Source organism: Falco peregrinus, chromosome 6 (assembly GCF_023634155.1).
Source record: "Falco peregrinus isolate bFalPer1 chromosome 6, bFalPer1.pri, whole genome shotgun sequence".
Lineage (NCBI taxonomy): Eukaryota > Metazoa > Chordata > Aves > Falconiformes > Falconidae > Falco > Falco peregrinus.
The window spans coordinates 50,406,649-50,550,827 of record NC_073726.1 but is presented as its reverse complement, the minus strand read 5'-3'; the positions used below and the strand labels follow the sequence as shown (position 1 = coordinate 50,550,827).

Below are 144,179 nucleotides of genomic sequence, written 5' to 3'. Positions count from 1 at the left end.
GATTGTGGTTTTGGCTCTTAGGAGAAATGTTAGATAGTTGGTCTATGTTCTCAAATGGAAAAGTAGCACTCGGATTCTGTCCAGATGATGGCGGTGTCAAAATGGGAGCTGGTAACTGCATCTCCTCATTACATGAGAGTGTCCACAACTGGGTGCTTTATCAGGTGTTACAGTGGTGAACAATACAGGTTATGTTCTTGTGGTATCTACTCTGCAAAGGATCTGCTCCTCTATGTCTGTGAACCACTCCCAAGTATGTAAGCAACTTAAGTGCCGTAAGAAATTACTTACAAAAAGTTAGGGAAACTGTCACAATTCAAATATGTAAACATTTAAATATGGACAAAGTCTTTAGGGGGTTGGGGTCAATACACCAAGACTGCATAGCCTCCTCCCGTCATGTGATAGTAAAGCAAATCAAATGCTCTTTTGGACGTGAAATTCTGGGGAAAAAAAACCAAAACCAAAACAACCCAGTTTGAGGTGTAAGATGGGACATGCAAAGATAAAATAATGACAGCTTTGTCACATCGATAAAAAAGAGTTCCCATGAAAATGTATTTTTCTTCAGTGTTTTGTCCATCTGTAGTAGGACTTGCTTACTTTCAGATCAATGCAACTGAAAGATAAATATGTGTCGTATTTACTGGTGGGAAAGAAAAAGCCTAAAATTTGGATACTGCAGAATAAAGTTGAGGCGGAACTCTCAAACGAAGGTTTGACTGAAAGAACAGATTGGAGGGGGAGGACGTACTCCTTATTTACAACTTCAAGGCGGAATGAACACAATAGCTGAGATCACTGAATAGGGCCAGTATAGAAGCGCAAAGAAAATAAAACCTGTCTTAAACTGAATTTCTGCATTAACTAAGGACATCGTGAAGCCTTGTTGGCCATTCTGCACAGGGATTTGTGGCTGACAAAATGGATAGGGCCAGGACCTATCCATCTTGGCTGTCAAAAATGCCGTTAGTCTACTAGTGTCCTTTTCTGGAAGAGCAAATTGCTTTTAAAACTAGTCTTAATAGGCAGGTTTTATTATGTAAAGATGTTCTAATTAGGCATCTCTGCATTGATTGAGTGACTTTAATTTCTTTGTGCTTAGAAGTTTTGTGGCAATCTCATTAGTGATCATGCTTAAAAATACTTGCTGTGAGTAGACAGCCTTCTCTGCACAATGGGTTTAATAAATACCCTGAGCTTCAGCATTTGCAGTCAGAACTCCTTTTAAGTGGATTTTGGAATGTCAGACTGAACATACCCTCCTGCCTGTGATCCAGAGCAGTCACCCATGTGAAAGGTTTTCAGCCTCTGTTTGTGCTCTTGGCTCCACTGGCAGTGCAGGTCTTGCACAGTCGATTTAGGTTGACTGTCCATAAGCAGTTCTCTTTGCTGCCTGTTAAAGATACTGGGCACAGTTTATGCAGATTATGTAGACTGTAACTTGAAAACCTTCAATTTAAGAAACTGTTACACTACCTTACCTTATATGACATATTAAACAGGATGTAGTGTGGCAGACTTGAATGGGCTTGTAGTAATGAGGATCTTATGCAATAATTATTTTAACTACCTCCCTTTCTTTGCATTACCAGAACCTACATCCAGAAAAGCATATATCTATTTGTGTCTTCACTGATAGTTCATTTGATCTTGATATTGACCTTCAGCCAAGACGCAGTAGCCATTTACATTGCATATACCTAAGCTTTACTCCAGCAGAGTCTAGCTTCATCCTGGAAGATCCAAACATCCTCCCCAGAGGCTAATCCTGTTCCTCTGGAGCTTGGAAAGTGAATGCATGCTGAAGTGCTATTTATAGGCTGCAAATGTAGGTAATTAATTCCAAAATATGGAACTTAAAACTTTACATTGTCTGACACCTGTGTTGAGATAGGTCTTTTTCTACCAGAAGAGTTTCCCAAGTGGACATACGTCTGACCTGAGGGTGCTCAGAGGCACTGACAAACTCACAGGGCCAAGTCACTGAAACACACAAATTAGGCATCGACTTTCAAAATGTGGATATTCAGCTAACCTACTGCATGTATTCAGAGAATGCCAGGTGAAGAAAACCTACCCTAAACCTCAACTTTGATGCTGGAAGAACCCCCTTTAACTGGTAACCTGGTGGTTAAATCTCTCACCTGTTAGATGGGACACACAGAATCGTAGAATGGTTTAGGTTGGAAGGGACTTTAAAGATCATCTAGCTCCAACCCCCCTGCCACAGGTAGGGACATGTTCCACCAGACCAGGTTGCTCAGAGCCCCATCCAGCCTGGCCTTGAGCACTTCCAGGGATGGAGCATCCACAGCTTCTCTGGGCAACCTATTCCAGTGCCTCACCACCCTCACAGTAAAGAATTTCTACCTTCTATCTAGTCTGAATCTACCCTCTTTTATTTTAAAACTATTACTCCCTGTCCTATTGCTACGGGCCCTACTAAGAAATCTGTCCTCATCTTTCTTATATGCCCCCTTCAAGTATTAAAAGGCCACTTCCCAGAGCCTTCTGTTCTCCAGGCTGAATAATCCCAACTCTCTCAGCCTGTCTTCAGGGAGAAGTGCTCCATCCCTCTGACCATTTTTGTGGCCCTTCTCTGGACTCGCTCCAACAGATCCGTGTCCTTCTTATGCTGGGGGCTCCAGAGCTGGTTTCCTTCTGTAGGAGATTTCAACCTGCCGCTTCCTGGTGAAAGTCTGAAGACCAGCCAGTAGGATGTTCTGGGTGGGGCTCTTGCAGCCTCTTCTGATGAAAGATGAGAAAGAAAAATCATTGTGTGGAAACACAGTGTTCACCTCGCTGAAGCCACATCCAGGGTGCCAGCAGCTCTGGTGGGTACCTGAACATCTGTTGTGACCCTCCTCCCAGGCTGATAAGCAGGGTTCCTTCTGCTTGGGCTGACTCAGTTCTTCAGTGTGTCTATTCTTCTCACAAATGATGGAGGCTTTCCTTGTTCTATTTCCCAGAAGTGGAACTGGCTTTCTTCTGTTCTTGTAATGAGGACAGGAATTTTTTTTTTTTTTTTTTTTTTTTTTACGTATTCCAGTATTTAACTACTATTTGGAATGGGTTGGTTGTTTTCTTGCTGTGTATATAAATAGGTTGTCAGTGTTCCATTCAAAACCAAAATAAAGCTGAGAGAAGATGCAGTCTAATCTAAAGGAGAGGACTGCAGGATCTGTTAACTCTTCAACTTGGCAGCAGATGTTGCTTGAGGGAGGTGGGTCAAACATTTCTAGAGATCTAACTCTCATCAGCACAGGAAAATGCTGCAGACCTGTCCCAGTGCTGGTAACAGTTGGTTTGCTCCTCAGGTGCTGGCAGCATTCAAAGCCTTGGGGTAAATAAAGCTGCCAGCGTTTTCAATATTGTTATCTATTTAGAGCAGGCCTAATCAACACTGCTTAAAATGTTAAAGACTGTCTGTGCTCTGTTTATGCTGTGGCTCCCAGCTTTACTGATAGTAGGGCAGACAAATCGGTCAAGATTTTAGGTGTTGCCATGGTTTAGAGGCTTATCATTAATTTTTTACTGAAGTCTGCTCCCAGAGTGTGGTGTCCACTTGCCTTCCACTGTGCTAGCCACCCTCTGCAAGCTGCATTTTCAGCCTGAAGGTGTAGTGTATGTTAGCTACTTCCTAAGAGCTGGGGTGATGGTGAGAAGTACAGGACATTCTGCAGGAATGCAAGAGGTGTTATGTGGTGGGTCCTGAAGAAAACCTGCTCATAATCTTGGTCAGGAGGCTGCTATTTGAGAAGTGCCATCAATTGTCATCAATGATGTAACACAGATCTTCTGTTATATCAGAACAAAACCTGATTATATATGAATATTTTTTTTTTCAGTTAAAAGCTAGTAAATAAACTTTTCTTCCCAACATTGAGCTACATAATGAACCAGACTACTTTGATATAGTCCTTTGGACTTCAATTGGATCAGAACACACTTAAACAATTTTAAGCTGTAGATGACTCTATTAAATTTTTTTATTTGTGTTCAGTGGGTCAAATTCTTAGCTTCTGTGACATAAATCAGATTCTGATCTTGTAATGCTCACATATGGTGCTTTGCATTGTAAATCACATCTGTTTTTCAATATACATTGTACTGCAAAGTAGAAAATATCTTTTTGAGAGTCAGAGACTGGAAAAAAAGGTTGATATAAACCACAGCTGGAAAACTTCACAGTGCCTTTATTGTGCCTTACATGACATAAAAATATAACTGAACATAAGGGTGATAAGGACAGAAAGCCTGATGAAGTCCCTTGGCTATTTTGGTGACACTTTGACTGTCTGCTTTGCTTTTCACTTTGGTTTTGTCTTGCCTTTACTGAATATTCCAGATTTTTTAAATGTTAATGTATTTATCAATGTTATTTTAACCTTTCCTTTAAGTTATTGGTATGTATTTCAAAGTACATTTTGTCATAGAATGATCAGAGTGTAAACTTTAAAGGCTTGATTGGGCTTCATTCTTGCTTGTTAAGTGAGATTCTTGGGGAGACTCAGTTCTTTCAACTGGCATTTCTCTTTCAAGTTTTGGGATAACATTCCTAAAAATGGAGATTTCGTCTACACAGAAATTATTTGTTGCTGACCTTTTGTATTGCTATTCTGCCAAGTTCAAAGTACTGTAGATTTGTGTTTTTTCTTTTTTTGCTTCAAGTTTAATTTGTTGCTAAGTTCCCACCACTGCATATGTTGTTATTGTTTCACTTATTCTATGTATTTTTATGTTCTGACTAGATTTAGTGGAATGATTGAAAACAGAAAAGTTCTAAATATGCTTTGTGGGTTACTAAAGCAGTATTTCATTTCTGGCAACATATTGTAGGTATTATCTCAGCTGTGTTGTAAAAATACTTAATATGGGTAGGAGGAAGGAAGAGGAGAAAGAGACAAATCTTGCTTTCCCTTACATGGCTGTAGAAGACAGACAAGGATGTAGAAGGACCAAATAACACCTCTTTTAAAACCTGCATAAAGGTTTTAGTAAGCCCACAGCGTAGCTGCTGCCAATTTGCCCACCCTGAAATTGACTTGTTGGAAAACAATGGAGAAGTGGGAAACAAGGTCACTAGCTAGTCTGGATAAATAATATTGTAGCTGTCAAAAATGTGCACCAGTTGACTTCCCTTCCTCCTTTATTGACACAGCAGCAGGTATAAGGAAGTTGCTGTGAGTAGCAGAATGCTCCCAACAAGCACCCCAGAAGGCTGAAAAACTGGCTTGTTCTTCTGTGCTTTGCAACAGCAACAATTAAAAAAAGTGTTTTTTTTAAAAAAAGCCTAAATGTGGTTCCAAGTATGAAGATCTTCAAAGATCAGCCTCGGACAACAGAGAACATGAAAAAGTTTGAGGAAGAGCAAGGCATGAACAAAAACTGGCCAGGTTAGTAAAGGTGCAATGAGGCAGTAGGTTTTAAATAGGGCTTGAAAGCAAAGAAAGATGTTTGGCTGACAATGGGTGGGAGGCTTCCAAACATAGGAAGCAACATTAAAGACTGTAAAAGTTGAAAGAGGCAGAAGGATAAAAGAAATGAAGAAAGAAGCCAAAGCTGGGTGTAGGGACACAAAGGGTCACTTGAAGTTTTCCAATTCTATTAGACTTTTTATTTATTTTTTTCCTCCATCAGAATTGCCATCTCTTCAGTTATATAACTTTTTAGTGGCTTTCACTTCTTTTCTATTGGAATTAATTATCTACTAAACATTTATTTCAACATATTTGTGTTTAAAGTCACTGAGCAGTACCAATTCTACTCCCTCTTTTCCCTATTCTGATAGTGTGAGAGAACTTAAAACCACTTTTTTCTATCTGTGAAACTAAAATGAACAAGATTGAGATCTGAGACTTGCTACTCAGCACCTGAATAGCAACTTCTTTTTAGCTGGAAAAAAAAATACATTGATCTGAGACTTGGCTTGGCAGGTTTTACATTTTCATTAAATATTGATACACAAACGTCATCTTTGTTTACACAGCATGCTGCTTCCTCTAGGTTTTAAACAAGGTGGGTTTTTTACAGACAGCATTGAAGTCAGGAGTTCATAACAACTTTACTTATTGAAACGTGTGAAAAGAATTTATCAGTATGTATTGAACGATATGGATATACTTAGGTATCATAAATGATAAAAGCTTAAAAGCTGTGTTTTTGTGATATCAGGTTTCTGACTCCAGTCATGTTAGAGAATGCTTTCAATTAAATCAGTCATAGCCTAATAAATAATCTGCATAAATGTGATGTTAGGTTTGGTCAGTGCACTAGGATGTGAACAGTAAACTTTAAGGACATCAACATTTGAAGTTGATGTAATCTGCCACCTTGTTCCAGTTGTTTGTGCTGCATTTGATTTCTAGTAAAACATATTCTGGTGATTTAAATGAAAAAAATTGCTTGTTTCTGTAGTGCTTTAGTTTGATTTTCCTGTTTTAAATTAATTCATATATTTCAGTTTGTATTTGTCTTAGGGTTTAGGGAGAGGTAGAAGTAAGGCTGAGAAGAAACAATTTTAAGCTCTTCAGAAGTAAAATTTTGAGATATTATGAAGATAAGGAAGGCCTTGCTTGTGGGTTTACGTTCCCAGATCAAGGTCCAGTCCTTCCTTGAGGTCATTACAACTGGGTAAGTTGGCTGCTGTTGGCTGTTGCTGCCTTGCGGATAGATGCACAGGGATTGCACAACTGCAGAACCGACAAGCCGCTTGTGACATGACTGGAATCAGGTTTTGCTTGGGGTACGGGGGAAGGGCTGCCTTCATCTTACTTCCCTATGTCTCTTCTAATAAAATCACAAGAGAGAGAATTAAATCAGCACTTTTTAACTTGTCAGTATATCAGCACCCTGCAAGTTCATGGGAATGGGAAGTTCAGGATATCTGCAAAGTCAGCGATTCAAGAGGTGGTGAATGTGGCATGGTGATAAAGTTCACATGTTGCTACATCAGCCTGCATTTAAGCAGTCCTGACTGCCGCAAAGAACAGGTAAGAGCATGGAGCTATACCATGAATACCTACTACAAGAGTAACTTTAGATGACACCAAAAAGCCTGTTAAAAGGCATAGCCATAGGGTAATTCTGTTTTACATCTTCCCATAGCCACCCACTCAAACCTCTTCTTGCTTCCATTCCTTGTGAACAGTAATTTTGGCTTACCCTAGTGTCATCTGCAGCATCAGAGACACCTATGCTACATTATTGTCATAACACGTTTAACTTGCTCTTATCTATGAAAGATCCTGGCAGATATCATCCACTTGCTAAAAGCAAGCCGATTGCAGTCTTGAGTTACCAAGAAACACCCAGGTTATACAACCACATCCTCCCTGCCATCCGTCTTTCAGATGGCACTTGGGTTGCTGAGGTTATCACCTGCTTTCTGCACTCTGCTGGACTGGGTCTGCTGGTCTTCCCCCTTATGCTGGTGTTGATGACCCTCAAAACAAATGTAAAATAAACTAACTCTAGAGGGCACAACCGAGTGTGCCCGATATAGAGAGCTCTGAGCCACAGACACACGTTGAGCCAGCCTGATGGATTATGAGAATAATTTACCAAAGGAGACAGTGGATTCTTTGCTCAACTCTTACAGACTGATATTCTCTTTCAGGGAGAAACTGTAGTTCAATCAGAAGTTAAGGGCTTCATGCAGAAATTAGTTGGATTAAAACTGATGACCTAGATTATCACTGTGAATATTTGTTTTGTAGGCAGAGTCTATGCAATAATCTGCTTATATCTAGCTGCAGAGAATAGGTAAGCATCAACATAATTGAAAGAAAATAAATCTAAACATAGATGCAAAATGGAAAAACATTCCTGAAGTCAGCAGAGGTATTCTGATGTAAACTGGCATAGGTTTGCAGTGATTTACAAGTAAGTCATAAGTACTATTTGGAAACGACAGAAGGCATATGGAATATTAATATCTTAAACAAAGAGTAAAGGTGAGTTACTATCACCAGCTCATTTTGTTTATCATAGTAATGAATGGCTATGGACGGAGGCAATTATTTCATATTTTTCCATGAGTAAGTTTTTCCGTTGTATCTTTTATGCCCACACATAACAACCGAGGATGCAATGAGGAGTTGTAAAATGGTTTCTGAAATTGCACACCACTGGCAGGCTGAGGTCAGGGGTAAGTGGGTGCACCCACTGCTGCATGGCATTGAGTTGTGCCAGCTGCTGTGCCAGGAGGCATTATGGGATGCTCTGCTGTCAGGGGGTTCCTCTCACCCCACCTCCAGACTGGGCCTTAGGACCCATCACCAGCACCAAATCTGTCAATTGGTGCTATCAGGAGCCTGACATTTGAATGCCAATAGTGCCAGTCAGCAGATCTTAGAAAAGCAAGTGAGAGGATGGGCTGAGCAAAACCTAGATCTTCCATGCCAGGAAAAGTGGGCAATAAATGAATTAACCTTCACAAAAGGCACACTAATCTGGGCATCCAAACAAAGAAGGAATTGATTGTTGGGTCAGTCTTTCCACGGGACTAAATAACCGATACAGCTAATGCCCTGAAGACCACTACCATCCCTTCCATTCATGGGTGTGTGTCTGAGAGGGGGAGAGGGGAAGGCAGGGCAAGAGCTGGAGTACCGTACATGGAGCTGACAGATCCAGCTTGTCTGTCATCCATTTGTGCCTGGTTTGTTTGTGTGTTAGCCTTTGGCTCTGGGATCACTAACTAGGTCTTTTTTTCCCCTTTTTTCTTTTTTTTTTTCTTTCTTTTTGTTTAACACTTCTGAGAGATATCTTGCATCTGCTTCTTAAATTGGATGTTTCATGGTGAGATAATTCTCTCTGACTGCATGTAATATGCGGACTCAGCAGCTCAGCTTTTCTTTCTCATGCTTTCCCGAAATGTCAGACAGCAACATTCATATCTATGTAATAACAGGGCAGGAATCAGCCTGAAAAGAGTTTCAGTATTGGTGCAGTTCTAGTTTCTTTTCAGCTGAGTGGAAAAAAACCTGACTATTTTTTGGTTTGTTTTAATAGTGAATTAAACTGTTTTTCTGTATGCAAGTGTGAATTGTGCCACCCTAACAGCAGCAAGGTGTGGAACTTAATGTAGAAAACCAGCTTGACCACTACGCTTCAACAATACAAAACTGATTGATTAAGCTGTGTTTACACTGCTTCATATTGCCAAATAAAATAAAATTAGATTTGATAAAATGCATTTTCCTGTATCATTTTATTGTTTGCATATTTCCCCAGTCTCAGAAATGCATCCTAAACCATGTATTGTGATGGCAATGGGAATTTTGATTACTGTGTGCATTACTGAAGAGATCATATAATTTGTAGACTTGAGAGAAAAGAGTGGTCAGAAAGAAAATCCAGAGTCAAAAGATTATGAATAATATATTTCTAGCAGTTACACTTGACTGGCATAAACTCTAATTGATCTGTACCTGGGGGGAGCACTCCTCTTTTCTGGCATAATTTACATGTCATAATAAAAGCTATGAAGAAATAAATGAGACTTGATCGAATACAGAATTCTGGGTTTGAGTAGCCTCTTAATGTTTAATATGCCTCTGTCTAAAACAGTATACAGTAAGTCATATTTAAGCTAGTATAATTTTTTGATTGTAATGAGATCTGTGCTTTCTACCTTCAGACATAAAGTCCATGGGTTATAGCCTCTCCAGAAGAGAATGGAGGAGGGGAAAGGGAGCTGAGTATATGTGTGTGAGGAACATGATGAAAATAAGACCACACTGCATGCTCACAAGCAAAAAAAAAAAAAAAAAAAAAATCAAGTTGCTAAGAATGCAAGAGCTTCAGTGGTTTCTTTAGTCCTGAGTGCTGGTGCTAGGGAGAATAGAGAAAACATGCATTGACTGAGAATTCATTTTGCAGATGTGTGAACTCTTTTCTGCAAAATGCTGTTTGATCAGTTTTGACCACACCTTTCCTGTCTTCATAAAAAAGCTAAAAATATAAATGAGGACTTGCGGTTAGAAACTGACAACACTTATTTGGTTGCATGGTTACAGGCTGTAAGCATATAATATTTGCTAGGGTAAATGGAATTACATTATAGTCAGCTCCAAGTGTTTTGTGAGGTTGTTTCTTGGTACAGTCCCAAAGCTGTTGTGTAGATCAACAGAGACTTAAACAACAATTAGTGTTTTGATGAACAACTGCTGAGTTTGGTCAAAAAGGAAAAGGAACAACTGAAACAATAAGTAGAGTTTTATATGATGGAAATGAGAGTAGTGTTTATATTTTACTGTAATTTCATTGTAGGATTAATGAGATTTGGCTCTGCATTTTTGAGAGGAAAAGGGGATGAAAGATGTCTTACAATAGCAATTGCAGGCATGAACTCTGCAGAACTGTCCATGAATATTTTAAGTATCTTGGAGCTTGCTTACAGGGAGGAGTTACCATGTCTTTAGAGCATACCTGCATTTTAGGCTCACCTGGTTTGGATGCGCATAGCGTGCAGTATGCATGATACAGCTGCTCCCACTTAGAAGCATTTCAGAACCTGAAAATGAAATAGCTTCAAAAAAATGGGCACAAAGAGCAATATCAGAAGTAGAAGCTTGGCTCTTGAAATGTAGTGTAGGCTTAGGTCTCTATACCCAAGCATGCAATCTTTAGAATAGAACAAAATAAAATAATAATATAGAAATAGATCTGAATGACCTGAACAGGGTCCTCAAATTACTGAGGAACCTACATTTTCTGGCAAAAGTTCCTTACAGGCAGTTTGGTGGTTAAGATAATATCCTGTGGGGGGGAAGGGGCTACTCGGCTTCAGCTCCCTGCTGGGTATATCGCAGGAGTAAAAGGTAATGTCAAATTCAGAAAGTTTCCTGGAAACAGATGATATAGTAATCCTTCAAACAATGTGCTGTTGATTTAGAAACAAATGGGGCAGGAGCTGAAATGGAAGTGAGGCTGCAGGACAAAATGTCACAAACAGTGTTGTCGAAACCCTAATAGTATTCACAGCTTGCCCTTACCTTCATGGCAGTCACTGATAACTCTGTTGGTTGCTCTCAGAAGGCTGAACAAAAGCGATCTGGGTGTGGAAGTACTGAGCCTGTCTAGCAGAACCTTACTTCTGCACTGGCTTTGGTTGTGGGGGTTTGGGCTGCACAAAGCCTCACTAGACCCCTAAAATTTGCTTGCCAGCAGGGAGAATGCTGACTTGTTACCCAGTCATCATGACATCTTCAACTATGCCAGCTACTAGACTTGGGGTGAAGGCATCTATTCTACCTGTCCGTAGAGAGACAGCAATAAGACAGCACTCCTCTAGAACTATCCTCTTCCTCTTACTAGAGACAAGCACAGTAAATGAAGCATAAGACCTCTCTCCGACAGTCTAAAAAGGGCATTTTTGCAGCAGGGCATTTTTGCAGCAGGGCGTTATACTCTGCAAACTGGCATAACGCCCATTGACTGAAATAGAAATAGGCTGATTTATATAGGAGGTGTCATTTGAAAAGGAAAATCTTTCGGCAGAAGTCTGCACTGCTGCTGAAACTCTTGGGAAAAAGACACAACCAGGCCAAAGAGAAAGAAAAAACCAAAACCAAAACAACCCCACAACATTTTAAGATTATTACATTAATTTTAAAAGTATCAATATACATAGTGCTAAAATGACTGGTAAAAGATGGGCTAATGACAAAATGATGTATTAGATGATGGAATTAAAACCAGGTGCTTGCTACATTAAGAACACTTGATATTTCATCATCATCTATGCATTTGTCAGCATTGTGACTGAGATGGCATGTAATTTGCTCCTGAAAGTACTCTCCTGAAGTCCTTGGGTCTTCAGAAGTCATTAAAGCAAATTAGCAACAAAAGTCTAGAGATCAAAGATAGGCTGCCAGATAGCTGGGCATGGATTTTCAAAACCATAGGTACAGTAATACTGGATAAAAATCTTAATGTCTCCCTGTAGCTGTAGTCCATGGCAGATAGCAGCTCAGGCAATGATTATATTGTAATTTTAATTTTTTTTCCCCTGAAAAATCTATACCTTTAATAGACATTACACATTAAAATTCAGTAAAAGTATTTTTTTTTAATGGCAAAAGAAGGATTTATCTATTTATTTATTTATTTAAAGTAAATCCAGCTATTACCGATACTCTTAGCAGAAAATGGCTATAGTTTAGGAAAGCCTGTGTACTTAATCTGTCTCTGGTATATACAAGCATGTAGGCTTCATGTCTGTAGAATCTGCAGTATTAAAGACAAGAAAAACATTTGGCTGGCAGGAGTTGTCTGAAAGGGAGGTTACAGACTGCATAATGCTGGTAAAGTAAGCTTACAGTGTTTATGTCCACACCATATGGCCTATGTATAAACACAGTGGTTCAATACTTGTCGCATTCTTACCCAACATTCTCTTCCTCTTATTCTCATCTTCACTTCCTTGTTTATTTTTTCTGTTAACATCAACAGCATTGTCTACAGACTAGATAGGCATAAGCACTAGAGTTTCAAGTAAAGCTGTAATTCCCATTACTGGCTTTTTTTTTTTTTTTTCTTTTCCCAGTAATCAGCGTCTTGAACTATTCAGAACTGTCTACAACCCTTAAACATGTGATCATAGACTCCTCCAGCCCCATTAGCCGCTGAGTTCATCTGACCTATTCTAAAAGGGAATCTGACCACTCATGCCTAAAGAATGAGTACTGAGGAACAAAGAGATGTTGCAATAGGTTATCACTGAAATGGGTTGACCAGTGCGTGAGTGGATGTGAAATAGTTAACAGTGAGGTTAACAAAACTATTCTCCAGCTGAAACTGTAACAATGGGGTGTGTGGGGGGGGGGGTGGGGGGGTGGGGTGTGTGTGTGTGTGTGTGTGTGTAAGATGGACACTGGTTTGAACAAATCAAGTTTGTTTGATTTGCTTCTAGCTTGGCTGATGATACCTGTTGCAAACCAATGGAATAATGGAATGCTGTTGCTGCTGCAGTTACTGTCCTCTTCCTTTTCCATGTCTAAGAACAGTTGATTATATTCACTAGCTCCACCCTGTTTTATATCAGCTAGTTAAGATATGCAAGCAGAAACTATTTCCTATTATCCTTGTGTAATCCCATGGGCCTCCACTGGCACTACTAATGTTGATGACAGAGGCTATATTAGAAACAACAGAAAGCTGGAAATCTGTGCTTTTAAACATATACATGCATACTTGTTTTCATACTTGCATATATATTCTGGCATATATGAGAAGCCATATCAGGCTGACAGATCAAAACATACGTAGCAACATCAAGCCATTAAGGATTGGGCATGAGCCAGCAGCATGCCCTGGCTGCAAGGTCCTGGGTTGTGCTAACAGGAGCACAGGCAGTAGATCGATGGAGCTGATTATTTCCCTTTACTCATGAGATCATGTCTAGATGTTTCATTCAGGTTTATGCCTCCCAATATGGGAAAGACATCAGTGAATTAAGCAAGCTCAGGGAAGGGCCACCAAGCTGGTTGGGGCTGGAGCACCTGCTGTGTGAGGACAGACTAAAGAAGCAAGGCTAGTTCAGCCTGGACAGAAGAAGGTTTCAGGGAGACCTAATAGCTGTCCTCCACCCCCACAGTGCCCACTACCTACAAGACATCAAGAAGATAGAGCCAGGCTTTTTCTGGTGATGCATGGTAGGTGGACAAGAAACAGTGGGGATAAATTAAGATCTGAGAAGTATTTTTTTTTTCACCATGAAGACAGTCAAGAAGTGGTTGCCTACAGAGGTTGTGCACTTTCCATCCTTAGAGGCTTCCAAGACCTGACTGGATAAGGCTCTGAGTAAACTAGTTTGATCTCAAAGCTGAATCTGCTTTGCATGAGAGTTTGGACTATAGATTTCCTGAGATCCCTTCCAATTATTCTCTTTTGTGATTCTGTGGTTCTACATGGATGAACAAATTCACTATCTTAAACTTTAAATTCAGCCCTATTTAAGCAAAAGAAAAATGGGAGATTATTCTGCAATTATTTGTGCTAGGGCTGTGACTGTGAAGCTAAGAAGTCAAGATACGAAATGCAGAAAAAGTGCATTTCAATTAAATTTAATTTTGGAAAATCTCTTCCTTACAAACCAGATCTCAGTTTCTTGAGAATTTATTGAGAGTACAGGAAATGTGATATGGCAGACTTACTGTGTCTACATAAAAAACTTTATATCAGACCAGACTTATTACATAAACATGCACAGAGAACTTCATGTTACATGTGACGTGTTGAATTTCCTGATATTATTTGCTGTTTGGGAATCATGTAAAACCAGAAAACCAAAGAAAGCTGTTATCCTGTAGAACTGCTTTGCCTTGTATAGTTTTTCTCTTTGAGGAATGAAAAAATGGTCATATGCCACGTTTTGCCTCACTCCACGTTCTTTAAATAATGTTCAAGATCTATATGTTTGGTATTTTATAAGCACTTCATGTTTCTACTATTTTGAATAGAACTGTGTCAATAAATAATAGGATAATATAAATAAGGGTGACAAAATAAAGGAAAAGCAAAAAAGTTACTGTTCTCTTTACCAGGCATAAATATTTGAGGTTGCCTTCATAAAAATTCTCTGGGGCTGCTCTGGAATTCCCTGTTCGTAACAACAGAATTAGACCCCTTTGTACATGTAATTTTTGAATAAAGCAAAATGCAGTGAAAAGTGCTATTCTGGAACTGAGGAATACACAGTAGATGTTCAATTCTGCTTTATTTTCACCTACTGCAAGTAAATCTGTTCTATGGCAAGGGGAGAAACTGATTCAAATAATATTTACATCAGATCCTTCCAAACAAGTGAAAATATAAGAACTCTTTCTTAACAACAGTGAATGAGTTGGATCAGATGAGAAAAAACCTGATTCTACCCAGGCAGCATTTTGCACTCTGAAATGGTAGGGTGATGGAGTCTGGTGTTTTCCAAGGACAAACACAAACTTGGGTAGTGCCCATAATTTAGCTTGTGATTTCAGAAGAGCAGTACTGTTTCACAGCGCTATAATCCATAGCAGTTATTGAAGTAAAGGTGGCAGAACAGTGTCCTGATCAAAATATGTCTCTGAAAATGCTTAGCCGCATTACAGATTTTGGCATGTTATCTAATGCACTTTTTTGCTTCCTGAAATCCTGACATGCCTGGGTATCCTAGGTCCATCTGGACTGTGCAGGACCTGGATGTGAAGTGAGGATGTTAGATGCAGTTTTCACACCTCCTTCATGGCTTTCAGATTCCAGAGACACCTGAGAACCATTCTAACTGTCATATGTGACTGCTTCAGCCACAGGTCACTCGTACGTAAGGTGTACAAGCGTTCTGGTTGCACCCACTTTTTCAGAAAAAAAGTCTAGGCCTACCAACTTGTACTTACAGTTTTTTTCTTGGGGGAAATTTATTTCTGACCAAGCATCTATATTTATGTGCTACTTGCACCACTGAACAGGTAAGAGTGACATTAAAAGCTCAAGGTTGCACAATGAAATCTGTGGCAGAGGGAGTTAGCTCAGATCTCTTGGCTCCCAGTCTATTTTGAATTTAGCTGTGGAGATACTGGACTCACAGGTTGTGAATTCTCTTATTCTATAATATAAACACTTGTGCTCAAAATGCTCCACTGAAAACAACCATCTTTAAATCTATTGTTTTAATAGAAAAGGGTTTAATTCCTTTTTAAAACAAAACCAAAAACCATAGACTGACTTTGCAATAGACATTTCCCTGTGATCAAGCTATATTCTGTTTTAGAGAAGGGCTAACTTGTGCTAAACTTTTGGGTACTCTCATTTGTGATAGCCCTACCATCAAAATATTGCTTGCAATTTATTCCAACTTTAGGTAAGAATCGTATTTATTTACAGTTAGTATTATAATAGTACATGCACTCCAAACAGAATTGGTGTAGGTGTACCTCATCCTATGTAGGTACAAACACATAGAAAAATTGTTCTGCCTGTTAGGAGTTTTCATGATTATTAGAGACACAATATCTATATTTCATCTTAGACAGGGCTTTAAATTCATTAGCTGACTTTTCTTAGATGTGGCTCTACATAGAGGACTTCAGGTTCATACATACTAACCTCTGCTCAGTTTCAAAACTCACTGGAAAACCCCTCTCCTCGCCTCACACCCTCTGCAAGCTATGTGTAAAAGAATGCAAGAAAACAGGAGTGCAACTGTTCTTGTTTATTAACTGAGTCCTCTCCTACCATGCAAACCACCTATCTCCTCCCTGGAGCCCCAGTAATACTGAAAGTGTCCTCAGGAGCTTTGAATTAACTAGTGTGGGTCCTGCTTAGACTTGTAATTTACCCATTGTAGTATGGAGTTGTTAAATTCCTCCTTCAGCTCTCCAAGATGTCAGAGGCGGATTACCTGATGACTATTCCTGTGCATTTTACTTTCATCAGGGAAGAGCAGATAGTGTTGGCAGCATGTTGACCATTTCTATTCTGCCTTGAATCTGTAGATCTCCTCCTCCCAAATGGTTGGCCTCCTGAGGTAAGTAAACCCTAGTTTGTAGTTTTTTCCTTCTTCTTCTCATTACAGCTGATGCATAACACTTTCTACTCTGTTGTCCTATATGTTTCCACAGAATGACTTTTCTTGTTTGCCTCATCAGGTATTTGCTTCTAGTCTTTCAAAACCTATCACAGAAACGCAGAGCTCAGAATAATCTAATTACCTTATCAAGAGGCCTATCCTGAGCTCCTTGCTACTCTACTGAGGTGAATACTGTCATCTAAGCAAGGTAGTAGGTTAATTTGGGCTTAAAAATAGGTTTTTACAGTGCAGTAGAGGTGCTCTGATAATATTTGTCATGTCATTCAACATCCAAAATATGTGATGTGATGTGATCTTTCTCTTCCTTCCCAGTTTGAAGAATGGCTGTTACCCAAACTGAGGAGAACTGTAACACAATTACATTTGTTGCAACACTTCATGGCTTCTGTCTTAGAAATGAATAAAGTAATTGTGGAGAACTACGCACAGGAATTTTACCATGTATTTTTAAATATGTTTTCAGTGCAAAAGTCATAATTTCATGTGCAAACTGGTTTATTAGATTAACCACTCATACAAACAACTGGACAAAATAAAGCTTGGAATTCAGAGGCACTTTTTTACAACAGGAGAGCTATTGTTGGCTTGATTTTGTTACTGAAAACTTCCCTTGAAATTCAAAGTAAAGACAACATATTGTGTTTAAAGACTACTGAAAATAGGGAAAAAATATTAGAATGATCCTGGAGTTTACTTTGATATCCTGGGTGGTTGCTGGCTTTGTTTGTGTGGAATTATACACATTGAAGATGAACTCCCACCATAACAGTGTAGCTAAAAGCACTGGTGTAGCTTTTAACTGTAGAAACAAAACCTATGAGCCTGGAGTGGTCACCTCTGTGCTTGTGAAAGCAACCTCTGCTGAAACAGCATGTCCATTTCATGTGTCCAGAGCTCAAGAGAAGTATTAAAAACTAAGAATGGGTGAAAGGAAGAGTTATTGGAGTTATTGGGAGTAAGACAACGTGATAACAAAACAGTCTTCAGCAGACACTGTCTTAATTTGAAGTGAAACATGTTCAAGCTTGAATTAAGGAATATGTTTGGGTTTTTTGTGTTTGTTGTTGTTGTTGTTTTCTTTTATTGTTAGTATTTTCAGTAAAGATGATGAGATATCATATTTACCAAGCTGGATTCTTTACCAGAAATGTTTAAATGTAGCATAGTTTTTTAGAGGGTTGTTTGTGTGTGTTTTTTTGTTGTTGTTGTTGTTTGGGTTTGGTTTGGGTGGTTTTTGTTTTGTTTTTTTTTAAAACACATGCTGTAATTCAAACAGGAACAATTTGAGAAAAGTCCTGTAGCCTAGCAGAGATCAGAAATATCAGTCATTACACTAAGATGACTGATGTACTGTTGCTAGTCTGCATACCTTCTATTTATACTAAGGAGAAATGTGGGAATGTGGGGGCAGAGAGGGATGTTAATCCTATTCCTAGCCCTATCTCAGCTCACAGGGGTGATGAAACTAAAGAATAAGTGAGAAGACACATCAGACGCTAATTAGTATTACTATAAAAGCAATGACAAGTGTAAATATTTCATCATGGGTCTGAGTGACATTGGATATTTTTTCTTAGAAGTGTAATCCCTGAAAAGCAATTACTAGGATTTTCAACTTTTCTTAAAGCAGAAAAAAGTATCTTCCTAACCTTCTCCTTTCAAAGAGAAACTTGAAAACAAGGCACAGTTTCACCCTGAAGGCTCAGAAAGTGAGACATAAAAGCATGCAAATATATAATTAAAAAATAAAACATCATGATTTTTGGAGAAAGAAGTGATTCATAAATTTTACATGCTTGAGACTGGCAGTATTATCACTAACACACCTGATCAATACACTGATCTGGATACTCTAGGCGGTATGTCATGTGCTTCGCCTTTGGAGAACGTGGAAAAGAGCAAATGCCACACAGTTCAGATCACTTGAGAAGGACATTGCTGTGGCTTAATGAAGTAGTGTTTAATCCTGAAATCACTTAAGATTCATGTTTTCTTTTTAATGCCTGTGAAAGGCATTCAATTGCCAACTACAGAAAAAGGCAAGAGGTTCTAAACCATGATGCTACTAGTAGCTGATAACAGCAGGAGGCAAATGACAGATGATAACAGAAGTGATAGATTCCTTCAGGCACTGCCTGCTTCCTTCCACTGCCTCCTGCCCTTCTTAATACTGCTGATTTCACCTAGGGCTTGCCAAAAAACATCTTGCATACAGCATCCATTAAGTCTGACCATTCAAAATTTTTCATTGCCTGTTTGCTTCTTATCTTATGCTTTAACTGGACTTATAAACTAATACAATGTCTTCCTAAGGATATTTAACATTTTAACAAGAAGCCAGTTGTTAGGAATGTGGGCTCCTCAGATGAATTAGGGACCTAAGAGATCTATGTGTGCTTAATTAATAGTTTTTATTATTAAATTAAATTTTTAAAAAATAATAAAAATAAAAGATGAACTAATGACAAGGTCTGAACTGCAAGTACCTTATTTGGTTCTTTTCTATTATTGTTAGAGATAATATTCCATACCTTAATTCATTGAGGTGACAATGCACTCAGTTTTGATGCTGTATGACTCTTCATAGTAATCTGAGACGATGTTGCTTCTGTTTTTCTTTCTCTTTATTATCTTTGGATATTAAAAGAAATACTTAAAAATTTTAAAAGACATATAAATAGGGTGGGTTTTTTTAGGAAGGGATATAGATTTAATTTTATTTTAGTTTTCTGAGCTGATAATTTCCAAATGTTTTTCTGAATGTTTTGGAGTTATTTGCATGTTTGCTTTTTGGAATAGACTTTTTTTGGATTCTTGTCTGTTGTGGGTAAGCTCTATCTTGGTATATTCAGTCAGCTGCTCAGAGCTTAAAAAGTCTGAACAATTTAAAGATTTATTTTGTACCATTATTTTTATAAATATTTTTATTATGAAAATAATCATTATTTAGTAATTGCAAACTAGTTTATACTCCAACTAGAAATATGTGATCCCTAAAAAGAAGACCAGTTGGCAAATAGGTGACAAGTAGCTTGGGACCTGCAAATTGACAATATAAACATGAGTTAGTCAAAGTGAGTTAATCAACTTCTGTGTAAGGTACAGTACAATATTTTAAAAATATGTTAAATCTCAAAGTAGATCTTAGTCAGCCAAACTTGTGAAACAGCTGGGAGGAGAGCAGCTGTGGGCTTACACAGAGCAGTAATCATATGATATTCCAGCTTGCTCAAAGGTCAGGTCCCTGGCCTCATGTTCGATTGCACTAAGGTTCTCAAGCGCTGTAAGGCAACGAGGAATCTGCTCTTAGTACAGTCAAATTCCTGTTATTAGGCACTCCTAGTCCCTTCCCCTTACAGCCACACAATGTTAAATCAGGAATAGACAGCTTTTACAGCAATCATTCCCATGGTTCTGCCTGAGAAAACTATTTTAATTGGAGATTTGGGTGGTGAGGAAAGCTGAACCACAGCCTTATAGACTCATCTCATTCTGGATTGTCAGAGTGGTCCTCCGGGATCTGCTGTAGCCAAAAGCCTATGGAGCCTTGAGCAACCTGAATTATTCCAGAGATGTTAATCCCAAGGTGGTCCCAGATTGAAGAAGACCAGAAAGCGGATTTAAGAGTCTATTCTTGTGTAAACCATGATCACAGATAGCTCAAAGTTCTTCAGCAATGTACAAAATTCCAAATTGTCTCTCCTAGGAACATGCAGGCTTCAACAGTTCTTCTGGGTGAAGGCAAGATGGGAGAGGAGAGCTTTGGAGAAGTCAGCGTAGCTTTTTTTAACACAAGGAGTGTTAAAAAGTGTCAGTTCTGCCAGTGTCCTGTTCTGCCTGGAAAAGATGCCATTAACCCTCGTGCTCCTAATCACTAGTTCTCCCACCCTGCCATGGTTGCTGCCACAGCTGACCAGCATGCTCTGACTCTTCCTTCCCAGCAGCAGCTGCAGACCTGGCTTTCCAGGATTTGAATGGACATTTGCTGTCCCTGGCTCTATTACTGTGGACAACTTACTCCTTTACATGTACTATAACTTGCCCCAACTGCAGTGTCATCTAATGTCTGGACTTTTCTAATTTGCTGAGTATTTCTAGGTCAGTCAAGAAACCAGACAGCATCCTCCTAGTACACCTCACTCCATTGCTATTGCTGTTCCAGCCTTTTGTGGGTGAGGTTCCTAATTTAATGAAAGCAGAAATTGAATGCTTTTGGTATTAACTGACCTTGATATCACCTAGGCTAATGTCTCTTCATGCCTCCATTTCTATGGTTTTCTTCACATAATTGAAACTGAATGTCTGCTTATTATTGCTGTCAAACAAAGATCACCCCTTCCTTATTCATGTTGTAAAGGTTAGTCTAATGACTTCACAGGAGAGAGAGAAAATTTAGGTAGCTGTGTGGAAAGAATTGGTTCAGAGTGAGAAATCTCAGTATGTTGGAGACAAAAAGGTTTCCTCATATTCCGTCCTGCACAGGATTCTTGTTAGAGATGTCTCCCAAGGCAGGACTTCATTTCATCACACATATTGTTCCCAGGAATATATGATTGACTTGCCCATATAATTTTGAATTGTGCTCTGACTGCAAGAAACATGTTGAAGGACTATGAGAAATACCCTTGTTCAATTTTGTAGGTTAACATGAAATATAGCATAAAAGCAGCTTTTTTTCTTTTTTTTTTTTAAATGTTGAAGACACTTAAGCTTCTATCCAGAAATGTCAGAGTTTGGTTTTGAAATACTTTTTTTTTTTCTGTACTGGTGTTATAAGTGCTGGATTTGGAATTCATACTAGTAGAATCATTTGTAAATGTGTGTGTGTAAATGAGCACATGAAGATATTTATATACTTCTGTGTAGTGGTGGAATTATAAACCTTGATACAAAGGAGTCTAATGGATTTCAATGTACCTAAGTAAATATTGGAATGTTTAATTTAGAATTTTTTTTTTTTTTTTAGATTTTGAAAATTAAGTCCTTTGTGCCATCATTGGTCAATCAACCATATGGAGCTAAAGTACTAAAGAGGCAACAAGACTTTAAAAATGGAGGAACGGTGCTGTTCGTAGTTTGGAGGTGACTAACTTCAGATTCTTAATTAGTAGACCTGTTTTTTTGAGAGTAGATCTTCATCACTTTATGGAAAACTAACATCTGTAAAACTTCTCAGTGTGAATATCAAAACACTGAGCTATCCCAAAGCATCATTTTCTGCTTGATTAGAATAAGTACCCAGAAAATTATTGCAAATAAGACTAGCATTGTATGTTGCAGTAACAACAAACATTTCTAAACATGTTATTTGCATTCCGATTTTTTACAGTCATTTTACTTGATTTTTTTGTAAAATTTTGTATTGATTCTAATCTGTCAATTAGATTTAAATAATTTTTTTCTTATACCTTTATTAGAAAGTATATCAACATTCACAAAAAGGTAAAGCTATATCTAGACTGAAATATTTGCAGAACACTTGAGGGGATTAATTATCCCACCGCATTGAACTCAGTTGACTGACGTGAAGTAAATGGAAAACTTCTACATCTGGAATGTTTAAAGAAGCAGAAATTTAAGCTCCTGGGTTTATTTGTGTTTGACTCATGCTTAGAATTTACCACTGTAATTAAACATGTGATAGCCATGAAGTGTGCGAACTGACCTCTGTGTGTTTCTGCTATAATAAGCACTGTTCTGTTTCATGGCCAAATCCTCTTTGTCAACAGAACATTTTAAAAGTTTCAACTGCAAAATTATAACAACTTTCATGTTGGAAAAATTTTAGTAAGATGGTGGTTATAGACAGCTTCATATTTCCTGGCAAGTAAGTAAAGCACGTTGAAATATTTTTACATGAAAATTTTTCCTCTTGGAAAGTGTGGTTTTGCTGAAATAAGAACTTTCTATCAGAAAATGTCAATTTCAATGCATATTTGTTATTTTACAGTTGGGTAATCAAAACAAAACACCTGACATTTCAAGGTGATAGTTTGAAACAAGGATACTTTTCAGTTCCAAATAATTATTTGAATTAAAACAAAACAAAACATCAAAACCCAGATCAAGTTATGCAGGAACTTTTGTCTAATCACAGGGGTGGTAATTTTTCACTTTCACAATTTTATTTTGAAACCTCATAGTTTTTTGTCCTACTTTTTTGATACTTTAATTTTTCATTATGTTTTGAAGTAGAAAATGATTTCCCATGGAACAAAATTTTGTTTCCCAGCCAAGTTTACAAGAGACCAATCAGTGAAGATTTTCAATAGGAATAAGGGAGAAATACTCTATGAACGTATGTGTATCAGTTAGTTACCTGTCTGATCTCCTAATCTGTTTTCAAACATCTCAGGAGAACAAAATGTCATTATCAGATATAGAGCTCCTCAGAGTACCTTTATAAGTAACATTACACATGTGAAGCTGGTTTAGATTTTCCTTTGACTGGGTTGCACACACAAGTACTTCAGAAACCATTTTTTTTTTTTACTCATTTGAGAAACCATCCTCAGATCTGTCACTAAAGTCCATGAGAACTGGGGACAATTTTTCGATGTGAGAAGGGCATAAAGACCTCACCAACACTTTATGCTTCCAAAAGGACATCATCCTGCATGATCAGTGCCCTTCTGTCTAATTGCTTTTTCCTGTGTCATGAAATCATATGTGTTAGCATGTGTAGTCAAGAATCTAACAATCTGAAAAATCATAGCTCATGAATCACCTCTCTTTGATTTCCACTCCACTCAATAAATAGCTCCTGTTGTTCACCACAAGACCTTCACATGATCTTCACACCACAAGATCTTCCATGAACAATGATCCACTCCACAAATACTATGTACACCATACTGGAAGAACATGGCAGATGACCAGTTACATTATTATTATAACTAGAGATGTTCTGTAAGAAATGAAGTATTCTCTAAATGTAGCTTTTGCTTCACCTTATTGCTCCTACCTGGACTTCATTATCTGGCTCCTAGAAATACAGGATTATTTTTTGCTTGAGTTTTAGCCTCTGATGTTTAGAGACTCTAGATATGCTGAAAAACACATCTCTAAAAATAATACATCCATCTCACATATTTTGGGAACATTAGCCAGAAAAACTTGGGAATTCCACTAATTATGTTATTGTTTATGATTTTGACTGTGGTGGTAGCAAATCAGCACCACTTTGTCTAGGAAATAACATCTAACAAATATCTTTTCTAGTACAGAGCAATGCTAGGAAAAGTACCAGTAAGCCTGGAATATACCCAGTGAGGTGGAGTGCTGGATGTTGTTGGAAAAGAAAATAAATCTATCTTTGTTTCTGGAGGCCATATAGTTAAAAAGAAGTATAACGCTATAAACAGCTTGTTTCAGAACAAGAATTTTCACTGCAGAGGGTATGTGGTATTTTCCTCATTCTTTCATGATTCATTCTGAGGGTAGACTTTACAGTATCATCTAAGACAACTGCTAATAGGCATAAATAACGAGGAACTACTTCCTTAATCATATCATAAAAGTCAACAGTTTGATTAGCCAACATGCATTTAACAGAATGAATCAGAGAGCAAGATGGTTCCTTGGAGATAGAACATGCTCTTAAGAAAGGACTTTGGGAACAGCTTGTGGGACTAAGATTAAATGTCTTATACACACATACATGCCCATGCATCTTGGATATATCTCAAGGTTCAGGATGTAATCACTGGAAAACAGTCAGCTTTCCCAAGGTGTTATGGAAGTAGATAAACCCAGCTCCCTGATGGCAAGGGAAGGATGCCTCACATAAGCTTCACAGTTTCGAGCACTGTAGCTATCAGTGTATGGCTGGGCAATAATTAGTGTAGCTGGCTCTGTGATAGCATTTATATCTGGACACAACCCTCCACAGAATTCATGGATGTTTTGTTTCAGTCCCATCACAGTTGGTAAGTCACATGTTTCAATTCATTGTCTTAGACTGGGATGGTCAAAAGACTGCTTGAGCAGACATCTTTAAGAAACCTGGGATCTGCAGGAAACAAGACACAAACCACCCTCTTTCTGAGACCTCACCACTAAACCATATATCTGCTACGATTCTGTGAGGATTTTTATGTTACTGCCAGCCTACAAAAAGTGCTCAGCCTCTTATACCATTGGAACTCTTGGATCTGCCCCAATTCATCAGCACTGCCTGGGGAAGGGAGGAAACTGAAGCTCAGGTTTTACTTTACTTGTATGCTCTCTTCCATGGTTTCCAAGAGGTGCCAAAGTTCAAAGGTGAGAAGTTACCCAATTTTCTTTTTCTGTAAATCTTATGAAGAAACTATCTATATGAAGTAAATCTCATCTATCAAACAGGAGCTCTAAAGACAGTACATGGTTGAAGTTTCTATCACAGGGGTGACACTATTCAACAAGCAGTTAAAACCATTTGGGAAGAAAAAAACATAGTTCCCTGCCATAATGCCGTAGGCTACTACCCAATTAAAAATGGTCTGATAAAAACACTTTTTAACATTTGTCACAGTGTTTTGCCTGTTTGTGATCCAGCCAAAGAATTTCTATCGCTTTCTGAATGCAATCAAGATATAACTAACTGTTGCCATACCAATAACTAGGAAGAAAAAGAACCTCCTCCACACAGACTACCCACACAGATCTGATGGGCACGGTTTGTGAAATGCCTTGGGAATAAAATGGTGTGGTGACTGATGATATGCATATAGCTGCTGCAGTTGGACCTGGCCTTAGACTTACATGCTCTGTGTGTGTATATGTGCTTATGGTAGAAGCGTGAAACACTGAGACATTGTACCTGCCTATGTCCCCAGTCACATCTCCCATTTAAATTGCTGGCTACTCTTTTTTTCCTTAGTCTGTCAAACTGTACTGCGTCAGAGGAGCTGTGGGCCTGAATCTGGCTCTAGCTTTCTAGCAACACAACTCACATAATCCTCATAGCAGAAAAATACATGAGATTTTTCTTTTTTTTTTTCTTCTTTTTTTTTTTTTTCCTCTGACTTTTGGACAGTTTTCCCTATGTATCATCTTGAGTTCTTTGATATCTATGTGTTCAGTGATACCTGCTTACTGACACCAGATATTGAGACATTCATATGTAAAGTGGAAAAGCCTTTATACACTGCAATTACACATATTTTCACTTTTAATATGTTCACTAAAATCCCTTTTAAAGCAGCATTTCTTTTCCCCTTCCTTCTCTCTGTCTTCTTGGCTATTAGATTGTTCGTATCTTGGAATAACATTCAGCTATTTCTGGATGATTGCAATGGGCTTAGCACATCATGAAAATGAATACATATATATTTTAAAAAGGATAAGAATCTGAAGAAGTGTCTGAGCTACTTATTTCTCATTTATGTTATAAAACAGTAAAAGGAACAATAAATAAATATTTAGTCCATGGAACATACTCAGTAGAAAAGAGAGAGCAGAATATATAATTCCTTACATCTTTAGACTCTTAAAGTTACTAAATTTACTACTCAGTTATTGTTGTCTTGTAATGCCAGTGTTGTGATATGACTTACTGTCATGAATAAATATAGCTGTTGAACCCCCAACATTGAAAAAATTAGGCCAATTCAAGTCAAAACAAATTTTGCATGAGAAGAGAGGATTTCTGCAAAATGAAAAAGGAGATCCCATGCTGCTTCATTTTCACATCAGTAAAAAAAAATAAAAAGCTTAATCTGCAATAAGATATCATTTGGTTATGGGCTATTTAAAACTTTTAACCCTTCCTTTTTTTAATCTGCTATGAACAGATTTTTTTATTATTTTGAAAGCATAGAAAGCAAAGATTTTGGCCTTTCCAAAATGAAAATGTAAAAATGTTTTGACATTTTAAAATTCCTTGATATTTTCAGCTTAAATTTTTCATCAGACCCTACCCACACTTGTAGACAGTTTCTGCTATGTGTGCCCCTTCCCTCTCACTGCAAATGCCATTAAAAATAATAGTAACTTCACTAATCATCAGAAGCATGTATCCTCATTTTAACAATGGAGTCATACTTTTATATACACTTAAGTGTCTGCAAGGTTTCATAAATCATGTTCCAATGCAATATATGCAGTCACTTTAAATGTGTCTAATGCACTTTTTATTGAATTCAAGCTTTTATCACTCACAAATCTGTCTCTCACTTAAGACTATAGGATCTTTTATGCAGTGCTTTGTTAATAATAGGACTATTTTCAGTTATGTTTCCTAATGAAAATGTCTTCTAAATATAATAAATAAAATGTCTAGGAAAAATTCAGAAGTTTAGGCTGGATCTGCCTCTTTACATTCTTGTATCTTGGCTCCTCATTTCCCACTTGCTGTGTTTCTGTCTGTGAGAATACAAACTTACTTGTTCAAATAGCTTGAACATGGGACAGATTCTGGTCTATCTTTCCAAGCTGTACACCATATTCTATATTTGTCCAATGTCTTCTTTAGCACTTCCTGCAAAAGGATACACAGGTACCTTATCAGAGATTTACATGTGACTGTCCAAAGAATACAGAATAAGGCATATGGCAGTGCAAGCAATGCATGGTTTCCATGTCATAGAATCATAGAATAGTTTGGGTTGGAGGGAACCTTTATAAGTCATCTAGTCCAATGGTCCTGCAATAAGCAGGGACATTTTCAACTAGATCAGGCTGCTCAGAGGTGTGTCCAACCTGACCTTGAATGTTTCCAGGGATGGGGCATCTACACCTCTCTGGGCAACCTGTTCCACTGTTCCACCACCCTAATTGTAAAAAATTTCTTCCTTATATATAGTCTGAATCTACCCTCTTTTATTTAGAACCATTGCCCATTGATCTATTGCTACAGGCCCTACTAAAAAGTCTGTCCCAATCTTTCTTAACCCCCTTTAAGTACTGAAAAGCTGCGATAAGGTCTCCCTGGAGCCTTCTTTTCTCCAGGCTGAACAACCCCAAGTCTTATCAGCCTTTCCTCACAGGAGGGGTGTTTCATCCCTCTGATCATTTCTGTGTCCCTCCTCTGGACCCACTCTAACAGGTCCATGCCCTTTCTGTACTGAGGACCCCGGAGCTCGACATGGTATTCCCAGTGAGGTCTCACCAGAGTAGAGGAGGAAAATGACCTCCCTTGACCTGCTGGCCATGCTCCTTTTTATGCAGCCCAGGATATGGAAGCAATCTTCTCGTATGACTAGACGTCATAGGATTCACCCACTTAGATACACAGTGGCTCCAACAAATCATGATGAGGAAAACTGCATAAGGCATGTTACATCAGATTTGATAAAACTTCAGCTAAAGCATCCATTCAAATAGGTCAGAAGTTTTAATAGCAAATCTATCAGATTAGGGCATTTTTTCTGCAGTCATGAATTTTGAAGATTTTGTTCCCTGTGGCTGTCTGTAGATCTGCTTTTCTGGAAAATAAAAGCAGTATTTAACTAAGGATCCAGCTCTCCTCTGGGACACACATATACCACTTTGTCCAATTTCAATGGGACTTACGAAGTTGTATGTAAGGATTAAATCAGCCCTCTCATAATTAATTATAAGGATTTTTAGGTTAACATTATCCTGTGCTGTTCCAGTTAAAAGTGCCAATGAAGAACTTTCGAGAGTAGCAGATCGAACAGTAGAAAGGTATCAGTTTCTTTTGTCACCTGGTGTGGTGGTCACAGATACATGCATAGCAACTCTCTGCTGAGGTTAAAGGGGAAAATATACTAAATACAATTTCTCTGTCTCCTCACTGCTGTGCTTGTAGGAAGGTTGGCTCTGGTTTTCCATAGGAAATTTCAGCTCCAATGGAGCCAGCATCTTTTTGCATCTCTAAAAGGCCTTCTAGTTTTGCAGACATGGACAGTAGGGGCCAAGAGCTAAGGGAAAACCCACCCCACAATATACTGGAGTGATTCAGGATCACTGAATGCACAGTTTCTTCTGCTATTTCCTGCACCAAAGGTGACTATGTAACACCTGTGTGCCTGTTCTCCTGATGGCGCACACACAATTGTATAGGTTGGACTAACATGTATGCTTTAACTTTGCAACATTAATAAAAAATTCATGTTTTTCCAGTTATGACAACAGGACTTTATTGTCAAGGTGCAAGTATTTCCCTTCAAAAAAGTGAACTTCACAACAGGCTCAGGGTTTTGCAAATGATCCCTCCAGTTCCAGTCTTGGTGTTGCATAATGTACTTTAATGCTCCTTCATACTGACTTTCTGTTTACTTAATAGAAAGCTATTTAGCTTTTGGAACTTTACAGATTTTGGCACACTAAAAGAAACCAACCAGCTTTATTAAATTCATGATTGAAGGAAATCACTGTAAGCCTAATAAGATTTACGTATTTCCTTTCAGTGTCAGCAGGGAGTCAGATTAAATCAAGGCTGAAGGTCTCAGCTGCATTCGAACCCTTGATAAAGCTACTAATGCTTCAGTTTGAAAAGTATGACAAGATGATTAGATGATTTAAATAGCCTTGTGCTTTTTGAGATAGCTGATATCACTAAGGCAATTATTTTTGCAGTCAAATTATGGATTTCTTATATTAATAAAATGTGATTTGTCAAGTATTTCAGTAATTCTGAAAAGAATAGTTTATTTTGTTTAACACAGTTATCTGTTATACAAATCGTCTATTACTAAAAACATAATACTTGATACTTATACAAAGTTGTCCTCAAAGCATTTTACAAGAGAGATCTGTGTGATTATCTTTTTCTATAGATATGGAATGCAATATCTTTAATGTTACAGTTACTGGATGACATCCCAGGATTTCAGCATCTCTGCCGATCCAGGGTGACTAGGGATTTGTTACCTTTTGAGGTCTTGTCCTGTAAAAAAAGCTAAAATACATGTAAAAGAAGGAGTTATTTAACCTGCATTGAGTGTTTGGAAGAATTTAATTGTACCATCTGAAGATTAAGTAGTGTTAATTGTTACGCTTTTATGAGGGATAGTCTAAAGGCTTCCCATGAAGGTCTACAAACTGACTTACCCTTTTCAGTTCTTCCAAGGTGAGACCGATGCTGCATCAAGGCTCTTGGTACCTGTTGCTACGCATAGCATTCATGAGAGTTGTAGTTGAGGGTGGATGTCTGAAATTTTCAAGACCATCTGCTGTATTTAGTAACACATCTATCATTTTAATGGAATGAAAGGTATCTTCAGTCTACTCCAATATGCAAAATAGGCTTGGATTTGGGGCCACTAGCAGCCTGCTGAGACACATGAAGTGAAATCTTGAGAACCTTATTTTCATGAGCTGCATGTGATGAAAATACTGAAATCAGTTAATCAAACTATGGTTCTGATAAAGCACACACTTCAAAAGCCAAGATGATTAATACACCTTTTGCCTCAGTGTCTGCAGACCAGAACTGTAATTCCTGACAGTCAGCCTGGGAGCTAAAAACTGTAAATAATGGATCCATTTGTAATCAAGTCAAAAGATAAGCCAAGCATTAAGGAAGATGCTGGATATGGAGGGTTACAAACTCACCTAGACTTTATCCAGACTAAGTTCCTGTCTAAACCATGTTTTTCTTCGTGCATGAGCTGAGTGATTTTTACTGGCTTTGCAGGTTTGTGATGCCGTGCAGCTTGTTCCAAAAACTGATCAGCACTGCTGTAAAATGGATGCACAAATCAAACTTGGCTTTAGCAATAAGGTATTTCCTGGTCCTTACTGGGACTAAATGACAACCCGGGACACTGAAAGCTGGCAGTAAAGCAGTTTTTATACATTTTATTATAGTCTAGCACCTCTTTGAAATTTTAGCCTGTATCCTATACTGGCTTCAAGCACTTATACTACTAGCAAATGGTCAAGGTCTAGTCATGTGGTGGTAGAATTTTTCTGTAGTGAAAGAGGTAATGGGAAACTGCTTTCCAGGTTCTCATCCGGAGTACAGAGAACCCCACCACTCTGCCAGGCTAGGTTGATGTGGAAGGCAGGGAATATCACAGTTTGACACTTCACTGGGGTAGATTACTTCACATGGGAAAGACTTAGGCCTACTACATAAAGAGGCATCATTGTTGATAATGTCATGGAATTGTCTGAACTGTAATCACACTGCACCTTGATAGCCTGGGAGATAAGTATTTTCCCTTTGCACTTAGCAAAGTGATAGCTGAGAACTCTCCTTATAATGTTTCGGGTCACTGAAAGCTATTTTCTCCTTAGTGAACATCTTTAAAAAAAGTGACGAGCAGGTGGACAAAATGATTCTCCAACATATATCACTCAGGACTGTGTAGTCAAGAATCCTCTGATGAAGCAAAATATTGTGTGCCGATATAAACTGTCAGGCTTATCCTCTGTTGCTACTTGCCAGTTTGCTGTGGCTGTATAATGTTATCAGTCTACTGTACTTCGAGAACATTGATATATAGAGATAAGAAGTTTCCATTGTTTATCCCAATCAGATAAATGTAATGGCAGTCTTAAATACAAGTCCCCCTCTAATTTCAAACTCTGTGAGTACATAGCTTTGTTTGACTAATGTGGGCTCCAAAAATTTCAAATAATGCAATGACCGAAGCAAGAAAACACAAAACCCACATTGCATAGTAGATGGAGTTGAGTGAGTACTGACTGACCAATTGCAGCTCCCTGGTAATAAAATCTATATGGTTCAGGAGTCTGAACTGCAGAAGTGTCCTAACATATGCAAAAATGTCCTTTATGAAATGCAAGCATACATGAATGATTTATTCTAAATGTAGGAAGCACAAAATTTTTATATATATATATATATATATATAATGCTCAGCATTGTAGAGGAACAAAGGCAGTGTGTTGATTGGCATTGATAACATGCATCTGTGGCCTTGCCTCAGCGGCAGTGGGTTGATTGACATGGACAATGTGCAGCTGTAGCTCATTCCTGCTAAGTAGTTAAATAGCCCCGAGGATGGCGGGAGAGGGAGTTGGATGGAGGAGGAGGGGTGTGGTCTGAGCTCTGGAGGAAGGAGATACAGCACAGACAGTAGAATCTGACTGCCTTGCTATTTAAGTGTTGTTGTAGCCTATTAGTTTGTTTGTGCTGCAGCAATTGGTGCCCCGTGTGGGGCTGACTGAGTTTGACTCTGACTACAACTGGCACCCAACATAACTGAGACAAGCGGGAGAACCCGTGACCCATAACACACTGTGAGAGGTGAGCCTTTGCAACTAATTGATATAGGTGTATTGCAATATTTGTTGTCCATCTTAACTCAAATTGCAGCTTCTGGTACCCAGCATAGATGGGGGCTAATTAATATGGGTGCAGAAGAAAATTCTGCATTAACAATGCTTATAGATATATTTGAAAAAAGAAGTGTAAAGTATAACAAGAAGGCAATAAGAACTTTGCTAGGATGGTGCAAAGTAAATGATGTGCTAGTTACACTAAAAAATGTCTCCAGTGTTCAGACATGGCAAAATGCTGGAAAATTTCTTTTTGAGGCTGCCTTGAGGAGCAATAAAATTGCAACATTGCTAACAACATGGAGATTAGTCTTAGACTTACTAGAACAATTAAATGTGGACAGGGAGACAAATTCTATATTTGCAATGCTTATGGATATATCTGAAAAAAGAGGTGTAAAGTATGATAAAATGACAATAAGAATTCTGCTAGTGTGGTGTAAAAACTATGATTTGCCAGTTACAGTGAAAAAGGTTTTCAGTGTTCAGACATGGTGAAGTGTTGGAAAGGTACTTTTTGAAGGCTGCCTTGAGGGGAGACAAAATTGCCACAGCTTCGTTAACAACATGTAGACTGATCATAGATTTGCTAGAACAATCAGATGTGGCCACAGAAATAAATCCTATATTAACAATGCTAATAGACATGTTTAAAAATAAAGGCATAAAGTATGATGAGATGGCAATAGGATCTCTGCTAGGGTGGTGTAAAAGGAATAATTTGCCTGTTACAGTAAGAAATGTCTCCAGCATTCAGATATGGCTAAGTGCTGGATTGTTACATTTGGGGGCTGCCACCAGAGGGGACAAAATTGCTACAACATCATTGACAACATGGAGATTGGTCTTAGATTTACTAGAACAATCAGAAACAGACAGGGAGACAAAGGCTGCAGTTGAAATAGCCACATTCCCAGTTGCACAGATGATGTCCAATAAGATACCTTTGGCGCATTCAGATTCTCTGCCATCGCCTGATTCATGCAGTCAAAGCTGGCAGGAGGAGCAGAGTGGCACCGGGTCAAGTGGGCAGAGTTGGTTCCCTTCGGGGCAGCAGGGAGATCTGGTCATTGTCCCGTTGCCTGTCTGTAATCCCGAGCCATCTGTGATAGGTTTATCAGAGGAGACCTCAGGTCATGTTCAACAACCAGTCCAAATTACAGCATCAGGATCAGATCCTGCCAAATTCTGGCAAAAGATTTGGGAGCAAGCACTTGTGGAAGGGGATATCAATGCTGCAACTGCCATGGAGGGCAGGGTGTTAGCCTGCCCAGTGCTTCGAATGGGCGGTAATGTTCCCCCCCCCCCCCCCCCCCCGAGTGGGAACCTTTCAGCTGGGGAGTGATGAAAGAGTTAATCTTAACCTGTACACATTATGGAATAGGCTCACCCTATGCTCAATCATTGTTACGTAGCAGAGCTTACTGCTGATGATTGGCATTCAACTGCGCAAATTATATTGACCCCTATGCAAATGTTAATGTTTGAGTCAAATTGGAGGTGCTTGGCAAATGAGCAATCATTGATGAATTTAGAATACCCCCAGGATGATGCACGTTTTGGGTCAGGGATTCCACAACTGACGGGGGAGGGTCCAGTTAACTCTCCTCAGTTACAAGCTTGCTTACATCCTTCAGTTCTGCAGCAGGGTAAAGCTCTCCAAGCTTTATTGCAAGTCCCAGATCATGGCACTCCACAACAGTCATGGATCACAATAAAACAAGGTCCAAATGAGGGATCTGTGTCATTTCTGGATAGGTTGAGAGACTCCTTGGACAAGCAAATACAGAATGGGGCAGCTGAGGAAGCATTGTTACTTCAATTAGCTAAGGACAATGCGAATGAGGATTGTAGAAAGGTGATTGCAGGCATGGTGAATCGTAATCCCACTTTAATAGAATTAATGGATGTATGAGGGAAGGTAGGAACCGCTGCCTTCCAAATGGAGCGTCTGGCAAAGACCTTTGCTGATGCAGTCAGGGTCATCTGCTGTTGTTACACAAGTGGGCCAGAAGGTCACCTAAAGAAGGACTGTCCAAAAGAGATCGAGGCTGGGAAGGGCTGGTGGCCCTGGTTTGGTATGCTGTTGATGTAACAAACCAGGGCATTTTGCAAAATACTGTAGATCTAAATTTAACACTCAAGGACAGTTACTTGTAGGTGGCAACAGGAAGCAGGTAAACAGGGGGAGGAACAGCGTGATGATACAAATGAATCCTCCACAATTCCAGGCTTATGCAGCCAACTTGCAGCCTGAACTTCAGGGAGCACCGGACTGGATGTTACCACAGCAGCTGCCATCACAATAGAGGATGGTAAAGTACATAAGCTCCCACTGAATGCTGTGGGACCCATCAGCAATAAAATGAGTGCACCGTTGCTTGGATATTCTAGTGTAACATTACAAGGTTGGTTTGTCTTACCAGGAGTCATTGATGCTGATTATATGGGTCAGATTCAAGCAATGGTGTGGACCCCCCACCCCCTTGTGTCAATTCCTGAAGGTAGCTGGATTGCACAATTAATTCCTTTCTGGGCACAAGTTAATTATGCCCATGACAAAGTCCTGGGCAAAGAAGTATTACCAAATACTTCAACAGGAACACCACAGATTTTCTGGACTCGGAGTGTACAAAATGCTTGACCAACTCTAACCTGTAAAATCACCTTTGCCAAAGGGACTCCTTCTGCAATAAGGTGACTGGAATGATTGACAGGGGAGCAGATGTAACTATTATATCTGCGCACATCTGGCCTCACTCTTAGCCTGTCTGTTCAGCAGGTTCCATATTAGCGGGGGTGGGTGGTGTGACACAGTGTCCAAAGTCAGTATGTGGCGCAAGCTCAAAACCATGAGGGCCAGACAGCAACAATCCGTCCTTATGTGCTTGATGTCCCTATGAATTTGTGAGGATGGGACATTTTGGGACAATGGGGAGTTGTTATTGGTACCCAGAAGGATTTTTAATAGGGGCTGCTGTGATGGAGGGTGTACAAAGACCTAGTCTGCCTTTGACTTGGAAGACAGATACCCCTTTTTGGGTGGAACAGCGGCCCTTTCCTAAGGAAAAATGTGTAGCCATCCAACAATTGGTCGAAGAACAATTAGCACAAGGACACCTAGAACCTTCCCATAGCCCTTGGAATACCCCTGTGTTTCTGATAAAAAAGAAATCAGGCAAATGGCATTTGTTACAAGATTTAAGGAAAGTAAATGATGTAATGGAGGGAATGGGAGCCCTGCAATGGGGCGTGCCTTCCCCAGTGACGATGCTGCAAAACTGGGACACTTTGGTAATTGATTTAAAAGATTGGTTTTTTTAGTATTCCTTTACATGAAGCTGATAAATGTAAATTTGCTTTTTTAATACCTAGCAGAAACAATATGACTCCTTGTAAGCGATACCAATGGATGGTGTTGCCGCAGGGTATGAAAACCAGTCCTACTATATGTCAATGGTATGTAGCAAAGGCATTGTCACCTGTATGGGAACAATTTCAACAAGTATATTGTTATCACTATAGGATGATATTCTTGTATCAGCTGCAAATAAGGCTGAACTTCAGCAAGTGTATCCAGTTTTGCAGCAGTTGTTGGCCACCCTGGGGCTATGTATAGCACCAGAACAGATTCAGCAACAAGCCCCGTGGAAACACTTGGGAGTTAAGGTGCTAGATCAAACACTTGGGCCACAGTCTATCCAGTTCCGAATAAATGTCAAACCCTAAATGATTTGCAAAAATTATTAGGGACTGTAAATTGGGTAAGGCCATACTTGGGCCTTACAACAGAACAATTGAAACCACTCTTTGATCTATTGAATGATGACACTGATTTAATGTCTCCCCTATCACTAAGGAAGCCAGCTTAGCCCTAGAGAGGGTGACCAATGGCCTGCAACAAAAAAGGGTACACCATGTAGACTTAGAAACTCTGTTAAGTTTATATATTGTCATTGCTAACTATCATCCCATGGGATTACTGGGCCAATCGGATGAGTGCTGGCAAGATCTGCTACATGTCTTGAAGTGGTTATTTTTATCTGTACAACCACGGAAGACAGTAAGCCCGCAGACTGAACTAGTATCAAAAATCATCACCAAAGGACCTACACGGTGCATTCAGCTCATGGGCCAAGATCCCAATTACTTGATAATTCCCATTGAGTGTGATTATGTAAGCTGGTGTTTGGCAAATGGTTTACTATTTCAGTTGACTCTGGAAGGATTCAAGGGACAAATATCCTACCATCTTCCCAGTCATGAATTATTACAAACTTATTCAGACATACAAATACTTTAAAAGCTGCTGGTAGCAGATAGTCCAGTGCAAGGCCCTGCAGTCTTTACAGATAGTTCTGGGAAATCGGGAAAGGCAGTGGTCACTTGGTATGATGGGAAGCAATGGCAAGAATTGATACACTTGACACAGGGATCACCTCAATTGGTTGAACTTAGTGCTGTCATTGTTGCCTTCAAAACATTTTCTTGATGTGCTCTAAACATTGTTAGACTCTGCTTCTGTTGCGCAACACATTGACCGTGCACTGCTTAAGAAGGTAAATTCAGAACTATTTTTTTATTAGAAACATTATGGGTAATAGTGAGTCAATGTACACATAGATAATACATCTTGCATGTCTGTGGTCACTCTGGCTTGCCAGGATTCATCTGTGAAGGAAATGCCCATGCTGATGGTCTTGCAGCTTCTGCTTGGACTTCTCCAGTGCTAGATCTGATATGACAGGCCCTCATGTCTCAATTTTTTCATCAGCAGGCTAGGGCACTGGTCTGTCAATTTAAAATATCTTTTGTGGATGCAAAATCCATCATCACCACTTGTCCAGAGTGTCAGAGATTGAGTCCTGGACTAATGTTTCCACAAGGGGTCAATCCACACGGATATCAGTCCTTGGATCTGTGGCAAACTGATGTCATACATGTGCCTTCTTTCAGTTGTTTACAGTGTGTTCATGTCTCCATTGATACCTTCTCAAAATTTATACGGGCATCGGCCCATACTGGGGAGAAGGCTCTGGATGCCATGTTATATCTTTGACAGGCTTGGGCTGCTCTGGGAGTTCCAAAGCATCTCAAGACAAACAATGGACCAGCATATTCATCCGCACGCATGACCAAGTTTCTTGCCTCTTGGAGAGTGGAACATATTACTGGTATTCTGCGTTCCCCAACTGGCCAAGCCATTGTGGAACATGTTCATCATACTTTAAAGCTACCTACCTCTTGAAAAACAAAAAGGGGGAATGGGTTCTGAGACTCCGCATGCTCGTCTATGGAAAACTGTGTATACATTGAATTATTTGACTGTGCCGGCTGGGAAAGAATGTCCTGTGATTATCTCATGTTTCTTGTCTTTGCAGGGAGGAGATCCTCCTATCTAAGCAAAGGTTTTAATGCGAGATCTACAAATGGGAAAATGGACAGGCCCGTGGGATTTTAATTACTTGGGGATGAGGGTATGCTTGTATCTCCACAGATGCAGGGCTGTGGTGGCTTCCAGCTAGGTGTGTTAAGCCTGTTTTAGATTCTAGAATTGATGAGAGGACATCAGGTATCAGCTGTTCCACAGACCCCTTGAGAGGGGAGTCAGAATATCTGGGTGACCCTGATGCAGAGGCTGAACCAGACGTAGCTTTGTGCTGCCTTAACTCAAACTGAACAGCCTTTCCACATACCCTGCCAAGGGCCCTACAATAGATGATAGACACAGCTTTTTTGGTTAAAAAACAAAAAGAGGGAATTGTAGAGGAATGAAGATAGTGTGTTGATTGGCATTGATAACATGCAGCTGTGGCCTTGCCTCAGAGGCAGTGGGTTGATTGACATGGATGATGTGCAGCTGTAGCTAGCTGTTCCTGCTAAGTGGTTAAACAGCCCTGAGGATGGTGGGAGAGGTGGTCAGATGGAGGAGGAGTGTGGTCTGACCTCTGGAGGAAGGCGATACAGCACAGACAGTAGAATCTGACCACCGGTAAAGCCTTGTTGCAGCCTACTAGTTTGTGCTGCAGCAAGCATGACTGAAAAAGTGACAAGGGTAAAGGGACATGTCTTGAAAGGAAACTCTTTTTTTGATGAGTATATCAATAGGTGAGTATTTTACAAACCCATTCAGTGAACTGATTGAGCTTTCCAACATTGCTGTAGGCTACTGACCACAAAACAAAATGCTTATGCATCTATTTCATTACAGGCCATGAAATAGCATGTTTGTAGAATCTGTTTAATGATGAAGGCCTGGCAGAGGAATTTCACTTCTTCCTGCATAAATTTCCTATTAACACAAATGCTTTTTCTCAAGCAGTACTCTTGGCTAAGACTCGGCAGTGACTGGCCAAGCTCACACAAGTGAGATGACACAACTTCTGGATGGCAAGTGTCAGCAGCACAGGCAGCTATGTGAAGTGTGAGTGACATGGAAGGAGCAGGCTGGCTGCCAAGACCTCTAAGCAGCGATGTGCTTGAGGTATGTGTGAAACAGTGAATTTGGTGCTTCAGTTGCTGGACTGCTCTGACCACATATGGAATGTGCCTGCAAGTACCAGAGATAAAGCTGGAGCAATGTGGGACTGAGACCCACACGTGAATCCATAGCACTGAGCACCCTTAGATAAGTGGAATGCACTCCAAAGTGAGAGGAACTCATGTTGTTGTGATAAAACTGCCAAATGACTAAGGGCTAGGCTGATGACTGGCAGTGCAGAGGTGCAAGGTGGGCTCAGTAGTACTCAGTGGCCACCATAACCTTAATGCTAACCTCTCTTTTCCATACGACTTCCATGAATAAAGATGAACCAGACTCTGTAAATGACAATCCTGCTTGTCTCTTCAGGTTCACAGACACCCAGGCTCAGTGGTCAAGAGTTTTTCAGATGCTAAACGCTAATTTGCAGAGAGATAGGAAACTGCTGTGACTGTCAAATAAATAGCAATGACACAGATTCTAACACTACCAGGCCTTAGCTCATCTCTGGGACTTGCAAACTACTGACTGGCACACAGAATCCCAGGGTGTATAGGAAAACATATACTGTGTGCTCCCTTAGCTTCTCTCTCTCCTCCACTATCCACTCTCGGGGGTCATTGTTCCACCTTCTGACTCCTTGAGTGTTTAAGGCTTTAATCTTTAATGTGTGTACACATTGCTTTTTTGTGCATAGTACCAACAGTAATGGATGAAGTGTCTTTTTTTAGTAAGTTAACATTTGTTTATGTAATATATCTGTATGGGACTGCTCTGATTTTTTTTTCTACTGCAGAAGAACAAAGATCATTATTTACTGGCACACGCAGTCTATCAATGTCAGTGCAATCCATAAATTAATAGCCTAATCCCTAAACCCAGAAAGTCTTATTCTTCCTTTGTTTTTATCCTAATGCAGTATTAAGACACCTTCATGCCTGTGTAAAAACAAAGAAGGGAATCTTTGTCTGATAGCGTTCACTTCCTTCCAAAGACATTGCTGCACGGTCCATGTTGGGCAGCTTTTGCAGGTTTGCATGGGCATACTTGTACAGGCTCCACTCATACTGTACCTATAGGTGGCTAGTTGCTCTTGGAGGCTCACCATCCAATGTTTCTGAAAGCATTGCACTTATTCTGGCAACAGTAATGTTGCTGTGCAATTGGCCTGTTATTACACTTCATCTGCTGGAATAAGCATACAGGTGGAGACATGCTGCAGCTCTTCTCTGTGCTAAAAGGAGCATGAAAGGGCAGGTGCAGGGAGAGAAATTGCTATTGTTTTTAGAATGCTTGCAAAAATTGGGAAAAAACAGCCATATGCTCACAAAGTCAAAATCTCATTAAAACAAACGAGCACAACAATGAGGACATTGCAGCCCCATCACCTACATCTTTCATATGAAGTGAGCCAATAAAACATCAAGGATAGAAAAAATTATATACATCTATGTGCTTAATCACTCCTTCCTGCAGCTCTGAATGCAAACTAGGCCTGTTAACATTCAAAGGAATTATTTCCTGTCAAATGCTGTCCGAAGGAGCTCCTGCAGAGAAGCTTTAATTTTCTATGGAAAAGTTTAGGAGTGTTGCTGGCTACCTGGGTACAAAGCTGAGACTCCTTAGTGACTGTAAATCAGTCCCATCTTGTTAATGTCAGTAAGGCTATGCTAATTTATGCTTGCTAAAGTACTCAAACCTGTCAACAGGCACCTGGTTAAATACGTATGTTTAACCTGCTGGAGTTGCTCAGAAGCAATTAAAGCAGCAACCACTCCATTAGATGTGGAAGGGTTAAAGTGTCACCCAGTTCAAGTCCATCTCTCACTTCAACATCAGGGACATTAGGGTCACAGGGAGTGCCTTCCCAATGTCCCCCTCCCACGAAAGTCTCTGGAAATGCGAAGGCAGAAGACTGTAGATACCAACAACATGCTCTAGGAGCAATGGAAGGAGGAATCTGAAGACTTGCTAAGATCTAGTACTGCTGTGCCCTGTGCTGAAAGATGGTATGATCCAAACTTCCCTTTGCGGTCCTTACCTCACTTTTCTGTTTTTGACCTACCGTATCTCCTTGGTTGCTTTCCTTCAGTTCTTGAACATATTTTCTTTTTTTATCATTACCACAATTAAAAAAAAGAAGGAAAAAACACCTGATGTTTGCTATTGCTGCTATGCCTGCTTACACACTGCACACTTTTCCTCTCCTTTGTACTACTTGGCCTGTAAAATCTGAGCGCTGTTTTTAGTTAAGTGCTATACTTATGGAGACCCAATCTTGGTTTGTCCTCAGGCATTACCATAATAAGAAAGGCATTTCAATTTGGTGAAGTATCATAAAAATGTGCCTGTTCTTAATGAGAGATTGTCTTTCCTAGCTCCTACCAATACAAACAAAGCAAAGACAGACCAGAATACTCATTATGAATAACGTCAGCACAATCCTGCCATTTTATTGCCTTCTGCAGTCTACCAGCCACTTTTTTCCTTACAAAATGTACTTGTTTAACAACAGCTAAAATATTATTATGAAACTGAACAAAAAGAATTATTCTAATGTGGCAAGTTGTGCCCTTGCAGGACTGATGATACAAATTATAATAGAAACATACCAAGCAGTTTGATTAATGTTTCAAATAACATATCACATTAAGGAATAGTTAAAAAAAACCATAATACTGCAAACTTACAAAATAACTTTCTGGAGACAAGCAGTTCATTTTTCTGTTTTTTGTTTATTTCTTGTTAGCATTCACTTTTCTGTCTTCACATAAGACACTACTTCCATACAGTAATATCAACTTTTATTGGGGTTTTATATGGGTGCTGAGATGCTGGAGAAGATTTTGATTGCTTGGCAGCAGTTTCTTGTTTAGGCCAGCAGTTGCAGTGCAATTCTCCTGACTGCAAATTGTTTGTAGAAATCTTTGGGTGGTATTGTTAAGAAAAACATTTAGAAATGCTCATGTTGTCACACAGAAAGGGAATGTAAGTGTGGATGATTTTCACAACTGAAATAAATGCAACTCTGCTATTTTTTGTTTATTAGGTGGAGATATGAGACATCTCACCCCTAAACATCTACACTGTAGATATCTCCTTTGAGCAAGTCATGCTACTCTCTTTGTAGTCAATGGAAAGAACTGCCCTGTTTTAGCCATTTCCTTTCACATGAGATTCATTACACCCTTTAAGTGCCTGTTTCACCCTTTTGACTCTAAAGGCCACCTAGACTACAAGCTCAGATAGGGATGTTTATGGTATGGATATTCGCATTTGGTCAGCTAAGTCCTTTTCTTGGTGTTGAATCTGTAAGGAGTGAAGAACATGCATCTTCTGAAAGGCTTCGCTCAATGTGCACCCATTGCTCATCCTGTGCATCCCAGGCTTGGACCAGAGCTGGGTCGTGGCTTCTGAGTTTGAGGCAAAATTGAAAATTGTTGTGAATGGGAAGGGTAGTCAGACCAAGGTCTGCAGCACAAAAAGGAGCAAGGCAGGGATGGAAAAATCTAGAAGACTTGGCTTAATGGTCCCACCATCTCACTCTTTTCAGCTATTATTGCCACACCACATGCTCTAACACCTCTTTTTGGCTGCCACAGGCAGCCTGGTCTCCAGCCCCCTGGCACAGGGAAATGATGCTCTGAGCCTGTGGCCTTTTGACACCTCTGCTGGTTGCTTCTGGTGTCTCTGACATGATCTAGCTTTGGCCTGAGAAGAAAAAGAGGTATGCTTCCAGACCAGGTGTTCTCAGGGATAAGTTGTCTTTCCTTGTTCATCTGTCCAGCTGCAATTTTTATTTGCCATTTATTTGAAAGACTGTGGTAAGTGATATTTGGTACAAGATAGTGCAGGAAGGCATCTGCCTCCCTTAGTAGCAAAGGGGGTGAAATATTATGAAGGAATTTGCTTCCTTTCAGAAACTTAATTCTATTTACAGGCCTTCCTGTCATTTAAACAACTAATCTCAGGAGGTGGGACATGTCTCGGGGGTTATGGGAACCATTAATTCCTGACTGCCATTTGCTCTTTGTGAAGACTAAATCCTTCATGGTTCCCTCTCTTCAAGATGTCTGAACTTCATATAATTATGAACATTAAGGATTACATCCTCTTATTTTTGAGGTAGTGGTAGGCCACACAATGCAGGAGAGGAGTTATTTTGTGTGTCTGTGACACAAAACCACTACAGTAATTTTGGTGGGAATTAAATGCTGGGTCAAGATCACAGAGTAGTCTCAGAGGAGAAAGAAAGGCTCAAAATATTTGTTTCAATATATAAAGAATTATATATACCACTTTTCTAGTCTTAAAAGGTTTTTTGTTTAACAATTAATTTAAAGTTGTTTTTTTTAAAGAAAATAGATTTCCCAAACATAAATGAAAACACCATATTTGATTTCTGAACCAATCTTTTCCACCAAACTTAAAAGGCCATTATTCATAAAATTGTACTTGGAAAAACTGGAGACAGATGAGAGAAACACTTTTTCCCCAGGCTCCTTGGAGACTAGTGAAGCTGCTAGTAGCTTGCTTTAATGCAGAGCTGGAAAAGGGCTCTGCCTACCCACACAGTATAGTTGCATTTATCTGAACATATTCCTATTACTTTGTATTGGATACAGTTAATTATTTTATACCTATAGTGTTCTGTGGCATACCATTAGATCATATGAGCCTTGTGTTTGACATCAGACTGATGCCATATGATACATGCAGAGTTTTATTAGAGCTGTTTCAATTAGGCAAGCTATTTTATTCTCCTAGTGAATATTTGCTTTGGGTTGCCTGTAAAAGACCATAAAGTACAAGCACCTAAATGCTTCCAACTACATGTCAGATGGGGTATCCTACACTCTGCTGATTAATTACATAATGTTTAGATCATTTAGCTAATCTGTTGAACGCATATCACATAGATAACGGAAGATTTCAAAGCTGCAGACAGACTTAAGAAATGAATCATCATGTACAGTACACAGTCCTCATTACTCACTGCAGGAATGCAGCATCCATAGGTGCTAAGTTTGAACTGGGAGAGGTGCAAATGGCAAGGTTACCCTGCCAAACAGCTCACTGTCTGTTTTCTGTCTGCTTGAGGAGTCACACACAGCAAGGCAAATAGATGTTCTGGATTCTTCTCAGTGGGGCAGAGATGGATCCCTGAGGTACTGATCAGGAAGGGGACTCATGAGTATTGTTCTCTTCTCTAGAGTGCTGTAGCCCCTATGAACCAGGCTTTCTCCTTGCGTTGCTGCTCTGGGTAAGATTTTAAAGGGGTAAGGGAATGGTAACGTTTGCCCAAGCAGAACAAGTTCTGAAAGGTGCTAGAGATTGTGCATACCTGTTCATTTTTTTTCTTCCCACATGCAGTGATGCAATGATTAGCTAACAAAGGTTGAAAAGTCAATGTTATCATCACCACCTATTGTCATGGCTTGGGTAGCTCATTCCATTTTCAGGGTGGTCTTTTTGGGCCTCTTAGCAGCCAATTAAAATTAAAGGTATCAATTGACTTCTAAAATGACCATGAGTTGGTTCTTTTTCCATAAGTCTGAGGGCTGGAGGTTTACTGAGTTTCTCTGGGATAGTGGAGGAGGAAAGGTTGATTGTTTTTTTTAAGGAAAATATCCAGGAACATGAAATGGAAGCTTCACTGAACTCCATTTCATTAGGTTCTGTGATCCAGCTCATTAGGTTTGGGCCAGGAGCCTTAGGCTTGTAGCAGAACACTTTATGAGCGTTTAGTAGATGAAAAGGTGAAAAGCAAATTAGGAATGGTAAGGAAGAAAGGCAGATGGGCTGAGAAGGCAAAAATGAGATTCATTTAGTTATTATGATCTAGCTGATCAGGCAACTCCTCATTCACAGTGTCTGTGGAAAGAAATGACACGCACGGTGTGACATACTATCACAAACAAATAAAAATATGTAGAAACTCTCCTCTGAGATGCAGCCAGGAGAGTCCAGAGCGACATTCCTCTCCACATCTTTCTCACATCATGGTTCTGCACCGTTATCAGTGCTCAGGAGCACTGGGGACTCATCCTGCCCTCAGCTCCCTTGGTGGGAGTAACTGTGAGTGCTCTCCCCATCTGACTCAGCCAAATTCAGCTGGGGTAGCTAATATCTATTTTTTTAAAACTGGTTCTGGATGAAGTAGATTAAGGAGCAATTGTGTTATCCCTCTATCCTCTAACCTTCCAATGAGGGTTGGAACAAACATCTGAGGTGGGAGTGACAGTGTCTTATCTGCCCCAGCCACTGAGTAGGTGTCCATTTGGGATCAGGGGGTATATAGCAAAAAGCATCATACATCTCCTCCCCCTGCTTAAAAAATTGCTGTATGTGGCCAGAACCTGAGTTTTATATCTCATCTGAAAGATAACACCTCCAGGAGAGCATCTTGGGAGAGCAATTTAGTACTGAGTCAGAGGGAAGAGAATGAGTCACTGCAGCTCTTAGATTTTTCTTGGAAGTTTCTCACTAAAGCAGTGACCCAGCCTGACACTGTTTAGTAGATGACATCAGAGAGACTAGAGTTTATGCTAAATTCAGAGTAGATAAGGGCTAGGATCCTAGGAAACTGCTTTGAAAAGAGTGGTTATCTTTTTGTGGGGCAGTTAAAAAGTACATAATTAGGGTATGTTCATCATGCACTTACTGTAAACCCAAAGTAAACAACCAAAAAAAAAAAAAGAAAATCAGAAGGGAAGACTGTCTAACCAGAAATCTTGAGCTGTTAAGTAGGATACAGCATGTGTCACATTACAGACTGTTCCTTCCTTTAGGAATGAGATGGCACACAAAGTGAACTCATTATAATTTAATTGTATTTGGCTAGGAAAAGTGTCGGTCTTTTATTTATATTTTTTTTTTAAATCTTACTAGCAACTACCTGTTTTCTGCAGTAAAGCTGCCTGCGGTCCTGTGAAGGATCCCCTCATCAACAGCAAGACATCAATGGCTGTGCCAGGTTGTCATTGTGGAGTGGTGCTCTGGTGATTATCAGTGAATTGACAATGATTAGTGACTCACTGTTGCTCATTCTTAATCCAGCCCACTCCACCACTGCTTGTACTGCCTTGTGGGAAGCAAATCTAAGCACATGCACAGGAAGAAGCCTCAGTGTTATTTTGCTGGCAGCCTTCCAGAAACCTCCTTTGCACTGTAGCTGCTTGTCTGCTACCCATGGAGTTTGCCATCTGGCTAAAATTTTCTTCCAGCCTTATGGGGACTTCAGAGGGTATACACTCTGTACTAATGCGGAATGGTCAAAAAGATAAAAATTATTTAAGCCAGTGATGTATGAGATCTGCATGTTATGTGATACAATGCTAGTGCATATGTGAATGAAAAATGGACCTGTCGGCAAGAACCACTGCAGTCAGTCTCCTGAGGAATCTCCCAGTGCTGAAAAGGTCACCTCCCATGCAGTGGTACTTACATCAGCATCCTTAAGAAGGGACCTAAAACTAGAAAGGTTTATTTAAGTGCCTTTGCTGCTGCTGCAGGCTTGAAGCCACACAACATGCAGACAACTGTAGGTGAGCACAAGCTGTTTTCTTTGCCTTGACCTCTGTACACTATTCCAAGATTGTTCAAAATGTAGACCAGGTAGAAGAGTGGTGTGATTCCTGCCTGGCCCATGTACCTTGGCTCACCCCAGCAGATACAGCAGAATTTAAACAGCCTGTAGGCCAGAAGTGCCCTCACCAGGTATCACTATCGCATGAAATCAAGAGAGGAGGAGAGTAGAAGTGCAGGTTAGAAACGAAGGGGAGTTCAGCTGCAGAAGTTAGAAGGACTTCTAACAACCTGAGCTGGTCAAGCTGGAAAAGAACCTGCCAGTGGAAGTATCTGAGGCTCACTGTGGCTGTCTCTCTTATGCTATAAAATCTGCCTCTTTCCTACTATCCCCATCTGCCTCTTGTCATACCAATATATTTCCTTCATGAAGCTGGCCAATAAAACCTGAGCTTCCTCTATGATTAAGCACTCAAGGTGCAAGTAAAAGGACAGCTAATATATTTTCAACAGACTATTTTTTAGAAGCTGCCTATACAAATGGCAGTCTTTCTAGTCTAGCCCTCATATCTGAATCAATAATTCTCAGAAACCAAAAGAAAGGCAAAAACATACTCAACAGCATTATTCCTGGAAAGGAAGAACATTTCTGATACTTGAATGAATTTATAAGACAAGGCAAAGTGTTCTACAATCACTTTGAGAAAAAGGGGTAGGTCTGCTAGGGTCTCTAGTCTTTGACTTTGCTCTTCATGCCAAACATATTTTGTCACATTTGCTCTCATTTCTTTGAGCTGTTTCTGGCAAACTGAGCAAGTTCTGCTTACTGCAGCTATACATCTTGAACAAACATGAAGCTGTTTATACGTAATGTTTTGACGGATGAAATGAAAGCTGGCATTTCAAGGCACATTTCAAGTGTTTGCATCCAGGGTTCTTGGCACACTGGTGCATCCTGCAAAGAAAATATGGTTCTGCCTCGATACCATGGAAAACCTCAGCTATATTTAATGAGTGGCCACAGGTAAAGTGGCATCCACACAGCTTAACACTCTGTCCAGGTGCCCAGGCATGTACTAAACTGGGCAGCATGTCCACTTTACAGTGCAAGGCAGCTGTCTATGCCTGAAGGAGACCACACCTGCTAGGCTGAGAAGAAAATCTGTTATAAAGGTGAAAGGGTACCTCCCAAAAGACTTTTGGACATCTCTCTGGTGTCTTTATTTAGGTTTTTACTTTCTGTGGTGACTATTAGAGTTAAAAGGAATCCCCTCTCCTTCTGTCCTTTCTCTCACTAAAGTCCTTGTCCACATGTCTTGTAGGCAAAAAGACAACTGGGATCTACTCTTTTTTATGCATGCTAATTTCTTGAGCTTTCATACTTCTGTTTCAGGAGAGAACTGGACTGTTGACATTTCTTGTCAACTGAGGCATGAGATAACATGGGACTGGGTTGTGTGACTTGTGGTGTACCTGGCATCTTTGGGCTGCATGACTTTGGATGTGACTCCAGGGACTATCCCTTGTGTATAGGTGCCTTTCTGGTTAACACATCCCTGGGCTATTGCATAGTACTGTGGTCTTCTGCTCAGTGACATCAGCAGCTAGTCAGCAAGCCACAGACTAGGCTGATCAGCAATGGCACAGAGTGTTGAAGTGCAATGGACACCTTGGCTTTGTGCTGCATAAAGGGGCAGAGCAGATCACGTGGTGAGGCAGGAGTCAGTTACAAAACTTGTACAGTGTGTGAGGTGTGATGGGTCTGCTGAAGGCTGTCACTGCTTACTGTCAGTATCTGCTCCATGGTCCTTCATGAGCAGCTGCAGCAACTGAGAAACCTCACGCTTCTGCTTCTGACATCACTTTGAGGTCACTATATCCTAGCACCAGGCTGCACCAACAAGCGTCCCAAGGACGTGTGCTGTGTCTGTGCTCCTCAAACTTGCTAGGGCAGGCTCTCCTTGTGCTGCAGTTGAACCAAGGGACAAAACACCCACTGAAGATAATGAGGACATGGGTGAGCCCACTTCCCATATGGTGCCTGTCAACCACGTGCTTAAGAAACATCTGATATATTTTTATTTTGATTGTGTGCTCAGTGTAAAGATTGAGACTGGTAAGTCCTGAATGTAGACCTTAAGAAATTCCCAAGTTTTGTATAAATATCCAGCTTCGTTCTTTTGTGAGAGAGCCACATGCCACCATGAGAACTCCTATGGTTTTGGGTGCAACTTAGAGAAGCCATCTGCTTTAACGCATGCTTATAGCACTCTGTGGCAAACTCTGTGACTCCTGTCAGTGCAGTATTTGTTTACAAAAACCTAAATTTAGTGGCAGGTCACTTTGAATTTCTGATGAATAATTGAGAAATATTAAGGTTGAGCCTTACATTTTTTGCATTTCTGTGGGTTTTGTATGGCTTTAGAATATCTGCCACCACGGCAGCTTAGTCATTGTGAAGCTGTAATGCTATTACCATTATTGTAAATTAAATTTACACTTCTTGTTTGAAACATAAACAGAAAATCTTTTACACAAGACTTTAGCCAAGAGTGCCACCTTTACAGTTAAAATACTTCCTGTAATAAAGTTGCTACAATATAAAATCACTGGAATTATAAGAGATCCTGATATGTATTCTCTATTGATTAATATCTTGTTACATGGTTCATTTCAGTTTAAATAGGTCCCTGAACTTCAGGTTGATGACCAAAATTTTAAAATGACATTATAGTGGACAGGATTTATCTGTTATGAAAAAAGCTTACCATTTTATGTCACCTTGACTTTGAGCAAATGTATCATATTATAACTCAAATTGTTCAAAGTACAATGGAGCATAAAAGAAAAATGATTCTGAAGAAGGCACAAGCACAAATTGACTTTCATGCTTCCTAAGGACAGAGGCTCAAGGAAAATGTGGAACATCATCTTTGTTGGTTTGCTTTTAGTTTCTGGAGTTGTTTGGGGAGTCCTCTAACACTCATGGATTGCACTTGGGTGGACTGGATGTAAATAATTTATGGCTTAGGAAAGGTGCAAAAAACAAAGAGACTTTCCCAAAACTTATTTCTGTTGTAGTAAATTGCTGACAGTGTCACCACAGCAGAGACCATCTTGTGTTTTCTTATGCTAACAGTAACAGTCAGGAAATTTTTTCTTGGTTTACTGTTTCATAATTACTATATTTCCTGTATTAATCCTAATTTGCATATTAGTTTGTGAGCAATAAAGGTCTGATAGAGGACAGGAATATGCAGCTATGTTATATATAGGAAACAAGAATGAATTTAATATAATTTATTCTATTCAGAATGAAAATAAATATCTCAAATGGGTAAGTATCTTGAGTGGACAAAAGTCTTCATTTACTTCCACGGCACCCATAGTGGTTTCCCACTCTGCTGCCTAAAGCTCAAACTTCACAGTTAATAATAAACATCATTGACTAAATGATGACTGCAGTTCCTCTGCTAGAATCACAAGCAATCGCTTATGTTCCAGCCAGTGCTATTCTTCCTTCAGTGCATTCATTCACAGAGCACTCTATATTACCAAACCCTCTGCTTGATCACCAGCTTCAACCACTAACTCACTTAAAGCTGTAAACATTTTCCAAATAGTTGTGAAACACCTAATAAACCTGTGCGCTCTTCTTGTGCTTCAGTTAGTCATTGCCTATTACCATAAGAAAAAAAAAAAGAAGGACTTTGACCTCTAGAATAGAATTTCAGGGGCGATCTCATCCAGAACGTCTGAAAAATGTGTCACCTCAAGCCACTAACCAATTTAACCTTTACTGTGTTTCATACTTAGCAGGGAAAACAATTCCCTCTAACTGTATCCTAAGGGTACAGGAGATACTGATATCACTTACAGTGTATTCTGGCAGATAAGGTTTCATTTTCATCTTTGGCATTTGAAGATCTTAGTCTAATGACACTGTATAAAAATGGTGATCTCTTCTGCAGTAATTTCCAAAATGCTAATTCAGTAATGCAAAAAGTGACTGGTGGTGAGCTTCTGAATGCGGTTCATTTGTCTACTGTTTAGAAAATGTTTTCTTGATTTCTTAATAAATAGGTGTCTGAGTTAAGTCCTGGAGTGTTAACCAAAATAGTTGTTAGTAATCTGAGAAAGCCTAAAGGTTGTTTGAAAGACTTGCACATTATTTTTTCAAAATGGATTGGAACAAACTCTTCTCATGCTGTGTGTCAGTCCTCCAAATAGTATAAAATGTCTGTAAGTCCTGAAATGCTGTTTGAATCATTTCTCAGGGCTATGCTTACAAAGCATCTGTTTTAAAAGTTAATGTTAATCAAGGCTTAGTTATAAGTGAGAGAAAAACACAGCTGAATAACTACTCAGAATATTTTGTTAATCTAGATAGCTTGTGGCTTATGTCATGCTTCTGTTCCAATGAAAATATATCTCCTCCTGGATTATTTTCTACTTTCTTGTAGTCTAAGAAAGTTTACCATAGAGGCAATAAACTTTTAATGATAAATGCAATAGGAAATTGTTTTCATTCCAAATTTATTTATCTTCCTGGCAGTGCCAGGCACACACCAGCCACATAACATAATTTAACGGCAAGCTGCGCAACAGAATGGGAGTCACTGGAGGAAGCCATGCACTGGTTGCGCGGTGCCTTAAGCAAAGTCTTGTGAGGGCATGCCTACCTGTTTGTTTTGTGTCTGCCCATCCAAAATACTGTATGTTACGTTTCCATCTCGACTAACTGATTAATGAAGGCTGAAATAATTGATGATGAATGTAACAGAAACCTGGTGCAGGTATGGAGGTTAACAAGTTTATCTTATTTCTCACCATCCATTATCTGTGCATCTCTGATATTAATTAAGTAAACTGCCAAATCAAGAATTGAGTAAGTATAACCTAAAACCTATGAATGTTGCAATATTCCAATTATATTTTTCACAATGTGAAAGATTTTGGTAAGTCATTGGTCTGATTACGGAAGTGCGAGTGTTGCAGGTCCGTTCCCTGGGAATAATTGTATCTTTATGACTCCCTATTATTAAGCAGTGATACTGTTTAAAGGCCAGCAAAATAATTATGTTGTTTTAGTTCAGCCTGGGTGCTGATGTCATTCTTGTCAAAGTGAATGTGAAAAAATCAAACTGGGAGACAGGCTTCAGCATGACTCCAGTTCCTGTTCAAGTGACAGTTGAAGGTGCTTAGGATACCTCAGGAAATACTTAGCAACCTGGTGAACCATGTTCAGAACCTGGAGAAAAGAGAATCATTCTCATCTCCAGTTCTAAAGAAATTGAAGAAAAACAAATCTCTCTTGTTATTAAAAACAAATTTCCCAAGAGCATCTGGACTTTCCAAATGTTTAGCATGTGAATGACTCACCAGCTTTATGCTAAGATACCATGCTGTTATTTCAAAACCAAAATATCAGCTTTGACATTTTTATATGTTGCACAGAGATCCATAGTCTTTCTCATTATTATATATCATTTCAGCTCTTAAAAATCTAAAAGGAAGCTTGGACTAAGCATGATGCTGATTTTGAATCTAGAAAGGTCTGTTACAAAAAGATTTTTCTCTGACAAACCATTTGGCAGAGGAATGGTATTTTAAAAAGTTTTTATCTTTCTTGTTTGGCCAGACTCTCATATTAGCTGAATTGTACTTGTTGCAGAATTTGAAATAGGAAGAAAAAAAGTTATCCTTTTATTCTAGCTAGCTCAGGACTTAGCATGGACCAAAGGCTGCCCTAAGCTGGGCTAATTAAGATAGTCTCTTCAGGAGTCTGCTCACTGAGTCTTGCTAGAAAGCAATTCAAAACAATTCCAACACTTCTTGTCAGGAGGCCTTAACTGCATCGAAACATCATTTTTAAAGGGGGTGAGAGGGAAGGAAATATTTAAAGTATTTTATGTATATACAGATTCCCTTGTTTTGAGAATTTTTACCACTATGAGTGGTTTAAAGGAGAGAGAGGGCTTTGCTTTTGGTGCTTGCATAAAAAACAAGGTAAAATGCCAATTTTCATGCATAAGGAATTATATGTGCATGAGGAATATATACTTAAACTCTCAGTGCGGTCATGCAAGCTCTTACTTGGAATAAACTAAATGATGAGTCTTCTTGAATGGCCAGTACTAGACAGGAGAAAGTAATCTAAGCCACAGAAGGAAAAGTACATTCCTTAGACTCATCTATTACTTGTGATAAATAAAGAATGAACTTGTTATTTTTGTTACAGTGAAGCATGAATTTTCAGATAAAGAAAAATTTAGTCCCCAGAAATTTCCAGGTCTTCAACACAGGGTGATATTTTGGTTGGCGTAATAGAATGAGCAGGGCTGAAGTACCTTCTGTAACAACATCTGGGGATCTTTTGGTTAACTCACCTTAGACTGACATCTAAATGATCTAAGGATCAAGAAGAAAATGGGAATATAAGGCTTCCTTATCTTCACAATTTAGTGCTAAAGTTGTGTTATAAAATATGGCCATATACACCAAGTCCAGAGAGAATGATTTTCAACATACATCACAAATACAGGCATTCTCTGTGTATGCGCTATGTGAAATAAGAAGCTCTGGACTTGTTATGCACCATTTTTCATGATAAACTGGAATTTTTCTTGAGCCACATGGGCTCGTTGATTTTACATTTCCCTGGGTTTTCTCCAAATAGAACGAAGGCTACATTTTACTGTATCTGTATTTGTAACTAGCACAGATATCAAATGATTTCTATTTGTTTCATTAAGAGCTGTGACTATAGTGGCATGACCCAAGAATGCAAAGTCTGTCAAGCAGCCACTAAATTACATTTCTTGTCCTATTCCCAAAAGGCCTTGCCTCACACGCCTGAACACGTGTCTACAGGCTGGAATAAAACAGGTGTAGGTAGGAGAAAAGACCAACCTTCTCTCAAAAAGCTATACCATTTACTGGCAGCATCCTATCAAAGTAGGCTAGAACTTTTTAGCTACACTTTAATATGATGGGTGGACTGGTTATAGAGATATAATCACTGTAACTTCATGATCCCCCTGTATATGGTCATTGCTACTTTTCTAAATAAATAATTGAATAAGAGAGGGACTGCAGCCCCTCTCCTGGGGAACCAACTGCATTTCTTAAGCCCTGAAAATCCCTTTGCCTTCCCTGCTCCTATGCCTGCTATCCATTGCAGGCCATTAGGTATACAGTTCCCTCTCAGTAGCTAATGAGACTTAAATAAACATACTGAGAGACGAACACGGCCTCTACAGTTTAATAAATGATGCTGATTCTGGTCTCAATTACGCTGGTGTAAATCTGGAACACCACCACTGTTTACAGTTGAGTTACTCTAGATTTATATCCGTGCTGAGTTTAGCCCATAGATTTCATTTTTTTAACCTTCTGGAATTTTGTCACTGTGGTTTAAGCCATTTTTAAAACCCAAATATGGAGATAGTTTAGCAGATCCTGTTGCGTACCTAATTTTTTCCATATCTCTTTGCATACTGCAGCTCCAGCTTTATTTTTATCTGTTTTTAAACCTTACTCTTCCAATAGTCAAGGAACCGATAACATTGTACTGATAACTGATAAGATAACATTACATATTATAATTAGAAGATCAATGCTGCTTTTCTTAGAGAAAGTCCTTTAACTCTGCCCTTGTACTTTTGGCTGCAAGTAATGTGCAGCCCAAGTTTTTGGGAGTAGTTTTATATCTGGTTCATGATTAAAATGATTTGATGGATGGAAGAAACACAATGAATCTTAAACTAGCCAGAGGAACAAAGTACTGTTTTGTTCTATAAAACAAGTAGTTCCAGACATACTATGATCACATCACCAGTGTTATAACGAACAGGTTGTTCAGCATCTGCCAAAAACCAAAGGTGAGTCAATGGAAAAAAGACGTTAACAGGGGAGATGTAGCCAGTCAGCTCACAGGCAACATAAATCTTTGAGTTAAGTAGCTTTCTACCAGGATTCCTTTTAGGCTGAAATACTAATAAATGACAACACTTTCTACAGAAACTGAGTAGCCTTCCTTTAGGTTGTTCTTAGCTCAGAGTACGAGTACCAATAACTATATGCAGTACAAAGAAGGAAATTTCTATGCATTTTAATTCTAAGATGCATTAAATGTTATGATTTTAACCTTGTTTGAAGCTGATTCATCTCAGTAATGCTTCTTGAAAGTATTAGAATTTGGTGAAAAAAGGCAATATGAATTGGTGTAGTAAATGTATGAGGAAACAGGAATCTTGGATTGCATGAGTCTTGAGAACGTAAAATATGAAGGTGTTCTGAGCTGACTTTGGGTTAAATGCAATTGCCAATCTCGATGAAGCAATGATCTTTAGTAGTACTGAGGACAGGAATCCATATATCTTGTAATCGTTACCCGTATCTTCTTGATATAATAAGAAGAAAATGTGTGTGGGAAGGGGGAGGGGGAAGAAGATATAAAAACCTGTGCAACAGAAGCCATTTAAAAGACAAGATTTGCCAACTATCGTTACCATAGTTACCTTGCATTATAATTATAGGAGAAAGATCTGTGGTGGTCTTATTTAACCATGTGTGGGACGTATCAGTGATTTGATGATGACCCCTGTTCTATGAAGTTGAGACGAGACATACCTTCTCTCAGCACATCAGACTCAGGGAAATGAATTAACAAACATTAAAAAGTCAACCTGTCAGCATAATAATAATAAATTATGTTTATTTCAAGACATCTGATCACATTTCCTGGAGATGCAAGACTGAAAATTTCTTAAGAACAGTAAAGAAAGTTAGCTGAGTGCTGTAGTGTTAATTTTCAAGCCCACTAAGTCAGGTTGTGTGTTCCAAGAGAACTGATGCACACTCCTACAGAACTAAAGTACTCTGACAAGTCTAGATTAACTTTGAGGATTGAATAGGAGTCTGTTAAAGTTATATGTGTAAGCCTCCATGGTTCTTTGTTCTTTGTATTCGTAAACTAGTAATTCCTGAGACATGCATGCTGTCTTCCTACAGCTCATCTCTTTGGAGATATTTTTGATGTGTTTATCTTGTGAAGAAAAGAACTGACGATTTTCAGAATAAACTTGACAGCATAGGAGAGCACGTGTTCTCCAGCTCTTCTTCCTTTCCATTCGTACTGGCCCAGCACTGGTGTGGGGCTTGGAAGATGTGGAAGTTCTGGCAGTGCCATACCCTTTTACATCCAAATTCTCCTTTGTATGTGCCTGGTACAACCCATGGACTGGTTGTAGATAATTTGTCTTGCCGTTGCTCTACCATTATCCTGGAGACACTGAAATATAGGACTGCAGAAAGCAAAGATACATGCTAACTCATGTGCCTAGTAACTGTTACTCATACAAACCCAAAGATGTAAACCTCTTGAACTTCACCTTGTACGGCCTGGGAAGAACTCTTTAATCCTTCCTGACTGGTCAGTGCCCCAAGTTGATCCTTTTGGAAGCTGCCTCCTACATACAATTATGAAAAACACACAGCTGGGTAAAATGTAAAACTGTACTTACATGAGAGAGGAACTGTTTTGTAGCCTGTGGCTTCTGAGTCACAGCTGCATTGGACTTTTTAGATGCTGTAGATATATTTACATTGTGCTCAAATAACTGACCTTGGTAGAAGCTGGCTAATTTGGGACCTGCTGACATCACCATCCTGGCAGCTCAAGCTAGCTACCCTTGCATTTATCTGCTTCTGGGGCAGATTTTGCAGCCTCCTTTGGGCTTGCAGCTGCTTCTTCTACCACTGACATCAGGACCTGAAATAAAGTTTGCAATTACACTAGGTGTGTCTTCAGGGGTTGGAATGCATCCCTTCCTTTAACTATAAACATAAAACACTCTGTGCCATGTTGTGACTCATGATGAACTTTCTGTCAGTTTGGCATTTTCTGTGGAAACACCATTACTTTTTTGTTAGATCTCTTTGTTTCCCACAACTTCTTCCTGAGAAAAGTGAACCTGACTGTATTCCTGTTTTTCTACCCAGAACACTCACTTCTAACACCCAAATCATGGCATACCTGTGAAGCAAGGAAACACAACAGTTCTGTTTATTATAAAGAAAAGAGCTCCTTGGTTTACATAAGGTTTTCATAGGGCAATCTAGGGCATTGAACACGAGCCACCTCCCGCTTGATTGGCTTTTAGGCTCTCATCATGGCTGCAGAGGAGGAGTTATCACAACGAGTTCTGCCGCTTCCCTGTTCTGAGCTGGTTTGTTGTAATTCTAGCCTGATTTCCAATTTTCATTTAGGTCTACATTAAAGTTACCCTGAAATATATCTACCCCTCTCCTCCCCAAACATTTTGACATGTTAGAAAAAGTCCAAAAATCACTTAATTCATTTTGCATGTTATTTATTTTCTGCTCTGCCACAGACCCAGAGATATCAATTGTTGAGATAGTCCTACTTGTGGGATGGATTTTTTAGTTAAACTGAAGTAATTCTTGATTCTGATGGGCTATGCCAGCCTACATATACTGATAATCTGACCTGTAATTTGTTTGTTCTCTATATACTGAACATTCAGTCACCCTACACCTAGAACGAAGGGCAGAAGTGGGAAGGAAATAAAGACAGTCTGACATTTTTTATCTTTTTTTACTCTGCAAAACAATTCTTTGTATCACATACTGATACACCAAAGAAACCAGTAAATCTTCAGTATGTTTCAGGTAGCATTTTAATCTTTTTCCTTTGTGTTGAAGGGATTAATCATAAAAGTGCAATACTTTATGGCAGTGAAAAAAATATATTGATGGAAATTATTTTCATTGGCTCGTGTTGTCTTTTTAGTCTCTGTAACATGATTAAAACAACTCAGAGAAGCAAACCATGCAACCTCACTATGCTTCCTGAAGCCTATCCTTTCTTTACAGAGCAGCATTTATTGCCTGGAGAGGAGATTAACTAAGGACTGGAAACACCCAAATATTTCATACTTGCTGCATGACCATGGAGGCTGCAGAATCTCTAAAGTCTTGATACTATTTCTGTAATCTTCTGTGAAGCCTAAAAGCCTGAATATGTGAAAAAGACCTTTTAGTTAATTTTCAGTGGGGGAGGCTGTAGCTTTTGACTGATGTCCCACATGCATGAACTACAAAATTTAAGCCAGTTAAGCCTATTCTCCAGGTATCAGCCTTGATGGAATATAGAGAGCGGGGGAACATCTCTCGTTTTGAAGAGCCTCCATTTTACACGACATAAGTGGTAAGTATCACAGATTCTTCTGTGCTAAGAAAACAGTGTAAGAATAAGATGTAACTTCATTTTGTCTCCATGTTGAAGTGCCTTTTCCTTTTTTATCCATAGCAGTAATGTAGTAATGAACATGAATAATTAATTATCACTGTAAAGCCAGACGCTAAATTGTTTCACAAGCAAACTGTTTATGCAAGTGAAATAACAGGCACTTAAACTCATTTTGCATATATATACAGTGCCTAATATTAACATATTAACATGGATTAAATGTTGTGGTTTCAGCCGTTTGGACATGAGGAGGCATATGCACAAAGTAGCTTGCTGGTACAGCTCCAGCCCAAAAGCTCACACTGGAAGAAACCAGCCTCACTGAGCTGTCTGATTTTGAGAATTGGAACTTTTATTTTTATGGGAATCTTTTTGAAATGCATGTTCAGGATTTAATCCAGTAATGCTGAAATGGGTAAAAAAGCTTAGTGATTCATTGGTCCACTCTATGAGAATTATTGTTACACAAGAATTCACAAGACTAGAATCTTAAGTTTGAAACTTTTCTGTGGGGTTGATAGCAGTGTCCAATTATCTAAGGCAAGAATGTTTATTGAGGTGAGACAATGTCAAACATCCAGCACCTGGAATCTCAGTAAGATTTAATTATTTTTTTTTCCACTTCGCTGTCTTCTATTTTACTCCTACATCTGCAGATTTGAATATTCAAGCACAAGCTGAGAGTGGGAGTACATTATTTTGGGCTACTGGTATTTGGTTTGAAATTGTCAATCAGCCTACAGTCAGTATACAGTCAAGAACAAATACTGCCACAATCTGAAAAAAAGCACTCATTACTGTTGATATGAAATGAATTTATACTGAATACTCCTGAATTAAATGTTAATAGTTCACAGAATGTGTATTAAATGTTGGTGCATATTGACTACCTCACAGGGTTCTGCAGTACCTTAAGCAGAATTTCATATGGTACATCAGTAAAAATTACTTCATACAAACTCATTTTTCTTAGGGTTTTCTCAAGGTCAGTAGCAATTTTCCTGCAGTGAATGAAAATGCAATTTTCTTTTGTCTTTTCTGTATCCTTCCCACAACTGGATTTAGATTTAACACTCCAAAGCTTCTACTCATATAAGACAGGAACATCTGCACATGCTCCGTCTGCTATCAACCAAATAAACTCAGCCTTCAGAAACTGCTCAAAGGAAACAGGATGAATTCACACACATCCAGTAGCTCTATGTGACATCACCTCTGGAAGAAATACACAATATAAGAAAATGTATGGGATACCTGTAAATAAATTAAAATTTCCTAAAGCATTAGAGATATGGAGAGCAATGTCATTGTCAAGTTATTGAGAACTGGGTAGTATATTACCTTCTCTATTTTCCCAAGTGAAGGTGATTTTTCAGAAGATTAGACATCACAGCGATTTCAGCTAAGCTGCTGGCTGAAGTTTGGCCTGAGGAATGCCGGTCTGCTACCATGTCGATGTGGTGGCTACCTGTCATAGATGCCACTGTCGTAGAATGACTTGTAAGAAACCTTGCTGAACTGCTGAGAAGTAAGTGGAATGTTTTTATATTGGAAAAATCCTAATTTATCATTAAAGAAAAATTTCCATGAAATGCATTTACTTTGAGAAAAAGGTTTGTTAAGAGGACAGCTCTTACCCAGTGTGAAATTTCTATTCAGAAAGAAAGGGTCAATACAGACCATCTCGGCATCTCAGGGTGCTGTAACACCTGGTTTGGCAGGCTGCTGCTCTCAGAAACCCCGCATCTCTAAAAACACAGGACACTGCATTTTTCCTGGCCTATTTCTTAAAACTAGGTTCTATTTTTTTCTTGTTAACTTAGGAGAAAACAATCCTGAAAATCTCTTTTTTTTGCAGTTCTTGTTGGATTGTTGGTGTTGCTGTTCAGTAATTTTTTGGTATGTATTTGCTTAAGATTATGACTTGGTCATCTTAAAAAATTAATTAACATATATTCCTTTGGTACATTTGTTAGTGATATGTGAAATAGAACATTCTCATGCATGTGTCTGAATATGCAATATTTCTCCCTTCAAAAATAAGCTTAATTTTGACTTCTATTCAGGATGGTAGCCTTAACCTCTTTTATTTACATATTAAGAATGATAAAATATATTAAGACAATGACCCCCAAAGTATTTTGATCAGAAAATACAGTTTGCTAGAATTTACTGAATTACTTATTACAGTATTTGTAAAGCAAATTATTCTATTGTAATTAATAACATCAATCTGTAACATCAATCTGAAAAGATCTAACAGATCATCTGAGGGCAATGACTAGTTAATAATGCACAGTCTGATATGTACCATCCCTCTTATGGAAGATAATACTGCTAATTACGCAGTAAACTCTGCCAGAAGCAACCACTCAGAAAACCTAACAGAAGCCCTTTGCAGAAGAGAAGTCATTGCTAATGACAAAGGTAGAGCAGAACCGTCAATACAGGTATAACTGAGGGATGGTCTCTGGATTTATGTGCCACAATGTGAAGCTGTGGAAGTTCTGCTTTGAAAAGTTGTTTCACGAAGGTTAATTTCTTGTGCAGACCCTTTTCCTGTTCGACTATTATTGGACATGTGCCCAAGTCAAGATTGTATCCAGGTAGGTTGAGCTCTTGCAGAACTATACCTGTGAATAGATTTTAATAAGAAGAAATCTACTTATTTTTCAATACGCAGATTCATGTTCTTGTCCTAGCATCCATAACAAACCAGCTGAATAGTGTAATAGCTATATCCTTATGTCAGGGTTTTATTTTGACTTGTTTGTAGAATTTTAATTTTTAAGCTTTTCAGTACAATTTTAAGTGGTGACAGAGAACCTTTGCATGGGCATGATATTGAGGTAGATACGTGCTGTTGCTGGTCATGTAAGGTCAGCTTTGGAAAGCAGTCATTGTCTTTTCACCTAATGACTATCTGGGCATCCAAAATGAAGAAATACAACTTGATCTTTCAGAACTGCTTCGTATCTGAATCTTCTGTTGGCCTTACCTCAATACTCTGATGTGCATTGAAATCACAAGGCACTTTTGGCTCCAAGCTACCATCAACTAAATTGTGCATCAGCATAATCATGCTAAATCAACAGTACTTTGTTGATACAAATACTGGATCGCCTTAAGTACTGAACAGAAGCACATTATTTTCATTTACAGTTCAATTTGAGAAATTTTTTACTTTTGTCTTCTGCCTGGGGACTCTAAGCTGCTCTGTTGGTTGTGAAACCATTTTGAGCATTGCTCTGCTTCCCAGTGCTGAGTCATGTGAAAGAAATAAATGGATACAATCTTTTTCAGACTTGCCTCTTGACAGTCATATACTTCAGGGGAAGATGCAGGTTGTCCACATTTTCTGAAGTCAATCGTTTTTATGTAGCTTTCTGTACTTTGAAGGAAAGGGTCATTCCCATTTCCACTTGCATTTGAACATGATCTTCTCACTAAGATTACAATATTTTACTGTTAGGCTTTGACCTGGAACTGTGCTAAACAGCCATAAGCTTTGATGCTGTATCTGGGAAATACATGGAATATTGTTCCATTGCAAACAAACCCCAACAGTGAGGCTTCCAACATCGCTCATACTGAAAAGATGGATATTACTGCCCTCCCACATCTGCAAGTATAATCTTTTATAAAGCAATGGGAACTGCCTGTACATATGGGAAGCAGAAATTTGCCCTGGATTAAAATGAATGTACAAAAAAAATTTGAGAACAGAGGACTTACAGAAAATGTTTCTTTGCCTGCTGGCTCCAACACACTAGTTCAGATAGAGGCCAGGAAAGCAGTGACTATTTGTTGTCACCATTTGGTAGTCTGTGTGAAATGAGATGGTAAATGCTGCCAGTTCCATTTTCTGACTAATCCAATGCCTGTTCAGTTACAGGAGTTGAGAATGTGCCTGAATAATGAAATATTTCCCATGCTCAAAATCAAGCAGGTGGTTTAGTACCTTGATGAGTCAGGTGTCATAGCAGAAAGCATTATAACTCTTAATGCTTGTTGGCATGCCTGTAGGTAGGCTCAGCCAAGAGGACAAGAAAGGAACAAACTTCTCAGCCCAGGAAGCTTGCTGGCAACATAATGAGGGATATTACCCTGTCATTGCCTAGGCTGTGCTGGAAGATTAATGCTTATTTTTTTCTAATTGCCTTCAAGTAGGAAACCGTGCTACAGCCTCCTTAAGAATAGCCAAAAATTTGTGCGTGCATCTGTGTATAAGTGCACAATTATATATAACATGCATACACACGTGTGCAACACATAACATACAGACTTGCATAACGTAAATGGCTCTGCTGCTACAGGGAGTCACATAAAAACCCCAGCTTCACTAGCCTTTCTCTGCACCTCACAGTTATCACCCCTCATTCAACTTTTTCACTTTTTTGGGTGACATTTTTTCATTGCAAAGTGAATTAAAAAAAGAATGACTAGCAACATAGTAGAAGCACTAAGGATTATAAACCTTTTGTCTAATCAGAGGTTTTTATAGAGTTTTATCATTATGAATTTTCTTCATGAGAGGGTGGAACATCTGAGGAATTACTGCACTTAAAAGGAAGTGGAAAATATTTATTTTATGATTTCCAAGGACTGGCTTTTCAAAGGCTGTTTTGTTTATATGTCTCAAAGTATGTGCATAGACAGACAAGAGTTTAAAGTTCTTTCCCAAGGTCTTCAAACCAAGCAGTTTATTCCTCCTTTTGCAAGCAGAGGCTTAACACACAGATCAGAGAAAGGGTATAAACCTTAGTACTCTCTAGCAGAAACCAGTTATCATGATTTTGTAGTCGAGCTGGCTGATCACGTACAGAAGCAGAGAGATTCATTGTAGCACTTGCACATTGTCCACGTGTGTGTCCTAGCCAATGCTTCAAGGGCATCGGCAGGCCCGGGATTAGCCACAGTGTATTTCCAAATTCCTGTAGCAAGAGTGGGCCAGAATGATCCTTTTGCAATTTTCTTTGCTCTTAACACATTTGAGGACTCCCGTGTTAGATTTTCTTGTGAGAGTGCAGCGCTCACTCTATCTGCAGCATGACTTTCTTCTGGCGCCTCAGCACCTGTCACTGGCTGGTTGGTTAGCTGCCAAAGGCTGCTTACCACAGCCTGGAGAGGTATATTAAAAAACTAGAGCTTCACATTTTAGTGTGGCTTGGCAGTAAGTATTGTCTCAAAAAATCCCATTGCTTAGGGAGGGGCAACCACAGAGCTGTGCTGGGGAAATCCCAACTATTGTCTAACAGCCAGAGAGACTGCAAGTTCATAAGGGTAGTGAACTGCCTTAATGTATTTCATATATGCCTAAATCATACATAACAAGCCAAATATCCTAGTACACCTGTTTTACATGTTTTATATTAAAACAAACAAACAAAAAAAAAAAAGGAAGAAACTTGGTCACTATACTGAGTAAGCTGAAAATTGCATCTCTTATGTAGCAAGCTAGTATTCACAACTATGGTTAGTACGTTGGTTGTTCAGCTGAGAAAAGACTAGTTCACTAAAAACATAAACACAATGAGCCTCCTTTCTGAAAATGGGGCAGCTTTGAGATGCTCCACTTAACGCAGACAGAAATCTAGATGTCCCGAGTAATTAGATATTTGGTGGTTTTGGTGTTTGGGTTTTTGTTTTTTTTTCAGATGAGGCAAAGGGAGAAACCAATTTGCAAAACAGACTGTTGGTCTTTCAGTGGTTCATAAAACAACCCCAGATCTCGCTCTTGCTTCTGCTGTACCTGGGATCACCCTACAGAACTGCTAAGTGCCTGTCCAGAGTGTAACAGAGGAAGGCAGTGAATTCACTCCAAACTCCCAACGATTTGAATCTGACAAACTACTTCACCTTTGCCTCTGTGCTTTTAACTCAACTGACCTTTTATATTATTTTGAATTATTCATTAGCTATCTAAAATTAATTTCACAAACTTACAACATTTAAGACTGTAAGCAAAGAGAAACTCATATTTGTACTATTACACTAATAGGTTTAATAACAATAATTCACCAACATCTGTAATCATAAAATAAAAACTTCATTATAATTTCAATACTGTTAATACAAATCCTCAGGTTTGCCAGTACACCAGCTGTGTCCTGGTGCTCAACAACACAAAACAGCAATTCATGCAAAATTACCAGTCTTTGTTACTGACTCTTTTCCCTGGCTCCAGTCCCAAAATATTCCTGCTGTTCAGGTCTTTTGTTTCCTCTCACTGGAAGTTTTTTTATTTCCTAGGAGAATACAAAAGATATTCCCCAAGGATGCCTTCAGTAGCCTTTTCACCTCCAATATCATGCCTCCAGCTCTTTATTCCTCACAGTTAAAAGCCTCAAGTGTTTGGTTAATAGTCTCTACTGACTTGGACAACGTGATTCTTTCTCAGGTGCTTCTGGCATCATGACATGCCCACAATGTTCTCTAGCACCTCTAACCAGTTTGGAAGCTTAAAGCATTAAGTAAAATACTCATATAGCAATAATATTTTCTGACTTCTTTCCTTAAGGATTGTAAAATGTTCAGAAAACCAAACCAACTAACATTTAATGATTCTTTTTGAATTAGGATGATACTCATAGTATTGGATACTCTGCCGAGGTAGAAACTTGAGGCCTTACCCAGGAGCAAGGCCTGAGTGTGTTGGGCACTGTGCATGCTTTTTGTTAGGAAAAGTTCCTCAGAAGGAGTTTGCAACTTAAAGGCATAATAAAGGCAAGAGGCTAAGAAGAGGAGATAGGTTCAGGATGAAATATTTCTTTCCTGGATTTGAACCATTAATTCAGAAATAGTCCCATTGCACTGGACCTACTGGTTCAATCACTGACAGCAACTTTCCAGCATGCATTGTAAAAATGTGTTAGAGAGGTGGCAATGATCGGAGAGTTCATGGTGCTGAGATATCACTCGTGTTCCTTCCAGGCAGCTTCTCGTCTTTGCCAAGTAGCCATCCAGAGAAAGGATAGTTTATGTTTCAGACTCCTGGGTTGCCTTTGTGTTTCTTCTCCATCTTAGTCAGCTGACCATCTTGTAATTCCTGGTGTGGGTACAGAAGAGCTTGCATGTTTGCTGACTGAGATAATGGATATCTTCACAGCAGTTCGGGAGGGAGGGGAAAGAAAGTAAAAAGTTTGCCTGTCAGTTGGCTGCATCTGTTATTCCCCAAAGCCTACTGAGAATACAAAAAGGGGAATGAACTCAGATAATCAGTCTCAGATAATGCTCTATTGTGTAGCAGACCACAGATCTCTCAAGCTGCCATTAAGATGAGATTCATCACTGGTAGACAACAGAATAATCTAAAATAATTATCCATTATGAGAGCATTGGCACCTTTCCTGAAAGCATCCTGCACTGCACCTTGGTCGAAAGAGGACACAGGCTGTCTTAGGTCTATATGGTAGCTACACACTCTTTCTCTCTCCTTTTATACTGGGAAGCTCCTGTGTTTCTATACCCCCTGGTACTCTGGCAAGTAGTATCCAAATGAAAAAATGGCACATGTCTTTTAAGAACACAGGTTTCTCAGGTTATAGGATATATGCATCTTTACACTGATCATTTGGTCACTCACTAGTAGAGAGAATAAAGATTTTTTCAGTGGTATCTGGAGCACAAAAGTCTGTTAACAGTGTGGTTCTCTGGCTGAGCAGATTAGAAAATTCAAGATGTATATCATTTAAAGGTGTTTTAACCTCACTGGGAAGCTAGCAACATCATGTTTTGATATTGCTTTCAAAATAAGTATCAGAATTGTGTTTGGGCAAATAATGTGCCTGTAAAATGGGCAAAACACTTGCAATGATCTTACAAAGTGAGGGGAGACAGATGCTACACTGCAGTCAGCCATTGGTCTTTTGGACAGACCACTTCCTCAGTGCTATCTCTCCCTGTCATTCCCTATCTTATTCGCATTGCAGACTCCTTACAGCAGGACACATTTCCTAGTAAGAGTCTGTGAAATGCTAAAAAATTTCAGACCTTACTGCTTGTTCATTTTCATGCTGCTTTGAGACCTTAAGTGACTCATATGGGGCAGCTTCAAGGGGAGACTGGACAATGCTTTTAGTGCCATTGAACTAACTCAGGTGTGTCTGCACTGAAAATGTACTCCAGTCCATGTATCGCTGATATTCTGTAAAAACCTGAGGAGTTATAAATCTGGATTTTAAGGTCCAGTTTTGCAGCTACTGAGGTTGTTCTTGTGTATAGAGAATTTTTCATTTTAGCTAAAAGTTCACCTTTTAAAGCTTGTAACCATTTATCACAATGACCAGGATTATAAAACTTTAATTCTAAGACTTACTGTGAATATTTATGTTCAAAAAATAAAGTCCGGAAGATGACCAGTTGCACATCAGCTCTGGACTTGTTATGTGACAAATGTGGGATTCTTCATTTTGTTTAGACCCTTAACTAAACTTGCCCACATAAGCCAATTTTATTTCAGCAACAAAGAATTTAAAAAATGAAAGATCAAAAAGTTTCATTTTGATTTGGGATTGTCAGATCAAATCATTTGGTTAACATCTTTATGACTGTTTCATTCTACTATTATTGCTATGTCTAAAGGTCAATCTCTTTATCCTATGGTACAGATCTTTTTTGTTTGCATAGCTGATTCAGTCTTTCCTCCCTGAACCAGATGTAACAATCTCCCTTTGACCTTCTCTGTAGGTGTTGTAGACGAAATTCTGCACAAGGTGTTAAGAGGGAATATGAACAGACTTACAGCTTTGTCTATGGTTTCAATAGAAGTAAGAGAAAAACAGTCCAGCATCAGCATAAGACATGAAAACATCCTACAGGAGTGGGATGATTTCCTGAGCTCTTTGGGAACAAGGGCACTTAGGAAGACAGTACAGCTATTAACTCATTACTTAAGCAGAGATAAAGCACTTTGAAATACTATGTATTTGATAAGTTTTATATAGACCAAAGAGACAGCTTGATGGATGAATTTTCTGTCAGCCTGTCACATGACTCTCAACAAATGTGACGTTTATTCCCGTTTTTCATAATCTCTGCTGTATAATAGTAATAAGACAGTAAGCAAAGTGTTTCAAATCAATGGTGCATTTCTTGCCTGGTGGAAACCACTTAGCCTTCATTTGTGTTTCCAAGTTGCTTCACCTGAAGGTCAGAACAACTCCTTAGATACACCATGGACATTGACTGTCCTGGCACTTCAGCAAAATCACAGGCAGTCTCCAGTTTTGACAGAATGAAGTAATTTTCTGACAGCTGGTGCCCATAATACAGATGGTGATCTCAAAATATCATCCTAAGCTTTCTGTTCGAGGAGGGTGGGTAGTGCAGTGTAACCCTACCAACAACAAATAGCTTGTTTGTTCCTTTTCTGTGTGGTTGACACTGCAGTTCTGTTCTGAGAAACAGGATTTTGAGGTATTATTACTTTAGGACTCAGGACATTTGAATTCAATTCCTTGTGAATGTCATGTCTGCTGGGATACTGGGTAAGTCTAGATCCAACAAAGGACTCCAGTGCCCTACAAAGCAATGCCCAGGCATGCAGAATGCAGAGCTTTGTGCCTGGTAGTAGGCTTCCTATGTAGTGACTTGTTATATATGAGGCATAAAATAGCTTTCCTATTAAGCACAAACACTTAGACACCAGACTGAACTTTAGGCTTTTGATGCCTAAGTCAGGGTGGCAGGTAGAGGCCTCCTTTCATTCCACCAGTGCCCAGAGTGACCTCACAGAGACAGGTACCTACACTTCTTTGAAGGAACAGGACAGAGTTTTTGATTTTTATTGTTTCTGTCTCTCCTGCAGAATACAAGTGATAAATAAAACCATAATCTCCTTGGTGGCTATCATCTTCTTCAAGTCCAGATTTTAGAATAGTATGACACTGATTACTGAACTCCTAGAGAAAGTCTACCTTTTAACAGTGAAAACTTATCATAAAGTTTCTAGAAGATACTTTTATGCATCTCTTATATTTTCCTCAGCTCTTTTGGTGAAATATTTAGCTGAATGTTGACAGGTATTGTATATTACTGTGGCTCAACTGTGCTCTTTACATTGATGTGTACTGAGAATCAGGATATATGCATCTGTTCCTTCCCTTTGCTTCAGCAAGGCAATCCTTTTCTTTGAGGTCATGAGTCCTGCAGAATGAAGCAAAAACTTGAACCACCTCAGTCATAGCTCAGTCATGCTTAGTGTGAGACCATCCTAGACTGATTCCAGCAGAAAACCTGTGGCTATTTCCAACTTGTGATGTCTTAACTACATGGTGCTGTAGCCGGTTGCTCAGTTTCTAAATACATTTCAAGGGAAACAGTAAATTTGGATTGTTATTGCAGCAGAGCAGTCCAAAATATTTTCCACAGCATTTCCCCACTGCAGCAACCCTCCCTCTTATGAGGGCTGCTGGAGCTTCCTTGTCTTCCATTCTGCCATCACAGGGTCCTCTCCATCTTCTACCTGAGGGCAAAAGGTGTGGGAAGGATAAAGAAAGTTTATCCCATGTCTGGTTTGAACAATGTATACGTTATCTACTTCTCATAGACGTCAACACTGACATCTTTTTTTCTTTTTTTTTTTTTAAATCACTACACCATGACAAGGAGCTTCTAGCATTCAGAGGTGTGGGCAAATCACACTTCCACAGTGCATATAAGCCCCACCACAGCTGGACATACAATTTTCAACTCCCACATTTGTGTAAGTGGCCCGTTCCTGGAACCACCTAATGGAGAGGACATCTTTATCCCAAGAGTATTCTTGCTAGTAAAACCTGGTGATAGTGGGTTCCTGTTCCTGGGCAAAATAAATGTAAAAGTGGTATACTGAGTAGAAAAGCCATCCAGGGATTTGATCCAATAGAACCACTGGATGTGAGTCAACCACTTCCAATCAGTAACCCTATGCTCTGCTGTCTTGCACTTTATTCATAAGGATCATTTAGAATGAATATTGATTTTGTAAGCAATGTGGTATATTGGAAAAAGTCTGCTAATACCAGTAGGTGAAGAAACTGACTTACACCTTTGGTCCATTCAAAATTCATTATTTTGAGGTTATCATAAGTGAATGAACTAGTGGATTTTTATGCATATTTACACACAATTACCTGTACTTTAAAAGGTGCATATAGGACATTAATATTTTATCTCGCTAGCTATGAGCAAGCTCTGATCTTACCACTGCTCTGCACATTTTTTATTCAAGTTTTGCTTGCTTAGAGATGTATCTTGATATTTAAAAGGTTTATATATTCTATTTACTGTTTCAACAAACATGTGAATATAAACAATGTCCAAAAAAAGTTTCTCCATGACTGAATAAAGGATTTTTCAAACTGTGGGTCTGCACACTGTGGAAACTGATACAAGATGGAAAGGATGGCCTTTTTTGAAGGGACCTTGGGAGACCTTGCATGCCTAACACTGACAAAAGTAGCTGTATGCTTTATACCAGGGGTCCTCAAACTACGGCCCGTGGGCCGGGTACGGCCCCCCAGGGTCCTCAATCTGGCCCCCGGTATTTACAGAACCCCCACCCCCCCCCACCCCACCCCCCCGCCGGGGGTTAGGGGGGAAACCAAGCAGCCGCAGGTGACTGCCTGCCACTGCATCCGCGCGCCGGCCCCCTGGTTAAAAAGTTTGAGGACCCCTGCTCTATATGCATTAGCTCCTGTCCCAGTTCTAAGTGGTCTATGACATTTTCTGGATAGTGGCTGTTCTGCAAAAATAGGTTGCTTTTTTTCTGAAATCCTGCAAAGATGTCAGAATTTTCCACAGCATTTCTGTGACTAGCCTGTACATCAATGATACTGACAAAAGGCAAATGTTAAACTGACAGTCCATTGGTGTTTGTGTTAGAACTGGTTTGTTGCATTGGACAAAGCATCGGTAGACACAGAAGAAAGACAGAAATTCTTTTCAAAAGAGCTGTCACAGTGTACACAAATGAGCCTGCCTGTGATGTGATTATCCCAGTTCTAAGTATCATTTAGCAGGTACTTTGTGCACATGAGAATCATAAAAGATAGCAATAAAAAGATTATTTTAGACTTTCCATCGAACAGAGACTCATTTTTGGTTTCTTTTTGTTACCTTTAAGGAGTCCTTATTCATGAATGTGGGCAATAGGAAGTTTAATTAAAAATAATTAACTATATTGCATCTTGCTGTTGTTAACTTCTGCTCAGTCAGGTAGGACTTGAAAGACACATAGAAGAAAGATTCAGATTTTCCCCAGGTACTTTAATCTTGTTTATTGTCAGCTTCCCTCTTGGATTTTCCTCAGGAGAGAGCCCAAGGTCTGGTGATTGCTTCAGACCCTTATCTTTGTAAAAGGACTGCCCACCAGAAGGAGTAGAAAACACATTTTTATACTCAGTAACTACTCACAGTGAATGAGCACAGGTCCATTTTTTGTCAATATTTGTGACAGCTATATGTTACAAAACTTGTCACCTACAGAGCTTATGTAATTATAAATTATTTAAAGGAGAGAAAAACATTCTCAAGAATTATTCCCAACCAGAAAAGAATCCAGCTTTGTCACATTAATGCCTCAGCTCTTCTGTAGTTTTCACAACACAGTATCTACAAATTTAGGTTGTGTGCCCATAGTCTTTCTAGCCACAACACTCAGATTTATGACAGCATAGATTTCCCATCAGAACAGATGGCATACTGCAGCAGAATTTATTAAAGCTGCATTTCCCAGAGCCCTTTCTGTAGCACTCTTGCTCTTTCCCCTCCTTTTCTTAATGTGACAGGACATCGTATAGCTCTGACACTGAAACTAGCAAGAAGACATGTGTGGTTCCTTGCAAGTCTGCACTGCATAAATAATCATTCCGATTACTGACCTGCTAAGGCTCCTAGCTGGCAATCACACAGCAAAGCTTGTCATTTCTCCTGTTTGGTGCTGCTCCACCATTCCCTTATCCTGACTTCTAAGCTGTTATGTGTCTCTCATGTCTGACATCAGAGAAGATAATCAGCTGTGGCTTAGGAACTGTATCATTCTAGGTCTTATGAGTAAGTATCTTGGGTTAGTAAGAACACAGACAGGTATCGAAAAAAGGATGTGACTTGACAAAATAAGGCCAAGTTATGAGTCTTTATGTTTCTAGGAAGTGTTATAATTTCGGGTTTTCCATAAATCAGGTTTGTAACAGATGGGTGAAATGTAGGTCAGATGGAGCAGACATCTTAGTAAACACTTGCTTTATGGTTTTTTTTAATAATTTCTGTCTCTTGTCACATGATAAAAGGAGGTTTAAATCAATCTGTGCAGACCGCTTCCAGTAACACAAGGGATAATGCGAGGGCAGACCTGCAACATGAAGGGCAGGATTCTGGCATTCGTTTGTGCCTTGTGTCAGGTTCATCTTGGATGCACACTGGATAAAGCAGCAGCGTTGCAGGCAGAATTTGTACACCTGTTAATAAGTACTGTGACAAAAATGACACACAAGACCACATACTGAGCTGAAGCTCTTGCAGTCCCAGGGCATCAAAGGGTCAACCAAGGACACAGTGGCAGCCTTGACTTTGAATTTCCTGGCTGTTGTTGACCAGCTCAATACTTGAGGTTCATGTGTCTCCTTCATATTTTGAAAAAAGCTGCATGGGACACAGAGCCCCCTCCTCCAAAACATAAGGAATTCCCAGTCCTTTCCTTTTAATGGCTCACAGCCCCTTCTGTAAACATATATATTGAAGAATTTAAATGATGGGCTTTTACATTGGATATCCCTGGATCTGTGAGGGCCTGCCATATAAATACATCACACCTCACAGGTGCAAGCAATGTTGCTGCTCCTTTTGAGCTGTAATGGTCTCTGATGTTGTTGCACCTGCTGCACATGCTGCAGGTTCTCATCTTGTGACGTATGCAGAGCTCAGCGTGTATTGCTCTGCCCTTGCGGCTGCTTTGGGCATAGAGCTAATACAGATCTCCACTTCTTACTTGATTTAGCTTTAAATATGAAAAAATAAACTTGCAGAAGATTCAAAATCATCTGTCATATTACCCTTTTTTCCCAAATACTTCCCTCCAACTGTTTTCCTCACATCTGGTATCTTTCCCTAATTTAGACACCATGTTTCTTGTTTTACATCACTGACCGTGTGTTACTAGGATTTTAATCCCCAGTAAAGGTTGAGTCAAACCCAGGAACTTTTTTCCTCATACATTTCTAAGTTTGTTTAGTTCTGAGCCTAAGAACAAATTATTTTGGCTATTATTTCTTTATACAGTTTATATATTTTATGTACTCTATCTAGAGAAGCCAGCCAATAAAGCACTTGCATATGTGCTTAATTCAATGGAATTGCCATTCATCTTAAAGATATAAGTACTTGACTTTCTGATATCCCTGGGTAGAGCTGTAAACAGGAAATTACAGTTACTGATACAGATTTAAAAATCTCTGTCTTAGAATACTTCATAGCCTGTATGGAAAATAATTCTTGAACCAGACTCATGTCTATGGGCAAAAGGCGGGTAAGAAATTACATGGTTTCCGTGATACACCTTTGGGGGCCACTGCTGTTAATTGCAAGCCAGACCTGCAGTGGGGCAGATGAAGGCCAGGCTACGTCTTCCTCGGCAAGCGCTGCATGAAGAGGGGTGCAACAGGAAGCCTCTGGCTGGGGCCTAAAGACAACATCCACTGGAACTGAAATCAGTGGTAACCTTTCCACGGCATGAAATCACATTTGGATAGGATCCAATAGGAAAATAAATTTTAACTTTCTGTGGAACTGACTATCTTTGCTGCCATCCTGTTCATTTAAAAGGAATAAGCAAAGACCCATTTCCCCTCATGCAGCGGAAACTTATTAGAAACCACTTTTTTTGGTGACACATCTAAGCTCCCCTCTGGGACCACTCATCCCGTAAAAGTCGTTTAAGGCATTTCTGAAGAATAGCTACCGGTACTTGTTCTGGCTCTGTTCTGATTCTTCCTTGCTCTCTTCTCTCTTGAGTGAATTTGTTGGCTCCTCTATAATACATACAATATTAATCAGAGCCAGAGACACTTTGCCACATACAGGTGAGCTGAATAGGGTCATAAAAGCCTTTGGTGGGAACACAACTCTGGTTTCACCAAAGTAGTTACACATACATGCTTGTAGCCTATTTACTTATCATTACCTTAAAGAAACCTTGCAACTTCTCTTATCTTTGGAGAAATTTAATCTGATTCATCACAGCTGCATTTTATGTTGTCTTTTTTCTAGATTTCTGCACAAAATCAGAGTATTATGCTTTGCCTCGCTTCAGCTTTTGGCAGTTGGTGGTCTTTAAAACAGAGATGAACTGGTGAACTGTTCTTGACTGGAAGGGCCATGCAAAAGGCAATGCACTTCTCTTCATTGCAGCTGTAGGCTGTGGGTCCATGTGGTGCTATAAGTAGAATGGGTTCTTTACTGATCAAATATCAACATATCTTTGATAGAAAATTACCTGTATAGAATATATTTATTGCAGTACAGTTACCTCACTTTATGAGAAGTGGAAGAAGAATACCGTGACTTGTGGCTGTGTCTAAGCCCTTAACAATGGGCCATTTGATCTAGATAAATATGATGTAAAAGCTCTGCAAGAAACACATCTTCATGTTTAATGACTCATCTGTCGTGGATGGAGAACAACTGCCTTTCTCCACCTCCAGGAGAGTTGTTAGAAATGAAGCCTTTCTCCTTTTCACGTTGTCACTGTTTTTAACAAACAGCAAAAACTAAACGTGCCTCCTTGCTTGATGTTGCCCTGAAACTATGCGTAGTAATGGATTATCAAAGCAGTGCAGCTCTGCTTGTTAGGGACATTTTCCAAAGTGGAGCTTTGATGTACCATGGCACAAGAATTGTGCTCTGGCTTCTAATGAGTGCTGACGTGGATTTGATAAGGTGCAGAGGCAGGGCTGGGACTGCAGTTGCCAGAGTGGTGTCTCTCGCCCAGCATGAGCAGTTCCAGTACATGCACACCACTAGGGAGGGTAGCGACCTGCCCTGTGATACAGCTCCACAGCCGCATGGCGTTTTATATTTGTTTCCACCATTAAAAAGACCCACTTAAACTCAAAAAACCTGTAAGCAGTGAATGGAAATTATAGCCTGGCAAAGATGACATTTCTCAGGATTGGCTATCTTGAAAATGCAGCCTGTTGGTCACAATTGTTGAGTCATTAATTTCCTTTCTAGGCAAGCAATTAGTGCTCTGTTTCCTGTGAAGAAAATTTCCCTTTGGATGGCAGTGAGTGAGGCTGGGCAAATGATGACAGTTTTGCAGAGGTTAGCCAGCTGCCTAATCCTTAGAAAAGTTTCTGACAAGATGCATTTTACAGAGGAACACTTGCATGTCCATAAACATCCACACACATGTTCATTCACATCCCACACAGAAATGTCAGCCACGATATGGGCCTCACTGTTCCCTGTGCTGTAAAGATAGGGTTTATGCCTAAAAAACTTATAAACCCCACAGCTGATGCCACCTGAAAAGTGATAGATCTATATAAATCAATGAGATTTGATTTATACCAAGTGAGAAAAACATAATTTCTCTGCTTTTATTGGAGCTTTGCTTGAATAAAGGTTAAAAAAAAATATGACAGTGTATACCTAAATATATCTTATTTGAGCAAAGATAGAGAGAAATAGACGGATTTTCTTATTCTTCACTTTGTTGTACAGTTCATCTGTCTCTGTTATTATAAGTGAAAACTGATAGACATCAATAAACTAAATATTTCTCACCGTGCATTTTATTTCTGTTGTTAGTGAGTGCTGCTCAGCTCAATTTCAAATCCAGTTCAGACTGCAGAGCATTAATAAAGTCAACTGATGAAACAAATTCCACCTTTTATAATCTTAAGCTCTAAAAGATTTACTAAATTCTAGTGTCCTTCGATCTCATGTGACGTGTGCAGTCAGAGGAAAATATAAAAACTGCAGCTGAGCAGATAAGATTTAGATTAAGAGAACCATTGCCTCAAGAAATCACAAATGTTGAATTCAGTTTGGATGTTGCACAAAGCAGAACATAAAGCTGTGGGAAGAGCCTGTGAACCCCCTACTGCTGGACAAATTTCTTAATGCAGCTGCAGCACTTCAGTAATCAAAAAATGACACTATACCTTTCTCTTTCAGTTAAACAGGAATAATTATAAATAAGCTTTCTATGAAACTCTTTCCACCACTAAGCATGGCATTTTACATTGAAAATTGCTGCCCCACGTTTTTCAAAGGCCTTCAAACACATGAACATTTTCTGTAAGGGCTTGGGGACAATGGGCAGATGCGGCTCCTGGTTATATGGCCCATAGGATGGGTAAGGACAGGAGCCTTCCCTCAATATCACGTGGCCAAGGGTAAATGATGCTGTGCTCTTGCCAGTGGATTCCCCTACTCTTTGTGGAACAATGTGCTGGACCGGGTCCTCAGCCCGTGCAGGCCCCCAGGGTGCCAGCAGAATGTCAGGCTTCCCCTGCAAAGCTGGCCATGCGGTTTGGTACTTCTGGATGTCAGCCCCAGCTCTTGCTTGGATGGTAATCTAATGGCCTTGAGCTACTGGAGGATTTCTCTGCATCTCTCTCTCCATCTTCTCCTTCTTCCCCCGCTTGTCAAGTGCAGAGGGAAACTTTTTTGGCTGGAGGAGAGGTATGGAGGGGAGGAATAATACACATCTCTCTGCTTCTCTGATCCTGGAGCTGGTAGCACGGGAGGCAGAGCCACACTGCCTCTGTTCTCATTGGAATCTGTAGTTACCATTCCCCAGGGGACAATTATTCAGTTGGGAGCTTTATGAAGCAGCAATGGTCTCCCAGGGATCAGTCCCTCAAGGCAGGTGAGAGGAGTAAGAAAACTGAGACAATGTTCTGGCTCTGTTTGACAGAATATTTCCTCTGTGTTTGTTGGTTTTGCCTGTTCCTGGAAATGCAAAGGGCCTAGAAATAGTTGTGGACCTGTCTGTTCATGCTGATGCCAGTTCTCTTTTTCAAGTTCATCCAAAGCTAGAATGAAGAGTAATCTCAGAATTGATTTTTGCTTCTGATGAGCTCTGAAATATGTGTCAGATTTGTGCTTCAAAGAAAATGATTATTCACCCACACAGGATTGCACTTTTTTTATATTCTCCTCTGCATTTTAACTACATGCTGTGGACTGTTCTTCCAAACAGAGAATTCGGATGCTCAGCTGAGTACCAGCAGCTTTTGTGACACGTGTGCTGCAGTAAACAGCCCTTGTTTCTTCTGCTGCATATAACCTGAGGTGAGCACTTTTTTTCTGCAAAAAAATTAGTATTTTATTTCTCAAAATATCTTTTTTTTTTTAATTAATATATATGTGTGTGGATAACTATTGATTAGGCCCTTACAAAAAGATTTTCCAGTCACAGTGAAAAATTCCAGTGAAGTGGTTGGTCATGTTGCACAATACTAATTGTTTTAGGGAAATAAATGAGAACCATTAAGCTAAGTTGATCTGTGGTTCACACTTCTTGAAGATGAGATGAACACCTACATTCAGCGGCCAATTTTTCCAAAATGAAGTATAGTCTTTACATGTTTATATTATCCTGAGCCTTTCAGAAAAACATCTGCAGGGCCAGCTTCAGGTCAGAGTCCTGCCTGGAGCAGCACAAAACCAGGGAGTGTGGCTGCAGTAAAATTTGCTCCTTAATCTGAAGTGAAGAGCTAATTCTTGAGCAGTGAGGCAAGGTAACAGAGTGGTGATTATCCATACTTTATGATTATCATAACTCTGCTGCTGCTGCAATATTTTCAGCCAGCACAGGATCCACTTACCATGCCACCTTACAACCATCAACAAGGAGCACAGTAGATCCCCGCTGGGACACATATCAGCATATATTATGGCTGAGGGACAAAGTAATTCTCCTATCTTCAGGAATTTATACTTACAAACCAGAGTGTATCACCTGCCTGGGGTGGTAAATCCTTGCTGTAGCTGATTGCCCAGTAGTCTGGCTCTGTAGCAATGCAGGGGATCTCATGGGCAACCTAGACCTGCTGTTGCACAAAGCTATCTCATATCAGGTTTATAGCCAGGAGCTGCTGAAACAACAAGGGCTTATATTTGTTTCCTTTAAGTGCTGATGTGAACAATAGTTCACTCAAAAGACTATTTGCACAAAGTAATTAGGAAGGGTGTGAACTTGCCTGACGAGTTATGTTTCACAACTCAGCTGTGTGCTCAAGGCTGCCTTTGCTACTTAGCGTGAGCGGGTAGTCAAGCTGAGTGCATAGGCTTCATATCAGGAACAGGCTTGTGGCTGTGGCCATAGATATTCTCCTTTCTACGCCTTTGTTCTCTACGTACCCTTCGTCTGTCTTGCCTATTCAGGCTACAAGCAATTTTGGGGCAGGGATTGTTTCTATCGATATGCAGAGTGGAATGATGCACTAGTTTGAACTCATCACCAGCTCTGTACATGCCCCAAACCCAGAATCAGTACAGAAACATCAGCACAGCATTTGACCATTAAAATTGTTGTGGAGGATAATTAATCCAGACAAATATCACATTGACAAAGTTATATTGTCTCCTAGTTCCTTTCACTCTGCTGTGCCCTTTAGCTACAGCCTATTTAGATGAACAGCATTTACACTAAAGGGACCTTGATGTTGAACAGGACTACTGTGTAGTACTATAACAGAAACTGAGGACATTATCAAGCGGTGCCCAAATTACTTAGTGCAGGGATAAGGAATAAGGTGAACAGCAGTAACTGTTCAGCAGTGCCCTGGATGCCAATTGATGAATACCTTCATGGTCCTGGAGGGTTTGTGCTTGGGGGAGTAACTAAACAGATAAGGGAGGGAGGATAAGAAACAGCTGTTTCATGAACTATGAACTGAATGAAGGTAGATTTAAACTAGTTCGAGGTTATAGCCTGTAAAATAAGGCCAGGATAGCTGTTGAGCTCCTGTCTTACTGAGGTAATAGGAAAACAACTTGATTTATAGTGAGTACCTTTGGCCTTATTTATATCTGGACTTGTGGCAAAAACTTCCGGAGTGAGGCATTCCTACTCTCATTTCTGTAACTTACACCACTTTGTTTTGTAATTTTTATTTTTGGTAATCTCTTTTGTAAACAGAATGTCCTGCAGAGACCTACAGTAGTGAGTCCAATGCAAACAGGACATCAAAATGCATTACATTTAAAAACACATGCTGGTGTATGGTTAAGATTACAACATTCAGAGCTACATTATATAGGATACACTATACAAACACTTGAATTTCTCACACAGTTACCACTATTTTTGAGGGAGTTTATGTTTGAGTTTCTTAGCACCTTATCACAGATTTTATTAACCGTTCCTTGGAAAATCCTTTCCTTTCCTTTCCTTTGTATGTAACAGAAATTGGTGTGTAACCAGACCACAGGGATATCTTTGCACAGGGTATTCTGCTCAGGCACTCTATAACAGACCTTTAAGGCAGCTGGGATTTGCAGGTAGCCCCAGCTCTGGGCAGTGATACAGCCAAGCCTGGGAAGCTGCCAGGCATGCAGAGCCCACTGGGGCTCTAACTCTTTAGGCTCATGAGACTGCTCAGACCCATCTCTCACGCTCTTCTCTCTCCTTGTCACTCAGCTGCTGCCACCCAGGTGCTGAAGCAGCCAGCAACAGTTTTCTGGTCCGCAATGTCTGTCCCCTTGCTTGTGTTCCCTTGCTGTCCCTGCTGCTGCTGTCAGATGAAGGTGGCTGATGGTTGCAAGGAGCAGACTGGGCAAACAAGATGCAAGAGGCTGGGGGACTGCCCACACTGCAGTCTCAAGTCCAGTGGCTCCTACTAAAGACATAGAAAAATGCAGAAACAGGTAACATCCCAATATTTTAGTCTATGTCTTTGTTTGGAAAGGAAGTCCCATATTAAATTGGAAATCTAGCAACCTATTTGGGGCTTACTCCAGCCTTGCTGAGAGACTTAAACTGGAGCGTCATGGCTTAGCTCTGTCTGGTAGAGTAGAAATATGTGAGAAGATTTGGCCCCTGTAGAAGATAGCTTCCAGTCCAATTCATTTCAGTGATTTCTGTGTTTGTCTTGCAGCTTGTCCTTCAATGAGACGGAGTACCGCAGTGTGTGGGAACTTACTGTTTTGTAACTAGCTTTTGCAAAAAAAAAAAATATTGCTTTGATAGAGATATCATTCAGTTTAGGCAATGTCCAAGTTTTATCAAGGCCTTCCAGTCTGCTTAATTTGCTCATATACCACATGATTGTGACCCCAGTTTCTCAGATGACTTTGACTGTTCCCTCCCACATAATTAATTTAATGCAACCCTGAAAACAGCGCAGTTTAGTCTCTGTGGAAAGCCCTGTAGCTCCAGCACAACTTAATTCTTTCCAGCTCTTTTTTATCCACGGACTTTCTTGCAGTGGAAAGAAATGGCAGTGCAGGAGCTGCTGAGAGACAGCATCCCTACAGCCATAAAGCTGACACACTAAGACAAGCAACAAGGTAGCACTTAAAAATCTCCTGACACAGCCAAAAAAGAATGTTTGCTCTAAAAACTTGTCTAACTATGTTAATTAAAAAGAGCAACTCAACAAAGAAGAACAAATTCCAGTCTTTATGAAGGCAACAGGAATCTGGAATTACTTTCTAATTACTGAAGTGCAGTTACAAAAGATTTCCACTGGCAGAGGCAAGATCAGTTTCAGGCCCATGTCACAAGCCACATTTTAATGTTGTTTTAAGGACAATTTGCCCCAGGTGTGGCTAAAGTGTGTATATGGATTTTAGACGGGAGGAATAAATACCTGGGGAAATTCTAGACATTTTTTTTTATATATTGGTGAGATACAGGCAACACTTATGAATTGAAAACAGTCCTAGAGACAGCCTTTGGACATTGCTTTCAGAAAGATTGATTCTTATCATCTTATCAGCTGAAGCATATGACTGCAGAATGCACCAAGAGGCGGCAGACCGTTTCCACAGCTATGACACAGAAATGACCAGCAGATTATCTGCTTGAGTACAGAAGGTCAGCAATCTTGCTGGGATCTTGGAATACAGGGAGGACAAATTCCTCTCTGTTACCAGGTACAAGCTTAAGGAAAAAAAAAATAATAAAAAGTGCAATCGATTTTAATGGAGTGACTCTGGATTTACACTATTACAGCTGAGACCAGAATTTGGCTCATTGTGTGTAGATATATCTATGAATAACCTTCTTAACCTGTTGGAAAGCTAATGATGGAAAATGTTCCCCATGAAAGTATATATATTACAGCTGTGTAAATATATTAAAAAACCCCAAACTGTCAGCAAACTTGCTGGCAGACATATGAATGTTTCAACAAGTTCTCTGTACTCCACATAGCTTCATTTTTATTCTCTACATAGACACGCATACATGCAAACACTTGCATATATAGACTTAATAGGGTTTAAAGAGTACAAGACTCTTAAGAGAGGTAATTTTGATCAGCTAGCTCCCCCAAACAAACAGGATCCTGTTGCAGAATATATGGGATGTGCTGCTTATGAAACACATTTTATAAACCTTACCTGCTTGCCAGCTGTGAAATTCAGCAGGCAATCTACATAATAACCCTGAGATTTAAGAAACAGAGGGCCTTTTTCTCTCCCTTCACATCTTCCAGGGGAGAACAAGAGATGCCCTAATGATGGCACTGGAGTCTCCCCAAAAAATCTTCAGCAAGAGCAGCTGTCCTTCTTGAGTCTTGCTGTAAATTGCTTTTATTGTAGGCTAGTGGCAAATTTTTAAGGAGCAAGGAAGAAACATAGAGTAGGTGTCTTTTAAGTCCCAGTGCCCCTTGGAATTACTTCTGGAGAGGTGTGAGTGACACTCAAGGCTAAAGCTAGAGACATGATCGATCGGTCCTTCATTTTTATAACTGTGTTTAACAAATAAAGTGACTCCTGACCCAAACTTGTACATCCACTATTTCAGTGGAAAAAAAAGGGGGGTAAGGGAGGATTTGACACATACTTCTGGTATTTTTAAAAGCTAATAGACTGGTTAAATCCCTATAACTGAGTAGTTATAGTGAATAGTTAGTGTTTTTGGCAAGGCTGTTAAGACATATTTACAGCATGCAATTGGAAAATAAGCTTGTTATAAATAAACTATTCCCAGTTACAGATTAAGAAAATATTGGATATGTACAAAATGACAGCATTAAACAATGAAAGTATTTCCTGAGGAGCTGAGCCTTAGCAAAAGCCACAGACAAAATATTTTTAGTGGCATTCCAACACTGTGTTTCAGAGCCATTTATAACAGAGCTCATTATGAGATATTCCTTTCTGCTACAGGCCACAGCTGGATATACCAGAAAATAACCCTCAGGAAAAAAAAGATTAAAGAAATATTTACCTATGAGAAAGAGTCACAGTACCTGGCTTTATTTCATACAGCCAATTTCTCCTCTTCGATCCACCATGTGGGTTCAAGAGAAGAATTTGCCCTTATGTCTCCAAATCTTCAAGCCCCTGCCTCTCCTGAGGACTGCTATAAATCCTGAGTCATTCCCATCTGCAGGACCACAGAAATCCCAGAAAAAGGCTTCTGTAGAAGCCTGGCAGGGCATGAGGATACCTGTATATGTGGGCTGTAATTACCTGCTCCCCTGCCATCCTCCTACAGCACAGTAGCTGTGAACCCTCTTTACAGCACATGTAAAATGGATCCTGACTTCAGCTATTGTGCTGGGCATGAAAACTAGCTTTCAAGTGAATCATGCTGCTAAAAAGTTCAGGTATACTTTGTCTGTTTAGAACAGCAAACCCAAACACTAAACTAATATCTGTATTATAGCTCTTAACGCCTAAGATAAGGTGGGGAGGTGGAGGGTGAAAGGAAGAGAACACAAGTGTAAAAATGTGTAGCCTCTGGGCAGCAGTGGCTGGAATGCCTTCAGGGCACTAGGAGGAAAATACTCAGAGGAGGCACTTTGCAGGCTTTGTAAAGGATAAAAGCATCATTGCCAGTGAAACTGCCCTGCCCCGCAGGCCAGCTGTGTTACTGTTCAGTGACACCACAAAGGGCATTTTGGTTGCTCCCCATTGGGCATGTATCCACCTTAATAACTTTTGTGATAGTCTGCTTTGTCCTGCTTGTGACTCAAACCACAGCTCACCCCAGGCACTTTTGTTTTATGCAGCAGTTTTGCCTCCTACCAATCTATGTCTGTACTCCTGGGTTTTCACCTTTTTCCTCCCAGCCAGGGCAGATGGCGCAGTCTGTAACTGACCCAGGAAAGCCGTTCCGGGGAGAAGCAAGTTGGAAGGAGGCAGAGGGGTATCATCCCTTTGCTCAGGGGACAGCTCTATAGAGAGCTACATCTAATTTTGCTTCTGTTCCTCTCCTTTCCTGTGTGAATGGTTTTGATAGGGTGTGTGCAGGGAAGCCTGCCAGGCTCCTGCAGCTGCCTAGCTGGTTACGCTTTCCCAGGGAGAAGACATGCAGGTAGAGCTGCCAGTTGTCTTCCTTAGCTGAGCTTGCTGTATAAATGCGTACACTCTTCACATGTTTGACTTTCTTTTGGAGAATATTAGTTCATGCATGTCTGGATGACTGCAACTCAACACACATCAAGTGCCACCTTGTCTTCTCACCCTTTGTATGTCCCCTTGTGTGCTGACTTTAAACATACCCAAACCCAATTGTATATATAGACGCACAGGAATCCATGCCACTGCATGACAACAGCCCTCTCCTGGAAGTGAGAGGCAAAAGGGTTCTCTTGGGTCAATTTGTTTGTCCCTCTGATCAGTGGGGATGCAACACATTCTGAAATAGCTAATAAGAAGTCTAGGTGTTCCCTGATTTTTTGCGGACAACTGTTTACTGCATCAAAAGTTTGTCTTATACTTCTTCCATAAAAGACCATGGATATACACTGATGAGCTTTGATGGGAGCTGAATCTCATTCAATATTTTTAATAAAAAAATAAATACATATCAGTTTTTCTAATCAAGGTGATCCATCTTTTTTTGATGGCAAATTTTAGATCTCTTCTGGGCAACATGGAATTGGCAATGGTAGGTCTTGTTCTAGGAAGATACGAGAGTATTCATACCTCCAACCCTTCCTTCCAAGAGACAGAACAGCAGTGATGGCATATCTTCTGAGCTCATAGAAAGATTTCATAGGCCTGCCCTAACCTCTGGTCCTCCTGCTGTTTTGAATGATACATGCTACGTGGTGGAAAATGAGTTTGAGAGTCCAAATTATTTTATTCCGAGGGAAGTCTAGTATAACTGAAATGAGACTTTTGGCATTTATACTAGCCTGATTTTGTTTTACTGTCTGGATTGCTTGATGCTATGAAGGGCTACACGGTAAGCAAAGTTGTTGCAATGGCCAGAATTTCCTTGTGGGGTTGTTCCAGTGAGTTGAAAACTTAACTAGGAAATCAGATAGTCCTTTACAGAAATACATCATTTACATACTACTTTTCCAAAAAGATCCCAAGAGGACCCTAACATACTGTAGTGAGGTATATTTATGACTTGTTGCATATTTTTTCCATGAATCATATCACATTTTGAAGATAAGAATTTGATAGTAATTGAGGCATGTTTTAGATCAGATAGGAGTGGCAAATTTTATTCGTAGGTAGTGTAAAAACAGAATAGTTCCTCTAGGGTTTATTTCCTTAGCACAAAATCTCACTTCCATTGAATAAAATGCAAGTGTGTCTCAACTTAAATAGGGTTAACTGGATCCACTGAGTGGTATAGATGAGGGTAACAACAGAAGATAATGATTGAGTCTATAAGCCATGTAGAAGCAAAAATAAAACTCAATAGGAAGATTACTGTATTAAACAGGAGCTTTTACATGTGTTCATGAATCTGTATTTACTGTCAGTAACTATATACATAAGAAAATATTTTTTTTACTGTGAAGGTGGTTGAACAACTGGAAAAGAACATGTCCAGGGAAGCTGTGGAGTCTCCCTTCTTTACAGAAATTCAGAACTTGACTGGTCATTGTCCTGAGCAAACTGCTTTAGCTGTAGGGTTGGACTAGATGATTTCCAGAGGTCCCTGCCAGCCTCAGTAATTTTGTAATTCTGTAATTTCAAAGTCCAAGGGAAAGTTTAAGAAAAGATAAAACGTACTCTTTTCTAAAGCTTTGTGCTTTAAAAGCTACAGCTTGCTCCAGCAACAAATAAAAGCTTTTGTTTTGTAGACTTTTTGCATGGAAAGTTGTTGTAAATATGAAGTGCAGCAAAAACAAAGCGTAGAAAAATTGTCAAAGGTAAATAGTAAATTTTGGTACAATTTTTCCTTTTTCCCTGGATTTCCCACTCAAAGCAAAAAGCACAGCATCGGAAGTGAGTGCTGGAGGATGGGACTACATTCAGAAAGCTCTAGTTCTTGTAAGCTGGAAACATAATCAATAACCATGTAGCAGAATGGAGAGTCACCAGTATTGTACCGCCCTTCAGAAATCTGCTGTTGCAAAACCAGGTATGGTGACTGTCATGTTCAGGATAATTAGCTAATGGGCAATTACAGTCAAATCCCTTCAATTTTCCCTGTAATTAGAGTAATTATATACCCTACATGCCTATATCCCAAGATGTGAGGACGCTAGAAAAAGTAATTTGTTTTCATGAAAATCTTATTAAGCTGCTTCATTGGTATTAATCTTTCCCTGTTAAAAACTTTGTTATTTCCAATAATTGAAGTCCAATGCATTGTGCTTTTTATATTGCAAAATCCATCTGTATTTTGCCTCGGGGCAAAAGGTCTGAAGCAGCTGTTAATGGAGAAAGGTCTAACAGTATAAATCATTTGAATTTCTCTTCAGTTTGATTCTAAGTAACAGCTGCTTTAGGCTACTTCACAGCACATTATGTTTGTAAAACAATGCAAATTGGGCTGTGTTTCAATGGTTGTCCTGTTTGTCTGGTGAGTGTTAATTCAACACAGTGCTGCATTTTACTGTCATATTTATAAAGAACAACTGATTCCTACCTTGGGAATTCTCTGTCTGGATGTTTTCCACCTTTTGAAGTATAATAAGAGATTGACTTCAGCTGGAGTAGATGATATTTTCATCCCATTGAAACGTACATATCTGATCAAATTCTTTGCCCCTGTTTTCCTTGTGCAATCCAGTTAAGGAAACAGAGTGAGTGATATGTGTTGCATATAGCCTTCCCTTGTGCACAGATAGTTACAGGGCAAACCTGAATGGAACATCGCTGAAAATATTTACTGTACCCAATAGTGACCTAAGTCAAAGTAGCTGTTTTTGCACAAGCGTCCTTTACATGTTTCACTTACACTGAAAGGATAAAAAAACCTAAGATTTTTCCCCTGTCTGCTTTATTAATTTGTATTCAGAAACCTGCTAAGAGTAAATGCTTCACTTTACTCTTAGTATATGGCTAGGATTTGTGCCCTTTCTATTTCCACAGTTTTCTTTTAATTTGCTAGTTTCCCCCAACCAGTTTTAGACAGTTTATTTTTCAGCTAAGCTTGAGGTAGATGTGGGTAACCATTTGAGAATAGTTTTGCACATTCTGAGTCAGTTTTCCCATCTTAGATTCATAAATTCACACATCTTTGCTTCTCAATGAATTTTGGGTGTTTGTTTCTTTGAATAGTAAAGAATTCCTACTCTTTGAGAAAATATATATGTAACACCCATGCAGGTAACAGGAGTTGGCAAATGCTTTAGTGATGCTACTGTAGTTGATGTCACTACATTCATCAAAAATTCTTAACTTTGCTTACAATGTTTTTAGACATCCAAAAGCAATGCAGTGGCCAATATATGGTCAGGAAAACAATAACAGAGAAGCTCTGGTATGTCTTGATGAACTAGTTAAATCAGCACTTTTTTCAAGAAGATATGGCCCCCAATTGCTAAAGCTGGCAGAATAGAGCATTTTACTGCACCTCAGCTGTTCCATTGTACAGTTCTATACATGAGCTTAACTTATCAACAGAAGTTGTTTTGCAGTAAGATACCAGATTATGAGCAGCAGCAGCTGAGGTGCAGCAGGTTTTCCTGTATCTGGAACAGGAGCAAGAATTTCTGGCAAAGGGTCAGTAACAAACAGCTGGGATAGGGGGAGAAGAGGCAGTAAGGTCTTAGCCACCACAGCTGGTTGCTCAGTGAACGTGAATCAAAGCCTTGAGAAAAGCATATACTCAAAAATAGTTTAATAGTTCATGAAGCACCTGTAGTCTGAAATACATTCACAGAGAATATTTGTTGGACAGCTGTAAATGATGAACAAAAGCACCCTTATCTACTCTTGGATCATTTGCACAGAGAAAAGAAGGCTATGTCTGTAGGAAAAAATATTCTTTATGAAGCTCAAGGCCTTGTACCTGAACTTTGAAGATAAAATATTTTGAATGGAGATGACTTTTGTTGAGTGTGTCCTTGTAACCAATATGTCCATATCACTTTGCAAAATGCAATACATTTGAAGTTATGCAAATGGCACCATGGCACCTGCCCTTTACAGTGCTGCAATAGTTTATGAGGAAATACCACAATAGGAGTCAGAGGACATTGAGGAGAAAGAAAGCTATGACACCAGCCAAAAAGAGGTCTTGGTGTCAAAATACTCCTGTTTTTCACCCCTGTTCTGATCATTTCCTGACTCTCCTATACGGAGAAGCACTCACACTATTTATTTATCGATTGACAATCACATCTATAAAATACATGCCCACTGCCTAAGCATCTGGGTGGATTTACATTCACAAAAAGCCTAATAAATCATTCACAACATATTGCCAACAACTGCTAGAGAAAAGAGAATCCCAAAACTAATTAGTATCCGAGAGCACAAAAGCCCTCTAGAAACTTCATTTCTAACCAATTTCACCACTAATTCTGCTAAGATAACAAGCCTCATGGATTTTCTTAGGAAGAAGCACAGGGAAACAGATAAGCTTTTCTGTGAGCCCTGAAGGCTAGCAGGACTAGCAGTCCAGCTGGGAAACAAGTTCTAGAGCTGAGCATACTTCACAGCAAATATTTTCCTGTCCATTACTGAAACTGGAACTGGCAAAAGAAATGGTCAGGTGAACTCAATGGCTTAAAAGATAAAGGAAAGAAAAAAACAGGTCCCAGACCATTTAGGGCTTTGTAGCTTATGCCAACATGTTCAATATAATCATTCCACAAACAAAACTTTTATAGAGTGCTTTCATAAAAAATGCACTCAGAACTAAGAGTAAAATGTCCATGGAGTTCATATATAAAGCAATAAAAGTAAATTAGTCATGGAGCAATAGAATAAGGTAAAATAAAATCAGATTTGCTTATTTGAACAATTTACAACCTGGAAAATAAAAGACAATAATTTGGAAAAAGTTTTATGCCTTGACAATAAAACCTTTAAACAGTCAGATACATTATCTTACATTTAATGTGAGGGCAAGCAAGTTGAAAGCTGTTTAGAAACCTGCAGAACTCATTGACTTCTACAGTAAGAATTCAGCAGATGAGTAAAATTTATAGAGTTCTGCTGGTGTAGGCTGGATGCTTATGACCTTGTGACACATGCCACCGAGGGTTTAAGCTCAAGAAGCTGACACTGTTCACAGACTTGAAGGGTTCCTTGCTTGGTGGATTGCATTCCACAAGTGCTGGGGTTCCCTATGTACTTCAAGCCTGTCAGGTGCAATACTATTCCAGCAGGTGTTTCGCTTATTGGTCTCATTAGGAAAGGGAAACTTTCTTTGTCCTGTAGAGATATTTTTCCGAACTTCCTTTCTGCCTTTTCCCCACCACAAACCATTATTGTCTAATGGGAAACAGCCACGCTGTTTGGTGGGGGGGAGCTGAACAGTTCTATCACTTCACCAAAGATGGTGGAAACTCTTGTCCTTAGTTCTATGTCAGGGTAATTGTGATGGAGAAACATTTTTCAGAATGTCTAAGGGGAGTTTAGAGGACACTGTTGATTTCTGGGAAGAAGGTGAAGAATCACTAAGTGTGTGCAGAGAACACAATGGAAGGTGAGAAGGAAAATTAAACTACTTCTACTCAAGCCTGAGGACATTCAAAATGCGTATCTAATCAGGACTCAGATAAAATTCTAGTTCATATAGAACATTTTACTTGCTGTGTATCTCATTCAAGAAAATCTCAGAGCTCCTGCTGTTCAATAGTCTGTAAATTCTAAAATATGGGAGAATCCAAGAATCCCCCTCCCCAGTGACATAAACTTCATTATTCCCTCTATTAAACAAAAGACAAATCTTATTATATCCCATGTCTGCTGATTAAAATCAATACCGCAAGTACAGTCCCGACAGTGCAGATGGGGCCAAGCTAAGGAGGGCCTGCTGGGAGAGGTTCTGCTCTATTTGCTTCCCAGCTCTGTCATTCTTTGTTAGGTTTTTACTCAGCCAGCAATTGTCTTTTGGACAGTATTAAAGAGCCGGGAGTTATCTATGCATTTCTACTCAGTGTAGGACTATTACATAAAAATGGCAGAACACACTTACTCAGGGCATGGTCAGAGCACTCTTCGTATGCAGGCTTGTGGCTTACTTCATGAAGAAGTTGACATGAGGTTATTTATTGTCTGTTTCCTAGAGCTCATTGTTCTGAGATGACACCTTCAGCAGCACAGATTTTGATCACATAGTTTCTGTGTGGTCACAGACTTTAACTTGAGATTTCCTGCTAACCAGACTGATGCTATCAACACATTGTCTTCAGCACAGGGATTTCTACTTTATTTTCTTGCTTCTTTTTACGGTGAAGTTATCGTTCCTACACAAACAGCAATAGGAGGTAATTGGAGACATGTTCCCTAGCAGTGTGAATGGCATGGGTGTCTTTTTTTGCTTTTTTCTGCTGGAGGTTGGTTCAAGTTGGCACCAGTGCCACCTGAAGTGCAGAGCAGAGTCTGTCGCCTGTGGAACCACCATCTGTTCTACCTGAAAATTCAGCAGGAGTCTCGCTGTGAGGTTCTTTTTGTTGGTCTGCTTCATCAGTGTTTCAGGATAGGGAAGGACGTGCTACGGGTAGTGGGTGGCACCACAGAGCCTGAGGACTTCACAGGTCCAGATGGGCTCCCAGGAGGGCACCATCTACCAGCCCCTTATGAGAAGGGTCTGAGGCACTGATAACCCCCTTGTGCTTCCCAGCACACTCCTAAAGCAGCTGCGCTGCCTGAGACTTCACAGAGAAAGTTCCCCAGAGTCGTGAATATAGCTCCAGGGTCTTAGTCCAGTAGTCTGTACTGGTGAATAAGAAATGATGTACTGATTAAAGGTGTACAATTTTAAGTAATAGTCACTCCTGGTTTATATTTTTTTTTCTGTGCACATCATAACTCCATGGATAGCATCTAAGGGGTCTATGTAGAAGGTATCTGCTACCACAGAAATGATCACTAAATCTTTGTTGTGCAACTAATTTCTGATCCTCCATCAGATCTGCTGCTCTTTGTTCTTCAGAATGTGGCTCAGACATCCACTGAGATCAGCGACCTTCAAAGGCCATCCAAGAGTTTTCCCAAAGGACAGATAAATCAATCTACCAACACTGTCAGAAAAGTAAACTTTACATCAGTAAATTACATGCACTGTGTTTCTTCCCATAGGATGCTTGTGCAGTCCATTGAATGTCTGCTCCAGTGTGTTATGCAAAAGCATCACTAAGACCAAACAGAATATTCCAGTGTTTGAGAGTGTCAAGCCATCTACATTTTTAGAATGTTAAACTGTGATTAAGATCTTTGCTTTTTGTAGAGCCATTTCCAAAGCTCTATCAAAAACGCTTGTAAAATATATAGATGCATACTCTTTTATCAGCCTTCTGGGATAAAATTAAATTTCATATAGATCTGTGCACCTCTTGAATTTTATGAATCCAGGCACTTTTTCACAAAGGACAATCACAAAAGTGATCTTAACTAATTTCACCCTATATAAAGTTAAGTGTATATAAAGTTATGTAATGCCAGAAAGTGGGCAGATGCGATCCCTGTCAAAAGAAAGGAGGCAAGTCTAGTTGGCAATTTGTCTTATTCTAAACTGGATAGTTAAGTTATCCTGGCAGAGTACCTCTCTGGAAGTACCGCACTTTACTGAGTATAGCGGGGTTCCAGGAAAGATTAAGACCTCCTACTATTTGACAGGTGCAATCAGTCCTAGCTCTAATAAATGCAGTCCCTGGTTTACACACTTAGAACGTCCCAAGTATTATTCCTAATATTGTATCTCTGTTTTACTAGGCCAGATTTATAGATTTGTAACTTGATGCTAAGACATTAATCACGAGATGGTACTGACAACACACTGTTAGCAGCTGGCAAGAATGACCAGATTTTTTTTGCAGTATTTTGTAAAGTTAACAAGAAATTCATTGCGGCAGGAGGCAAGGACTGATCTTGACTAAAGCCAGAGCCACTGCAGATGTTATCATGACTAGAGTCATGCATATGAAAAACATAACCCTGAGTTCACAAATCTTAACAGCACCTCCCATGAATCCTCCTAGGCCACATTTAAGATTTTAAGTCTACAGTTGTATATCTTACCATTTTCTGCAGGAGGCTTCAAAACACTTCTGTGTAAGCATCACGTTTCATGAATTCATCCACCTGCATAAAGATAGAGGAATATATTCATAGGAACACAGAGCACTGAATGCATCAAGTACTTTGCAGAGGAAGCAGACCACACTTCAATTTACTTACAAGTGAGTTAACAAAACATTGTAACAGAGGATTTATTAAAAAGCAGAATGTGAAAATGGGTAAGAATCTGATTCTGAAAATCGCTGAGTGCCTGAAAGGCTGTGTGGAAATGATAGATACTGTGGGAAATATGAAATGCTGTGCAAAAGCTGCACTACAAGAGTGTCTGTCATCATGGCCCAGCCCATGGGACTAAATAAATACAATGGCTGCACTCACTTCCATTGCCTCTGATTTTCCTTCTTCGGTTTCTAAGATTGAACTGAATTATGTTTTGTGCAAACACTACATTTTCCTTCCTTCAGATGCTTTCTGATATATCTGCCAGTGTTTGTCACTGTAACAATTTGTCAATAAAGAAAAAGGAGGTGTAGTATCTTAGTCCTTGCTGCAATATTTCTTAATAAGGCTCTTTGCTCTAGGAAGTTCAGTCAAATGTTAACTACTATGAGCTACTGAAGTGATAACAAAACAAACAAATATTTCAGAAAAGCTTTTCAGCTCTGGGACCAAGTCTAGGATGTGTCTCTTTTGTGACAAGACGGGTTCAAAGCTTATAAACAGCCATGACACTAGTAGAATCAGGTAACAAGTTAAAAAGTAAAAAAGAAGCCTCATGAAGGTTTCACATTTTCTCATGTCACGTCTGCAACATTTTTCTTTTTCTTCCCTGCTGTAGATGAGTGTATTCTGTAGTTACAGAGCTGGCAGGACATGGTGTAGATACCTGAGGAGAAGCGTTTTGCTGCAAACTGGTGTTGTGCCATCCTGAACACTGTTGTAGGCAAAAGCGATAGATCTGGTGGACCACAGCAATGGCTGTGACACAGCTGCTTCTGTGCTACATAGATTGTGTTAGGATGAAGACTATGTGATAGCGTGTCTTCCATCTCTCCTGCTTATATTTTGCACAATCTCTTTTCCACATGGTAAGTTTTTTATCTGCACTGAGTGAATATTGTTCTAGCTTGTTCCTTGTTATTGCTGTGATTGAAACAACATTTGAAAATTCAACCAGATCTCCAGAGACTGGACACTGTATTTCTGTAATACCACACAGACCATTTTGTATTGTTAAGAAACATGGACAAACTTAAGACAAATTCTTAGATCAAGCCAAGACTTCCAGTTAAAACTCTCCACTTGTAATGCTGAAGAATTATTACACCTGTATTTACACATACAATTTATTATTTTAAAGATAAGGCAAGTTAACTGTAGCATCCAAAGTAACGCCATTTTCTCTAAACAAAAAATAGGATCTACTGGCAGCATCTCAAATACTTATTCTTTACTGCTGGCAAAAATTGAATTGTTTAAATGATGACAAATATGTGCAGTTTACTTTCAGCTTGCTCCTAGTGATTAGATCTGTATAGTAGCAGTTAACCACTTTTAACTTGTTTTATCCCTGTTAGTATTAGGAAATGAGTCAGCCTATTTCCAGTTGGACAGCAACAGGAGATCGTGGAAGTTGGGAGAGCTTCTAATTCTTTCATTCAACATGATTCAAATAGTAAACTTGAAAAGAGAATAAAAATCCTGAAGTCATTTAGGCATCCATGGCAAAGAGTAAAATTTCATTTCTGTTCTCATGTGATTCACTGTGAAGACAAAAGGACTAATATTTAAGATTGCCTCAGTGACTTGGGAATTGTAGAACTTATTTTTAAAGGAAGTTTGTGCAAACATACTCTGTGCTGTGGCACTCTGTGCAAGGACACCCCAAGTCTGGGCTTTGGGACTTAAGCCATTATCCTCATGTAGCAATGTGCTGCTCTGTGAAGATACAGCAGCCTGTACAGAGCTACTCCAGGGATCTCTCAGCTGAGTTCCCTTGATAATATAGACATGATGTCAAGCAGTTGCATGACTAAGTATTATCGAAAATCGATGGGGTACTTATTTCTGTTTCCAGTAAGGATTCATATTACCGTAGCGTAGACGTGCTTCTATTCCTTCATCCTTTCACTGGAAAAGCTGACAAAGACTTCAAGACAAGATTGTTAGTATCTTTTATACTGTCTCAATGCTATATGGCCAAAGTTAGTAGGAATTATACAGTGGTGTGGGGTAAATGTTTTTTTTTCCATGGGTGTAATTATGTTCCTGTTTGCTTTCATTTCTTTTTTTCTGCTTAGGCTGCTTGCATATGTACCTTTATTTTCTTTCCTGATGCCCTGTATTACCTAACTCTAGAGTACCTTACTTTGTGGATCAATACACCTACTGGCCAAAAGCATTACAATTTGGAGACCTGCCCCCTGATGCACATGATGCAGTTTCCTTGCTTCCCAAGTGCTGGAGGCTACACGTCAGGTGGTAACTATGGTCAATGGTGAGACAATTTTAGAGTTCACTTCATCTCGTCCCAGAGCAGAAATCTGAAATAGGCCTGATGAATAAATTTGCCTTTGGCTCTCTATTGACAACCAAGGCTGTAAATGCCCACTTTCCTCAGCTCATGTGTGGATGGGTAACTTTGAATGTCATGACTTGTGTTCATTGAGGCTTTTTTTTTTTTTTTTTTTGGTTAGTCACCGGTTTAAAAATGTTTCCAATGAGGACAACGGTTGCTAATGTGACTGTAAGCCAATGGTCAGGATGACTGTGTCTGATCTGGGCTAGATACTAATTAAGTCTCCCAGTTTCTTTTATGTGGTTCATGAGATCGGACTTCAAACAACAGCTTCTTTGTCCTGTTCCAGAGCCATGCCTGTTAAAAATGGTACAATAGATATTCCTGGTACAGTAAATATTCCATTCACTAGTGAGCTGAACATCTTTTTGTTCCTCTTATCATAAAGAGAGATTGCTGGTAAGCCTAAAATTGGATCCATTAGTTCTGAGTTTTCTGCTTGTGAATGTGTATGCACTTGTCACACCACCCCTCTGTTCTGCCTGTCCACTCAGTTCTTGTAAGTAGATAGACACTGAAGTAAATGTTATAAGGGTCATCCTCCCCGAGAGGTCCAGGAAAGGAGAGTCTTGCATACCTCTCTACCTTGCCTGCACACAGAAGCAAAGGAGAGAAGTGGAGTGGCAAGGTGATGTGACTCACATATATCTGCACAGAGATTATGATCAGTCCACTTATTCCTCTGGGTTTGCTGTGGCCATGATACCATGAGAATAGCTGAATTTTAGCAGTACTGCACTTGGTCACTGGGAGGAATCTTGCTTCTATAGGGCAGTGGACAAAAATAGCATTCTCAAATGAACGGATAGTTAAAAATGGGACCTGTCATTCTTAATAATGTCAGTTTAAACTTGAACTCAGGGCTTCTTCAAAACACACAGAGCTATAAATGACACAACAGATTCACATTTAGCGGGTAGCTGGCAACCACAGCATACAGAGGCAGAGTGCAGCTACTGTTTTGTGGCAATGCAACTTTATTACAGAGCTGCTTAATGTTATGCAGGGAACCTGGAGGGGGAAAAAATCACAAAGGGTATTAAAATCAGGTCTGCTGGGAAGCTCTAATTATAGCTGTTGCACAAAATGTTAAGGCCTGTATATAAGTCAGCTTCTGTGTGCCTGTACCTCTTGCCAGCACAAAATGTAAGTACTTTCTCTCTTTGCCTTTCTCCATTTCATAGTGGTCTGTAGAAAGGTGAAGAGTATTGTTTCTACAGAGGCAAGATACCAAAATTTTGTTCTGTGCTACCTGTGGTTGTAGAGATTGGAGGAATCATGGGCAGTGTTCAGCCTTGTACAGGCGTGAGGCTATGTATTAAAGAAAACACTTAGAAATCTGTGAATCATTCCCCAAGCTCCAGCATATTTTCTAAAAGCACTTCCAAGAAGATCTGTAGAGACTTAGAAAAATTGCCAGTACATTTCCAGCACTTGAAAGGCATTCTGAGACATAATATGAAAACAACCAAAGGTGTAAATTTCCATCATAGGAGATGCTCTGGACTACTGAAGAAGATTAAATGAGATGAAATATATCTCCTTTGTGTATGAGGTATAGACCAAGCAGACCTTAGAAAGGTTTTTTTGGGGTGGGTTTTTTTGTTTGTTTTTTATTATTTGTTTGTCTGATTTTTTTAAAGATCTATTAAGACACACATGCACACACACACACTGCCTCCCACCTGCTAAAAGATCAAAAGAAAATGCTTGAGACTATAGAGAGGTGAGATACAGCTTTTTTTTTTTTTTTTTTTTGCTTGTTTTCAGCACTGGACAGCAGAGTGAATGATTAAAGTTTGTTGCATGAAATTAAAATGGTCTGGGATATAAAGTAGTGCAATCCTTTCCTTAAACAGAAATCTTTCTCATGATAGAATGATAATGATATGCAATGTCTATAACAGCAGTCTTCCAATAGCAGTTATCCACCCATTGGTAACATTGATAGGCAAAGCCAACCTTGTATCATGGTGTAATTATAGCACATACAACATATTTAGTAAGTTTAAAATTGTGTCTTGTGTATCCTCCCATGTGGTGACAGCAGGTATGTGAGACACACACAGGGGCAGGGGCTGAAAAAGCCAAAGACTTGGGTCTTTGTGTTTTGTCCAATAGGAAAGACCAAATTACATCTTGGCTCTGAAGAATATACTGAGAAATTAAACTCCATGGTTGAGACTAACTGATTCACAGGACATGTGAAAGGGAAGACAGCCAGGGGGTTGCACAAAGTCTCAAAACAGGTGAATCTAAGACTTATAGAATAAAAAAAATCTGAGTAATCTTCTAAAAAATATTGAAAAAAACAACAGAGAGATTTTAAGGTACCTTCCCAATTAGGTGACCATCCGCATACAGGACTGTTATTTCTGCCAAAGCCTACAATGCATTGGTGAGTCTAGCTTAAAATGACAGTAAGGAGGAGTGACAGATGCTTTGTCTGCTTGCTGAGGAGTACAATCTTATGGAAATCTCTGGACCATTTGAAATAGTTCTGTGTTACCCAGAAACTATGTTGCTCTCAGTTAAATACCCTTCTCCATTTGCTAGGGTAAGGGAGAAAACATACTTCATTCTGAAGTGAAAGCAGGCTTTGTTGTACCCCACCAGGAAACCAAAACTGTGTTCTTGATAAGGAATTCCTGTTGGGCACTTTAACAGCTCAAAGTCAACCACCATCTGCAGGTCTCTGAAGCAGTTTCCTTCCATCAGATGAGACAAATAAAAATCATACAATCATCCAACCTCATTCCAAATGAGGCTGCTGCTGACAAATTGGAAGCAATATTAAAATAAGGGGTCTCCTACCCCACTGGAATTAAAGGTTGAGTGGAAAAGAGTACAAAAATAGCAGAGTATATACTGCCTGGGAGTATAAGACATCACCTATATAACATTATTCCACTACTCCAATGGAAGAAGACTTGGAAGAAGACATCTACTGACCCATTAAACCTAGGCAAAACCATGTAGGGTGGGCTTCTGGCTAGTCTTACAAACTTATCCTGGGGTACTAGTTGAGGGGTATTCCCAGGAAGGTTTCCTTGTCTCCAAGGAGCTGCTTGGAAAAGGAAAGATGAAGACATAATTCCTGAAGACATACCTGGCACCCACTTTGAAAAAATAACCTTCCAGAATGCTGGACAGATGGCAATCTTAATGAGAGGAGAAGCTTCACTATGTCTACATTAACTTGATTGGGTGCCACTTAATGACTTTATTCATCTATTTAAATCATCTTGCAAAATCCTGTACAAGCTTTATACTGGCAAGTGGAAGAGCAAGGCCCTGTTGCTAGTCACATGGGCTTTTATTGGGTCATAACACATTTTGTGACATGCTCTTCATTTATACTCTTCCCTTAACATTGAAAAATCATTGTCACAATAATGAGCTATCTAAAATCAAGACTAATTGAGACAAAATGAAAACCAGATTGACACTTTGTTCAGACATTTCTAGCTTGTTTCCTGCTTCTTCCCACCCGCAGGGAGGTAAGATAAGGTGCAAGTACAGCAGGGCACATCTTCTTGCTGACCTCTTATTCCTACAGGCAGTTTGCAGGTGGGAGCATTCATCACCTCAATTCTCGTCCCTACTTGTCAGTTCAGGCATGGGAGATGCTGGGCATACAGCATCCTTCTCCCCACTTCTTTTCTTGGATCCAAAATGCAGGCAACCCTGATGTCGGTGTATTGATTTAATAGTGGCTGCAGGAGACAGGACTTCAGTCTTCTAAGAGACAAGTGTCTTCTCAAAGGGCCCTGTAAGTTCCCTCTGTAGTTGAGAGGTACAGGCATTTCCAAAGGATGATTCATATAATCAAAAATTAAATGTGTAGAATAGATGGGATGAACCCTCTAGAGGAACAATTTTCTCTGCACTGTCTGTTCAACTAACCTAGATGACAATTTCAGACTAGATGCTTGAATTTTACAGGGTTGCAGTTAGCTAAGGTGAACCCTATCTAAACATAAATTCCAAGGACACAAAACAGTATCTAGAAGAGCACTTTAAACCACAAATGTGGCTGTTAAACCTGTATGTCTATTGAAATAAAATGGGATTTGGGTGTGGAGATCCATAAAGAAATTTTGGAAATACCAGTTTAGCTAGTGGAAGCTGGCAAAAATCACCATCCAGTAAGCACACATTTACAGGTTGATTATTTTTCCCTCTGCAGATGAGTCATTTACATGAGTAGTTCAAGAACTATAGTCCTTCTTTTCCTGTTCAAACATGTTCTCTGTAATCCTTTCATTTTCCTTTGAGGAACAACTTCAGTGCTTTCTGTTTTCTTTAACGAAGTTGTTGCTTTGATTAATGATTTAATTGTTTAAACAGTTTGAAAATGTAAAGACTGCCTCTAAGCCAGGGCCTTTTTAATGAACAGCAAGAACAAAGAAGCTGCAGTATATGTTACAGAATTGTCTTCATTGTGGTGGCCCTGGTGAGATCACCAATTCCCTTGTCCACCTCTGCAGTCTAGACATTATTTCCCGTGGAACAAACCCTGAGATCTATACTCAAAATTTAATCAGGAGAAGGAAACAATAATGGCCCTGAGAACAACTTCTGGAGCAACCCTGCATAATCTGAAGCTATTTTGTCTTCCCTGCAGCAGCGTGCTCCATTTTCCTTGACATAATGATAATGCTCAGGAAAAGGCAACACTGTCAATCCTAAGGAAAGCTGACCCACATCCCTGTCTACCCGCTCTTGGAAGCGTGATGAGAAGGTTTCACTCATTACCTTTACCTCTGTCTTTTAAGAACGATAGCAGCATGAGAGAGTTTTTAATGAAAGAAACGTTATACGTTATCTCTGTGCTTTTAAGTCACACCTTAAATCCCCTGCCCATTTCTTTTTAGGTGGCATTGGCCTCCTTCTTTCACAAAGCCTCATCCTGTTTTATCTCCCCTCCCATATTTCTTCTTCTCTGCATTGACCTCTTGCCACAATGACTATCCTCTTGCTTCTGTTAATTGAACTTTGATGGTGTCGAAATAAAGTTTCACTGTGCTGGTGTACTGCTGTGTGCCACTTTCCATAAAAATATGCTTTTCTCTTTCTTCTCTTCAATGCTTCTGTTATTTTAGTGCTCAGTGCTGTCATCACTTTACTTGCTTCCTCCAACTCGCAGCCCAGCAGAAGGTGAGAGAGGCAGTCAGCTTTCAGCTCAGGATGACCACTCAAATATATGGAAAGAGCTGTTTTGTTCTTTTTCTCAGAATCAGAAGTGCTGAGAAACGCAGAGCAGGCACTGTTCTGCTCTGCAGCTCACTGCAAGGTATGGTTTGTTGGGCTGATAAGAGGCTCTGTGCTTGCACATGAGTAGCTCATGATAAGGGAAGTGATTCAGTGCCCAAATGTCCTATTATCAAGAATGTACAACATGTAAAAGAAGTGTCTGCTCCTAGACAAAGATAGTGAAGTTGTTAACAAAACCCAAACAAAATAAACCTGCCTATATTGTAATTAAAACCACAGGAGATAATGTGAGTGTTATGCATTGCTTGGACTGTAGCTGTAATATAGGTGCTATCTTTTGCTTTATTGCATGATTTATTTCATTTTTATCTGCTTAAAAAATAATCATTATGGATGAGCCGCAGGAGAGTGATTTTTGGATAGACATGGGTCAAAATTAACACATAATGAAAGGTGACCTTTCAAAAGGGGGATTACCTATAAATAGCAATGGTTATCCTTCACAGCCTTCTGACACAAGCCTGCCAGGAGTATGAAAAGGAGACCCTTTCCACCAGTTCCTCCAACATTATTGCAGATTGGCACATGATACATTTTGGCCATGAATATCTGAAGAGAATTTGCAAGGGATCAAGCAAAAAGCCTTAGCAGCTGGCTGGCTGTCAATATTCCCTTGTGTTTAAAAATTAGCTCAGAGCTTCCTTCTCTTTCCCCATTAACAATGACACACACTTCACTAGAAAGGAATATTAAGATTTTATGTTTGAAATATGTCACTTTGGGAGCTCATTTATTTAAAAAATTAATTGTAGCAATTTTTAAAATTAGCCAAGCAGTGTCAGCAGAGTATATTCAAACCCCAGAGGGCTTTAGTATCAGGCTGCAGTTCTTAACTACTGTTTTAACTTCTGCTCTGCACCATGGATGGATGAAATCCTTTATTTGGAATGAGGAAGAACTGGTATTCCTGGTAATTTACTACTGTTAATCTAAAAGAAGTGAGTAAATTAATCAGGAAAAGATAAAGTCTGTTCTGTTTGTAATGCATGTTCGTTACTTTTTTGCCCTGTAGGATTGTTATAAAATAATATTTCAGAGTTCTTATTTTGTGAACCTTCGCCTGAAGGTCACTCTGCAAAGAGTCAGTGCATAGATGATGGTTTTAAACAGTCAGATGTAGTCAGTGTCTGAACGCTTCTGTACTTTTTGGATGCTTATGTGTCTGCATCGCATTTTCAGGTGCATCCTGTGTGCAACCAGAGATCGCCAGCAGCCTCTCCACAACAGGTAAAACTGTTTCGTGGTTCTGACTTTTGTGGCCTCATGTACTTAGGATAACAATTCTGAGAAAAAAACCAACCCAAAGCAGCTTGGTTGTTGTTGTTAGATTCATATTGGGTAATTACATTGTTTATTGTCAGTATTAAAATGATGATTATTAGTGACCAGGATCTGTATACAAGACCAAGGCCATGTACTACATACTGTTGGTAAACAAAGTAAGAGATGGTCTTTGTTGGAAGGCATTTACAACCTAAATAGACATTCAGACAAGACGTGTTATTATCTCCACTTCACAGATGGTGACCAAGATATGCTGATATGTTGTGCCAAGGGATAGGAGCAAATGTGAGGGGGCAGGGAGGGAGCAAGCCAAGCGCTGAAGCGGGGTTACCAGGCTGCCCTGACCACGACCATGCTTCCTCACTGCACCTGCTGCAAACCTAACAACTACCGGGTTTCCCTCTGCTCGAAGACAGGGAATGCATGACAAGCAGCTTCCTCTTGGTATACAGCAGCCCTGGTTTTGCCCTCACAGTTGATTTCTGCCAAGCGGTGCCAGGTTCCTGTTTACCCAGGAAGTATTTGTTACTGGTTGGCTCCACAAAAGAGATTTCCGTCTTGCAGATGTTTTTTCAATGCACATTTGCAGTTGTTTCTCTGCTTTAACATCATGATCTGGAAGCTGCTCACTCTGGATGTTTACAGCTGTTGTTGGGTTTAACAGCAGTGCTTCATTCAAACCTTTCTGCAGCCCAGAATTCATCCCTGATTATTTTGTGGGGAAATGTCGCCTTTAAAAAATTAGGGTTCTTAGAGATGAGTTAGTGAAAAAGGTTATGTAACATCGTGCTGGCACTAGAAACAGACTCTGTGACACAGAAGATAGCTTGCAGTCCTGTGTTGCTGCTGCCTATGAAACAATGACTTATTTTCAGTGCAACACTACTGAGCATTGCAAATTCTCTTCTGACATGAAAACCCCCTGAACGGTGACACGGATCTCTCTTTTACTATTGCTATCGTGTTTATACTTACATGCAACTCCAGTCTGGGATCAGTGCCCTATTGTGACCTCTCTCACAAGGACAGATACAGAAAATCATCCCTGTCCTGAACTACCAGGAGAATAGGAAATGTCAGCAGATGCTAACTGCCAATTTACATCTCCTGGTTTTCCTTCCAGCATAAAATTGAGGGTAGCTTTATCATGCAGCTGCCTTGCTGCTCCACTCTAACTGGCAGGTTAGTTTTTAAATGTGATTTATAATGTGGATCTTGTTTCTGTGTTGGAGTGCTTTTGGATTACAGTATGGAATTTGAATGTGTCTAAATAAAGGGAATGCAGTGGTGGTGGTGGCTGGGAGGCAGGGATTATATGAAAGCTTTCAGGATGCTCCGAGCAGTGTGTTTCAGTAGCCAAGGGATTTTTATGGGCACAGAGGCACAAAGTAACCCCTCTAATCCCTTTCTCACTGGCTTACAGACTCTGAAGAAGCTTAATAATTACAGGGGAATGCAGTCAAAGTGTTTTTAAGGACATATGTGCAGAGGCTTATGTTAGTCATTTCCTAACAGCGAATGCACTGGCAGATTCTCAAGGAGAAATCTCAGTGCAAGTTCTCCCTTCTCTCACCTCCCCAGCAAAAAGATGACGATTTACACTTATACCAAAAAGAGGCTTAACCAGTGAGGACATGAGGGAATATTTCCTAGCCTGTAGGATTATGATTTTTCCACAGCCACACCATGCACCCTCCTCTTTCTGGTGAAATACAAAGTGTGTCCCTGTTCTGTTGAGCCCCTGAGATGATGGGCTTTTTTCAGTGAAAAGGTCAACAGAAAGCTTGAGTGTTGCCTTTAACTTATTATCCTTCTGGAGAAGTATTTCGCCTTATCTGAAATTACTAGTTCAGCTGATGGTGACTCTGCTTCTTATGTATCGCTACACATAAGTATGTCCCTTATACATAACTGCGTGTGTACTATATATATGCATACACAGGAGGTGTCCAGGAACTGTTACTGTGCTCAGCTTTTAGTTTCACAGCTGTGTCATTTCTGAAGGAATCTGTGCCCCAAAGGAAAGATATGGTGTTATTCCCTCACTCTGGAGAGTTTTTGTGATTTTTTTTCTTTGACAGTCTTGCCCAATTCAAAAATTATGGCACAGATTTTCCCTCATTCTTCCTCAATTATCACCTCCTAAGAAAACTGGGCACAAAAAAATTACAGCGCCATGGAAAGTTTTTTTGAGTGTTAATGGTAGAGGAGGATAGGAAATGTATACTTGCTTTATGGTGCATGCTAATGCAGTACTTGGCATCCCACTGTTGTTTGGCATATAAACCGCAATAGAAATGAAAACACTTATATCTCATTGCATTACTAACTAAAAATGGCCTATTTTCTCAGCTTTCTATCAAAGATGAAAGTTTTGTCCATATACTTGCCATTTCTGTAAGACACTCTTGAGACCTGTAAATTCATATTAAAAATATATGATGTAAGAATTAAGCTCAGCTGCCTGGAATTTCTCTTTTCAAATCACAATATTCTGCCTGCATCATCAAAAAAGACCCTAACTAAAGTCTTGATCTTTTTCTCCTGTGGAACATGTTGCTCATGTTAGGACTGCAAACTAACTTTGGTTTGAACCCTTAACATTTGCTATGCTAGATTCAGTTTACTGTGTAAGAAGGTTTTAGATGAAACAGTATAAACTAATCCAAGATCTGTCTTTCCAGTTTTGATATTTAGCAATTTCTGAAGACAGGGTGTTTGCCGAAATGATATGAACCTGAACCTTCTTTCCTGTGAACCCAAACTTTTTTCCTGGGGGAACTGACTCCCCTTTTACTTAATGATTTCCCACCAAAGGGAGGGCAGCCTGATTCGTGTGCTCTAAGCAGTTTAGATTTAAGTGTCATTGCACTCACGTCAGCCTCTTGCACTCTATCATGCTTCTTTCTCTTGCTTTGCATAAAAGATGCCAGAGACCTTCTTGACAGCAATGGAAAAGAGAAAGCTTTCACCCTGCAAATGGGAAGGTCTCCTTCCCTGTGTGGTGGCTACACATCCATCCTTCAAACAGAGCTTTGAAGTTCTCTGAAAGCCTTCAGAGAGCCACAAACCCATCGCTAATTTTTTGTGGATGGCATAGAGTACCTTCACAGTATTTGAGATGAACAGGTCTATGCTACTCTATAATGTCCTATTAATACACCCCAACTCATGCTAATACGAGGTGCTACAAACTCTTAGTCTGACCTATCTAAAAGTTACTTACACTGAACAATGTTTCTTTCATAACTAGTTCTGTAGACTTCTGTGGAACGGCTTACTGTGGACACAAGTGGTATAATCCAGCCTTTCACATTCATAATTTGAGTTACCAGCTTAAAAAAAAACAAACCCCCCAAAAAACCCCAAAGAAAAAGAAAAAAAAAGTGTGGGATTTGGATTTTAGATGCCATTACCCCAGGGTGCTGGCTGTAATCGGGTTTTGTTCCCTTTGAATGTTTCCAGGAAAAGCTGCTCCCTGAGCAAAGGAAACATGAAAGATCAGGAAAGTGACTAATAACATAGAAACCTTAATGACACCTATCAAGTGCAATAACTGAGAACACTGCAGACTGTGGCAAGGATAACAAAATGGGCTGTTTAGCACAATGACTGCCAGCTATTGTTTTTCAAGCAAATGACTGAGACTTGGCAATGATTAGTCTATAACCAGAGGAGAGGAGAGGAAAAAACACAAAACAAAATGTGAAAGGGACTGTAAAAACCCAGGAAATAAACCCTATAAACAGACTTCATATAGACATGAATTTCACTCCAGAAATTGTCAATGATCAAATTTACTCTTCATATATGCTAATAAAGTCAGCATGTTTGCACTGGGTTAAGTTTAATCTGATAAACTTGATCACAAATTAGCTCTCTTTGGCAATAAAGAATTATCTTTTACTGCTTGAATAAGTTCAGCCCTACCTTGTACACCTTCATGCTGCCCCATTGGCTTTGTTGGTAGAAGGGAGTAGAGATGGTATTTCCTGAAGAAATAGTCGTAAGCATTTGCAACAGAAAATCACCACTGATGACAACTCTCCAGACAGAAACAAATGTCATCCATAAACACATCCATTTCTGTGGTGTCTGTCTGCCCCAGCAAGGACCTCATGTTACAGTAGGAACACAATCGAAAAGGCAACTTGTCATTAAAATATTGATGGAATGATGTTAGTAGGAAGGGGAATGCATATTTAATAAGTGCCTAGATATTTTTCATGTACACAGGTGATACCAGATCTCTCAGGCTAATCAGAGTGAGGTTGGGTCAGTCCTTGTGAGGGAAAGGTTCCAGACAATACATGGGGATATCCTGTTGTAGCTGGTTTGAACATGTCTTTCAGTGCCTTGACAGGATGCAAGGAGCAGGGTAAGTGATGTCTTGATGTCTTCCTGCTAGGGACACTGTTCAGGTGCCTCCCCTCAGGTGGTGTCTCAAAAAGCTCATTTTCTCCATGACTACCTCCTTTGTAAGGAAACACATGCTTGAAGATGCTGCTGTTGTAGCTTTTGTGGGCCAACAGGAAGGTTGGAAGACATAATGCTCATTGTCGTTCCCCACCTGGAAGCTGGGAGGTGGCAGAACTCCTGATCCAGCAACATGACATAAGGAAGCCCCAGTCTGCTCAGAGAAAGCATCTGGGCAGGTAAGACAAAAAGCTCACTGTGTTCTGAACACCTCCTCACAGAGAAAGGTTAAGAACAACATAACCCAGGCTGTTAATGGCAATGAGCTGTAAAAGTTGTGGCTTCTGCATTGTGAAACTGTGGTTGTGACTATGATGTACAATAGAAACTGCAATTCCATCTTTGTCTGTGCTGGGCCTCCACATGGGACTGTAAAACTACATGTAAACAGATGTGCACACCTCCATGCTCTGGCTTCACAAAGGTGTGAACCGCAAGCAGCTGTTAAGTTTTACAGACATGACAGACAGCTTCCCAACACTTTGTTGTAGATGCGTAAACGTTAGCCTTTGAATTGTAAAATTGTCCTTTGTGTTAAAGTACATAAGTTGCCTCGTGTGCTGATGTATGTATGTGTCTGTGTGTTTAGGTACTTGTTCCTTTATTTGGCTAAAAATGACTTATAACACTTACCAACAGTCCCCTGTACATTTTTATTATTACCAGCTCTTCTTTAGCTCTCACACACCATGCATTTAGTATGAGTAATAAAGCTTACTTAATTGTTGCAATAAAGGCAACTTTGCATGCTTGAACTTTGATTTTGAAGGAGTTGCCATTATATAACTATATACTTTAAATGTAGACAATAAAGTAATGACTTAATAGAGAAGTACTTGGAAACAGTGGTAAACCTTATTATGAATGTCATCTATTGGTGACTAGAGTGCGTTGTAGATTGCTTTTTAGTCCTAATAACAGCCAGTGTGTTTTTCCATCTGAGAGCGTATGTTTCCTTTTAATACCTTAGGTAGTGAAGAGGAAAAAAATCTATGGTAATGAGAAAAAATCAGCTCGGTTAAAGGAAGAGAGTATTTTCACAGAACCTGGACAAAGCTAAAGCACACTACAGGCAATTATTTGTAGTCCATTACATCCCAGGCAAAGCATACTTGCAAAGCATTAATAGTTATGTGTGCCAAGCCAGAACGATGCTTTCATCATAAACGTACTCCATGTTCTGGCACATCATTGCAGACACAAATCTCTGAGGATCATTATGTTATTGCTGTTCCCTTAAGATGTATTCAGTGATAATGTCGGTTATAAAGAACCTTAGAAAAAGATGGAAATATCACTATTAGGCCAACTTCTACATATATTGCCAATTTGCCATTTATAAACTCACTAAACTTTGGTTTGATTCATTTCACAGATGTTTATTGGTTTATAAAATATTAACAGGAGCAGTAGAAAATATTTGTCATAGAAATGCCGACAAGTAAGATGAAATAAAAGCAAACTGGAATATAATCTGAAGACCAGGAAACTTCTCTAGCTCCACCTTTTACCAGGTTATTCATGAAGGAATAATTGAGTCAAATCTATCAGAAATAAGTGGAAGTGTAGGACTTTTGAGGACTCAAGTTACTCAAGCCACTAATGCCTGACTTAGAGCCTTTCCTGAAGTGAAGGCAACACAGTGGAGATATTTAGCATGCGTATGGAAACAGACCGGCAGATACTAAAAAGGGGCCCAAAACAGCACCTCAGCTATTTATTTGGCATGTTGAGATCTACAGAAATAACAGAGCAGCCTATCCAAAACACTTCCAAATGATCTGGAAGAGTAAATATACATCTAGTTGGGAGTATTCAATGCAAAATACACACTGAAGTTGGAAGAACTATAGAGCAACCACACTGTATTACATAAAAAAGCCAGTTTGGATTGCTCTCTGTGGAGCAAACACCCGTAAAGGAGAAAAATGCATCACATTCCTGGGCTTCTGTTTCATTTCCTGGGGTGGGCTGCCTCCAGTGGAAGGGGCAAGGGTGACAACACCTATGGTGTGGGCCAGGGTGACTGCACTGGAGACCCTTTGCTCCCAGCATTACACCTGCAGCCTATTGCCCCCAAACTTTCTCCTGGGAGGCAGCCATTAAATAGAGCCATGGTTGCAAGGACTATTGACCTGACAGGTGTCCCTGCAGTCCACTTATATTGACGCTCTCAGAAAGGAGCTGGGGTGCCTTTTGCAAGGGTTTCCTTTGCAAGACAAGGTGAAAGGGAGAAGACATACCTTCATATTCCTTCCTCCCTCTTCTCCTCTAGTCTTATTGCAAAGACCTGGTGCCACAGAAGGGCATGGGGGCAGAAGGATCTCTGACAGGACAGAGGACCAGGTCTGTATACAAAGGCTCCTCTTTATGTGTCTATCATGAGGATCACTGGCTCAAGGAGGAGCTGAGCTGGCTGCTACTAGATGAAGGGCTGCATGTGCTAATCTGCCTGAATTGAAAGGATTGAATAGCATTTTACTCACTGCTGCTCCAGATCAGAATAATTAGTGAATTAAAATGGATTTTCCACTAGGCAATGTGTTGCTGAGGCTGGTTGTAGAAGGGCTTTTTTCCCTTCTTGTTAATAAAAAAAAATTTAAAAAATCCAAGACAGCTGTCTTGTGAGGGATCTGTATTCAATATTAGAAAGCTACACAGCTGTGGAGTCTGGATGCTATCATAAGAATTGAATAGCAGAGACATGGCATTGCTGGAATACAACCCACTTTGTAAGTGTGCTGGGTGCTTGGAATGTGCATATCACACAATAAAAGTGCTGCTCTTGTCTGTGTTCAAAGCAAGAGCACCAATAGGCCTAGCGAGCTGATGTAATGAGATTCAGGCTGCCCTCAACAGCTGAACTATTCAGTTCAGCAAATGGATATTTCAAATGTAAATATTTATATGGGCCAAGGGCTCTTTGTTGCTCTGCTATTTTGACATTTTCAAATCCCTCAGCTTTACTTTTGTTGAAAAGATGGTCTATTTGCTGACGAGAAGAACAAAGGTCAGTGGCTAGTTATGCAGAGATGGTGTTATTATCACAGAAAAATACCAGTTCTCCCAACCCACATAGCTGTGGTTCCATATGCTTCAACATCAGAACCTACACATTGATGGCAATAATGCATTCCCCTGGTTGTTATAAGGAAATACAATAATAAAAAGAAAGAAACAAGTTATTTGAGGTCCTGATTAGATAGAATTAATGGTTCATCAGGAAGAAATGTTAAGTGCCTTTACCTTTCATTTCAGAAACATTCCCCAGCTGCTCTTAATAACCACTTGTTACATTTTGCAGGACTTGTATTCACTTTCAATTCCATTGCTATTGCAATTGTTCATTCATTTAACAGTATGCTCACCTTTTGGGTTTCACCCAATTTAGAGATTTAGGAGAGGTTTAGAAGACTTACATTTTAGCTAAAATTATTACTGTTTTCTAATCTCTAAAGCTTTAAAATCAATGCTACATTCTTCTTGATGTTACATGAGTGATTCCTTGCCTTTCTATAGTTAGGTGTCACTGCCATTGCTTTTTCCTCTTTGTGTACCCCACCTCCTTCAATCTTCTGACTCCTCACCCCTTCCCTACTCTTTCCCCTTGCTATACTTTCTGCTTTCTCTCTTTTCCTTCCAGTTCTTGGATCACCTGCTGCCCTCAAGCAGTGTGCCTCTGCCTCCTTGCCTACCACCTTTTTACTGTCTTCTGCCATTCTTCTGGGTCGCTGCTAACTCCTCAGCCCACTTCCATCAACTCGGATCCTCAAGCAAAGCTCCTTAGTTTAGGTTTCCCCCAACTCAGTGCTAAGTCTGATTTTTCTTATTGCTATGTCTTATTAGTGGGAATTGTTGAATTATATATAACAGCTTCTTGGAAACTTGAAACAAAGCCTGAATGTTTACCAAACCACTCTTTGGCAGATGCCCAGATTTATATTCATATTGTTGGACTTCTGCCATGAATTGTTTTCTATAAAAATAGAATACCGATAGTTTTCCTGAGGAATATATACACCTGAAGAATGAATTCTTCCAAGACAATCAAAACAAATACAGCTGATATGGCCTTGCTGCTACCTGCTTAGGTGGGATGGGTCAAGTTCTGAGGATATCTTAGCCCACTTAAATGTTTGGGTCCTCAATATTGCTGGCTACTTGGTGTTGCTTTTGATGAGGGATGCGTTGAGGCATCATTATTCATATTCGGTTTTTTTCACTATGCAATTCAGAAACCAAGGGTTAAGCTTTCAGCAGGAGTCTAATTATGATTCAGATCTGGAGCTCTATTTGACTTGCAAACCAAACTGGGGTGAAACTGTTCCCTGCAGGATTCCTTCCTCCAGCCTCCGGCATCCTGTGTGCACAGACCTCTGCTCATTTCCTCCATTCATCACCAAATTCTTGGTCCTGGTAAGTGGTTTAGATTCTCCAGGCATTTAAATAAAACCACCAAAAAACACAAACCAAAACATTGAAACGTTCTTTTTCAAAGCAAAACGCCAGCTACATTAACTGCTGGAGAAAGGAAGTTCCTGAGACAGAGCTGTAGAATCAGGCTACTATGAAAGTAGATGGGAGGTCAGGAGCATGCAGATGTCCTAAGAACATATGGCAAAGGTTGGGACTGTGAATACTTGTATTATAGGGTAATTAATGTGATACAGAACCACAGTGTAATTGCAGAACTCCAGCTAGCCTCTTAAAAGAGGAGGTCTGAGGTAAATGACCTCAGTTCTTCTCCAGTGCCTCCAATTTTGCTCAGTTTTCAGATATGAAAATTTATGTCTTAGCATTTGGACCATGACTAACAAATGCTTTTTTGATGGATGTAATTGAATTTCCACATGGAGCCAGTTACATATTTTGTTAACATCTTACAATATGGTCAGGTCACAACTTGTGTTCCCTCTTAAGGGAATGGATTTGGAGAGATGCACTGGTGTGTTTGTGAGAGTAGTTCCCTGACCGTTAAGTGTATCATCATTCAGTTGAATGAAGATCTCACTTGCACACCCCACCTTGTCACAGATGAAGTAAGCATGGACTGCACTGCTCTTATCAGGAAAAATCATTCTCGAGATCATTCTTCCAGGTCACTGAGAAGCTCATGCAGAAGTTTCATTTTTTGTGTGCTTTCATATGCACTGGTGTGTTTGTGAGAGTAGTTCCCTGACCGTTAAGTGTATCATCATTCAGTTGAATGAAAATTTCACTTGCACAGGGAAGGAGCACAAAGCTGTTTAGGGGATTGGGGCATCTTTCATATGAGGAAAGGCTGAGAGAGCTGGGACTGTTCTGCCTGTAGAAGGCAAAGCTCAAGGGAATCTTATCAATGTGTATAAATACCTTATGGAGGGGGATGAAGAAGACAGAGCAAAATTCTTTTCAGTGGTGTTCAATTAATGGAAAAGATACAGTAGGCACAAATGGTTTAAAACCAACCGCCTCCCTTTTTTATTGTGAGGGTGATTGAACACTGGACCAGTTTGCTCAGACAGGTTGTGGAGTCTCCATCTTTGAAGGTTTTCAGAACCTAACTGGGCACAACCCTGAGCGACCTGCTGTAGTTGACCTTGCTTTGAGCAGGGGGGTTGAAGTAGATGATCCCCAGACATCCCTGTCAACCTCAAACATTTTGTGGTTTTGAAGTTCTTCCTCATAGTGCTATAAGATTCTAACTTTTTTCTTATTTTGCATGCCTTCATGGTCTGCTTGTTTTGAGACAGTTCAGATGTAAAGAGCTTTTGTGTGTGCATCACATGCTGGTGTGACTTGGAGTAAGCCTTTAGTTTTGCCAGCAGGTCACATTTTGAGAACAATTTGCCTAGTGATTTTCTTTCACATCTACTCATGCTCTTAAATAAAATAAATTCTTTTTGATCAAACTTTCCGGTGATTTTTTGCACCAAATGTATCTCATTATTCTAGAACAATTTGCTCAGTACAATTTTCTGACCTGCCTCTCATTTCCTTTTGCTTCTATGTGTTGCCTGGCTAGGTTTTAATGGCATGCAGTGCCTGGAAAGTTGTATACATATAGGTATCAAAACATTACTTTGTCTCAGGTCCTGCAGTCCCACAGAAGTTTCCAAACAAACTCTTCATGAAGCAGTTTCTGCACACTTGGAGAGAAAAAACCCCAACTCTGTATTACTATCACTACCTAAATGCCATCAGAACCACACTTCTCTATCTGTACTAATGTTAATTCCCTATGAGCTTTAATGTGGGTGGCTGTGAATCTCAGCTCCTTTTCTGAAGGGGAGGGGGGGGGCACCAGTTGGAAGGAGGGAAGGAAGGAAGGAAGGAAGGAAGGAAGGTAGGAAGGAAGGAGGGAAAGAAGGTTGGGAGGAATCTTAACAAAATCAGTGGAAGCACAAATTTCCTGAAGAGCAAGATATAATCTTAGTAAGATGAACAGTAAAATTTCCAAAGCCTTCTGGAGGTCCATGGTTTTATCTCACTCTGCCTCACTTTATCTTCCCATCATTTTCATTCTCCTTTAGCTTGTCTACCAGTCTCTGCCTTTCAGTTCTGGGAAAACCTTTCTCAAAACCCTTGAAGTTACTCGGTGCTATAGACCACTTATGAAGTCATTTCCACAATGCAGTCCTTCAGATACAAGACTGAGAGCTAGACTTAGCTCATGCTTGCAAAAGCATGTTTCACAAAGGTGACCAAAGTAACAATACTGCCTCTTTCTCCCCCATTTTTTTTCTTTTGGGGGGGTGGGGGATGGGGAAGGGGCCAGGGAGGGAATACATATATATTAAGTATGTCTTTCTCCTGCTACAGACACTTCCAACAAGGCAGGTGGTGGGGTTTTTTTGTTGTTGGTTTTTTTTTTTTTCCATTTTCTTCCTGACTATAAGCTGACAACGGAGCAAAATGGAGAGGGGAATGGAGCCCTTCTGAGCTGTGGCAGCTGATAATTACCTTGCTCTGCACAGGGCTCTCCATAACCCCAGCACTGTGAGAAGTGTACTTGATTACAGCATGTAAGCCCAGCTTGGTGTAAGAGTTCTGCTTCATTAGGGGAATAGAGCTGCATTGCTTTTGCCGATCTCATTTCCATCTCCATCTTTGCCCTTGCGTGTAGAGCTAAACTACCTTTATACTCAAGTAGCTGCCATACTTTTGTCCTTGCAGAGCCTTACAGGTAAATGCATGGAGGAAAAACAGTTGGTGAAATATTTGTAAAAGAGGGCAGGGTGAGGAGAGGATAACCTGGAGGCCCACTGAATGATCTCCAGAAAAGAAAGAATAAAGTTATGATAGGCTTTCTCTGGGGAAATAACAGTCCATATCATGTGAGTGGGTTGGTTTGTTCAGTCCCTGGAGGAAAAAAAAGAGAAACACATTCTGCCCCACAGGGAAAGAGGAATGAAATCCTTGTGGAGTAAACAGACACTAAGTACAATGATAATGATGATGATGATCAGAGGCTTTTTAATTTAGAAAAATGGGTACATTGAACATTGTAGCAGCCTGGCTCCCGCTAGGTTCAGGAATAGCCCGTGGCACTCCATTAAGGTATGTAGGTTCTTGGGACATGAAGAGAGCTTACTTGAAGGGATTGTTCTTACAACTGACTGATGTTTTCCAGGATGCATGTTTTCTTCTGTCAGTGTTCAAATATTTAAATTGTAATTGTGTCGTTCTCTGATTTGTCAACATTTCAGGACATTTATAATGACATTTGAAAGGTACATCCTCTCAACCCCAGCGTTGTTCCTCAGCACTCAGCAGTGAGTGTGCAACCCTGAGAACAAAGCAAAAACTTCATCTTGGACAGGAAAATTATTTAAGCATCTTTAGACCTAACAGCAGATTTGGGATTATTTATTCTTTCAGGACCACAGTGTTCAACTCTTAATGAGTTTGTGAGTGTAGGTCCATTGGCATTAAAGGGATGGGACAAGCTAACGGATAATTAGGGTTTATTTACACCTTATAATGGAGCAAATAGATCCCTGAGCTAGGGTAGACTGGGGCTAGTGCACACATATTACAATGCAGTCAGCAGCAACCAGCTTAGGACTGAAGGTAGATAATATCCTCCTGAGACCATCTTGCTTCCAGCTAATTCAAGCACAGATGGCAAGTGAAGGTGGGAAGTAGGATAAGTGAGTATTCCCCTCCAGGTAATGCTGCTCTCATGCTCTGTTATAAGATATGCTACTGCCACATTTTTGTGGCTGTGGAGTCTCTGTGGGGTCAGGGCTGGGTATCACCGTGGCTGTCACAGATCCAGCTTGGCTATCACCCTACTGCTAGCATAGACATACTGTTAGCTTTTCAGATCTCATGCCTATGTTACACAGACGATGAAGCAAGCTGCTTGAACGGCTTTCCTCAGTCATGTGTGTCTTCAGCTGATATTCCACATGCTGCAGTTCAGTTCACAGTGATTTTCTGGATGGTTTTGAAATCTGTAGCTACAAAAAGCTGGGGTTTTAAACCTAATTTGTTACATCATTATCTTTAAAAGAGCTCCTCACTGTTAGCTGTACAAAGGGAAAAGACTGATCTGAAAGTCAGGAAATATGGACCTTAGCTCTCGTTTTCATGACCATTTATATCCACTCCTAGGACCCCTTTATAGTGATGGGCCTGCTGTGAATTTGGTTAGTGCTGTGCTGCAGCACATTAGGCATGATAGAAGCAAAAAAATGGGGCCTGCTGCTCTGCCAGCCACCCATGTTCCTTCTGGTTCCCTGCACCTCCATGGAGTGATGCTGGTCCTCCCCAGCCTGGTAGAATTCCCATGCCTGTATACTCAGTATCTTCCTTTTTTTTAATGTATAGAAAAAGACCCACCACATCAAACCTATTCATGAAGCTCCTCTGAACTTAATAATGCTACTTAAATGAAGTCACCACAGAAGGAAAGAATGTTTTGTTTTATTACAATTGAGAGCGAGGCAGTATTACTGGAAATCTGGTAAAACAAACAAAAAGGTCTCATTGCAAACAAACCTCTAACCTACTTTTTAGCATTCGTCCAAAGAAGAATGAGTTTTATTTCCACCAGTGGCTGAGGTTTAAAATAAGATCTTTCCTATTATGCTGCTCATGACCTCCTTAGATCTTGTCTCAGTCATAGTGTGTGGAATGAAATGGAGTATTACAGTGTTGGCTCCCAAGGGACACTCGAGTCTTAGTTACCTTTTGAATTAACTAAGCCTTTTGGAAAGATTAAGCTATTCCCATGCTATTGTGTTTCATCTGCCCATTTTTTTGTTTTAGTTAGCATTTTATATTTTACCAGCTTTGATCAATATTGTCAGATCTCTCCCTAGATCAGAAGAATCATGAATGCAGTTCACCTAATCAAATTATTCTCACAATTCTCATCTTAGTACAGTCATTGGCCATGTCATGAGCAGCACACATGCAGCTCCAGAGGTAGTCTCTTTTGCCTTATTGTCAAATGTGCTGCTTTTCTAGGACCAAGGTTGTTTATAATGCAAGGGCTGCTAAAGCTGTCTCAATCAAATCCTTGCAATATTTTCATCTGTTTCTATACAGTAAATGTGGTGGAGCCTTTGACTGCACACTATATTGTATCTGCATTAAGAGTGCTGGCCCCATGCTCTGGTTCTCAGGCAAGATTCTCTGCTTTGAATCAAGAACAGGTAGGGAAGAGGTATAGGGTAAACTGAGTCTGTAAGGTTATTTTGAGGGCTTTTGAAGCAGTGCCAAGGCCGGCCGGCCTCATTTATACCTATAGCATTCTGAACTTTTCTGTGCTGAAGCACAGTCTGCTTTCACTGTCTCCATCACACTTAAGGAGCTGAGTGTCACCAACAGAGCAGACTCTTCCTGCTAATTGCCTTGCATCCTCTTTCTAGCCCTCCTTGGACCCATGTTCTTCTACGCAGGGGACTAAGCTTATCCAGCGCTCCTGTATAGAATCTAGGATAGCTGAAACTGCTTTCATAGAAATGGGATGTCCCTTTTTTTTTTTGCTTTTTTAAAAGATCCTTTTTGAAGCCAATGTTCAACAGTAAGACCCCTGTGTGACTGCAAATCAGCTTTAGTGCCATGCTTTTCTGTATCCTCTTGGGATGGTGGAGCCTTGTGGAAGGGAAAATCAAGCTGTGAGAACTTTGTAAGAGCAGGGTAGGTGTTGCTCCATTTCCAGATGATGATATTGTGGGGGGCTAAACTTGGCACCTTAAGACTATTTTCCTAGTGTAGTAAGGTGGGCAATTAAAGCATCTGGTCATTCAGCAATTACCTTCATTTGATAGGTAAATCATTAACAGTGCTTAGGTAGGCAGTTGTGTGAGACCCATGGCAACTGGATAGTACCTTTAACAGTGGTTGTGCCCCTCACACAGATATGTTTATGTTGCAAGCTAGAGAGATCCAAGATATCTCTAAAGCAGCTAGCTTGAGTTTGGGAAATGGTGTGGTTAAATAGGGTAACCTACCTGCCAAGAAACAGAGAAAGAATCACAATAAGGTTTAGGGGGTGAAGGCTTATGCTATGCAGGTAAAAAACAATGGTGTTTCAGTCATGTAAGAACTGAATAAGAGCGTGTTGAATCATTTTTTTTATTATTTTTAACCATGGGAAACAGACACTGAAATGTGTATGGGAAATGCAGCAGAATGTGCTATAGCCCAAGAATCTGCAGAAAACCTGCTTCACATTTTGGGTAGACTGTTAAGGTAGGAGAATTAATAGCACTAACAGCCTTTGAGGAGAAACACAGCTTTCAGATTTCCTAAGTGGGTGGGTGTTAAAACAAGGTGGATGGTGGCAAGATGATTTTCAGCTTTAAAAAGAGCACCCAGAGCTCCAGTGAATAGCTTTAACAGCTCAAACAGCTCGCTACCAAGTTGAACAGCAGTGCTAGGGATGAGGAGAGCGAATGGGGAAAGGAAGGGAGGGAGAGGAGAGGAATGGAAGAAATAGCCCGCAGATTACCATCAGTCTCTGGCCAAGCTTACTGAACTACAAAAGGATGGCTCTATTAATTCAGCTTCACCTGCTGCTGGGAACCTTCTCCCCTGCCCTCTGTCACATCTGATCTCAGCTCTACATTTAAGAGCATGTGTCAAGCACAAGGGAGAAAAGCTGCTGAATATTTTGAGCACGGACTGTTTCTTTGTGAAAAGTAAAAGATATTTTGAAACTGAAGCATGCCTCCTGGAAACATCTTTTCCCTTCCCTTTCCAAACCACATTTACTTTCTGACATGTATAATCTGAACCTAGGTCATTCTAATTTTAAACATAAAACCTACCCTGCTTTATCTTCTTTCCTGACTGCTGTTTGGTAAACTCTTTCCTTCACAAACACAATTCACAATGTTGCAGAAGTTACGGTCTTTTCATCCTCAGCACTGAAACTGTGTAGTCAAATATTCATTTTGTAAAGCTGCCACACGGGTATGATGTTGTGAGCAACAAGAGTACCTCACATTTAGTTACAGGCCTCCATCTCCAAAACCACGCGACACTGGTGGATAAACATTTAAAGTATCAGAGTAAAGAAAACAGCCACCTTCAAGATCCCCTTCCCCAAGGAGAGGAAGTCCTGACTCGCCAGATGCCCCAGGCCATACTCCTGACTGACTCAGGGCACTGCTACAAGTTGCATCCCCATGTCACTCCTGCTCACAATGGGCATGGAAGGGACACTTAGTAAATACAAACAGATTTGATTTGGGATATCTGTTCTTTTTTTTTTTTTTTTTTTTTCCTTAGCCTGGCAACAGCATGCATGGTGAATCTGTGCTAGCACATGTTCTTCTTGCTGCCACCCCCTCTTTGTCTGTTCAATATTCTTGCCAATTGCTGCCTTAAATTGGGCTTTAGCATCCCATGTAGGGACCCTCCCTTCTTCAGTTTTTGGTGTCTGAAGCCACCAGGACTATGGAACTTTATTTCTGGCTAGGACTGGATTCAGTATTACTGTAAAAGCAGGTCTTCTGGCTCCTCTGGCTCTGGGCCTGTTACCACAGACTTTCTTCAGGCTCTCGCTACAGTTACAACATGACAGTAGGAAAGTGTCATTTTTCATGCATTCTTCCCTGGTTGTACTAGTTCATCTATATTTTAATCACTGTTCCCCCCTAGGAGGCTTCTTTGGATGATCAGCCTGTGGTGGCTGGGGCCCCTGGACATGCTGCCACAGAAACATGGTTGAGTCATGGAGCTCTGCCCTTTCTGCTGCTGGAAGCCTGGTGGCAACCAGCTGCCTGAGAGACCCTACAAATATGTGAGACAAATGTGAAATCTCAGCGACTGTGGGTACTACATGTGTGCCAGGCCACAGTTCAGCAGGAAACACAGTTCTGGCCAAGCACCGTGGGTTGAGTGGAGCTCCACACCCTCCCTTATCTGTGTCAAAACCAGCAAAAAGGCAGGAGGTGGTGGGTGCATTCCCATGGGCCTGGAGCTGGCTGTAAATGGCCTCTGCTGGGTGCCAGGTGGGCCTCCCACAGTCAGGGACCACCAGGCACCCCGAAGGGGCCACATGGCATGGGGAACACGCAGGGCTGTGCTGCTGCAGGGTGGGCGGCAGCACCGTGCCACCGGGAAGGTCACCCTGTGCCACCGCGGTGCTCACCCCACGCCAGGCAGGGCAGCCTCCCCATGCCGTGTCCCAAGCCACCCGAGGTGCCCGCAGAGCTCCATGCTGCTCTCGCGCCACTCTCTGCCCAGGGCAGGCGATGCCGGGAGGCCCTTCCGCTGCTGGGCCGCAGTGGGTATAAATAGCTCTAGCTGAGGGAAGCAGAGGGGCCACCGTCCTGCCAAGAGGACAGAGCTGGCACGGGGAGGGGGGGGGCTGGCAGGGGTGGCAGCAGCCTCCCTGCCGGGCTGTGCCTCTCAAAGCCTCCTCTGTCCCAGCTGACTCCCTCCCAGCAGTTGCTAGGTAAAGGCAGGTGTGTCAGCTGAAGTAGTGGAAATTTCTATTCATCTTATAAATAGTTGAACAGCCCGACTTGGTGAAATGTGAAACGAGCAAACATCCCATCTTCTCCTCAGAGGGCAGATCGGGATTCAGTCTATAGTGCTGTCATGTCAACTGTGTCAGCGCTGCTGTTCATGATGCCAAGGCCCTATAAGTTATTCATGTGAACACAGCAAACAAAGGTTTAGCCTAACAGAGGGATGAACATTCCTCCACCTGCAGCTTTCTCCACAACTAGACACAAAAAGTACAGAGGTCACTTAATCTGTGACAGAAATAGACTGCATCGTCTTTGCGATCAGTATGCTTTGCAAGTATAGTAATATGACTGCAGGCAGGCCTGAGGGCTTCTGGCACAGCGTCCTTGGTAGTAAAAGAAACTGTCATTAAAATACTAATGCAGCTTGGCTAGTTTGCTTGAAATTTGCTGGGCAAAATTATAAATTTCCCTTATAATCTTGTTTATACCCTAGGCTATTAGAAGTTTTTTTTCCTTCTGCTAATCCCTCATGCTTCTTGTCAGACCACGTTGACCCTTGTTCTCTGGTGTATTAAGACAGATCTCCACCAGAGGTTCAGACTGTGGGAGATTTTCAGGTCTTCCTCAGTGACTGAAGAGTTTCTGCTCATAAAATGATAGACTCCACAGCCTGAATTTGGAGCTATATGTCTGCTTGGCAATATATTAAATGGAGTTTATTGTAGTATTTAAATTACAATCAGTTTTAAAGAAAGGAGATATCTCTGTAGTATTGCCTGGAAACAGATGTGTCTGAGCAAGCTTTCATATAATCTCAAAGAATCTAGCCACCAACATCGTCTAGTGCTCAAAGCAGAGGGCTGGAAGTAAAGACACATAGATTTCAGTTCTGCCACAAATCCTTTAGCTGAACCAACTAAGCCAATCTCTCCTGTATCTTACATGATCAAATTGCCATGAGGACACCAAGAATAACATGCACAGTAAAGCATGGTTTGCTCATTAGATAATAAGGAGTCTGTAAATGCAAGTTTTTGCTTTCTTTTGTTCCTGTTTATTCTTGTTAACCAGATGGTAGGATTACGCCAATCCATAGCTGGTCTGTGCTCACACCTCCACATAGAGGTGAGAACACGGCAATGGCCCTGGGTAGCAGCTACTGCCAGCTACTGCCATGATAGTGACTGATACTGTCTGAAATGGAACCAGTATAACATTTGCGTGCAAAACTGAACACGTTCTTTCATCTGACTGGTTTACTGGTGAATGATAAGACCCTGCTCTCATTTGCCTTCTTTCTGTGTAGCTGCTTCTGGAAAGCGGTGGCTTGTGGCAAGCCAAAGGAGGGTGCTGTGATGAGGAGCCAAAGGAAGCATGTGACTGAAAACCAAGCCATTTAATACCATCTTATGCCTCTCCTGCACCCTTCTTTTTGTTAGATTCATATCCACAGAGAAGGAAAAACTCAGCCTTGTCATGTTAGCTATTATTCTTAACCCATGTTTGTCCGTAATATGATCAAATACAGGCAAAAGGAAATCAATCAAAATTAAGACAGAAGACATTGCTCAGCACAAAGCTGGTTCTTTACCCCTTAGCCTGTGATGTAGGCTGTAAGTGAGCCTTGCTACCTTTCTGGGAGACAGGTAAGTAAGTGGAGCAGTCATATTTAGCAGATGTAGGAACATGAAAGCCTATAGCTACAGCATGAAGGGGGAGGATAAACAATTTATAAGTACTTGTAAGTGATGATGGCACAGCTCTGAGTTGCAGTTCTAATTTACTGCTCTCTGCTTGTCTCCCCCGCAAGCTTCAGCCAGCAGATTGCAGGGCCATCGCTTTTTGAGCTCTGTGCGGTGTCAGACACATGCCGAGGGCTACGCTGTATGAACTACAATTGCATTTTTGAGAGCATACACGAATAGCCTCACTAAACTCAGTGGGATGCTTTGCATAAACTCACTCTGTGTACAGCTTACGTAGTATAGTGCTTACAAGATGAGCCACTCAGCCACAAAACTTAGCAAAGGCATAAAAATACAACCACTTTTTATATAGAGCTACTGCAGCCCATTGCCCTCAAAAGTCCTTGTTTTTAAGATGATAAATGGCTAGTTCCCAAGGGCAGTCACTACTGTTGTGGAGAACAATCTGATACAGAATGGCAAACAAGGGTTTATTTGATGCACAGTATTGTAAGTGAATTAATGATTTAAAAACTGCCTTCTCTACTGGGCTAACCAAGTACAGTTCTACACCATGCAAATAAGGTACCCATGTGGACATATGCATGTTAATGTGGTATTGCTGGAAGTGTTACATGGTCTCATTTAGTGAGATGCAAGACGCCATTTTTTGGTAGGATTTCTCAACACCTAAATGGAAGGATAAAGATTTCTTGAGGACCTGTGTGCAGATCAAAGGTGCTATTTGAACTGCACCTAAGAATCGTTGAGGCCTCGGAAATGAGTTGTTATGGAAGATGTCTTTAACTGTGAGTGAATATGTATCTTGCAGCAAGAGAAAGGAAACTGTAGTTTCCTTAGAACTTCAAAGGGAGGAAACTTTATAATGAAAAACTAATATACATCTTCACATAATGCTTCAGATTTTGTTTCTCCTGCCATTGTGTAGCCTTGCATCAAAGGATACCTGGGTTAGTGCTTGAGGTAAGCTATCGGCAAGGACAGCAACACAAGCTATGGAGGGAGTGAGAAAAAGAGAGTTATCAAAAGGATCTAAGACAGAATAAAATCAGGAAAGGATTGAATAAATTATGTTTCCCATATTGAACTTTTAAAGATGAACAACAGCTTTAAGAAGCTGTTTAGACATGTCATGTGACATAACTACTGTAAAAAAAGTCCATAAATATTCATATGTTATCAAAGTGATAGTTTCCACTGTTTTATTGTGCTTGCACATTGTGTGGGATTTGCTGCCCGATATTCATGAAAGTTCTTACACTCAGCTACTTTCAAGCAAATGTTGAGAGATATTTTTGATTACCAAATTCTAAATCAAAAAGATATTTGATCTAGTAAAATTCATAAGACTCCTAAAATTTCCTAAGAAATACACATATCCACTCAACAGGTACTGTCATGCTGATTGGCAATGAGATCATTCTCAAGGGAGGAGAATGGAGAACTCAGGGATTTGGCTCATTTGAGCAATAGAACTAGGAGTACAGTTTAAGTTTTAAATATTCAATACCCACAAGAAACCACTGTATGCCACAGATTATTCAAAAAGGATAATTAAAATAATTTTGAATACTGAATGAAAACTTCAGTGTGCCCATGGACAGCTTGAATACAGAAAAAAGAAGTAATATTCATTTAAGGGATCATTTGCTAGGGATTGTTTGCTGAGTTTAATTGATTGCCATCTTTTATTTCACATTTTACTCCAGCTCTTCCACTGGAGATATAGTTTGTTATTGAAAGTCTGGAACAGGAACTTAAGGTACAGATAGGTACTTAGGGATCACCTAGCTGAATTTTTACTGAAGTGATTTCAGGGTTGTTTGAAATTTTCTTAGTGAAAACCAAAGCTGTGCGGAAGCTACATAACACAGCACAGCTTGTATTCTGCTGTTCAATTGAAACAAATTCAAACAAACACAAAAAGCTTATGCAAAGCTATATGAAACAATCATCCTCATTCTACAGATGTTGCTTTGAACATAAAAAGAGATTTCTCTTATGCCTTTGAGGTTAAGATGGCGAGCAGCTGTAGTACTCAAACCTGCTTTCCTACGGATTTTTGTGTTAAAGTTGAGCTCATAGATAATATCTGTGATGGCAAATAAAGTATGAGCTCTTGCTTTAACTTTTTCCTAAGTGAGGTTGTCATTAAGTTTCTCAGCCTTTGCTTGCTTCCCGAGAATTTAATAAATGTGGGATATTTTGCCATCCACCAAAGATGGAAGAAAATCAGCAGTGGATTTAGAAGTTATTAAAGAAACTAATAGACATTGGTATCATATAATCCTTGTTTCTTTCAGCAACCAGACAGCAACAGATGGCAAACAAAAATATGTTTTGGAAGTATACCCTTCCCTGGGTTTCTTCCTCGTGTCTGCAACAAAATCATGCCCCCTAAAACTTTGAAGACCACTTCTAAAAATTGACTAAGAAGTTCTTAAGCACGTGTAGTGCAAGTGTAATGGGTACTTGCATGCAAATGCTGCTTTCAAGAAAGCTAAAAATATGCTTGATGCTCTTTACCTGAGAGAGAACAGAAGGAAGCCAGGCCAGGCCACCAAAGGAGGCTGCTAGGCTGAAGATACTGACAGTGTGATTCCTCAGCTCTAACTTAACAGTAGTATACTGCTTATGTGTCATGCTATGTCTTCTGCATATTCTCTTTATCAGAAGTAAATAGGAAATTTTAACTCGGAGTCTAAAGTTAACACTGTTGTCTTGTTGACAAACAAGAGAGAGGAGTACACATATTTCATTATCAGAACTCACTATTCACCATTGGGAATGTGATGCAGTGCCTAACAAGTCCCTCCAGAGTGTGATGTATGTTTTGGCACCATTCATGTTGATCAGGCTACTACAAAGAGTTTCCAAAAAAAGATAGGATGGATTACTGAAAACGTGTATATGCCATTCAGCTATTTGGCTGTAAAAAGAGCTCAACAGCTCATAAGAGAAGATTTTGCTACCCAAAGCCTTTTTTCCTCTCCCCTTCTCTTTCCGTGGTGTTATGCAATAAGTCAATAAGGCCTGAGGTCACAGAACAGGAGAAGAAAAAGGACTCCATTTGCAGTATGCAGCAAACTCTGTATCTGTCAGATGTAAGTGTTGTAACAGCCTAGCTGACACTCAGTAATGTGTAATTAGTGCCCTACTTGCAAATTGTTATTTTAAAATACCCTTACTATACCACTGCAAAGCTTTAGAGCATGTCAGATGCCAGGCAGTTTGATTCTGCCTTCCATGACTCCATGGGAATCTGATCTGTGTGAAGGATCTGTTTAGTACTCAGCTCTCTAGAGTATTTTTTTTGTTTTGTTTTTATATAACCCCACCTGCTCACAGAAGAGGCTGTGATGTTTCCTCAACACCATTTTGTGTTTCTCTCTGGACCATAAGAAGTTCCCCTTCCAAAGTTCTCAGCTGAGTCAGAGCTCCATTGGGATTTATGGTCTAGCACGGACACACAAAGGACAGAGAAAGGGGGTATTGTGCTTTGCTGCACTGTTACTTTCAGACTAGCCAGATCATTTCTGGAAACTGGGACAGGTCAGGCCAGGCACTCGTACAGCTCAGAGCTGTATCACATCCTTATGGAGCTCCTAGACCTGCTGCTGAGCATCTGCAAGGGGAGCCGGATCAAAGGGAATGAACATTTGAGTGCTTCAAGGAGGATGGTAAGCCGCACTCCACTGAGACACAGCTGCCTATGCTAAAGAGGATTCCAGTTTTGAGGAGGCTATTTCCTTTGAATTGCTTAGGTCCTGATGTTATTGTTCCAAAGGTTTAGAGGACACCTTGCATGGCTTTAAATGTGAACGCCCTGCTCTGTGGTGCTCTGAAGGAGTAGGAAGCAAAGCACCTGATTCTTTTGATTGAGAAATTTTTCATTGCTCAGTGATAATAGATAGCAAAGGCCCATGAAAATCGCTGCTCACTCTGGTACTGAGCAGGAATTTTATTGATGTACAAAGAACAGAACTTTCCCCAATTTTTATTTTTATTTGATAACATAGAAATTACATGGCTGAAGGCTATATATTAAAAACACTTCACATGTACATTAAAACAATAACTCAAACCTACAGGAGTTACTTATATTTGAAGAAAGATATAACTCAACATGAGTCATATCAAAGGATGGCCAAAGATGTCACTAAGTGAACTGATTATGTTGCTTTTGGCAAGTGTATATTCAAATCAACTAGTCATAGGTGACAATCTAGTTCTCAAGATGTCTTTGAGGAATGGCTCAGATATACCATGAACTGTGTTCTTATTGGTCATCAAATCCGAGGTGTAAATCTGTGTATTCAACTTTCAGAGTAGCAGCCTTCATCTTACCATAATATCTCTTACAACATAAAGCTGGGTTGATGATTGCCCAGGCAATGTAAAGATAGCAGTTTGGAAATACCCTTGAGGACCATATACACAGGGTTCTGGCGCTTGATGAAAACAGAATTACTCCAGTTAGTTTTATCTCATCTTCTATACTGAGTCATAAGAAATGAAAAAATAGTGGCACAAGGTCAGTTTCTGCTGCAATTATTTACAAGTATGTAATCTCAGGACTTGTATTTTTTCCATTGTATCAGATCTTATTTTTAAGCAGTTACGCCCTGAATACTCTGATGCCCCGTCTATCTTTCTGGCAAGCATTCAAAGCATAAGAAATTATCAGTGCTTTTGGAAAGCTAATGAAATTAATGCTGATGCTTGACATATTTATTGTTCTTGACTTACCACTTCACAAATCATTTTATGGAAGAGTGCAAACAACAAAAAATAGCACATACATTTACTAAAATATCCTGCCATATACAGTGGATGTTGAAAGTTAAAGGAAAAAAATAAGATAAGCTGGGGTTGTATGTTCAATTACCTTTTGCAAGGGTAGAGTAAAACTAAACAGTAAACTGACAGGTAAAGACCTATCAACCACGACGAAACCGGATTACTCCTATTAACAATAATTCATTTTTTTTTTTTTCCTTTCTGGATTTGAGGCAATTGATAAAACCTTTTGATCTTTGCAGTGCGAGCACTTACAGCAGGAAAAATTGCTTGTTAGCAAATAGTAGAGTAGCAAAGACTAGAAATAGCATTTTCTTCATTCCTGCTCCATGCATTCCTGTACGTGACATTAGCAAGCTCTAGCTCTTATGCTGATGTTAACAAAACAATGCTGTAAAAGGATCAAATAATAATAATAAAAAAGTATATATCCTGGCCTTAGATTTCCTTCCTGTAATTTTCCTAAATGTTTCTCCCCTCTCCTTTTTAGAAACACACAATGAACCTTTAAAAATATGGAGCTGCTTTCAGAATTGCTATCGTCATCCAGATCAATTTGGAACAAAGTCCTGCTTCCCAATCTATTCTAATTTCAATGTACACACTCTGCTGGCTGGCTGCCAGCATGGAGCTCAGGAAATGATAAATACCCATTTAGTCACAGACGCACAGATTTCCCTGGGATGGTAGATTGGGGCTGCTTTAATAACCCCAAACTTACTGCACATTTACACATTCACTAACGTCACTCAGTCTAATATTTATATGCTGGGAGTAAGAATGACACATGGAGGCGAAAGGACAAAACTTACACATGTGCTTCTAGAGTACTGGACCTCAGAGTCTTGTTTGCCTGCCCTGAGTCAGTAGCCCTCCACCTCAAATAACTGTAAATAACATGAATAGAAAATTCAGTTGGACTAATCTAATTTGAAACAAGCTGGCCACAGCCAGCTACTGTGAATCTCACATGTCTTATGAACTGGTTATGATAACCATTTGACATGCCTACTGGGTACAAACCATATTTCTCTATTGTTATAAAGTGCAAGAAAATAGGCTGTATTGTGTTGACATTTTTGCTTATGGGCTTGGTATCTTTTTGGGTTTTTTTGTCTTCCTGAATTGCTGGGAAGATTGGTTTTCCTGTGCTCAACTGAGATATTTCCAGAAAAGGGGTGAATTAATAGCTTTGGAGGATTTTTCCATATAATTAAATCTTATATGCTTCTCTCCAATTATCTGAGGCCTGGATGTTTTGCAAAGGCTGAATCTAAAGTCAGGGTAAATACTTTCCAACATGGTTTGAATTTTTTTGGTGCTTCTCTTGCTGATATGTTAAGTAGTTGAGTGCTGTTAAAAACATAGGCTTTAGCAAACCCTACAAAAGCTGGCAGCCTACGATGCCGGCAACTCTAATAAATGGAATCAGGTTAACAAAGAAAATCAGATTTTTCCTTTACATTAACAAGTCATTGAAAGACCAAATACTTTGCTAAAGAGTAGTTATGGATGTTTACCTACTACTGTAGGCAAGAAAGGTCCCCACAATTAAGTTAGAGCCTTGTAAAGTATCTGATGTGCAATGACAATGTTAAAAACACATTCCCATTTTCACCGGCATTAAATTCAAACATATGTTTTGACTATACAGATAAATTTATGGGCTGGATATTTGCTGCCCTGAGTTTCTTCTGAGTTTAATAAACAGGAGGCTGCCATGACCCTGACCTCATTTTCTTGGTTCTCTGCTCCTATCTCAGTGTAGGTGAGAACAGACAGTTCTGTGGTTGCCCATTGTATGGGGATTATGAGAGTTTTGCTTCTTTTCCCTAATCCAGTACAGTCCTCTCTCACACCCATGGTGCTGCAGCCATAAAGATACTCCTCATAATGCTTCCCCTAGACAGACATTCTCCTGAGAGAAAGCTGTGTGGCATTTTTACACCATTTGCAATTCAGGAGTGTCTCATTGAAAGCAGAGAAAGCAGGTGGAACTCTGTCTCTCCAAAGCTGCAGCAAGTGGTACTGAGTGAAATTCCTGGCTGTTATCTATGGACATGGGTATAAAAGTTAAAAATAAATAAATAAAAATCACCAAACAGACCATCTAAATGAAGGACACATCCATGTCTGCCTTTGTTTTACTAATCTTTCAAATGGCTCCTGCCTTTTAAAAAATACCATGCAAGGACTACTCTTAGCAGCAGCCTCTCCAAGTCATCACCATTAAGCCAGGCTAGCAGAGCAATGATGACATTGCCTCCTATCCATCTGAGTGGGGTCCTAAGTGATGCACTTCCCTTGTGAAAGAGTGGACACATGCAGAATGGTGGCAATACCATTGTCTCAGAAACATAAGGTCACAATTAAGGTAAGGGACACAAGTACACACTTGCTCTGGCTCAGTGCTGGCTCTGTGAATACGTTCATGTTGGGGGAATTTTACTTAGAGGTCTACAGTGCAATGTCTACAGGTGAGCTGGTTCCTCTCAGCTCCCAATTTTCCTTGGGAGAAACAGACAATTCTAGAGCGCAATTTGTAAGATTTATTTTAGACAATATGGTCTGGATCGCTCTGAAAATGCCTTTGTCTATTGAGGGGATCCCAGGGACATTTGTTTAGACATACACGATAGATATGTAAAGTCAGTGGAATGAATCCTATGCCTGATTCCTGTTTAGGCAATAACAAAGGCAACTACCTTAAAAATTGTTGATTTCTTACTTAAATTGTTTAACTAGATATTTATACTAGATGGTAGGGAAGTTTTAGTTTCAAATCTCTTAACAAGACATTGGTAAAGTGAGTCCGCTTTTTGCAAAGTTAGTGTTTAATAATACTGTGAGTCTGATCACAATTTGTCAGGAAAACAGCTTAGACTCAAAATAAGTTCCGAGCATTTTAATCAATGAATATAGGTTTTGTAAGCATTCATAAATTAAATTACTTGGGAATATAGACAAAATATGTAGAGAGACCAAAAGCAAAGAAGGTATCCCTGCTAAGTGTCCTTTTTTGTGTTTTCAACAAGGTGACAAATATTTTCAAGTATAGAATTGCTAAGGATGTGACTTTGTTAGGAAACTTACTTGATAATTAGTATTAATGAGTTTTAAATTTACATCTTACTTCGTTCTGTGCAGGCATACAATGTTCTTTCAATATTTCATAGATGAGTTTAGAAGAACAAGCCTAATCAGAAACAGGTGCTTAGCTAGGCCAGTGCTTATCTCCAGTTCTATCTTAATCTAACAATCTTCCAGAGTTACTAGTTTCAGTTGTCAAAACTCACCTGTCAAACATGAAATCTATTTTATACGACACCTTTTCACTTTTGTGCAAATTGAAGCATGTGCATGGACCTAAGCCTGAAGAGCTGAGTAGCTGTGTGACCACAGCCATGCCATGGGATGTGGGATGTTATGCTTGTCAAATCTGATAGTGACACCTGGGGGCTACTGCAGCCTGGACCTTAGCTTATGCCTAAATAGTTTGTGTGTGAATAATTGCTAATTAAATTGTACTGTAAAAATTAATTTGCAATCATAATAACAAAAGCAAATGGGTATTTGCTTTGCAGAGTGTATTCTGTAATAAATTAATCTCTAAAATGTTACACTAAGCTATATTTTCTTGTTCTATCACATGCCAAATTTTTGTCTTCTTAAAATGAATAATTGCAAGGGCACAGTGTATTGACAAACATTACCATTAGAGAATGAGGAGGAAAGCAAAGTTCTTATCTCAGAGAAAAGGAAATGTATGTTGGGAATGAAGTAGCTAAGATACAATAAATTAAGTTTAGCTCTCACTCATATCTCTGCAGGGATGTTTGTGCTTTCCTAGTATTGGTTTGTGAGTCATTCATCCTTTATCCAGTAATATGGTTAAATTCCAGGGTTATCTTTATTTCTTTTTTCCTCTTCAAGAGACACGAAGATTTCCTTGAATGTTATATTCTCCAAGGGCAGAAAAACATTGTTTTCTTTCAGTCATCTGGGAAGGAAAAACATTCCTGGCCTTTAAAAATATGTATTGACTACTACTGGATTTGCAAAAGAAGCCTAATGAAATCTTTGTGAGCTAAAAAAGTTATTTTGCATCAAAGCTATTTAAACCACAATCCAATTAGATAATATTTTTTTGGATGCACAGGAGTGCATGTGAATAGAAACCACTATTTAATACAGGCACTTACAGGAAGGTTACTTCAATTTATACATTGCAGTGGTGGAGATAACACATGTATAGCTGTGTATAGCTGTCTGAGCTTAGTGCCTTTTAGTGTGCATCTCCATCCTGGCAGGAATAAAACCACACCATGTTTTGCTGCTCCCTGTTCATTCTGCCGAGAGGGAGGCTGGAGAGCTCTTGGCTGAATTGTACAAACAAATAAAACTCTGTAGTACTAATTCCAATTTAAAATGGGACTGGCAGTCCATTTGCTTACTAAATTTCAGAATAAGTTTTCCATGGACATTTCATTTGCTGAGGGTAAATTCCAAATATGCTTGCAGAATGGCGATAATGTACTTATGTGCTTATAGACTGTTCACTTAAGAATTACACACATCTGGTGTTTTGGTGATGTGAGCAAAACTCTGCTAACACTTGTTACCAATAATAAATAACTTTCCTGAGTTGTCTGGTTGTTTCCCAGATATGAGTTAAAGAAACGAGGTCTAACACTTTCCCCCCAGTTGCTTTTGAGTTTGTAATTAAATCCGTATGAGAACAACTGCTTGGTGGATCGGGGTGAATAAAGTGCTAATAAAAACAACTCTAATTTCCTGGCCAGTCACTGTTTTCCTTCCTTTGTGCACCAGTGGCTATTCCAGGGATCACTGCCAGATCTGCAGCCATGTCCTCTGGGGCTTTGGTCTTGACACATCTTTCAAAATAAACAGAACAGAGGATGTGGACAAGCAAATCAGTAACACAGAACCAAGTAAACCACCAGAAGTACCAACACCCTGTGGGTCTTCTTGCACCTTGGAACCTGTTTTTACCATGTATCATTGAATAAGGACATGGACATGAGTATTTCCAGTGAGGTAGTGATTAATTCCCATCTTTACTTATTTTGGGATGTTTCTGAATAAACCCTGAGCTTGATTAAAATGCAAGTCTTGCTGTATCCCCCTTTAAAGTTATCTTAAACAGTCCCATAGCCTTAATGAAGTTGAAATCAAGCCTGTAGATTGACATCTCAAAGGAAAATGTGGGCACTACAATAAAATGATGTGGGTGAATCAGTAGGTGTCAGATTGTTGAGTCCATAATGAATAATTAGCATAATTATGTGTGCTGTTTTTCAGGCAAGATGTAAAATTGAGCTCCTTTTGTCTCCTGGTAATTAAAAACACATCTCTTGTATGATTGCACATTACAAAAGACTATCTCTTTTGGAGAATATGGTCTTCTAGTAGTATCCAAAGTTGTGTAAGGAACTATTATACTGATAATTAGAATCGGCTGTCCTGTATAATATTATCTTCCAGCATCCCTAATACTCATTTTTGCATTTTAATTTCAGTTTATGCACATATTTTGTAGAAGAAGCTCACATGTTTTACTGTCTTTGATACTTTTTTTAGCTACATGTATATGAACAGAACAGGGGTTTGTTACTCCCCCTGGGTCAGCTGTGATATAATTTTGGGTTCAAAAATCAACTACTGGATCAACTACTGGATTTCAAAAGCAACTGGATTTATTAATGGGATAAAAATTCCTGAAGGAATGTTAAACACAGAGACACAGCTTCTGGTTCAGGAGATCCTTGAGTTACAAACTGGTAAAATTGGGAGAATATTCTTAAGATACAGTCATGAATGTTCCCTTTGTTCCTAAATTCTTCCTTCAGTATCTGCTGTTGACCATTGTTTGAACAAGGTCTGGGGCTATACATATCTTTGATTTAATCCAGAATAGCCATGCTTAAGTTTCTATATAATATAATGTAACTGCTGAAAAGAAATATCCCACCATTAGGATTTCTTAACAAGGCAAGGAAACAAACCTGGTTTTCAAAAAAATATTGAAAGTTTAAGTAAATTGTTTTCTCCTGAAGAAATGTTACATGGGAAATATTTTTCTATAGATATATTCCTAATGTATGTTATTACCAAAGTGGGTATCTCTTATCAAGATTTGTGCTTTCTGTAAGTTATAGTAGTTTTTTGGACATTACTCCTTGGACTGCCCTTGAAGCTATTATGGGAAATTGGATGTAGGATAGCAATTTCTCATGCTCCATCCAACTTCTTCAGTGTATCCTCTCTTGGATTTGTTAGGTGCCAATACAATTATTTTGAGTGGAAGAGTCATGAAAGAGCAAATGTAGATGAGGCATAGCTAAAATCACTTTCATGCATCTATCCCAGAGATAACAGTTAAAGGATATTTTTGTGAAGAACAGTAAGTCTGTCTAATTAAAACTGTATTTCTCACCTGCTGCTCAGAACCAGATGAAAGAATTGAAGAATTGCCTTAGTGTACAGTGACAAACCACGAATTTGGGATTTTTCTAGAACTTTTCCTGCTTATTGTTTAGTGACCATAACTAGTAAGGGCTGCTTTGAGCTTTACCCTTGACTGTCCAGAGACTACACCTGTGCTGTCTTTCAAATTGTGAATTTGAGATGATTTTTTTTTTTCTGGTAAAATTGGAGAAAAAAGGGATAGAAGACATGGAGCCTCCAACTTTGAAGCCAGGCAGAAAAAATGGGAAGCTGGAGATGAAATCTACCTGGCGTTTTTATATCTTCATAACTGACACATGGAAGATGAGGAGAGGGTCTTTTTCATCAATGAACAGCAGGGTGAAGGAAGACAGGAAATAAAGAGGAAAGAAGGTGGTTTGGGCTTGCCCATTGTAATGGCAACTAGAAGATGAGAAGAAAACCACTAATTGCTCTCTGATTGATATCCTGGAGAAAGAATAGCCTCATGTTTTAGCAATTCAGACATCAGAATCTCATGTGAAACTATAGCGACATGGTACATTTGGTTTGTGACACTACGTGATGAGGTGGTTTTAAACAAAACAACAGTTATTTATCTTGGCTCAATTTTGACTGACCAGTGGTGAATAATATTTTGAGCTTATCAAGAAATCATCAAGACAAACGTGCCTTTGGTTAGATTTTGATTAAGAAGGAAACCTGAGGCACTGGAACAAATGTTTCAGAGTGTTTGGAAAATAATAGTGTATGTATACCCAGGTCCTGATCCTGCTACCATGTTGTAAGTTCTGAGAAATGAAATAAGAAATTATGACTTTATTATATTTCAATGTTCTCCTGGTCTGGTGGAAGTGTGGAATCAGATCTGGCAGTCAGGTGTGGTCTCCAGTGAGCTACCCCGGGGGCACAGGTGTACCCCGTGCTGATCAAATTGCAAGACAGTAGGCCTGCCATGAGACATTGTCAAAATAAAGAGACATGTCATGTGCTCGGAGAGGTATGGAATAAAGCAGTTCTCAAGCAGGAGGCTGCGGTGTTTTTTTCTCTTGTGTTTGCCAAGTGCATTTACACATGGAGTTCTTGGCCACCACTTGTGCAGACTTCCCTCGGAAACATTTTCCATCTGTCATGCTCACATGCAAAAAAAAAACCCTGGAGATTCCACCCCCATCCCTGAAATGGAGCCTCTCTTTGTCTCTTACAGCTTTCAGCAGGACTTTTATTAAAGACACAGGGTGGGGGATGGGGGTGGGAAATGCAGACAAGGTGCTTTCTAGCATTTCATACCAAGAGCTGCAGCCAGTAGGATCGCAAATGCCTGGGATGGCAAAGAGAAAGGGATTCAGTTTCACCTTGACTGCTTGTTTCATCTGCCAGCAATCCTCCCTTTATCTGCAGCATTCTAAGCTTCATCAGCTGCTCCATCCAGGCCTACTAAGAATTAAGAGTCTCCTTATCTGTAGAGGACAGTCAAATAAAGTGCAGCCAGAAATTCTTGACGCTGCCTTCTCCTATACTTAGAACCACATGTAAAGTGCCAATCACCTTCACAAAAGTAGCAGAAAATTCTTTTAAAATATGTTTCCTAACAACATTCCCTCTTTTAATATGTTGCTGACATCAACAGTAAAATAACAAAAAATAGTAATAAAAGAAAATCACTGAAAAAATACACTGGCCATCCTAAGCCTGGTTGGTGATGATGCAGGGGAAATATATGGCTCTGTTATACCTCCTTTCTTCAAAACAGTAATTATTTTGCAAATAAACCACTGTCTTGTCTGATGATTGCTATTTTCAGAGGACAAACTTTGTGACAGCACATTATAATCTGTACAAGGCATGTACTGAATAGGTTGAAATTTAGGGCATTAGGTGGCAAGAAAACTAATTTACATTAGAGTAACTAGATCTTTTGAACAAATGGGGTCTGTCTTTAATAAAATTTCCTTCATTTAAATTTCTGCATCACATACCATATGAAAGGAGGCTGTATATTCAGAAAAACCAAAGGCAAAGCCTGCTTAAAAGACTGGCTGCTGAGCCTATCATTGACACTGAAAGTCTGAAATTTCTGATGTATTTTAGCTATATTTTGGTGATAGGGTCATTTAAAATTATCTTTAAGAATTAGGATATTGGAAATAAGTCTAACTCTTATTTTTCAGAAGGTTGTTTTGGTTTCTCCTGTCTACTGTCCCCTCATAAGCCTACAGAAGCTGTCTCCCTCAAGAAACAGCAGGTTAACACATTTTCATGCAGACATATTGGGCCGCTGCACATGAACTGGGCTTCTTCAGCTCTCCTGTGTGACACCATGCAGTGCACCAGGCTGTGGCTGGGCTGACAAGGCTTTGCTGTGACTCATTATTATAGGAGGCACAATCCGCTGGTGCAGCGAAAAGAAAAAAAAGGGTAAAAAAAGGGTTTATCAAGGATAAAGCAAACAAGTTATTCAGGAGGAAATGATCCATAACTGCTTGTTATTAAAGCCTTTAAGAACTACTTGTATAAGAAGAAAGGAATTGCATAATAAATTTAACTCTCTGGTTTGTTCTCAGAACATGAATGAGTCAGGGCAAAACTATCCTGGGAGCCAAAACACACAAGTGCTGAACATGCTCTTCGGCAGGCCTCTTAAAGGTGTTTTATTGAATTTAATGCTATTACTGATTCATTCTGTATTGGAAGAAAAAGAAAGTGGCAACCATGTGAAGGTTTCATTTCTTTTGAGAAGACAAAAGACAGAATATGAATTGGAAAAATTCCTTTGAGACCTCTCCCCTCACAAGTCCAAAAAATGAATACAAATCTAATGATATCATTGTTAATGAAAAACATACAGGCACAAGAAAGTACTCTCAGCTTACCAGAAGCAGCCCTGTTGCAGAGATTATCATTGTGTTCTAGTCTGCATCCTTTTTTGATTTTTTTTTCAATAGTTGCTGTAACCTGTTATCCAGCATCCATGTTTCACCACACAGGTGTCTGCAATTCAGTTTTGGCTGAGGAATTCGTGGTTTGCAGGGACAAGCAGGGAAAAGGTAGCACAAAATGGCATAAAGGCAAGATAAATCTTGCAATGCCCTCTGATCTCCGTGGTCTGCTGCCTGCCAGCAGTGACCACAAGCAGAGTGCAGATGCACACACAGAGATACACACTACCAGTCTCCTTCCCTGCAGCTGGCTTTGCCTTGCCAGCTGTCCTTATACCACAGGAAGATATTCCTTATTCCTAGGCCTGCAGGATGGAGGGGGATGAGGGAAGGAAGAAGATGCTGCTGCCAGGATGTGGGGGCAGAGGGGTTCTGGAAGATGTTCCTCCAACTCCCCCACAATGACTGTCTCGCTGTGCCCACCCTATCTCAGGGCAAACTGTTAGTTACAGACTAATATGGGCAATTAAATGGGATTTGTCACACTGTGTGTGTCTGATGGACAAATTGCCATGGTACTTGCCTATCCAAATATTGTATACACAGCATCTGATAAATTCTTGCTGAGCAATCAAGACTCTGAACAGAATGGGACGAGAGACAGAAACTCATATATATGCGTATATGCAGTTAAAGTTGTGAAAGGTTCATGCCATCTTGTTCTGGGTGCCAAAATAGCTTATTATGGTTACAGTGCTGAAGTTACATCATGTTTATATTCTAATATCCTGCTTTTAATGGCTAATAACATTCAGAAACTTTTCTCTGTTCCAGATGTGGTTTCCGAACAAATGTAATTTTATTTGGAAAGTTTGAACAAGAACAGTTCTTGTTTTTTGGGTTGTTTTTTGTTTTTGGGTTTTTTTTTAAATTATTATTTATTTATTTACTTTGTGTTTGAGGAGGATGGGAAGATAAAATTGTTTTTAAGTCCAAGAAATTGTTCAGTTCTGTGCTTTGGTCATGGGCTGATGAAAAAAAGATTTGAGTCAGGCTAAATTCACCTGCTTTCTGTGGGGGCATGCCTGGGGGGAGAGGCATGAGCAAGTCTTCTCTTACAACAGCCTCCAACCTATGTACATCAGGGCTTCATTTGTATACATTAACTGAGTGCAGGACAGAAATATCTCTTGCTAGAGAAAATGAAAGACATGAGTGAGGTCAGCATGAGAAAAAACAAGGGATGTGGGTGAATAAGGAAAGTGTGATGTGCTGTAGTTGGGGACATTTTCTGAAAAAGATAAGGAGGGCAGAAGGGTGAATTATTCATATCTCTGATCAAAAAAGCATTACTATGTTTTAGGTTTTTCTCATTCTTCTCACCATTTTTTGGCAGTTGCTTTGCTTTTGGGAAGGCCCTTGGCATCATTTCTTATTTTGTTCCTGTGAATGTCTTTCTGTCAGCTTCTGGTGAAATCTTCTCGTAGTCTTTGACTGAGTTTCTTGCAGTGCTTCTCCAAGGGCCACAGGGGTGTCACGCAGTCATGTATTTTCTTTAGGTTGCCAGCGTCACCTGCACTGACTCACCCATTAGGGAACAGATAACCAGATTTTGTTTAACTGCTCTCTCTCATGCAGTGCTACTTGGAATGTACATACATTTTTTTTTTACTGCAAAAGAGACAGAAAAACAGAAAACAGTCCATGACACTGCACGATCTTCAGTAAGTATGGACAAGGCTATGTGAGCCATTTCAGTACTTTCTGCAAGTACTTCTGTGTGTGCCATTTGCTGTTGGTGTCCTTGTTCTTAACAAAACATTGCAGGCGCTGTGGCAGTGTGAATGATTTCACTCCTGCAGTACCCGAGGCATTCCTTCTGCTGCTGACTCAGGTTTGCTTATGGTTTTAATGGCTCAGCTTACACCCTTTCTGAACATTTTCTCACTTGTATGCATGGGTTTCCCACTGCGTATGAGTATTGTGTCATTGCTCATATGGCACAATTTGTTTCTAAAATGTGTTTCTTTTTTTCCTATCATCAACTTGGTGTGACCAACACCAACCACATACTTTCTGTGCTAACTTATCTGACTAATCTCAACACCACACCTCTACCAATTCACTCTAGTCCAAACGTTATACAAAACCTTCAGCTGATCTTTGAAGCCTCATATTTGAAGTCAAGACGATAACAGCTTTGCTTGTGCTTGTAACCACCACCACCAGATATCTCCTCTAGTTCATTAGCAAATTACATATGCATTGTAACTAATCTGTAGCCTAGGAAGAAGCAACAACATTGTTGCAGATATTACAGATTTTACATTTAGGTAGTTGTGAAGTCTTACATTACATTATTGTCTTTGATGCAGGGAGAAGAAACTTAAGTTCTTTCTGACTTGGGAAGTTATTCCCAGAGTCTTTGTAAGTTATTTGACTTTTTGTTTGTTTGTTTGTTTGTTTTAGACAATAGTGCACAGTTTGAGGATGTGAAATCCCTTTGTGTGGCCTCACCTTTATCTAACAGTCCAGTGTGAAGTTCCTGTGGGAAAATCATTTCTGTTTGACTGTAGAAATGATGAATAATTGTCTCTCAACAATCTCCAATCACCATAAATGACATGGGAAATTGAGCTGTCACTGAACCTAGGGTCTGTGTGTACTAAGGCTCTGGAGTGACTCATGGGATGAATTAATCCCATCTGCTTGAAACACTCTAAAAAACTAAAGAGAATGGCTGGTAAAGATCAAGGGTTTCGAAGATGGCAAATCTGGATGAAACCAAGTATGTGATAAAAGACCTGGAGGTCTGGCTACAAAGCCTGTTGCGTATGCTTGCTTGCTGTAAACAGCCATAAGTAACAGCAGTGCTCTGCTATGCTTGTTAGCTTGGAGCTGCACCTGTGGAGCACCGAAATGGACATACTGAGCATGAAAAGTGAGGCATGCAAGTGAGAGATGAGAAAATCAACAGTGGTTGTGTGGCTTGTCGCAGCATCAGGAATGGGCACCAATCTCAGAGATGAGAGTAGCTGTGCTGACAGAGATATGACTCATATGGTTCAGTGCAGCTCAGAAGTGACTGTCAGTGATCTGACTAAGAATTTGTCGTAGGAGAGGATCAGAATTGTTTGCCAGTAAACTTATGGGCAGCGGTAGTGGAGCACCTTCATTGTTACACCTCCTTGTGTTTCAAGAGAACTTTTTAGTTCAGTGTGGCTGCAGGTGTGAAGTACGGGTTACCAATTTTTACTTGCTTTACCTCTCCAGGAAGGAACATGTGACAAAGGAGAATGCAATTCTGTTAGGGAAAATGTCTCTGCCTCTGAGTTCATCGGGAATGACTTGAAAAGGGCTGCTCTTGGAAGCACCAACTGGAGATCAGCTGGTGCTGACAGCATGTGACAGCTTCTCCAAGTATGAGATAAGAGCAGCCCCACAAGCAAAAAAAACCCTGACAGAGATACATTACATAGTCCTTGTTGGCCTTCAGCCATACTTCCCCCTCTCCCACCTTCACTGGCTTATTTTAGGACTACAGAAACCTTTGTTTCCCTCTAACTAGGTCTTTGTAGCTAGGTACTCTGGCATTCCTAGGACTTCAGAAGATGGGAGAGCAGAAGAAGCGTAGTCAGGGAGCCTCTGACAGAAAGACTATGTATTGATGCGCTCAAAAAACAATAATGACATGAACATACAGGACACAAAGCAGATGTGGCTAAGCATCCAGAGAAAAGCAGAGAGGAAAAATCTTAGAATACTCCTTTTACCATTCTTTTACGTATCTGGCATAGTTGTTATGAATCGAAAAGCCTGGATTCAGAAAAAGAGAGCCTGCTCTTTGCAGCACATTGAAAACTAGCATGCAGATTACTTAAAAGTGAGAAAGGCCAGTAAAAAGAAAACTCAAAGGTTGAAGAGACATGAAAGAAAATTTAGAAATATTCTGGTAAGTTCTGCGTATCCTAATAAGTTTTGTTGCATTGGTTTTAATGGAGTAATTTACAGCAAAGGAAGAATCGCTGCTTTGCCATCTGAACCTCAGCTCACTACAGTATATAACTGCCCAGAGGACAGTCCTGACTCTGCTAACAGGAGACCTGTGAACATTGGTAACACAGACGTGCATTTGAACAGTATTTTGAGACTGAAGACACTACTTAACAATACCACAAAATCAGATGAACATGTGGATTCCTAGGAATTAAAGGAGTGATAAAGGCTTATTAAAGCTGTCTGGATTGGAAGGAGTTGCAATGGTCAATGCAGATATCACAAATACGTGCTAATAGTTTTAAGTTCTGGGTGGTTTTATGTTGATTTACTGTCATCTTAAAGGTCTTTTCCAACTGAAATGATTTTATGATTCTGTGATTCTACAACCTGCCTACGTGTGCTGGCATTGGTATTTGTGATGTCACTTTAAAACAAATCGTTCCTGTTTATGAGTATTAGAGTATCTTTACTGGAGGTGAACTGCTTGGGTTTCCTCCATGGCTACAAGACTGCACTAGATCCAGTAATTGTGTATGTATGCATGTAGGTATGTATTTCTTCTCTTAAATTTACCTTGATGACCGCTTCATGCTTTTTTGGAGAAACAGAATAAATGGTGCAGCGTATTTAAATGTTGTGTCCTAATTTTTATATGAGGATACAGCTTTCAGAATTCCTGTCAGCATGTTTGATATTAAGATAGATATTATAAGAAAAAGCTCCACTGAATCAGATTAAATTGCAGTGAATCGTGTGCCCCACCTTTTGTGATCTTTGCAGAAATATGAATTAAATGGCATTTGGAAATGGTTGCAGAACCACAGCCATGCACATTTGAATATTTCCTCAATTAACTTTTTTGTTAATTAATTTCCTCAATTAACTTTTGTGATTTTTAAAACATTTATTGCTGAGTTTCTTAGAGTAGAATTGTTCCCCAGACATCCCAGGAGGATTATCTCTCGGGGCCAGGCTAGGCTCACAGAGTAAGCGGAACTGTTCCCATCTCATAACATTGTTCCTGCACATTTTTTTTTCTAACCAGGATATTGTTGATTTTTCATTCCTTTTGTTTTGACTTTCACTGATAGACAAGAGCAATTCCTGATAAACAGGAGAGTGAAGCAGCTGGGTACAGTAGAGACTTAAAAGTGGGCAAAAAAAGTCAAACCTCTTTTTTTGTAAAAGTGAAATTGGCTATCAAGGAAAAGACAAACTCTGGGGAATCAACAGCGTTCAGGGAATTATGGCACCTTGTACACAGAAACATGGAGCCAGGGAAAGCTTTTTTGATGGCACTGGAGCCAGCAACAGCTTGCAGGTCTGTTGAATGAGCTTTCAAAATGGGTGCCAGCAACAACTAATTGCCTTCTGGAAATAAAAAGGGCAGCAAAAAGGGTATAGGATCTTAGAAAACCACCTGAAGTCTTAAAAATGATTGGCTTCAGTTTGAGAATCAGGCTAGGTTATTTCCTTGAATTATTTCTTCTGCTATCACTTTGAAAAACAAGAATGACTCAGTCCCTTAGCATCTTACATGTGTCTTAGTCATTGTCAATCACAAAAAAGTTACAGTCTGGTTCTCGTGTTGAATTGAAACTCTTCCTGAGAGAATGGGCATACTTGATGCAATGCTGAGTCACTCTCAGCTGCTCACCATTATTAGGTATTCAGCATTGCTAAATTGATACAATTAATTTTCCTGAAGTCCCATAAAAGTCTCTTTATCCTCCTGACAGTATTATTCTTTTTCTTTTTATTATGGTAGTCAGTGTGCTGCTAAAACAAAGACAAGCCAGCTTATTTTCTTGCTTTTATATTTTAATCTCACAAAGCAATTTTTTTACCTTCATTTTTGTTCATTTATTTGTGAATCACTGCATCTTTCAGAATATGAATCTGTAGAACATCATGCTTTTAGGTATAATGTGAAAGGAAAAAAACCCTCAGCCATCTCCTGGGAAAGTCACAGGTAAAGAATTACTGGAGAGGCTGACCTACATACCACACAGTGTCCCTTAAACAAAACAGTTTGAATATTTCCTGTGAATCACTGTGGAAGATATTACTATTGGAGACAGGAGACACAGAAATAGTCCAGAATGCTTTTCATTTCAGTCAGTTGTTGCTTACTTCCTCCATTTGCACACAACCAACTTTTTTTTTCTTTTTTCTTTTTTTTTTTCTTTTAGTATCCATTCCATATGATTTTTGGGCATGGATGATTTTGAGATAACAAAGAACAGTTTGATAAAAGCTGGATCTGAAAATAGCTCCCAAACCATCCCTCTGGAGAAAAGCATGGTCATGGTGGGTGTTCTTGTCTCCAGCCAGAGGAACTGGATAAGGCGTGCACCTTGGTCTGGAGTTCAAGATACTGTGACTCTGTCTGATAAAAGCAGAAAACATGTTTCAGAAAGGAACGCTGAGGCTGGCTTGTTAGATCTGCCTTAGCTTATCTCAGCTGCCAGTCTGAATTACCAGGAGAGACTGATTTCAGGGGAGGCAGATCCCAAAATGTGGTTGGCTTCATTGGCTAAATCAGCAGACAATGAGGTCTGTGCCTGACTATCACAATGTAGGCATCCCAGCTGTTAAAGGTCTACTGGAGGAGAGAGCAGGTATTATATTTTGCACTCCCTGAACAATCTTTCCAGACCTTTTTCCTGTAAAGTACAATGCTATACCTCAAGCTGAAGGCAAACAGCCCCCCTCCTTCTCCCTCTGAAAACCAATTCCTGTTAAACCATGGAAAGATATTGTGAAGTCCTATCCATGGTAGAAAATTTGCACTTTCTTCTAGTGCATTTCACATGAAGAAAAAGAAACATTCCTGTACTTTGGGAGCTGCTAACAGCAGAAAATGAAGAGGCTTTCCAGATTTTAAACCCTGTAACAAAGAACAATAATAAACTTCCCAAAAGAGAAAGGAACACCACCTCTCCTAACTGCAAAAACATCCCTTCCTCAGAAATGCCACCTTCTTTTCCTTTCTCAGCTCATTCACTTTCCTGAGTGCACTTCCTTGACCTCCACTTCTGTGGCTTGAACCCTGCAAATTACCAGGTCCAGGCAAAAATAAAGATTAGACCCATGACAGTATGACTAATGAACTAGAAACTGTATTTTTCTTACGGATGATGCAGAATTTGTTTTTAAGAGTCATTGGCTGTGTAGAAGCTTGAGTCAATGCAGACAGTGAGCGTCAGTGGTTCCAAGAAAGAGGGTAATGTGTATTGCAAAAGGGATCACAGAAAGAATGGTGGTTTTGTCATATGTAGACTGCCACAGTCTGTTCAGACCAGCAAAGAAGCAAATGACGTGACAGCACCAATCTTTTTGACTAGAACTTCTCCCTGACAACTTTTGTCTGTCTAATGCTGTGCCAAAAACGTATTTTCAAACACAGCTTCGATATTGTCACAACCCTTGTTCATGTGTGATTTTCCCCATCTCAGATCATAGATTATGGGGCTCTGGATAGCTTCTTTTGTTTCACTCTGGAGGATAATCAAGAGTGGACTTTAATGTAAGTAATCTGAATTGAAAAGAGCCCCAGACTCACCACTTCCTCCAGTGTAAGATTCTGGACAGTTTTTACTGTGTTTTCCTATTTATTTTATTTTAAAAAATTAAATGTGGATATTTTAGAAAGTTTTTTATAACAAATTTTGGGCATCAGAGACATTTAAGTACTTTTAATGAGAGGTTTGCTTTGGGCATATAAAATTAACTGAGTAGCACTTAATTAGGTCATCAGAAGTTTCTAATCTTTTTAGGCTTTAAAGATGTATTTGGAGGTCAGAAAATGTGAGGCTGCAGTTCTCTTAGAAAAACGGATGAGGTCTGCAAACTGTTAGACAAAACATGAACCTGGTCTCTTGATTTTCTTGTTCTCAGTTGTTTGTGGGACTTTTGGTGATCTTTCCCTCCTAAGGAAGGCTGCTGTAGAAGAGTGCAACAGATTTGTGACATGGATACACACCCAGTAGTAACCAAAGGGAAAATTTCAGTAGCTGTGGTTTTGGCCTGTTTGCTTTAGACAAGAGGGATTTTTACAACTGAAGCCCTCTTACAGCAATATGATTTGTCTGTATGGGGTAGTAGATGTCCACATTGAAACTATAAAAAACCAGCAAACACCATTGTGATTCCAAGTTTCATGTGAATTGGATCCTCAGTTGATGTAAATGTGCACACCCTCATTTATGGCAAAACCCCTTTCATATGTGTTGATTAAAAATAATAAATAAATAATTGCAGGTCAATCTTCTACTTTCCAGAGCCTCATCTTATTATATTAAATAATAATCGGAAATTCAACTATGCCAGTGGTACATCCCAAACACGCACTTTGGTGCCATCGTGTAGAAGGCAAATTTCCCCCTTTCTTTACTGGAAGTTTTGCACGCATGAAGTATTAACTTACATAATTAAGGGCATCCTGAACAAAGGTCAATAAATCTTCCTCTTTTTACTAGTTTTGTTTTGAGGGGTGACGCTGTTGGTGTTTTATTGTCAAAACTTCACATTAAGAAGATAAAAAGCAAACAAACAAACCATTTTCACAACTAATTGATGGACCTCTGAAGAGCTTTGTTCCATATCTGTGCTGACACCTTGAGGGTAACCAAAGCCACTTGCTCTATATTTGAAAGACTAGAGAACTAACTTATATTCATATTCTGTGTATTTATCAAAAGAAAGAGTAAAAGAATCATCAGCAGAAGCAGGAAATGCTAGATGGAGCCTCAAATTTCCCTCTGTGCCCAGGTACTGATTTTTATTCATGCCAAGGACAGGTTTGGAAAGCTGGTTGTGCTCTAATAAAAGCAGTCAATGGAGGGAGGAGGGCCACCAATTATACTCCTTACCTGATGCAGAAAGTCTGGGTTAAATTTCTTGCTCTGCCATGACCCCAAAACCTCCAGTGATCCTAGAATGATTTTTTTCTGAGAATTAAGAAGCATCCAAACCATTTGCTTCTGCAAATGTAAACGTCTTCTCTTGATCTTGCCTGTTCTAACATAAATTCACTGTAAAACTGTATTCTGATATGCATTTTAGCAGCTTTTTTATGTAAGCACTGTAGATAGGCAAAATGAAATTACCTTGCAGATTGAGCTTTTCTAGCAACTAGACAAGAACATGGGGTCCTATATGCTTTTATCATTTTGCCAAGTCTGTGTGAAAGACAGGCAGAATTGCAGGCTCTGTGCTAAATGTGGAACATGAATTGTTCTCCATCTATTACTTCAAAAGGGGCAGAGGAGAATGGAGAGCAGCAGGATGAGGCCTCAGTACCAGTCTGTCTTGGCTGCTTATAGGAAGGGAATTGTGCTGCAACAATTCTGTACAGGACTTGTGCTCCTTCTCTTCTAAGGAGAGATTGTAGGTTTATCCTGGATTGGTAAGGTGCCTGTTGTCCCACTGAAGGTCCATGCCTACAAGATACAGTTTAGGCCCCCAGTTACCTTTGAGAAGGAACCTCATATGTGAATATCTAGGTAGAATGAGCTTTTATTGCATGTATATGAATGGCATTTATATGTAATATATACTGTGTATACATACCAATATGTATTTATACCACTGTGGGTTGTAACTGCAAAAGACTGGACTTTCTTTTCACTATATCTGGACATGTTGATTTGCAATGAAGTATGCCTGAAGTCTCATTATCATTATTAAGCAGGTATCCACAGTTTGTCTTGCTGATTAGAGCAAATTTCTTGGACAAGTTAGACCCTCAGGAGTCTGGAGGTGCCAAAGTCTTGTACTGACTCTGTAGAGTGCTGTTGGCCCTGGAGCACTGCATGAACAGGGCTAGCCAGCCCAGCCTGGGCATGCAAGGTGGTGTAGTAATTTTATTCATTGGGGTAATCAATGATGACCATTTAAGTCACTGTGAAACTGTCTTTTTTTTCTCCATGTTACCAGTAGGAGTCCTGTACCTTCCCATGATAACATTGCCACACTGTGCTAGGGATAGAAAAGCTCCTGTTGGAGTGACCTGCCTGGAGACTGTAAAAAGAGAAACATGATTGGAGACCCATGTCACGCCCTCTGCCTGTTTGAAAGTACAACTATACCCCTGGTTTACAGTACTGTTATATCTCTTGCCTTTCTTCAGGCTCATGCATCCACCATCCCTGCACTGCAGTGCATTTTTTTGGTTTTGGTTTTGCTAAAACCCCCATAATAATCAGAATGATAGCAATATATCAAAACTCACCCAAAATTAAATATTGCTCTCCTTTATCACATTCAGATGTTTCAGTAAAACAATGTCTTTCTGACATTTTTTGGAAATCATTGGCTGGAGTCATCACCAGAATGACGTATCATTTGCTGTTGTGTCAGACCTGCGAGCTGTTGCAGAAGTTAAATTATTTTTTGGCCCTTAGTGAGCTTTAACATATCTGCATTAGAGGGGAAGACATTGTGACACAGTTTCAGTTTGTTTGCCCACTGGCATGTTTTCAGGGACTAAACAAGTGAAAAGACCATGTAGTGTCGGCACTGCTTCTCCTGCTCTATGTGCATGATGTGTGTCAGCGTACCTTTGTAGACTCAGTAAAACGCTATCATGCCATTCCTCAGCAACAAATGCCCATTCCTAACACATCTGCTTGGATTTGGCTCTAATTCTTTTCAGCTTTATCTGTATTTATCAGTATTTCAGAAATTTAAGTGTCAACTAGGCTCATACTCTAGCATGTCTGCAGAACTGACTCAATAATCTTAAACTTTTAGGAAAAATCAACAGTGAAATAAAATAAATGATATATTTAGATCTGACAAATATACTGTGACTAACTGTGCCTGTCAGCAGTCATGTCATTTTATATCCTAGGTTTCCTAGTGTCCACTTGATAGAACATTTTAATGAAAGAAAACTTCCTAAGAAGAATAGTAAAAAATACGAAATTGCAACAGCATCTATTTTTAAATCTGTATTTGCAACATTGTAATGATAGACTAAAGCAGTTACTATCCATGCAAGTTTAAGAAGAATAAGCATTCTGTAATGACTTAAATATATGTATATTAACCAAATTTTAAAATAATATTTGGCTTTTAAATCTCAAAATGTTGATTTCTCTGATGTTGAATGACAGGCTGAGGAGATGAAGGGAGACTGGTGGATGTTGTCTACCTTGACCTCAGCAAGGGTTTTGACACTCTTTCCCATAACATGCTCACAGGTAAGCTCAGGCAGCGTGGGTTAGGTGAGAGGACAGTGAGGTGGGCTGAGAACTGGCTGAGTAGCAGAGCTCAGAGGGTTGTGATCAGCCGTGTACAGTCCAGCTGGAGGCCAGTAGCTAGTGGTGTTGCCTAAGGCTCAGGACAGGGTCCAGTCCTGTTCAGCTTAGTCATCAGTGGCCTGGCTGAAGGGACAGAGCGTGCCCTCAGCAGGTTTGCTGATGCTACAAAACTGGGAGCAGTGGCTGATACACCAGAAGGCTGTGCTGCCATTCAGAGAGACCTGTGCAGGCTGGAGAGTTGGGTGGACAGGAACCTAATGACGTTCCACAAAGGCAAGTGTAGGGTCCTGCACCAGGGGAGGAATAACCGGGTGGACCAGCACAGGCTGGGGGCCTGACCTGCTGGGAGGCAGGTCTGGGGAGAAGGACCTGGGCGTTCTGGTGGACACCAAGCTGACCATGAGCCAGCAGTGTGCCCTGGTGGCCAAGGAGGCCAATAGGACCCTGGGGGGCCTTGGGAGGACTGTGGCCAGCAGGTCGAGGGAGGTTGTCCTCCCCCTCTGCTTTGCCCTGGTGAAGCTGCATACAGGGTGCTCTGTCCAATTTCTGGGCTCCCCAGTTCAAGGGAAACAGGGAAGTACTGGAGACGGTCCAGCGGAGGGCTACAACAGTGATGAGGGGAGGGCACTGGAGCATCTCCTTGATGAGGAAAGGCAGAGAGACCTGGGCCTGTTTAGCCTGGAGAAGACTGAGAGGGGATCTTATCAGTGCCTACAAATGTCTTAAGGGCGAGTGTCAGGAGGATGGGGCCAGGCTCTTTTCAGTGGTGCCCAGAGACAGGACAAGGGGCAATGGGCACAAACTGCAACGCAGGAAGTTCCATCTGAATACGAGGAAAAACTTTTTTACTTTGAGGGTGTCAGAGCACTGGGACAGGCTGCCCGGAGAGGTTGTGGAGTCTCCTTCTCTGGAGACAT

General features: G+C 39.9%; 2 long non-coding RNA genes across 2 annotated transcripts; one reads left to right on the top strand and one right to left on the bottom strand.

The window, feature by feature from the left end:
- The first annotated feature begins 6,959 nt into the window (after positions 1-6,959).
- Positions 6,960-21,680, top strand: LOC129784672 (uncharacterized). The gene is made up of 3 exons (XR_008747684.1): positions 6,960-6,995; positions 16,426-16,516; positions 21,546-21,680. It is a non-coding gene; the product is annotated as an uncharacterized LOC129784672 (long non-coding RNA).
- A 39,959-nt stretch (positions 21,681-61,639) lies between these two features.
- Positions 61,640-105,580, bottom strand: LOC114013652 (uncharacterized). Its single transcript, XR_003556757.2, has 3 exons — positions 105,469-105,580; positions 89,611-89,673; positions 61,640-67,522 (listed from the first exon to the last, which is right to left on the bottom strand). It is a non-coding gene; the product is annotated as an uncharacterized LOC114013652 (long non-coding RNA).
- Positions 105,581-144,179: the final 38,599 nt, after the last annotated feature.